At 36.8% G+C, this 144,179-nt stretch overlaps 1 protein-coding gene across 1 annotated transcript; it reads right to left on the bottom strand.

Moving 5' to 3' along the window:
* Nucleotides 1-34,929: 34,929 nt before the first annotated feature.
* Nucleotides 34,930-122,807, bottom strand: LOC131151618 (uncharacterized). The gene is made up of 16 exons (XM_058102886.1): nucleotides 121,121-122,807; nucleotides 90,979-91,080; nucleotides 90,807-90,873; nucleotides 90,361-90,542; nucleotides 89,884-90,141; nucleotides 82,081-82,164; nucleotides 81,944-81,991; nucleotides 81,771-81,835; nucleotides 81,418-81,466; nucleotides 80,264-80,540; nucleotides 55,289-55,410; nucleotides 54,893-54,973; nucleotides 54,727-54,801; nucleotides 38,763-38,968; nucleotides 37,297-37,447; nucleotides 34,930-35,803 (listed from the first exon to the last, which is right to left on the bottom strand). The coding sequence occupies exons 1-16, from the start codon at nucleotides 121,520-121,522 to the stop codon at nucleotides 35,606-35,608; spliced, it is 2,367 nt and encodes a 788-aa protein (XP_057958869.1). The 5' UTR covers nucleotides 121,523-122,807; the 3' UTR covers nucleotides 34,930-35,605.
* Between the last annotated feature and the right edge of the window lie 21,372 nt (nucleotides 122,808-144,179).

Below are 144,179 nucleotides of genomic sequence, written 5' to 3'. Positions count from 1 at the left end.
GTTCTCACAGTCAATTGTCACGCGGCAAAATTTAAAAAACAAAACAGACATATTTTAAAATATTCAATTACTTGGTGCTCAAACTTATTTAAATCTTGGACCCTACTCCAAATAAACTTGGGGAACAAGTTAGATACTTTTCTACATCTATAAATACACCCAAGTTAAATTGATTTCATACCAAGAATTCAATTCAGCATTCAAAATCTCTCTCAATTGTTCTTAAATTCTCAAAGTTCTTTCTTGCTATCAAATTGAACGAAACTTACTGAGTTCTTGCTGATTCTACTCACTGATATTGTGCTACAACTACTAATTCTCTCATCCATTGAAAGAATCATACGGTGAAATACTTCTAAAGCTTCAATCTGAATTTCATATTGTGAATTACATTGAAGTATATAGTTTTGAACTATACTAATCAGCTATTTTAGGAGCAATTCTTTGTACATCTATCTGATTTGTATCTTGTAGTTATTGACGGTTCAAGGTTATTTGGATTGTTGGCTAAGCGTGGGGATATCACTTAAAGAGGCGGGCTATAGCCTAATTGAAGGAGTGACAAAGTGAGGGTGTAACACCCCAACCCCAAAGGGTCTGAGATATTTACTTTTTACTATTGATTTACAGCGGAAGTAAATAAACTCAATTATTATTAAACCAGAGCGCTAATTATCCATATTACAATCATTTATTTCAAAAGAAGAAAAATTACACAAGCATAAATATTTGACATCATACTAATACTTCTAATCAATCTTTCTTTTTTCTATCCCCACTTGCATGCTTGCTAAGCCTGATTTCCGACATGCCCTTCAGAGTTATCTGAAATAAAAATATGATTGGAGTGAGACAACTCTCAGTAAGTAAATAAGATTATTATTAGTGTGTGGCCAAAATGAGTTTTTTAAAAAATTTCGTAAAACAATATTTAATACTATAACTTCAAAACTACTTCTAGAATAAATATAAATTTAAAAATTTCTGCATAAAACTTTTGTCATTAATTACAACAGTAAAATTTTATAATCATATACTATAACTGTTAAATTAAACTTTTAACTTTAAAACTATAAAAATATTTAATGATAAACATACATATACTTTTCCTTATACGTTTTCTTTAGATCGTCATTTAAGCACTAGAATAATCATTTTCATGTAAACTTACACTTTTCTTTCAAATCATCAGTAACTTTGTATACGTAATTAAATATGTATAAACATATATTGTAAAAACCACCCTTAGGCCCATTTGTCGTAAGTCATGTTTACCCCCATGACTGGGTTGTGCGGTCCGAAAATTGGACTTAGCTGGCTGGCCAACCAAACTAAATCAACGTACGTAAACATTAAGTGAGATTTTCCTCATTAAGTCTTGATCCGGAACCAGGTGTGCACTCAGGAGAAATCTACTAACATAAATAACCACTCTGTAAACAATGTGGGTGCACTCTGATCCGTATAAACTTTAAGCTGTGTTACGAACATCTGTAACTTTGAAATTGTTTTGCCATAAGGGGTTTTAAAATCATTTTATTATAATTTATGCAATTTAAAATAATCTTGTGAAAATCTCATCTTTACTCATATTTTCATGAAAAATGCAACGTAAAAATAAACTCATGCTACACAATTTTTGTGTTAAAAATATATATAATCTTTTTCTTTTAATAGAAAGAAATGCTGAAAATTTACCCGAGGAGATTAAAACATTTCTTAACCCAAAAATAAATGCAAGTATATTAAAGATAGAACTGGTATAATTAAATATGCGTAAAAAATAAACTCATGAAAATTTTATGAAACTAACTAACATAATTGAAATTTACTTACAAAATAAATTCGGGTATGAATTTTAAAATAAAAAAAACTAACATAATCAAATTTACTTACCTCTTCTTTTATCTTGTGCTACGAACACTGTAACTATCTCTAAGAAATGAGATCGGAAAGAGTGGGTGAGTGAGAATTTACCCAAAAATTCTCTCTCCACCACAAATTCTTTCACTCACTAATCATTCTCTTCCTTGGAAAAATTGTTGTGAAAAATGAAGGTTGAGAGCTCCCCATTTATAGGAAAATTTTGTGGAAGAAATGGAATTTGTAAAAGTATGGGGAGAGTGGTAAAATCATAATTTTTTTTTAAATTAAAGAATGGGCAAGGGATGAGCAAGGTATAAGTTGAGTATAGGATGGGGATGGAGGCCATGTGGGAGTGCTTGCCACCATTTAAATAAATTTCTAATTACTTAATTAATTAATTAATTAGTTAATTAATTATTTTATTATTTTATTTTATTTATCATTATTATCATCATTATTATTATTGTTATTACTTTTAAACATTTTTTTAGTATTTATTTATTTTATTATTTATTTTTGAAAAAGAATTAAATTTAAATTTTGAAAACTCATGTGGGCCCCACACAATTTCGAGACCCAAATGGATCTTACGTAACTCCAATAATCCTCATACGATGTTATAATCTCTACATAGCTTCGAGACTCGTGTAAACCTCCACACGGCTTCGGGACTCATGTGGGCCTCGCATAGGATACCTATATTATTATTATTTTATCATATATTTCTACAAATTATGTCAGTCAAAACATTATTTTATGTACTTATTTACGTGTACAAACAATGTCTATCTTGTTTATCCTATGAAATTCCATTTTGACCAAGCTGACCTCCAGGGAGCGATTGAGCTGCAATGGTCTCTGAGCACTCGTTAAGATAAGGTCTTTCTTAGGCATCAAATATGAAATCAAGGATCCTATAGAAAAAAACGTCTGTATTGATATTAACTTAATGACCATTTTTATTATTTTATTATTATTGTGCTTTAATCATATTATATTTTTGGGTCATCACGGAGGGGATATCACTTGAAGAGGCAGGCTCTAGCCTACTGAAGGAGTGTGTAAATCGTGTTGTTCTATCCAGTAAAGGAACTAATTTTAGTGAATCCTTTGGTGGTTTGCCAAAAGCGAGGACGTAGGCTGGGTATAAGCTAAACCTCATAAAAATCCCGGTCTCACTCTCTCTTTCCCTTACTCTTTATTTTCAACACATATAAAATGCGTGGATGATTTAATTTCTTAATCATATATACTACGTATATTTGGAAATCAAGTAAACTTAAAGTCTAATTTTGATTTGGGTTGCGGAAACCGAAAGGGATTACGTTGGTTAAACCATACTTTGCGGAAACCATAAGGAAGTATGTTACTTGGTTAACACCCAAAGATAAAATTAACTAAGAGTTTATTTGAATTATGAATTTTAGGAAGAGAGTGAATGTTTTGTTGAATATTAAATTAAGAAACAAATTATATTCTCTACGGGGCTTACAAATTTGTATACGCAAGGCTGCAAACAAAATAACCATCTTAATAGGATATTGTGTTTGATTGAAAAAATTGATTGGTTTGATTGATTGATTGTTTAAATACTTTATTGGTATATGGTTATGGATTGGATATTATTTTAAGTATGGGTCAGCTCCTCCAACAAAGGATGGAGGCTTCATCCGCATAAACTGTTTGATCGTGCAGCCACGCTCTCCCCCGCTCCTAGCCATCTCAGCCATCACCTGCTGGGTGACGCTACGCAACACTGCATTTGTATCTCCACCTCTTATACTTGATGATCCTGGTCTATAACCTCCAGCATTCATGCCACTGCTCCCTAGATCCATCCTGAAAATACAAAGAACACTATTTCAGGATCCTATTCCCTGTACAGATCTAATTTATTCTATTCAACTAAAACCTCAAATTCACTATTAACTATTCCCCCTGTTCCTAATCCAAAATCCAATCCTGCAATCTAGACACACGACTCGTCATTAGTTTACTATGGCTTTCCTGAAATCGTGACCCCAAGAAAGACACAAAACCCATTACGAAAATCCTGTATCCAGACCACAGAACAAAACCTCAAATCCTTTGCCTATATTCGGGTATTGTTTCTGCTGCACTCTAGGGTCTACAGCACCTAGCAACCTAGGCTCTGATACCAAACTGTGACAACTTGCTACTATATACCATTTTTTTTAATATATATAAAACATATAGCCAGTTTGTTTGTAATACTACTGAAGACATCTCAGGTCCAAAAGAGCACTGAGGAAACTCTGTACACAATACATTCCTAAGCAGCGGTAAACATGAAGCTATAAACAATAATATACAATACCAGAAAACTAAAAAGTCTCAAAATATACATCACCAAAAATACCCAGTGACATCATCCAAAATCCTGAGATCTACCCCAAACCACTGACACCACAGATACACCTACCCTTCTAGAAAAGGCAACGTAAGAACACCTCTATCCGCGAGCCCGATCTACTCGCTTAACTGGATCACTTGAAAAATGGTAAGTCACTAGGATGAGACAATGTTCAGTAAGAGGAAACATGCGATTACTAGTGTGTAGCGGCTGATTTACACATTAACTATACAGATATAAAACTGAGACTGTAAAACAGATAAGCTAGTATACTGCACAAATCATATTTACTGTAGTTTAAAATACAACTGTGTATCTGAGTTTTCTAATCACACATACTTTTAATATTATAATAAACTGTTGCTGCATGGTATATATGTATATATATATATATATATACAAAAACAACTGTGATAATACCCTGGGAACTGAATGTTATGATATAACCCCTCATGATAGGGTTGTGTGGCCCATAGGCGGGACTTACTCTAGTTGGCCTCCCGAGCAAGTCAATCCATATTTCTATCTACCATCTGGCCCACTGCAATCTCTCCGGGAAAACTCCAATACTATCTCGTCCAACCAGCCACCTCAACCTAGCTTTCTGGGGAAACTACAATCTCTCCTAGAAAGGATAGACGAAATCCACATACTATCTGAGTGATGTGGTTACACTCTATCTAAAATAGCAACGGTACCGTGCTCTACTGTCTGAATCTGTCTGAATATCTCCACAGGGTCTGATACTAATATATCTATCTATATATATAATTATCTTACTGCTTTTACCATGATTTTAAAATAACCATAACATTTCAAAAATGATCTGGTTTATCTATATATCTAGCAGAATAACTGAATAAACTAAATAACTGAGTGTTATGGCTTTAAAGTCATGACATTCTGAAAATACTATAAATTATATTGTTGACTTTTTGAGTCCGATCCCTATTGTGATGTTAACAATGCACATGTTTCTTATGTGTGTACTTAGCATGTGAAAAGGTCCATTAATTTAACACATACATAAGGCAACGACGATGGAAGCTTGCACAACTTAAAGACTATACGATCAAGCGCATTCCGTGAAGTCAGAAGAGCAAAAAGACGAAGACATTTGTTTTTAATTTGTATATGCATTAATTTTTTATCTTTGGCCTGTAATATTGCATGCATCTGCTCGATGTGTTTGAATGCTCAAAACGGTCGTAGATAGACCCTAGGGACCAGCACATCTCACCAAAAGCTTTTTTCTAAATAGACCAAAAGCATACAAAGTTTTTGGAATAACTTTAGGGTCAAAATCGGGGTTAGAACGAAGTTTACGAAAACTTCGGTCAACCGAACCGAATTTTTTCAGTGTCTTCAAAAAGGACCTAGAAATGACCTTAGGACACTCACTTATGCATACCCATACTTGATCATTTGAAACAGGGTGATCGTTGGCTCAAACAGGACCGAAATGCACAAGTTTTGCACTTTCGGTCGACTGACCCTCATAGTTTATTTGTAGCCCGATCGACCAAACCTAGGTCCAGGTCAACAGTTGACCATGTCCCGGTCGACCGAACTCTTGTAGTTCAAATGGCCCCGGTCGACTGAACTCTTGTAGTTCAAATGGCCCCGATTAACCGAACCTCCTAGGAAGTCAACTTTTTGACCACCTGGTCGACCGAGCCCAAAATGTACTCCAACGCTCTGGTCGACCGAGGGTCCTCGGGAAATGCCCCAACAACTTGGTCGACCAAACTTCTCAGTTCAAAATGTCTCAATCGACCGAACTTCGACCGACCCTCATAGTTCATTTGTAGCCCGGTCGACCAAACCTAGGTCCAGGTCAACAGTTGACCATGTCCCGGTCGACCGAACTCTTGTAGTTCAAATGGCCCTGATCGATCGAACCTCCTAAGAAGTCAACTTTTTGACCACCTAGTCGACCGAGCCCAAAATGTACTCCAACGCTCTGATCGACCGAGGGTCCTCGAGAAATGCCCCAACAACTTGGTCGACCGAACTTCTCAGTTCAAAATGTCTTGATCGACCGAACTTCGTTGTTTTGAAAAATCGCCTCTTTTGGTCGACCGACCAGTTAGTTCATTTTCACCCTAGTCGACCGAACCGCGCTAATTTGGAAAAATTGCCCTTCCTGGTAGACCGACCCTGAAGTTCAAAATTGGCCCAGTCGACTAAGCTATATGAACTTCGGTCGATCGAAAGTTTTCTAGTTGACCGGTGCTCTCAGGTTGGTCCGAATTTTTACCGCGGTTAACGTTTTAAAACGAGGTTAATTTTAATTATATGTCATTAAACTTTTTTCTAAAATGACCTCCGTGTCCCAAACGGTCATATTTCTCAAAAACTCTATAGGTACCCCTTCATTACTCCAAATTAGTAACTTTGATTAAATCTAAATTTATTTCTAATCCTTGGTTAATCAAAGTTCCCCCAAAATGCTTTTTATTGTTTAAATCACTCTTTTAGGGTCAAATATTTTTCATTCAAATCTCTCCAACTCTCTTTCATGTCTTTATTTCAAAATCTTCTTTGAGGAGAGTATTTTATTTAGGGTATTTCTTTTGCACATATTCTCACTAGGCATCAAATATTTGAAAAAAATTTCTGAGAATACTGCTTAGGTGTTCTCCTGGATTATTTCCTTGATAAATATATTTTGGGAGAAGTTATTTATTACACAAACATTTTATTGAGCTTAACTCCTAGATTCTCCAAATATTTCTAACTTGCATAAATCTTTGTAGGAGAATATAATACACATTTTTCATACACATTGCATTTGTGCAAAATTATTAAAAGAGCAAAACCCTAGGTTCTCCTATATTATTATTGAAATACCTTTCTGGAGAAAAAGTTTTTATTAGGGTTTAAATATAGTCAAGCACCCTTACTCCCTTGAGCATTATTTCACATCATTGGAGTGTGTATTTGTATGAGCTTAGTGTGTACATCTCTGCTTGTATTTCAGAAGCATTTTCATGTACAAAAATGGTTTTCATGTAACGGTTCGGTTCAGCCCGTTAATTGAATAGGGAAGTTTCAGCCCCGCAAGTGAGACTAGTTTGGCTCAACCTATTAATTAAGCTGGGGTTTTCCTCGCCCCGTAAGGAGAGGATGTAAAACGCTTTTGCTCTACCCGGTTAAGTGAGCAGGTATAGTGGAATCCTTGGGGGTAAGCCCAAGGCGGGGATGTAGGCTGGTTTGGCCGAACCTCGATAATAATCTGGTGTCGCTCTTTTTATCTTATTTAAATTCCTGCACTTTAATTTCAACATGTGTATGAATGTTTATTTAATGTCGAAATTATTCTCATGCACACATTTGATTTAAAAAAGATACTGCACACATGCATGTTTGCTTTTATTGTTAAACTTGCATTACATACACGTATACATGTTGAATGGGATATGATACTGTGGTGAATCGGCGAATTGTTTAAATTAGCCAAAAAGTTTTTAAAACCTAATTCACCCCTTCCCCCCCCTCCCCCCTCTTGGGATCACACCAATTCCAACAAGGGAACTGTATACTGATACCTTCTGTTAATAAACAGTAAAACATGCTGTTTATAAATATGTATTAATATTTTACTAGACTATTATAAACTCATGCTATACATTTAAACAGTTAGATTCTCATGCTCTAAAATTAATAATTTATACTGTAATTATAATAATAATAACATTATGGAAAAACTGAATAAATAGCTGATATAAATAAATATAAGTATATACAAAATTTTCTGATATATTTTCTAAAAATATCTAGCATAACATATTTCCCTTACTTGATTCTTGAAAAGCCCCTACTAAGTCTAGTCTCACACCCGCAAGGTTCCCCATTCAATAACCTGAAAACAATATTCCTCTGAACAAAACTTCAGTATTTCTTTTAATACTATATTTCTTACAACTATAGGAAAGCCAAGTAATGAATAAAAAACCTTACCTTGAATTTGGAATGAAATCCAAGGCAGCCTCACTAACGATCCACTCTAGCAGATTTGAAGAGAACTTTCCTAAGAGTGTCGTGGTGGCCTTGGATCATCGGAACGACAAGAATCCAGCCCGAAATCTTAGAAAGAAGGGGAAGGGAACGAAGTAGAGAGAGAGAGAGAGAGAGAGAGAGAGAGAGAGAGAGAGAGAGAGGAGGGTATTCTGCGCGTAATTCTACAGAAAATTCAAGTTTAGGCTATTTATACACTGGCCTTCGTCGACGAGACACATCACTTCGTTGATGAGGCCACGCAGGAAATTCGTCGACGAACGCTGCTTCCTCGTTGACGAAATTCAAAGCTGAAAAATAGTCTCTTGGTATCTTCTCGTTGACAAGACACGTGTCCCCGTCGATGAGCCCCTCAAGTGTGTTCGTTGACAAACGTCCTATGTTCATCGACGAGACCCTGTTTAAATTCAAATTTAATTCCTTTTTCTTTCCTTCTCCTATTATTAAATTACGATAATTATCCAGGTCTCTATATACTACTAACATTCAAAATGCTCTGACTATCTCAGAGGTTTGTGATAATTAGAGTTCCTAAATCCAAATAGTCATCTTCAAGTTGTACTGACCACTAACCATTCAAAATGCTCTAGCTATCTTGGAGGTTTGCGGCGGTTAGATTTGCCAAAACCAAATAGTCATCTTCAAAGTTGTATTAACCTTTAACACTTCAAAGTTGCTTTGAATATCTTAGAGAGTTTTGGCGTTTATAGTTCCCAAATCTGATAAGTCTCATCCAAGTTGTTTTGACCGTTTCAGAGACATGTGACATTAGTTCTCTAAATTTGAGCAATCGTTTTCAATTAAGAGCTACTCACGTGGTGCAGAGCATGTTCCAAACCCGTGGTAGTAATCTTTTCCATCAACTAGGTTACACCTTACTCTATAGGTTTTTGAGTTGGTCTGGAATTCCATACATCTTTGTAAATCCATATATATATATATACACTTTTATTGTAAGGGTTTTTGTTATATAAGCCCCAGTCCAAAACTTGTGTCTTTTGTCTTTATAGATTTGTTACTGAAAGACGACAAGAGACATGTCTTTTGTCATCTCCAGTAGCAAGCTTATAGAGAGACAATTATAGACACCCCAATTTGTTCAGGGGTATTAGACTACAAAAACATAAGTAAAAAAGAATTTTTATTTCATACAAAAAAAATACAAATATGAAAAAATAAAAAATAAAAAAAATGTAGAGAAGGAAAATACAGTTTTACATTGGAATTTTTTTTTTTTTTAAATGTGGGTCGACATCTTCAAGTTTCCAATTTAAACCTATAAGGAAAAATCAACAAAATAAACATGTGTGGAATGTGCAAAAATCAAAAGTAAAATTGATTGACATGATTCGTCAAATTATCAATTTGTGTTAAGTTTGATTGATCAATTAGAAATTGATTGATCAAATCAAATTTAAAGTTAATTGAATCTCCAAGCCTATAAATAGAGACTTGTTGGAATTGGTGTAATCCCAAGAGAGGGGGTGAATTGGGTATAAAAAAAATTTCTTCCTAGGTTAAACCAGATGACAACAGTATTACGCAACCTAGGGTCTATCTAAGCATTCTAAATTCCCCTCAATCAATCAAGTAAGCAAATATTTAAAGCAAATATGACATTCACTATAAATTAAATATTTGCATATGTGCATCACATCATATCCCATTTTAATTTAAAGCGTGTATGAAAAATGATTTTCCAATCAACGCAAACATACACGAGTGCTACATATCTCATTTAATTTAAATGTGGCCATGCAAATAGTTATAATTGTAAATGAACAGGCATACACATATGTAATTTAAAGTACATAAAATAAATGAGATAAGGGAGAGAGAGAGAGACATACGATATTTGTTATCGATATTCGGCCAAACCAGCCTATGTCCCTGCCTTGGACATACCCCCCAAGGATTACACTAACCCTGCTCACTTAAACAGGTGGAGCAGAAGTCGTTACAACCTCTCCTTATGGGGCGAGGTAAACCTCAGTTCAATTACCAGACTGAGCCCAATTGGTCTTCCTTATGGGGCAAAGACACCCCAGTTCAATTTTCGGGATGAACCGAACCGGTTTCACTTACGGGGCTGAGACTTCCCAGTTCAATTCCAGGCTAAACCCAACCAGTTTCACTTATGGGACTGAGACTCCCTAGTTCAATTAACAGGCTGAACCCAACCAATACAATAAAATCATTTTTGTACAAAATAATGCTTCTGAAAATACAAGCAAAGATGTACACATTAAAGCTCAAATACATACACTCTTATATGATATGAGTTATGCTTAGTAGAGAAATGGTGTAAAACAAATATTCCAATCTTTGAAGAAAGATATATATGATAAAATGCATCAAAAATTTTGAACCCTAATAAAATACTCTCCCAAAAATATTTTTCAAAGATGAACCGGAGAACCTAGGGGTTTTGGTCTTAATAATATTTTTGCAAAAAAGAAGATGTGTGATCTTTGATGTTGAAAACCCTTCAAAGATCAAAATAAAATTAGTATTTCTCCAATAAATATTAGCAATAAAAAGTATTTTGAGAAATTATGATTTATGCTCAAAAATTATTATTTTAATCAACACAATTAAAATAAATGTCCAAACAAAATACTTTCTTAAAAAATGTTTCAAGGAAAAAATCAAAGAGAGTTTGGAGAGTATAAACATTTACCCAAAAAATGATTTTGCAATAAAAATGTAAGTGGGGAAACTTTGATTAAGAAAATGAATTGAGAGGTTTTTGAAAATAATTAAAGTTACTATTCTTGGCTTATGAGGGGGTATATATAGAGTTTCGGAAATTTATGATCGTTGGAAACATATTGGGAATTTTTGGAAATTTTAATTAAATTTTAATCTCAATTACCACACTAAAAGCACGGCAACTTGAGAAGTTTGGTCGCCTGATGCTTATGGTCGGTCGCCCAAAAACTCATAATGGCCCTTAGGCAATTTTTCTGTCTGGTTGATCGTGGCCAATGGTCGGTTGGCTAAGCCAGGCAATTTCCCAAGGTTTCATGGTTTCGGTCACCCAGTGAGTGGTTCGGTCTACCGATCTTTCAGGTTCGGTCAATCGAAGCATTTTCGAACTACAAGTTCAGTTGCTCGGGGACAATAAAAAAGTCAAGTTCCATGGTTCAGTCGACCGTGAAAGGTACGTTCATTTTACGGTTAGTTGCCCGAGGCATGGTCAATAAGTTGACTTTTGGCCTACAGTGTGTTTGGTCGACTGAGTAGATTTGAACCAAAAGGGTTCGGTCAATTGAGGCTTTTAATTAAGCCAAAATATCTAACATCGGTCGACCTTCGATCAACCGAAGTCTTTGTAAGCCCTAATTTGAACCTAAAGTTATATTAAAACTTTTGTAAGATTTTATCTTTTTATGAAAAGGTTTTATATGAAGTCTAGGTGCCCTAAGGCCAGTTTACGGTCATCTGAGCATTCAATTCATATCATACAGATGCATGCATTATTACAAGCCAAAGATAAAAATTAAATACAATACAATTCAAAACATGTCTTCTTTTTTTTGCTCTTCTCTTCATGAAATATGCTAGTATGATGTGAGCTTTAAGTCCTTTCTGGCTTCCATCTTCCTATTTTGTGTGTGCATTTTGAATTGTTAGCCTGTTCAAAACACTAGGCACACACATGAGACACTTGTGTTTGTCAACATGAAAACAAAGATCGGACTCAAAAAGCTAACAAGACTTTTGAGGAGAATGAAAGGACAACACAAGAAGAGAGGAGGAGAAAAAACAGAGCTATGTGCTAAGAAAGAATGGGGGAAAAAAAATTGTTTTTACTGAAAATTCAGGATTGGAGGTGCCTGCGCAGTCAGCTTGACCTAGATGATCGGATCGTGATTTCTCGTCTGATTGAGTTAAAATTTTGACATGTGGTTTATAACTCATTCTTCTTCATATAGGATGGTTAGATTGTCATTTGAAGCTTTGCAACTTTAGTTTTATGACTTTTATAACAACCCCATTGCAGTAGCAACTTCAGTATTGGAGATGCATGTGCATGTTAGCTTGATACACACGATCATATTATAATTTATGATCTGATTAAATTGAAATTTTGATAGGATGTTCATGGCTCATTCATCATCATTCTAGATGGTTGAATTGTCATTTGGAGCCTTGCAATGTCTATTTCATGACTTGGACAACAGCCCTATTGTAGCAATAGCTTCAAGATTGGAGGTGCCTATGCATGTCAACGTGACCTAGACGATCGGATGGTAATTTAGCGTCCGATTAAACTGAAATTTTGAAAAGTTATTCATGACTCATCCCTCTACATGCTGGATAGTCATATTATCATTTAAAGATTAAAAATGTTGATTTTATGGCTTGGATAGCAGCCCCCCATTACAACAGCAGCTTGAGGATTGGAGGTATCTGCGCAGTTAATTTGATCTAGATGATAGGATCAAAATTTCTCGTCCGATTAAGTTGAAATTTTTGGCAAGTTGTGTAGGACTCATCGTTCTTCCTTCTAGATGGTCGGATTTTCATTTGGAGTTTTTTCAACGTCGGTTTCGTGCCTTGGACAACAGATTCATTGCAGTATCAGCTTCAAGTATTGTAATCCGTGAAGAAGCCTACAATTTGATTGTCAAATTGAAGAAAACCCAACTGATAAGTACACTTTTTCTCTTTTGATTTTTTTTTTCTATTGTGTTTGATGAAATTTTATTTATTTAATTTTTAATTGGTTTTTTTAAATTGAATGAAAATAATGAAAAATCATATAAAATAGAGAAAATTTTAGAAAAATAATTTTGAAGTCATTAAAAGTATTTTGAGTTATTTTGACTTGGAATAAAAAAATAGAAAAAAATATCCAAAAAAAAAAGAGAAAAGTTCTTTAAAAATCCTAGAAAATTTTAGAAAAATATTGAAAAATTTTACAAAGAGTTTTGAAAAAAAAAATCTGGGAATGTTTTCAAAGATACTTTTTGATGATTTTACTTGTTTTTGTGTGGTGTGTCTTGATGATTTCAAAAAAGGTAAAGAGGTATTTCAAACCTCACTATTAACTCTAAGAGGGGGGGGAGGGGTTTATCTAATAAAATCTCCTCATTTGGAGGTCTTATTAGACATTCCTAAATCGCACTTTGATTTTCATTTTACTTTTAATTTATTTGTTTTAGGTGAGTTAATTAAAAACCGTCAAATTGAAATTATGGATAATTCATAATTAATTAAGTACTGTTCGTAGAACAAGTGTGTAGGGAGTGCTAATACATTTCCCTTGCATAACTATACTCTTGATCCAAATACTAGTAAAACAGATTGAGATTATTGGTTCCTTGACTTAAGAATAGTCTAAAGACCAATCAATGAGTAGTAAATAAGTATACTAACTTGCACCAAGGTAAATAATAGGTTAGTGGCGACTTCATTTAAATTTCAATATTATTATCTCTCGTCATTCTAGACCATTCTCCAGGACGTTGCAACACATGTTTCTCACTTTTTCATGGTTTTCTTTAGGATTTCATGTTCTTTTGAGTCTTTACACTCAATTAAGTGTATTTGGTTAAGTCCGAATGCAATTTTGTTAGAGGTTTTCATGGTTTTTTCTATAAAAGGAAAAATCAAGTTTCTCATTTCAAAAATGAATTCACATAAGTTTTTACAAGGTTTTCAAGTTTTGAAAAATTCTCGATTTTTAGAGTGATACATCTATGATATAACTTTTGAATGATCTCCAAATCTTTTATAAACATATTTCAAGGTGGGTTTGTGGTTCCCCCACAAAAAAATTCACACTTTTTCAAATTAGGTTTTATGGTTTTTCTTTCAAAGAAATCAAAGCATACTTTTTAGAAAATTTTAGGCTTTTGGATGGATTAAAAAGTTTTTTTTTTCTAAAAGGCAAAAATCATAGTTTTCAAGTTAGGTTTTATGATTTTTTTTTTTTTTCCTAAAGAAATCAAAGCATATTTTTTAGAAAAATTAACTTTTTAATGAACCATTTGGTCCATGCGGATTGGGATCCAATGCCTCTAGTAGGATTGTGCAATCGATTAGTATGGTGAATTCGGTGAATTAACTGAATTCACTGAACAATTTCAGTTAAGAAATTGCCCTAAACCAAAATTACACTATAATTTTGCCCAACTGAAAATTGCTTCGGTTAATTCAGTTAACCGAAGTTAACAGAATTTAACCAACGCTAATAGATAGATATCCCATTCTTACTAAAATTCTTGCTATTTTTATTTATTTTTTTTCTAGGCAAAATATTTCCAAGGCAAAGACAACTAAACACAAGAGAAAAGAAAAAAAAAAAGGGAACCAAAGCAAAACAAGCAAGGCAGAAAACACAAGCAACATAAAACGTGCTAGCAACTGGAGGGAAGGGAAACAAGTCTAGGGAAGTTCAAGGATTCAACAAACACTCTCTTGAGTGCGCAAGCCCATTTCTTCCCTATTCATAAACACAAACTGCCCTCAGTTGATGTTTAAATTCTTGCCGTGCAGTGGAGTCGTCTTGGGGGAGACCATGCCCCACAGGAGTAGGAGCAACCGACTGTGTTAGGGTTTTGATTTGGGTGTTGTATTGTTGAGGAAGGTCAAGGATTGAATCTAAATGGACCGTGGGGTGAGGGTTTTATGGCAATTTAGACGCCCATTTTATTCGATCGATATATTCGGTTTTCACCGAATTGTGCTCACGCCTAGACACCTCAACTGGGATGACTATCTAATGAATGTAGTAATTATCCTTCTTCTTCCACTTTGAAGGTTCATGCAGTTGCCACCGACCTTTTATAATCTAGGAGTGGTTAAGTTTACCTAATCAATTCCGATTAATTGGTCTCTATCTAATTTTAGGGTCCAAAGAACTAATAGTCTCTAGTCTACATTCTAGAATCATATTTAGGTTCATTTATGTGGGGGAAGCACTCCTTATACACTCATCTTAAATGGTACCATGATAAGTTCAGATTGTTCAAATATTAATCAAGACCGGTCTTTGAATCTTTGTTTAGTTAAATTACCTTTCCTTTAAATATTGTTCCATCTCACAATCATTGGGTAACCTATCAACATTATGGGATTTCCCTTACCTTAAGAACCGCACAAAAAACAACACTATGTTCTTCCGGCATCCATTGTCAGATTCATTAATTAAATTTAGTGTATTTGACAAAAATAGTTTCATCACATCAATCATGCAATACATTTTATCATAGTTAATCTAGAATCAATACCAAATGTACAATTACTTTTCTTCTTTATCATACATGCAAACATAATCATGCTTCGGATAAGAAAATATGATTTCCAGGTTGAGGAAGAGTGTTTTTTGAGCTTTATTTACCATGCCATTAAATAGTATTTTACCTCACAACCATTGGGTGACCCGTTAGCATTGTAAGGTTTTCCTAAAATGTTCTTCGTGGATCCATCATCAGATTCATTGATTAAGATTTAATATTTTAAGGTTTTCAAATATTCAAATCCCTATCATATTAAATAAGGGTTCAGGTATCAATTTCACCAGTCTAATCGCATTATAGCAAAATGACAACACATATTGTTGCAAGCATGCTTGCAATTCAAACTAACATGGATCTCCAAATAAACATTCAAAGAGCACCATTTCACTACGTTTTAGCATAAATATAATTCTAGCATTCACAAATAGCCAATAATATGCAAAACAAGAAATCAGGTGACGTTGGGGTCGGGATTTTACATTTTTTGACTCTCACTTTCAAATTAAGATATAAATGTACTTAAAACACTTGAAAAACCCTAGAAATAGAATGAAAAGCTCTCTAGAATGTTTTGATATTTTTTTTTAGGAATTTTATGCAATTTTTATGAATTTGTATCAATTTATAAAGGTTAATAACAAAAAAAAATATATTTAAAAGAATTAAAAACCCAAGAAAAAATACCTACATAGTAAAAGGGATTCCCTAAAATAATCAAATACAAATTTAAGGAAAAAGAACTGAAAGAAAATATTTTAAAATTAGGAGCAACCTAATTAAATAAAAATAAATAATAAACAATAAATAAATAAAATAAATTAAGAAAAAACTTTTTGGGTTGCCTCCTATTTTAAAACATTTTATAATCCACATTCCACATTATCATCTGATTATGAATATGTACTTTTTTAGAGCATGATGACCATCATTATCATCATATGCACGGTGATGATCTCATTGAAATTTAAGTGTTGGTATTGCCAATAGGCTCTTATAAGTCTTCAAAATTAAGATCCTCCATGTTGAGAGGTCTATTCTTGAACTCACCTCTTTTTGAGAGCGCCAGCCTTCAAAATACGTGAAATTATCTCCATGACCTCCTTTCTTCAACAGTCCACTCATAGAGGCGCTTGATTTTGTCTCTCTAAATGTTCGGATTTTACTTCCCTTCATGAGAATTAGACCCTTTTCTTTGCATGTATATATAATGGAGGGAGAAGACGAAATTTGAGATGTGAGGAGATGTAAAGGTTGGGAGAAGAATCATTTAGAGGAGAGAAAATGACAAGAGATGGAAAGGTTGGGAAAACAATTGTTTGGAGAAGAGGAAAGAGTAATAAATGATGGATGTATCTGTAATTAAAATTGAAAACCTCTTAAATATTAAGGGCAAAATAGATATTAGAAATTTTGTCACAATCGACTACCAAGAAAAAGGCTTTATGCTTTTAGGAGTAGTATAATTACTATAGATACTCATTACTTTTTATAAAACAAAACGAAAAAAAAAAAAAAAAAAAGGAGGGGGGGGGGGGGGAGGGGAAACAAATAAAAAAATCTTATAAATTTCAACAAATTGTTATAAGTCAACAAATACTATTAAAACCAAACAATACATTAACTCCACTTTCATGGCCATCTTGCTAACTGCTTTAAGTTCTTTTATATAGAATAAAAAAAAGTGAAAAGAATAATATTGATGTTGTGATGATGATTTTCTGGATAAAACACACTTACACTCTTAAGACTATATTATCCATCACAAATATTACCTTAAACTTTTTAGAGTGACACAAATATCCTCTAAACTATCGAAGGGGCAATGAAGTTAATATCCATTAACCAAAATAATAAAAATACTTTTTTACTCTTTTATTTTAATTTCACTCCATCTAATTTGGTAGCAATTTCTTGATGGCAAAAATCAAATAATCAGGATTATCAAAATTGTTGTGAAGTTTTAAATATCATTTATCTTCACTATGCATTAAATACATTAAATTTTATGAATAGATAAAAAAATTATTTCAAATTGTTTCTTTAATTAAATTTTTTGATAGTACAATGTAATTTCATATGATATGTAGTATGTGAATAGGTAAAAATTGCAATATATATATATATAGTATATGCTATTTTATTAATATATGTTATAGAACCCATGTAATGCAAATATAATGTATTTTTATTTTACATAATTAATTATTGAATTTATCTTCTTTTTTTTTGTTCTTATAATTCAATGAATTTTTCTATTTTTTTAATACTTTTTTTTTTCTTCTCTCTAGGCCCAAAATAATTTATTGTCTTTTTCCCCTTTATGCACATTTTTGTCACACTCATTTGGTAAAATTTGTTAATAATAATATTATTTTAGGCTTATGAGGGTAATTTGATCTAAAAAAACTTTGACCATTAATGTTTCATATGCATTACAATAATTCGTTATTTCAACTATTTTTTTGTTAATAGAAAGAGTTTTTACAACCATAAAGATAGTTTAGGGATGTAAATGTCATATTTAGAAATTTAAGGAGATCTTTGTAATAAATGATATAATTTAGGGTGTGTAGGTGTATTTTTTTCACGTATTGTTTTAGAAAAAAAATATTAAATTGAATACAAATTGACTTGCTCAAACTTTCTATATACTTAAGATTTATTTAGTATAAAAGAAATAAAGAGAAGAGAAAACAAATTTATAATATATATATATATATATATATATATATATATATATATATATATATATATTAGGATATCATTGATCTCTACAATATTTGATTGATAAGAGATTTTTAGCAAAAATATCCAATTTTTTTATAAAAAAAATTAAATAAAAAATGAATTTATAAGAAAAAAAAAATATTAGTGCGTCATTGATCTCTATAATATTTGAATGGGTTAGAGATTTTTATAAAAAAAACATATCCAAAAATTATTTTTAAAAATTAAAAGCACTTTAATATATTTTCCTAATTTGTTCTCCTTTATTCTAAATTATATAAATCAAAATCATACAAAATAGAAAAAAGATTAATTTCTTTTTCATTAGAGACAAGACATAATAAGTACTATCTTGTTGAGCTAATTAAAGCATCTATGTGACAAAAAAATTAATTAAAGCATCTAGTTTTCCCATTTGATTGATCAAATTGACACACTTACTTCACTCATAAATGAACCTATCCACATGACAATCTAAATATTATTATCCTTAGAAAGCCAAACAACTCCAAAGAGGTATCCCTTCCAACAACTTCCAATATCCCTAAGCAAAAATTCACAATCTAGATGCCTAATTTACAATTCATATAATCCAAAGTTGACTCAATCCTTCCTAGATTTCACCAAACCAAGACTTGGGTTTGCCCAAAATTGGGGGAAAAAAAAAAATGCCAAAATCCTTAAATTTCATTTTAAGTTAAAGTTCATTACAACTTAGTTGTTTTGTTCATGGACCATAATTTTTTTCAAAAGACTATTAATAATCTGAAGTTTTCACTCTACAATTGAAAAGCACAAACGAATCTCCTAAAGTCCTTTTTAGAGTCCCACCCCATCTCTCCCTATCCTTCCTCCTTGCCTTCTTTATACCCAAATAGGGTTCAATATGTTGCCTTAGGCATCCATTTTGATGCTACAAATTGAGTTTTTCTTCATTAAGAAAAGAGCGTGGGAATTCGAATCAATTGTGAAGGTAGCTCTTGTAGAAATCATGAACATTATGTGGATTATGTTCTTTTACATATTGTCTCTCTCCCAATCCTTTATTCTCAAGCTTTGTATTCCTAAGAATACAAAAAATCAAGCTTTATTTCATATACTTGTGCATAGATAAATGCATATAGGCCGACATATATAGGTAGACATTTATATATAAGTATTCTTCAATTACAAAATGTTAAAGGATTACATGACTTTTACCTAAATTTTTTAATTAAAAAAAAAACTTGTAATCATCCCTCAATTTTTTTCTTTGATCAATATAAAAAAATTTACCAATCTATGTTATGTCTTAATATCTCTAAATAAAATCCTTGAAGCGATAGAATAAATAATTTTGTGACTAGTGTGTATTGCACTATTTAATATGAACATATTTTAATCTTAAAAACAAAAATTTGATTATGAATCTAATCCAATCCCCCTCTAAAAAAATAGATGGTAAGATTGTTGTTTGGGCTAGCATTAGCAATTTGACACCTGTGCTTGCATAATATAATTTCAATTTGTTAATATAATGTATTAATGTTATGAAATATATGTGTGTCACACCATCTTCCCCCACCTCATCTTTCACCACTTCGGTTTTCCACCCCAATAAATGTTATGTTATCTATATAAAAGGGCACCCTACCTTTTACATTTGGAAGATGTTAGAGATGGAGCTAGAAGACAGCCAGGAGGGCTGAGTTGGAAAACGCGGTGAATTTAATTTCATGCAATGCAATTGATGGTGCAATTTATCTCTATTTATCTCTTTGTTGTAACTTCCAATTTGATTGATTTGTATTGATTATGATGTAAATTCCAAGCCTATAAATTGAGGGTTGTGGAAGATGTATTACACAGCACAGAGAGAGTGCAGAAGCGTGAGAAGCTCAGAGAGAGCTGAGAGGAAGAAGGGAGGAAGAGAGAGAGAGAATTGTAATATTTTCAAGCGAGATAGTGAATTTTGGTGTGTGCTCTGTAGACGTAGGTTGTTATTGACCGAACTACGTTAAAATCTTTGTGTCACTTTGATCTTGATGCTCATAGGTTCCTAACAGAAGACACATCTTTACATGCTTGTATACACATTGCATGCTTGTATACTCGCATGCTTGAAGTAGGGTATATAAAAAGAAGAGGAAAGATAAAGAAAAAAGAGATATCTTATACAAGACTAGTTCCGATATTTTGTACAAAGTTAGTTCCAAATTATATTGTAATTCCACTCATGATAGTGAAGTTTTGATCATATCCGCCCGTGGAGTAGGCATAGCTGAACCACGTAAATTTGCGTCTCTTCTCTATTTATTTTCTGCATCTTTTATGTAAAATAAATAAAATGTATATTCCAGAATTGTTCAATTTACAAAAAAAAAAAAAAAAAAGATTACAAGGGTATATATACACAATAACCCATAACTAAACTAACAACTGAATTAACAACTAAACTAACAATTTTAATACGCTCCCTCAAGATGGAGATGGTGAATAAAGATTTCACATCGTCATCTTGCGGTAAAAAGATGATGAAAAAAAACTCCAAGCACAAATGGAGATGTCGATGCCCAAAGCAGGCGAGGAAGACAACAATGGTGCTACAATTCGAGATCTCACTAATGGAACCAAAGCATGCTTGGTAGCTTGCAAAGCCTGAATTTTTTTTTTTTTTTCATATTTAGAGAACATAAACAGCAATCCTTGAAGATCCCCAAAATCACGCTCTTCCAATAACGCATCAAAATCTGACTACAACTCTGAAACTCCTTCTATTGCTAGATGTCACGAGCTAAGCTTGTTTAGAGCATTATGCTTGCCTATGACCGCTTGCCTCATATGTTTGGTATGGGTTTCCATTATGTAAATACCAGTGTAGAGTTATTTTCTAGTATTTATTTCATTGTAAGCCAAACAAGGCAGTATGACTCCTCAGTCACTTTGATGTTTCCTAGTGCCAGAGTGAGAATAGCCCAGAAAGCTCTTTAGGGGAGGGTGAGTGTTCATCAATCATTGTAAAACTCACTAGCAATTGTCAATATGCTTAGCCTACTTGCCTCCCTCACTAAGTAAACAATGTCAACGGAGGATTTGTTAATGAATTACGTTTGCTTCAATGTTTATTGCTTGCATGCCATGACTTTCATGAATTGATTACTGTTTCCGCTACTATTTGAATGAATGTTAATGAAAGTGCTTTGTGGATGAATGTTGGTAAACAATAGGCTGGCTAGTTAAAACAATAGTGCTTTAGCTAGCGTCGCACGGCCCTTCACAACGGTGTGAAAATAGTCGGACCGTGACACTTGGCATCAGAGCCAAGACTCAGTTGTTACGAGAATTCAGTTACCTTCGTTGTGGGATTTTGGAAGCTTTGGTAATTGACCATGGCACCAAACAATGCTGAAAGACTCAGTGCACTGGAAGCACAGGTTGAAGAGACAACCAACAATATGGCCAATGAGATGGCCCAACTGAGGGGACTTGTTGATGAAGTGATGGGATCACAGCAGCATCAAGCAAGTTTGACAAGTGAAATGTCAAAGGACTTTTAGCACACTGTGGAAACTTTGCAGGCTCGGATGGCTGATCTGGATGCAAAGGTAAATCTGATGGTTCTTGCTATGGGAACTCCAACACTCCGAGAGTTAGTAAAACGAAGGTACCTGAACCCATGACATATGGGGTGCTCGTGATGTTAAGGAGTTAGAGAACTTCTTGTTTGATATGAAACAATATTTTCGCGCTGTGAGGATGGCCTATGAACAGGTGAAAGTGGATACTGCAACCATGTACTTGGTGGGTGACGCCAAACTGTGGTGGCGTGCCAAGTACAATGACATTGAAAATGGAAACTGTGTAATTTATAGTTGGGCAGACTTGAAGAGAGAGCTCAAGGCTCAATTCTTTCCTGAAAAATGTTGAGTACAATGCAAGGAAAAAGCTGAGAGACCTCAAGCATACTAGGTCGATCAGGGAATATGTGAAACAATTTTCTACTTTGATGTTGGATATCTAGGATATGTCGGAGAAGGACAAGTTGTTCTATTTTCTAGAGGGGATGAAACCGTGGGCAAGGACTGAACTTCATAGACAAAGAGTTCAAAACTTGTCTACCGCACAAGCTTCTGCAGAACGCTTGACTGACTACGCTGAGGAGAATACCACTTCGTCCAAAGGATCTGGCGGAGAGGGAAATAATAGAAAATCTTTCAAGAAAGGCAAGCCCAAGAGTGGGGGAGCCGACTATAAAACATCAACCTCAAAGGAAGCTTCTTCATCTCGAAGGTTCAACACACCCAAGGGAAAGGCTAAACTTGAGTGTTTCTTGTGTCGAGGTCCTCATAGAGTTTTTGAGTGCCCTCACAAAGCATCACTTAATGCTTTACAGGCTTCCATTGTCGAACAAGCACTGGAAGACGATGGGGAAGAAGATGAGACCCCGATGATGGGGGCAATGCCGCAAGTGAACGCATTGGAAAAGCAGGCGAAAGCACCAAATGTTTCACGAGCTAGAGAGCTAATGTTTGTGGACTTGAGAATCAACGGGAAGAGCACCCGCGCTATGGTGGATACCGGGGCTACCCATAACTTTGTTTCGCAACTAAAAGCTTGGAGACTCAACTTATCCTTAGAGAAGGATATAGGATGCATGAAAGCAGTTAATTCTGTAGCTTAGCCTACTCTAGGAGTAGCCAAGCAAGTTACTATGAAGCTTGGGTAGTGGGAAGGTCATGTGAATTTCACAGCAGTGCCATTGGATGACTTTCCAGTCATTTTGGGAATGGAGTTCCTAAGGGGAACAAAGGCAGTGCTGATGCCTTCAGCTAGTTCTCTATGTCTGATGGGAGATCACTCGTGCATGGTGCAAGTTGTTGCAACGAAAGTAGACGATGGGAAGTTCCTTTCAGCCATGCAACTCAAGAAAGGTTTGAGGAGGGAGAGCAGACATATCTAGCCACGATGGTGGTAGATGAAGAAGTAGGCAAAGAGCTGGTGCCTACGACCATCCAAGCAGTGTTGGATGAGTACAAGGAGGTGATGCCAGATAAGTTGCCTCACGAATTACCTCCACTACGGGGTGTGGAGCATAAGATCTAGTTGTTTCCAGGAGTGAAACCATCCGCAAAAGGGCCATATCGGATGGCGCCTCCAAAGTTAGCAGAATTGAGGAAGCAACTTGATGAATTATTGGAAGCGGGATATGTTCGCCCTTCCAAAGCACCAATTGGAGCACCGGTGCTGTTTCAAAAGAAACATGATTGGAGCTTGCGGATGTGTGTAGACTACCGCGCGCTCAACAAGGTGATAGTGCGCAAAAAGTATCCTATTCCGTTGATTGCTGATTTATTGGATTAGTTGAGTCACGCCAAGTACTTCACTAAACTTGACTTGAGGTCAAGATACTATCAGGTGAGAATTGCTTATGGGGATGAGCCGAAGACTACTTGTGTGACACGGTATGGGGCATATGAATTCTTGGTGATGCTATTCGGGTTGACGAATGCGCCTGCAACATTCTGTACCTTGATGAACCAGGTTTTCCGTGAGTATCTTGATATGAACCCACAAGCTCCGATTGCACACGATGATCTGCACGTGCCAAGCGGACCAATCACAAGAGCTAGAGCCAAGAAGGTCAAGGAGGCTATACAAGGACTAATCGAGAAGTTGTTTGAGCAAGAGTCAATGAGGGCTATGGACACTAAAGAAAAAGACTTTCTTGAAGAGCCTAAGATGCTAAATTGTCTAAAGGCGGGTGAAGCTGGAACGTTAAGTCAATAAGGGCTGTTTGGGGAATTTTTATGGATTAAGCATGACATGTGACTCGCACATGTTTCATTAAATGACATGACATATGGCATGTGACTTGCACATGTTTCATTAAATGACACATGTCATGTGACTTGCACATGTTTCATTAAATGACATGGCATGCTTAAGGTTATGTGGGATTATTTTATTGGCCAGATTGATGTCATAGCTTATTTCTATTGGCCGATCTGATGTCATGGGTTTCTTTTATTTTCTATAAGTAGTCAACTCTCTATTGTATTAAAGGATGATTATTTTTGGCTGAATAGAATTCCAGTGAGGTTTATTTCTCTTCAAGTTCTTTATTGAACTTTCACCGAACTTATCAAAGGTGCTACCTTTGTGGCGTTCATCCATTAATTTGATATTCTTGGTTTGTGCTTCACGTCAAGCAATAGGTCAAGGATCCTATACCATGTCGAATCTTATTTTGGGTTTGGGGTTTTGATAAATCTGATTTGAGGTCTCCGGACATTTATTCTTGGGGTTCCGTATCATTTGGTATCAGAGCTTTGGTTCAAATCAGGTTCTATCTATCTTATTTTTCTTGTTTGCTTTCGAAAATTCTTTTATCTTATAATCATTTATCCTTATTTCATATTCTTCTATTATCCGACCTACCTATCTTGTTTTCTTGTTTTTGAAATTTTCCATCTCTTCTTTAATATCATCCATCATCAAGATTGAATCTTTTGTGGCTGGAAATTGCAAGAAATACAGCAAGGCCGATTAGAGCACATTAAAAAAAAAAAAAAAAACAATTTTGTGCATTTAAAAAAAAAGAGAAAAAAAGAGAAAAGGCAGTATTTTGCATTAAAAAAAACAAAAAAAAAAGAAAGAAAGAGAGGAGGCAGCAACTTATTATTCTGATTTGTGTTTGAATATATCCTTGGCCGAGTTGGTTATTTTGTTTCGTTGAATTTCCTTTTATTTCGTTTGCATCATTATTGTTTTCTTGACTTCTTTTTGTCTTTTCTTCATTGTTTCGTGTCTTGATTTAGTTGTTTTCATTGATTTAGTTGCGTTTGATTTGTTTGGGATTAGTTCATTAAAGAACTAAAAGAGAAATCTTGAGTGGTAAAAGGCACGAGTGTGTGAGCATATCAGAGGGAAAAAGCCAAAAAAAAAAAAAAAAATTTGTGTCAAAAACACGAGCGTTGAGTGTCATTGTTTGGAGGGTAAACACGTAAGGGAGTGAGTGAGGAATTTTTTTTCTCTCTAATATCCTTTTTGTAGGTTTGAAATTATGAGTAGAAAGGTGGTTGGCGCTGAAACTTCCAGCAAAGGTAGCGAGAATGAGAACCCTCCACAAGAGTCATTCTTCACCTTACAAGCCATTCAACAGCAGTTTGAAAGACTCAATACGGTTTTTGGGGAGTTCAGAGATAGATTGGATAGACAAGACGCTGCAAATGATGGACTAAGAAGAGGACAATCCAATGAAAGGCGGAGAAGGCTACATACTCCTTCGATTGCTAAATTTGAATATGATATAGGTAGCAACGAAGCAAGTGATGATGAACATGGAGGTATGGGAAGATTTGCTTATCGAGGTGCTAGGCAAGAGCGACAACCTCGATGGGAGCCAAGGGGTCAAGATAACATCGATAGAAACATCGAAAGCATCAAAATGAAGATTCCTCCTTTTCAGGGGAAAAATAACCTGGATGTATACCTTGAATGGGAGAGGAAGGTTGAGCTCATTTTTTAGTGTCATAACTACTCCGAAGAAAAAAAGGTGAAATTGGCAACTGTGGAGTTTACTGACTACGCACTGGTATGGTGGGATCAAATTCTTCTTAGCAGGCATAGAAACATGGAAAGACCTATCCAGACGTGGGCTGAAATGAAGGCGGTGATGAGGAAGCGATTTGTACCAAACCACTACTACCGAGACTTACACCAACGTCTTCAAAGCCTTACCCAAGGTACCAAAAGTGTGGAGGACTACCACAAGGAGATGGAGATAGCTATGATTCGGGAAAATATTGAGGAAGATAGAGAAGCTACGATGGCACGATTCATATGTGGGTTGAACCGGGAAATTGCTAACATAGTGGAGCTGCAGCACTATGTGGAGTTAGAGGACATGGTGCATATGGCAATGAAAGTAGAGAGGCAACTCAAACACAAGGGTGGAAACAAGCATGCTACAACAATTTCGGCTTCCCATTCCACATGGAAACCGAATTGGGGGAAATCAAAAGAAGAAATGGTTGTTTCCAAATCCAAGGAAGAGAAGGAGAAAGGCAAAGACAAAGTGGGCAGCCATGAAAAAGGTATAACTTCTTCTCAATCTAGTAGGTACAGAAATACCAAGTGTTTTAAGTGTTTGGGGACTGGCCATATTGCATCACAATGCCCAAACAAAAGAGCAATGATTATGAGAGATGACGGTACTATTGAGACTGATGATGAGGAGAGTGATCATGAGTCCATGCCTTCACTAGAAGATTCTAATGATGTTGAGTATGTTGTCCATGGTGAGGCATTAGTAACTAGGAGAGCTTTAAACATGCATGTGGTGAAAGATGAAAATGAGGAGTAGCGTGAGAATATATTTCATACTCGATGTTACATCAATAATAAGGTGTGTAGCATGATCATCGATGGAGGGAGCTGCACTAACATAGCTAGTACCACATTAGTAGAGAAGTTAGGATTGCAATGCATAAAACATCCTAGTCACATCTTATTGGGCAGGCCATGGCAATATGATCGATGTGTCCCTCATGATGGGTTCAAGAATAGGTATTCTTTTCTAAAAGATGGGAGGAGTGTGACCCTTGTACCATTGACTCCTAAGAAAGTGTATGAAGATCAAGTGAGATTGAAAAGAGCAAAAGATGAGAAAAACAAAAAAGAGGCTGAGAATAAAACAAAAGGAGAGGCAGAGAGCATTGAAATTAGAAAAAAAAAAAAAAAAGTGGTAAAAATGAGAGAAAAACAACGAGAGAGGAAAAAGTGAGTTTGTATACAAAAGAAAAAGAGTGTATGAAATTTTATGCACAAAGACCTCTAGTTGTACTCATGTACAAGGAGGCATATTTGAGCACTAACGAACTCACCTCTTCCTTGCCTAGTGTTGTTGTTTCTTTACTGCAGGAATACAAGGATGTCTTTCCTGTGGACGTGCCCAATGGTTTGCCACCAATTAGAGGAATTGAGCATCAGATTGATTTCATCCACGGGGCTACGATTCCCAACCGTCCAGCCTATAGGAGCAGCCCCGAGGAGACTAAGGAACTTCAAAGACAAGTTGAGAAGCTGCTTGCCAAGGGGCATGTGAGGGAGAACATGAGTCCGTGTGCGGTACCCGTGCTACTGGTACCGAAGAAAGATAGATCATGGAGGATGTGCGTCGACTGTAGAGCTATCAATAAAATCACTGTAAAGTATCGCCATCCTATTCCTAGACTAGATGACATGTTAGATGAACTGCATGGCTCTTGCATCTTTTCTAAAATTGATTTAAAAAGTGGCTACCATCAAATAAGAATGAAACCGGGTGATGAATGGAAAACTGCATTTAAGACAAAGTACGGTTTGTATGAATGGATGGTTATGCCCTTTGGTCTGACCAATGCACCTAGTACTTTTATGCGCTTGATGAATCATGTGTTGCGTGCATTTATAGGTAGATTTGTTGTTGTCTACTTTGACGACATCCTAGTGTATAGCAAGAATCTTGATGATCACTTGGATCATTTGAAAGGTGTACTAGATGTTCTTAAAAAAGAAAATTTGTTTGCTAACCTAAAGAAATGTGATTTCTGCATGGAAAAGGTTATTTTCTTGGGTTATATGGTGAGTGCTAAAGGTGTAGAAGTGGATGAGGAAAAAGTGAAAGCAATAAAAGATTGGCCAACACCTAAATCTGTGACTGATGCATGTAGTTTTCATGGGTTGGCTAGTTTTTATAGGCGGTTTGTGAGAGATTTTAGCACCATTGCTGCACCTTTAACTGAAGTAATAAAAAAGAACGTGGGGTTTAAATGGGATACTGCACAAGAACATTCCTTTAAAATGCTTAAAGATAGGTTGTGTTCTGCTCCATTGTTGCTTTTACCTGATTTCACTAAAACTTTTGAGATTGAATGTGATGCCTCCGGGATTGGTATTGGAGCTGTTTTGATGCAGGATAAGCGTCCCTTTGCATATTTTAGTGAAAAGCTCAATGGGGCAGCATTGAACTACTCCACGTATGATAAAGAATTGTATGCCTTGGTGCGGGCATTGGAGACGTGGCAACACTACTTGTGGCCAAAAGAATTCGTGATCCACTCTGATCATGAATCATTAAAGCATTTGAAGGGGCAAGGTAAGCTAAATCGCCGCCACGCCAAATGGGTAGAGTTCATCGAAACCTTCCCATATGTCATTTAGTACAAGCAGGGGAAAGAAAATGTCGTGGCTGATGCGCTTTCTCGCAGGTATGCCTTAATTACTACACTTAGCACTAAGCTATTGGGTTTTGAGTACATAAAGGATATATATGCTAAAGATTCTGATTTTGCTAATGTGTATGAGGTATGTGATAAAGTTGCGTTTCATAAATTCTATAGGAATGATGGATATTTGTTCATTGAGAATAGACTTTGTGTGCCTAACTGCTCCCTAAGAGAATTGCTTGTGCGAGAGTCACATAGCGGGGGTTTGATGGGACATTTTGGGGTACAAAAGACTTTAGATATTATGCATGAACACTTCTTTTGGCCACATATGCGTAGAGATGTAGAGAGAGTGTGTTCTAAATGCATTTCATGTAAACAAGCTAAGTTCTAAGGTCTTACCTCATGGCCTTTATACTCCTTTGCCTGTACCTAGTGAACCTTGGGTAGACATTTCAATGGATTTATCAATAGGTTTGCCTAGGTCCAAAGGGGGTAGGGACTCTATATTTGTGGTGGTTGATAGATTTTCTAAAATGGCATATTTTATTCCTTGCCATAAAGCTGATGATGCCACAAATATAGCCAATTTATTTTTTAGGGACATTGTGCGATTGCATGGCATTCCTAGGACAATTGTGAGTGATAGGGATGTTAAATTCCTTAGCTACTTTTGGAAGGTTTTATGGGGAAAATTAGGAACTAAGCTATTGTTTTCTACTACTTGTCATCCCCAAACCGACGGTCAAATCGAATTAGTTAATCGGACTTTAGCAACCTTATTGCATGCTGTCATTCAAGGGAATTTAAAATCATGGGAAGAATGCATACCACTTGTTGAGTTTGCTTATAATCGAACTGTGCATGCTTCTACTAATTTTTCTCCATTTGAAATTGTTTATGGTTTTAATCCTTTGATTCCATTGGATTTGATGCCGCTACCTGTGAATGAGATAGCTAGCTTAGACGGACGACACAAGGTTGACTTGGTGAAGATGATCCATGAACAAGCATGGTAGCACATTGAAAAGAAGAACCGACAATATTCATGTCAAGCTAATAAGGGGCGCAAGTTCGTTACTTTTGAACCGGGAGATTGGGTATGGGTACATATGAGAAAAGAGAGGTTTCCTACTAAAAAGAAAACAAAGCTACACCCGAGGGGTGATGGACCTTTTCAAGTGGTAGAAAAGATCAACGATAATGCATACAAGTTGGATCTACCAGGTGAGTATAAGGTTAATGCAACTTTCAATGTTTCTGATTTTTCCTTTTTTGATGTAGGTGATGATTCGAGGACGAATCTTTTTGAAGAGAAGGGGAATGATATGAACCCACAAGCTCTGATTGCACACGATGATCTGCACGTGCCAAGCGGACCAATCACAAGAGCTAGAGCCAAGAAGGTCAAGGAGGCTATACAAGGACTAATCGAGAAGTTGTTTGAGCAAGAGTCAATGAGGGCTATGGACACTAAAGAAAAAGACTTTCTTGAAGAGCCTAAGATGCTAAATTGTCTAAAGGCGGGTGAAGCTGGAACGTTAAGTCAATAAGGGCTGTTTGGGGAATTTTAATGGATTAAGCATGACATATGACTCGCACATGTTTCATTAAATGACATGACATATGACATGTGACTTGCACATGTTTCATTAAATGACACATGTCATGTGACTTGCACATGTTTCATTAAATGACATGGCATGCTTAAGGTTATGTGGGATTATTTTATTGGCCAGATTGATGTCATGGGTTTCTTTTATTTTCTATAAGTAGTCAACTCTCTATTGTATTAAAGGATGATTATTTTTGGCTGAATAGAATTCCAGTGAGGTTTATTTCTCTTCAAGTTCTTTATTGAACTTTCACCGAACTTATCAAAGGTGCTACCTTTGTGGCGTTCATCCATTAATTTGATATTCTTGGTTTGTGCTTCACGTCAAGCAATAGGTCAAGGATCCTATACCATGTCAAATCTTATTTTGGGTTTGGGGTTTTGATAAATCTGATTTGGGGTCTCTAGACATTTATTCTTGGGCTTCCGTATCATATCTTGACAAGTTTGTCGAGTACCTGGATGATATTGTTGTCTACAGTTTCACTCTAGAGGAACATAAAGAGCATCTGCGGAAGGTGTTCGATAGGCTAAAGGGGAACAGTCTATTTGTGAAGAAAGAGAAGTGCTCTTTCGCTCAGCAGAGCTTCAAATTCCTTGGTTATGTGATTGAACAAGGTCATATCAAAATGGATATGGAGAAGGTAAGGGCAATTCAAGAATAGAAGATCCCAACGACGGTGAAAGAGTTGCGTTCCTTTCTTGACCTTGCCAACTACTACAGGAAGTTTGTAAAGGGGTATTCACGGAGAACGGCCCCTATGACAGAACTACTAAAGAAGGGTCATGGGTGGAACTGGACAAAGGAGTGTCAGGGAGCCTTTGATGACTTGAAGGATGCCATGATGAGAAATCCGATACTGGCTCTTCCGGATGTCATGAAACCCTTTGAGGTATAGACAGATGCATCAGACTTCGCCCTTGGAGGAGTCTTGGTACAGGAGGGGCACCCTGTTGCATACGAAAGCCGTAAGCTTAGTTAAGTAGAGCGGAAGTACACCGCTCAAGAGAAGGAGATGCTAGTGGTGATACATTGTCTCCATGTGTAGAGGCATTACTTACTTGGGTCAAGGCTTGTGGTGAAAATAGATAACTCAGGTGTTAGCCATTTCTTCACACAACCAAAGTTAACACCCAAGCAGGGCCAATGGCAGGATTTCTTAGTAGAATTTGATTTTTCATTTGAGCACAGGGCGGGACGATTGAACCAAGTCGCAGATGCACTGAGTAGAAAGGCCAAACTAGAGGCCTTACAAATGGTAACACATTTGACTTTAAATACTATTACCACAACGATACGGGAGCGCATCAAGGAGAACTTAGCCAAAGATCCAATTGCGCAGAACTTAATGAAACTTACTGAAGAAGGGAAGGCACGATAGTTTTGGATGGAAGATGGATTACTGATGACCCATGGTAACTGGCTCTTTGTGCCACAAACAGGTGATTTGAGGAAGACATTGCCGAAGGAATGTCATGATACCATGTGGGCCGGACATCCAGGATGGCAGCACACTTTGGCCTTATTGAAGCGGGGGTACTATTGGCCGCGCATGCATGATGATGTGGTTGATTATACCCGAACTTGTCTCACTTGCCAACAAAACAAGGTGGAGCGGAGGAAAATTGTAGGGTTGTTGGAGCCCCTACCAGTATCGTCCAAACCGTGGGAAAGTGTCTCATTGGACTTCATCACCAACCTGCCTAGAGTGGGAGACGCAGGGTCTATACTTGTTATTATAGACAGATTTTTGAAGTATGGTACATTCATAGCCGCACCGAAGTACTGTTCGGCAGAGGAGACAGCACAGTTGTTTTTTAAGAACATTGTAAAATATTGGGGTGTTCCCCACGACATTGTTAGTGACCGATACTCAAGATTCACCGGCAACTTCTAGACAGAACTTTTCAGAATCCTCGGTTCACAACTGGAAATCTCTTCGAGTTATCACCCACAGACAGATGGAGAGATTCAATGGGCTACTTGAAGAGTACTTGTGCCACTTTGTTAACGTCAACCAGAAGAATTGGGTGCAACTACTTGATGTGGCTCAATTCTGTTTCAATGCCCAAAAGTGTTCCACAACCAACAAGAGTCCTTTTGAGCTTGTTATAGGCCAGCAGCCGCTATTACCTCACACAGTGGATGAGCCGTATAGAGGAAAAAGTCCCAGGGCATATGTCTTTATCTAAGAATGGAGACAGAATGCTAAGATTGCCCTAGCCTACCTAAAGAAAGCTACTAAGCGGATGAAGAAGTGGGTAGATCAAGGGAGAAGACCATAGCACTTCAACATAGGTGACTTGGTGCTTGTTAAGCTCAATCCTGAACAGGTTAGGTCACTACGAGGACGAGATAGGAGACTACTTCGCAAATATGAAGGACCAGTCCCCATCTTGGTCAAAGTCAGGAAGGTCTCCTACAAAATCGACCCTCCGACTTGGATGAAAGTGCATCCTGTGTTTCACGTCAGCTGCCTCAAGCCGTACAATGCCGACACTGATGATCTGAGTAGAAATCAGTCAGCCAAAGCAGAAGTGAGTACAGTTCAACCTGACAGACATGAAGTTGAAGATATCCTTGCAGACAGAGAGTTCACATTCTCAAGGAAGAAGCAGCAGGAATTCTTAGTGAAGTGGAAAGGCCTTGGTGATGAAGAAATTAGTTGGGTTTCTGCGGAAGATATGCAACCGTTCGTAGACAAAGTCGAAGTGTACCTAACGTCAAAGTCTACGAGGACGTCAACAATATAAGTGGGGGAGAATGTCACGAGCTAAGCTTGTTCAGGGCATTATGCTTTCCTGTGATTGCTTGCCTCGTGTGTTTGGAATGAGTTTCCATCATGTAAATACTAGTGTAGGGTTATTTTTCAGTATTTATTTCATTGTAAGCCAAATAAGGCAGTATGACTCCTCGGTCACTTTGATGTTTCGTAGTGCCAGAGTGAGAATAGCCCAGAAAGCTCTTTGGGGGAAGGTGAGTGTTCATCAATCATTGTAAAACTCACTAGCAATTGTCAACGTGCTTAGCCTACTTGTCTCCCTCGCTAAGTACACAATGTTAACGGAGGATTTGTTAATGAATTACGTTTGCTTCAATGTTTACTGCTTGTTTGTCACGCCTTTCATGAATTGATTACTATTTCCGCTGCTATTTGAATGAATGAAAGTGTTTCATGGATGAATGTTGGTAAACGATAGGCTAGCTAGTTAAAACAATAATGCTTTAGCTTGCGCCGCACGACCCTTCACAACAATGTGAAAATAGTCGGGCCGTGACACTAGACACTGTGTGGAACAATACTATAAATACAGAACCCCTCTCTCCGCTTCATGATAATAGCAATATAGAAAATTGCTGTGAAGTAAAGGCAAAAAAATATGGCCAAGCCGAAGGCAGCAACCAAACAAAAAACGAAGGAAAAATTTCCTTCAAGAAAAATCAAGAAACTCCAGCTCGTGTAGAAGATGAATTCGTCAATCGAAGTAAACGAACTGATAACACAAGAATTCCAAAGAAGGATTCAAGAAAATTCCAAAGCATAATTCGATAAAGTTTAGAGTAGAAAATTCCCAAAATTCCAAAGCAGAATATGGGAGAAAGAAAAGAAGAAAAAAACGTATGTCGTAGCAATGTGAATCACCAGCTCCTTCGTGTCATTCTTTCGAACACTTGAAGCACAATCAGCATTTGCCACAAAAGTAGAATGCGCAAAAAACTCAGGTTCCACCATGAATCACTAGCTCCTTTGTGTCATTTTTTCGAACACTTAGAGCACAATCAACATTTGCCATAGAAGCAGAATGCGCAGAAAACTCAGGTTCCACCATAGAAGTGGAACAAGAAACAAAAAGATTAAAGAAAGAAATGAAAAAAATAAAAAAATAAGATGGTAGCAAGAGGATCTTGATATTGATTTCGTTCTTGCGAGACTTGACAGTCGAGGAGAAAAGCTTGGAAATCAGATCGGAGTCAGAGAACAAGCATCCCGAATTTTTGCTCCAATAAATCCATGGAATTAGTCGCCGGAGGGCACACCAAGTCCTTTGCTCTCTCAGCGTAGAGAACAAACTGGCCGAAGATTTGACTCCAAGGGAACACTTCATTCTTGCGAAAGAACTCGATTGCTACATGATCGATAGAAAACTCAAACAGTTCAATCATCGTGTGATAGAGAGGCTAAAGCAAATACAGTGTTACAGAGGAATACAACATAAGCAGGGGCTACCTTGCAGAGAACAACGTAGGTCTTATGTCGTTCGTTCCCGACGATGACGAACAGTTCATCAATCGCCATTCACAAGTGGAGAGAGTGAGCGAAAAATGCTCCGATACTATGTAAAATAAATAAAATGTATATTCCAAAATTGTTCAATTTACAAAAAGAATATTACAAGGGTATATATACACAATAACCCGTAACTAAACTAATTGAATTAACAACTAAATTAACAATTCTAATATTTTATAACAATTAACATATTATTTGTCTATTTTTATAATTTAGTTAAAAATATTTCTCTATTCTCTGATTTTATTAAATTTTTTGGAGCATTTAAAGATATTAAAAAACAAAATATAATATAATTTTAGTTAGAAATTAATTGCTAGTAGGTTATAACGTATTTACATATTAATTTTAGTTAAACTTAATTTTTTATATTTTATCATCCTCACTATTCTATTATTTATATTAAACTATTTATTTTAAAATGAAAAAAATTGTCACCAAGGAGAGAATCTCTGCATTGTGTAAGTGTTAAAAAGTTCAAAAGATGAGTGAATTTTGCACTAAGAGGTGACCACCAACTATTAAGTACACGAGGCAAGAATAATTTAAACCGATTTAACAAGTTAAAATAAAATGTTAAAATGGGCAAACCTAAAGCTTTAACAAGTCAAATCATTAAACACATAATGCCAATGCATGTTCTTACTTCTCACAGGCTCATCCAAGACTATTGACCAAAAAAATTGTCCAGTCCATGACTACCTGAAAGCAGACAGATAGGCCGGCTCCGCAGCCACTGCTTTTTTACGTATTTTTTTTTCAGACAATAATAGTTATAAACCTATACAAGGGGCAAGCCAAAAGCAGCTGAGGATCACATGCTTGCCTGATTATAATTAAGACAATATGCTGAAGGTCACAGCCATGTGCATACAGGACAATCAGGGGAGGAAAAACATGGACAACCAATATATGCCACAGTCCGTAACCATGGTTGACAAGGGTAATGTGGCAGCTACAAACATAATCCAATTCACCTGTTTTTTTCTCTCCTTTTTTTAAAGCATCTTTCCACCTTGCAATTCACCTCCACATTGCAGCTCATTGGCAACTGAAACTGCGCTAAAAACCAAACGTAGTCGCGTTGACAAACTGCGCTCATCGGCTGTACTAAATGCCTACTCATATTCAAACCAATGACAAACTGCAGACAACGCCTTTTCAGGACATGCGACTGGCAGAGCCTTAGGATCTCCCACTTTCTTCACCAAAAATCGAAGGAAACTAGCAAAAATCTCAATAGGGAAAGTTGAACAAGGCAGGAATGGATATATTCACTTCAAACATTTTATCTTCTTTGCAGCAGCAATAATGCTGTGGCATCTCTCTGGCTGGTTGAACTTCAGTAGTTTCTCAAGCTGATGAGCTGCTTCTGCAAATTGATCCTCCCCAAGGGGAACCTCGGTATGGAGAGCAAAGAGAACAACATTTACATCTTCCTCAAGTTCAAGGCAGTAGAGGTGGCTGAATACCTAAATATAATTAAAGACAAACAGCAAATTAGAATTCAATCCTGCCAACTTTTGGAGAGCTGTAAATCCAATTGGAAATTAACTCACATACCAAGCAGAGAAATTGCAGAAATCAACAGGTTCTATAACCCATGTACATGCAAGGGGCAACCAATAAATACATCATGTAAAATTCCAAGTGCCTTAACAATTAGTTTTAACACCTTAACAGTTGACAAACATATTTTGATCATTCCAACAGGGCAATTAAATGAAGTTATCTGTTATACTATGCTTGATCTCAGAAAGAATGACTCAGCAAAATTCTGTGAGATGATTACTGCTGTGACTCATCATTGTGAAAGCAAATTTATGTCACAGCTGGCATTACACATGTCAGCAAGAGCATGAACAAAATAAAACTGCTGAACCCTGACACATCAGGGTTTGTTACACAAGCCTATCTAGGGCCATATCTACGACTGCAAGACACAGAAATTAATTTTTTATCAGTACGTCCAAGCACAGCTAAGGGAAGTGAACAGCTGTCAGACCCTTGATTATCTTGACGTTGCTAAGGCACGTGGTGTGGGCAACTCACATGCCAAGGCAAAAACACGAAATAGCCTATCTTGGGTTACCTTGACATTCAGTGAATTGATAATCTATGTTGCTGAGGGAGCACACAGATGCAAAGTTGCTTACTCAACACAGTCAGAGATGGACATGGTTGGGGCCATGGTCTTTGACAAGGTTGCTATAGTCGTTGGCTTCAGTTGATATGATTGGATGGTTAACTCAGGTATGTCAAGTGCCTCACATATGGTGCATGCTTGTATGTGGGATAAGTCATAATTAAGCGAAAAACATGCATGACACAAGTTGTTGACCAGCAGGCTTTGGACAGTGTCAATGTCAAGGGTGTAGTGTTGACAAGTTGACCAGGTAAAGCAGTTACTTGGCAGTTTTCCTTACAAGGCTGACATACAGGCTTGTTTGAAGGGTTAACTCGTGGGTTGACATTTGATAAAGTTTCTAGCCACATAATTGTGAACATAGCTGATTATGCCTTGTGGGCAAATCCAGCAAAACCTAGGCAGTTGGGGTTTGTAGACCTTACACAGTTGGGGATGTCAATTGTATTAATATAACATGTGGGTGGCATAGGACACTAGAGAGAGGGAATTCGTGCACGGTGTTCCTGCACATGTAATGGAAGTACAATTTTTCATTTTGAATAAGAGCTAGGTTGGGAGGTGTTGCAACTGTAAATTGTTGCCTTGTGTATGTCGTACTTCTTCACATACACAAGCAGGAAGCCAGGAATAGCCAACAAGCTTAGATTATGTGCCATCGGCTTAACTAAGTGAGACTTGGTGCCATCATAGTGTCAAGACATGCTGTGTGAACTTAGATCCTGTGACAACAGCCAGAGAGAACCTTTAGCCAAACCTGTATGAATTGTGAAAATATTATTTGGTTAGTGATAATACAAGTTACTTCTCTGCACTCACTGCTTTTAGCCTTGAAACAACTGTATCCTTGATGGCTGGGGACCTTGAGACCAGATTAATAATAAAGAGACCCTGCGGAGAAATGGCATCTTTTACAGCCAAAAGAAAAGTCTCAGCCACAAAATCTGCTGCAGGACAGGTCATTCCAGAGCTGCACAACCAACCAAAAAATATAAATATATAAATTAAATAACTGCAGTACCCCATGGCCTTAAATTCGGATGAAATTGTCAGAATTTCCTTCAAAATTTTTTCTTGCCACCATCCCTCAAAAATGAAACAGCAGTCAATTCCCATCTAAAAAATTTCTGTCTGAAATTTCCATGAATCATCCAAAATTATCAAAGTCAAGAAAATATTTGAGTATGGAATAGAATTTCCTTGAAATTGAAAATTAACATTCAAAACCCATTTGAAATTATAAGGTTTAGTTCAGTCCCTGCTGTGGCTTTCGGAGAGCAACTTCTGAAAAGGAACTGATGAGGAGCTGACTGAGATTGCTGTAAAATTTGTTCAGCCCCCATTGAAATAGTTTGAAAGAAAAAGCAAATTACGAGTATTTGGTAAAAAAGTTGTGAAGTGCCTAAAAAAATTTAAAATGATTAAAATGGATATATATTTTTAGGAAATGCAATCAATGCATTGATAATTTTTGTAATATTTGGGAAAAAAATAAAGACAACAATGAAATAAAATAATTTGGTTGAGAAAGAAAAAGTTGGCTTTTAACTTGTGAAAGCTTCAAATTCATACCTTTTTACAAATTCCTCAAAGGCTAAAAGTTGGCTTTTAAATAGTTGTTTACAACAACCATTATACCCAGCTTTCACTTTTAAAATGGGGAAGTTGAGGTAAAAGAGAGGGTGGGGGAGGGGGGGGGACTCATAAGATGTCATAAAATTGTATTGAAATTTCTCCAAATCCATCCCAATCCAAATCCAAGGTCCGAAATCCATGCTCCAAAATGCAACATAAATCTTCTGTTTTATTGAGAATACAGCTTTTTACAAGAAGGATATTGGATGATAACTTTCAATTTTTGAAATTTTATGCAAAAATGAACTTATATATTAGGTACAACATTTTATGTAAAAAATATTTGAATTTGCATCACTAATATTTCACTGATTAATGGATTTCATTTATATTATATGAATATGTTTAATATGATTATTGTATTATCTATTATAGATATCACTTTATACACGAAATTCTTGTCATCAAAGTATTTTATTTACATAATTTTAGTTCATTATATCTATTAAAAATTTCTCAAGTTTCATAAATAAATTCTATGTTCTACTACTAACTTCCATCATTTTCTAAAATTGACATCAATATCAAAATTTCCATTAAATTTTTTGTAATTTTGAAGCCCTGAAATTTCGGTCACAATCGTTCTTCAAAACCATGCTCTGCACTAACAAAAATGTGCATTTACAAAATTTTTTCTTAGCTACATTTACCTAGAATCTGAAGAGTCCACATCAATAACAAGTACGTCAATTTTACATGCTGCTTGGCTGTCAGCAAGGGACACGGTGCAAATTCCACTGGGAGAAGGAGAATTTGCATTGCGGAAAGCATCCGCATCTCCAGAGCCAGTCACAACATCAGCTGTCACAAAATTTGCAGCTTCTCTAACAAATTGGACTCCATCAGCAATATGTACCTGAAAGACAGACAAAGAAACTAAATAGTAATGAACAAAATACAAACTAGATTTTCTTTTGATGCCATGAATACAGTACAACCTAGATAGTAAAGCACAGCAAAGACATAAGTAGTAAAATACAGAGGACATTAAAGTTGAGTTGTTTAACATTTGATAAATGTGAAACTGCATAATTTTTTGTTCACCTAGAATCTTCCGGGAATGCCTACATCTTAATCTGCTTCTTTATATCATGCAAAAAAGAGAGAGAGAAGCAGATTCAGAACTATCAAAACAAAGAAAACATATCCGGAGATAATGCCATAGAAGGCATCCTACTCTGCAACAGATTGTTGGCATTAACTCAAGAACAACCAACCAAATAAAAGTCTTAATTTTAGAGGGGACTTTGGCCTTCCAAATGATATGATACAATGAAAAGGACATTCACTTAGATAAAAAACTCAATGAAATAATTGCAAGAAAATTCTCCAGGGGAATCCAGCATATCTATTTCCTCACATCCTCTCTATTGGTAGGATGGCAACCATCCAACAAACTAAAAAGTACGCAAGCTCCACCACCTCTATCATTCAAAGATCTACAACATGGAAATCCTACAAAAAGTTCCCCTCCACTAGGAAGCAAAAAAGAAGAAATGGGCCATTATGTAATGAAGAACGATGACACAAATGAGGAAACATCACAAGAAGAGTAGAATCCCCACCCAAGGATCTACCCAAAAATGAAAGTGCAACCAATTACCCATCCCAATTTTCTATACTGACGTAAAGCAATGGAACACAGCACATCAATCTACCTCTCCCCTTCATCCTACAAGTGTTGAGGGAATGAAATGTTCTTTGCCAAAGTACCAAGCACTAGGTTTATTCCATCCTGAACTCGGACCACGAAAGAAATCGAAGCTTGTTCAATGACTCCCAATTCTTACCAAACCATAGATAGCAAGGGCCAATACGTTTATGTGGACTTCCTCCCCCCCCCCCCCCCCCTCTATCAAGGTCTTCAAGCATCCCAAAGTGATTTTTCTTTCCTTTTTTCCAATATGCCGATTTACCCTCTTAACTTCGACCCCTGTTGCTTTGTATAGCTCCCTTCTGAAGGTCATTTTGAATTATGTCTATACATCCGATATGGTGTTTGAAGCCTCATCAAGTGCAGCAGCGATGTTTATTCCTCAATAGTCGGAGCCATATCCATTCCCTCCAAAGTGAAACAACAATACGAAGGATTCCAAAACTCTATCAATACAGTCGTCATTTCTAGGTTCACTAGTATATGCAGCAAGAATCCGATATGATCGTACAACTGAAAAAACCTTAGGCGTCCACCCTACCCAAATGGTTTTTAGCTCCTTTAAAGAATTTGACCAGGTATCCATCTTGACCCGAGCTGGCAACATCACTCTAGCTTCTCTGCTTAGACTACCTCCCCGATGACTTTGTTGTCTTTCAGAATATAATTGTACTGCAACTTCTTCTTCATTGTATACCATTACTGAGCTATCCATGGGTTAAATCAGGCCTTTCCAGAATCTTGAAAAAGTAGTATGAATGCTTAATATGGATGCAAAATGTAGGACATCACACAAAAGAACTCAATCAGATCCAACATGGAACCCAACCCCAGGTAGATTTATCACTTACAGGTTTTCACCAAGACTTTATTCTAAGGGAGGAAACTAAAGTTTAAAATATGTGTGGTTCAAGCTCTATTCCCTATCAACAAAAAGTTCCCAGCTTGTCTCGTATCCTTACCCAATGGGCTTGAACAAAGTTCAAACTGAGCAGAGTGGTTCACGCGCCCCCAAAGACCTTTGCTCATGAGAGCTAACGGTACTACACCCCTATCTACTCCTAAAAGGTAAAGCCCAGGTAGGAGGTTCGTGAAAATGTGCGAGCTCACATAAATTTTAAAAGCCTATCCCTTTAACCCCACATATCATTAAACGCTGCACATGATCATCCATCTATTCCAAATATACAAGAGTTAAACGTATAAGAATTATATATACAAGCAAAATATTCACAGGTACACTACAATTCATATTTAGAAACAAAACATCGTGGAGCAATCGAAAGACCATTAAGTTCATAGTTGGGATAATTCATAACAAATGGTTTGACTCTCTAAGTCCCTAGCGAAGTCGCCAAGCTATCACAACGTCCCAAAGAAGGGTCTGAAATTGTGCAGAATAATAATATTGAAAACTTTATGGAGTCATCACTAACTTGTTATTTAATTTGGTGTGGTTAAATCACCTAATTACTACTCATTGATTGATCTCTAGACTATGCCTAGGTCAAGGAACCAGCAGTCTAGTCTGCTTTCACTAGAGTTAGAATCAGGAGCACAGTTACACGAGGAGAAGGTACAAGCACCCCCTACACACCCGTTCTACGAACAGTATCTAAGTAATTATGAATTATTCCTAATTGAATCGAATGGTCTTTAATTAACTCCTTTAAAATAAACAAAATAAATAAATGAATAAATAAACAAATAAATAAATAAATAAAATTTAAAATGATAATGAAAATCAAAGTGCAATTAGAAATGTCTAATAAGAACTCCAAACAAGAGGATTTTGCTACATAAACCCCCTCTCAGAGCTAGTATAGGTGAGGTCTGAAATACCTTTTTATCCTTTTTAAAATTATTGGGACACGCGCACACAAAAATTAAGTCATCAAAATTTAAGCAAAAAGTATCTTTAAAAACATTTTTCGATTTTTCAAAATTTTGTAGAATTTTTTTGAAAATTTTCAACTCTTTTCTAAAATTTTCTAAGATTTTTAAAGGCTTTTCCTCATTTTTTGGTTTTTTCATTTTGCATTTTTTAAAAAGTTGGGCCAAAATAACTCAAAATATTTTTCCTGACTTCAAAAATATTTTTCCTAATTTTTTTCTGATTTTTCCCTAATTTTTATGATTTTTTAATTATTTTTTTCCAATTAAATAATACAAGAAAACTAATTAAAAATTTTAATAAATAATAAATATTTTTTTAAAAAAAATGCTTCAAGAAAATAGACCAGTTCAACCAATCTGAACCAGGTTAAACAATTCAGGATAGTGGGAGCCATGTGTTCACCCATAGTGGTGACATGTCACATTTTTTTTATTTACTTTTAAAAAAAAAAAATTTTCACTATAGCAGTGATGTCACCCTACCACATGGCATCATCCGAGTGACTCAGATCATTTGATATGGATCACTGACGTGGCAGCGATCTAACCGTCCAAAGAAAACACAAATTGGACGGCTAAGATTAAGTCACGTCACCCCTAAAATACTTGGCCCAAAATGCAACACGTGTCACCATGCAAAGGTGACACATGTCCCATTACTCTTAAATATAAAAGCCATTTTTCTCTGTCCTCTCATTTCTCCTATGTTCTTTCTCTCTCCTCTGCGAATTCTCTCTCTCTCTCTCTCTCTCTTCTCTCTGTATTTTCTCTCTCCTCTTTCTCCTCGGTTTTCTTTCTCTCTCTCTTCTCTCAACTTTCTTTCTGTGTCCCCTCGAATTTCTTTCTTTCTCTATTCTTCTCTAACCCTTTCTTCTCTCTCCCCTCAGATTTATTTCTCTCTCTATTCTTCTCACCCTTTCCCTGTATTTTCTTTTCTTTCTCTCCTCGTTCTTTCTTTGATTTTATTTTCAATTTCACTTGTTTTTTCTCATTTTCTTGTAAATTTAATGCACTTTTTTCTTCATCTCTCTTTCAAATTTTCATTCATTTTGTTTATTTATTTTGCAGGCTTGATCTTACACAAAGGAAATGGATATCCTTGAATCTCCAGTGCCACACCAGAATCCCTTTTATTCTTGCTTTTCCTTTATTTTCTATTGAACCAAACAGAATTCTCTGAGCCTTTTAAGTTCTGTTTGGTTCTGGACTGACCTACGCCCCCCTGTTTGGTCTTGAAGATGGATTTGGGCCTCTATTTGGCTTTGGATTAACTGAGTGCTTGGAGCTCCAACCCACTATTGGGTTTTGGTTAATTTTTTGGGCTCTAGCCCACTGTTGGGCTAAGCCAACTTGGGCTTTCGGCTTGACTTATCAAAAATTAATTTGGGCTCCAGCCCACTATTGGGCTGAGCTAATTGGGCTTTGGGGTTGGTTTTTTTTTTTTTTACAAAACTAATTTGGGCACTGGCCCATTATTGGGCTTTGAATTTGAATTTGGACCTAACCACTTTGGATTTCGGGTTTTGGCTCCAATACTAATGGACCCAGATCCAAATTGAATCTGGCTCTTGGGTTTGTGAATCCTCCAATCACATAGGTCAGGTCAACACAGGTTCAGTGAATTGGGTCAATGGATGGATCCAGTCAAAGAATAAGATCCATTGGATCGGATCCAAGCTGCTGCGTTGGATCCGGATTTTTGAGTTCAAAAACAAATTAAGAAAAACAATTTTAAAATTATAACACAAAAACAGAAGCTGACCTTAGTCTTCAGCTCCTTCAATCTTCAAGCTTACGTCAGTTTGTCCTCTGATTCTGTCTGCAATCCCAAATCCTAACTTTTTAGAACCTTCCAAAACTTCTGAATTCAGCAACTTCTCCAACAGTTTCCTGGAGCTTTCAATCAGAATTTGCTTTGATTCTCTCCCTGAAACTACTTGAATGACCTCCTCAAACTAATTCATTGTGTGCATCTCACTGTCTATTTCTCACTCTATGAAATTTCTGTGTTTCTCACTGTACGAATTTCTCTGTGCCTTTCCCAGTGTAAATGTTCCTCCATTTATAGGACTTTCAGAATGATTTGCATACAATTTGATTAACCAAACAAATTTGATTGCTCAATCAAATCACAAAGTTAATCATTGGTTTGCTCAATCAACCTGCCAATCATCTTTAATTCTGATTTCTTTGCACGTCTAATTTTCTCTTTTCTCTTTCTTAGCAGGTTCAAATTTGCTGTAGATTGAAGATTTACTAGCCCACTTCCATTTTTAATTTTTTTCCTTTTTTTTTTTATGTACAATTTGATTTCTTGTATTTTCATTTTCCCTGTATTTTTTTTTGTATTTGTATTTGTATTTTTATGAAATAAAATTTTGTTTATTTTGTTTTGGTTATATAAAGCCCCAGACAATTTGGGGTATCTACAGTCCCATTATTCTCTCAATAGTCCAAACTACCAGTAGAACTTCAAAAAAAAGAGAAGGCGTCCCCCAGCCACAAGACTCCCCACTTTGTGATGGTAGGGGACTGGGGTGGGGGGTCGTCACAATGTATGCAACCTTACACCAGCTTTTATGTAGAGAGGTTATTTCCTTGGGCTCGACCCCATGACCAATCGGCCACAAAGGAGCATCCTTATCCAAGGCCTGCCCTCTAGGAACTTCAAAAATGGATAAAAGATAATGAGGTATGCTAGAAAGACAATACTGATAATAATAAACTGACCACCTAAAAAATAAAGAGCGCCCTTCCAACCTTCCAAACGCTAAACCACTTTCTCTACCACAGGAGCCCAAAAACCCATGGACTCAGGATTACCATCTAAAGGAACTCACAAGTACATCGAAGGCCAATCAAGAATAACACACCCACTAAAGAACCCAACTACAAAGATGTATCATTTCCCAAAATTATACCTGCTATCCCATTTTTCTCTAAACTAACTTTTAACCTTAAACAAGCACATTTAAGGATAGTGTGATTAGCAAACTAAAGGTGAGACACTATTAACCTCTAGCTACTCACCCCAATACCTATCACAAGCCCTTTGTCAACTGCCCTATCTATCATTCTATTCAAAAATCAACAACCAAGACAAACAAAAATGGAAACAACAGATCTTCTTGCCTAACACCCCTCAAAGCTGTAAACTAGGTTTTCAGCTCCCCATTGATAGTAATAGAAAAAGAGGCATTGGACAAACATCCCCCCATCCAAGTCCTCCAACTGGACCCAAAACCTTTCCTCTTCAAAACCATATTTGGAAAATTCCAAATGACTCAATCATAAGCCTTTTCAAAATCCAATTTAAGCACAACACTTGTATTATTTCTATGCATATCCTAGACAACCCCATTAGCCTCTAAAATAGCATCCACAATCTGCTTGTCCTCCCAGAAAAGCACTTTGAGCCTAGAAAATTGTATTACCTGTTACAAAACTCAGCCTATTCACAAGCACCTCATCAATAATTTTATATGCTAATAGGCCGAAAATCAGCAACATGAATAGATTCACGTAGGCACCAAAGTGATTAACGTCTAATTATCTTCATTAACCCGCTCTAATCAGACCCCAGCAAACTTGAAAAAGGCCATATTAAAACCGTCCAGACCTAGAGCCTTCTCCCTATCCATCTCAAACGCTGCCTACCTAATCTTATTTTCTTCAAAAGGTCTATCTAACCAAGACTGCTGATCCAAAGATACAGTATTCTACTCCAGGCCCTTTATCATTGGCCTTCCTCCATCTTCCATCCTCCTTTAAATAAATATCAGCAAAAAAAATAAAAAATAAAAAAATCCGCAGACTCACTAATTACCACACCAGGATCAGAAATAACCTCTCCTTCCCTCACCTCCAACTTCTTAATAACACTCCTTCCTCCCTTACCCTAAGCCAAGCTATGAAAGAATGTGGGATCACGATCACCCACCCTAACCCAGATATATTGTCTTTTGCCTCCCAACTCCTCCCTTCCTAAATATAACTTCTATAATTCATTTTTTAAATCTGTGATCTTGTACCTCCTCATCCAACAAAATCATCCTTTCCTCATCTTTCCTGTGCAACAAATCCAATTCGTCCAAAACACTATTTTTCTTCATTCTATTATCTCCAAAAACCTCCACATCAACTTCTTCAACACTAAAAATTTTTGAGCATTCTCACAAACCGAAAACCTCCCAACCCCAATCAACCTCCTCACTCCAGGATTCCCTTACCGAATAGAGAAAAGACTAATGATCCAGCCACGTACTTTCAAGCTAAAAAGGAGTAAGACCCCACCTAACCTTTCTAGACTCCAGAAAAATAGGAAAAATGATCCAAAACAGGCCTAAACAAAACCGTTTGAGACAGTTTCGGAAATTCATCTTCCCAATCACCACAAAACAAGACGAAGTGAACAAAGCATTCTGCAGTTGAATATCTCTCAAACACCCACTCTAATAAAGAAATCAAAGAACAGCAAACAATATGAAAACCTCCCACCCCCTTTTTCAGGAATCTCCCAACATTAAAGTCTCCCCTACCACCTCCAGGAAAACAACAACCCCCATTTCCTCCCAAAATTGAGATATAAAATTAGGCCTATGGAGAACAAACGCAGTAGTAAACCACCACTGCCCCTACCCCCCACTACTATAGCAACCGTAGTGTCCTAAATGAGCAAAATACCTCCAAGAGCCTTTTTAGAAGATAAAAAAGCACATTTTTTACCTCTACTGGGCCAAGTTTCCCTAATAATACCCCCATGAACACATTCTTAACTTAGTTTCCTGAAACAATAGAACCTCTGAAGAATATCTGACCACAACTTCCCTAATCAATCTCCTTTTCTTAAAATCACCCGAACGGATAACATTCCAACTCATTAACCTCATATTTTAACAATATTACGCCTTTGCCAAACCCTCTAACCTTTCCCCACCCCCCCACCCCAAAAAAAATTTGAGGATTTGTAGGAGTATGAATTCTACTTTTATCACCTTGGTGCCCGAAAAAGAAGGTGCTGTTAAGGTCAAGGACTTTAGACCAATTAGTTTGGCTACTAGTTTTTATAACATCTTGGCTATTGTGCTATCTAGAAGATTGATTACTGTTATGGAGGACACTATCGCTATAAGTCAGAGCGCTTTTATAGATAATGGACAATGATAATGTTATTTTCCAGTGGCACAAAGTATAGTTCAGCAAATCATGTTCACATCTTGGGATGGGAAGAATACAAATCAAAAATCCCTTAAGTAAAGGAGATACCATTAGAGATTTATCCAAACCCCTCAACTCATTACCCTCGGGCACAGCAATAACAGAATGTGATGAAACTGAATGTGAAACAGGAGTCAAATGTGAATTAGAAGATGAATTTGGGGTAAAAGTAACAATGGCCAAAGATCCTTCACAAATTATAACATTTTGATGGCCATCAATTTCCTTTAAATAGCGAACACCAACCTTTGCATTCTCAGAGATTCCACCAGAGTTCAGTGTCACCTATTTGCTTAAAGATATCATAATTCCCCAGTTCCACAATATCTGAGCTCAAAGCTCCTTATTTAAAGTGGTTCTTATTTACATAATCATCTCCAAAATCAAAAATTTTCATCAACTAGCCCAACAAAAGGCCCTTTCTGAATTACACATGCTGTCATAATCATCATCATCCTCATCAACAATGTTTCAGGTCAAGGAAGACTCATGATCATCATCCTCCTGCATCACTTCCTATCCCTAAACTTTCAGCAGATTAAACTGAATTTCCTGATTAGGTTTTGAATTAGCATCAATAGAAATCACATTATTGCAAACTGGCACTTCCCCAGCATTTTCGAACACAGTCATTTGAACATCTTGACACTGCCAAACTTCACAACTCCCATCGCCCTTCAGCAAATCAGTAGACAAAGGAGATCTATTTTCATTCACAAAATTTTGGCTTCCAATTTCAAGAACTTCCACCACACTTTACAATTTTCACACCAAGTTATCAGTCTCTCTGCATGTCTTCCCATAACATATGCTATTGAGGGCAGATTTCACAGCCCAAATCAAGTGTTTTTACCCCCAGCATTCCCCTTTTAACCTTCATCTAGTAGGCCTAGAAACATTAATCCCAATACCCTTATTCACACTAAATGGACAAACTGCTGCAAGCCCAATATTCAATGGCCCAATACTATGAACTCCGGCCCCAGCTGTCCTATATGTGAATCAGAATTCCCTCTATTCTCCAGCAAATCTCTGGAGAATCGAAATTGAAACTCCCCCGAGATTGCAGGCAACAAATCTGTCCCTCCAACCGAACTCTCAGGCAATCATCTCCCTTGTGCAAAAATTTCCAGCCAAACACTCTCCACATTCCAGCTAAACCCTCTCCACATCCGAGTGTCTTGCAGTCTTGAATGTCACTGCAAAGGAACAATAACTTCCTTCTCTGAAATACCTAGCCCTGATTTCAGATTCCATGATATCAAAAGACCCACAATTTCTACATTTCAGATGTCTCTCATGGATTTTACCTTGAGCTTTTGATATTTTATCAATTTTGCAAGAACCCTCCACCAGCCTGATGCCTCACCTTCATCCAGAAATCTCAGCAAAAAACACTCTACTAGAATCAAATCTTGATAGATACTAATTTTCCAAAATTATTCTCTCCATGAACCTCATCACAATAAGACAATTTTGAAATCTGAATTTCCTAAACCAAGGACAAACAGATTTTTCTGACCAAACTTGCCAGAGTTGATCTTACCCAATAAATCTCGTTAACCTCCAATCCCAAAAGCCGACTATCAAGAAGAGCTTTACTCATCATTTGAGTATTTAAAGCCCCCAAACAACCCACTTAAGAAGGTGAAGTTACAATATTCCATCTCACCAGATGATATTTAAAATTCACCCCAGCACCCCATAAAATCTTTTTCGAATGCAACCAAGTCTTCTGGCAACTGAACAAGGGATGATAAAGAAAGACATACAACAGAGTAAACTGAACAGGGTACTTTTAATCAAGGTCAACCTTACCTCCTTAGGACAGTTTTCCTTCTCATCCATCTGACTTGTCAAATTTCAAAATCACAGGTTTCCACACGCCCTTTTCCTTTAGCCCCAAGACCAGTCCCAAATAGGTAATGCAAAGAGACCCCTAGGAACACCCTAAAGCATCTGTCATTCTCTGCCCAGCCTCGCCTCTGCAATACAATCATTACACTCTTCCCCAGGTTCAACTTCAGCCCAAAAGAAATTCCAAAAGCCAACAGAATAAATCTAAGGTTCAAATTTGTTGTCATGGGAATGTGTAGAGGAATTGGATCAAGGGATGCTTGAGTTCAACCAATTTCTCCGTCATTACTAATGCTCAGTCAAGAGAATGGGTTACGGCTTCTAAGAAGTTCAAACTGATCCACTGTCCCATTTTTGTTTATTCTAGCGGTGAGTGTCTTGAGTAGAATGCTTCTACATGCTCAGGGAGGGGGGAAGGGGATAATTAAAGGTTTGTTAGTCAGCAAGGAAGAGGTGGAGGTGTCTCATCTCCACTTAGTGAACGATTCTCTCTTGTTTCTCAAGGACAATGTTGCAACCTTCCAAGAGACAATCGCAAGAAAATTTCTGAAAGATTTCAGAATTAAAGATCAACTTGACTAAGAACAGTGGGGCCAGCATTTGGGAGCTTAAGAGGTTTAAGGTATTGTCCGGCTGCATCTTTAGAGTGGCCACTGTCCTATGCTGCTCTTCCCTCAGAGGCAATCCAAATTCGGCAACTTTTTGGGAGCCTGTGATTGAGAGGTTTGAAAGAAGGTTGGAAGGGTGGAACAAAGCATGTTATCTGCGGGAGGTCATGTTACCCACCTTAGCACCTCCCTTTCCAACATGCCTATTTACTTCTGATCACTTTTTAGGGTTCCCAAGAGTGTCACTAGGATTCTTTAAAGGTTGATGCAAGACTCTCTTTGGTCTGGGTTTGGGGAAAACAAGAGAGATCACTCGCTTAATAGGGAAATTTTTAGGAGACCCAAATCAGAAGGGGGTCCAGGCGCCTGGCAACATGGCTTCTAAAAACATTTCTCTAATAGGAGGGAAATGGTTTTGGAGGTTCCATTAGAAGCTAACTCCCTATGGCACAGTGTGATAAAAAGTATAGGGCCCATTAGAATGGGTGGGAAACTAGAAGAAATAATATTATTTCTTTTGCAAACCCCTGGAAGTTTGTTTCTTAGGTTCGCTTGTTTGTTCTTTTCCTCTCACCTGTTTCAGAGTGGATAATGCGCAATGATGCTTGCGTGCATAGAATATGACTGTCCAACAAGTGTGGTTTCGTGAGGATGTCTGGACTGGTGAGAGTTCATTGCAGTTGTGGTATCTCATCTTCTTAAGATTTCCTCTCTTTAAATGCACCCATCAACTCTCTCTTTCCTTCCACCACCCGCAGGCCAGGGGGTGGGAGGGGGGTGGCTCTTTCCTGGAATTTCCATTAGAAACACTGATGAGCTCAGCACCATGCTTAACATTCTGAAGCATTTTGTTCCTTATAATAAGGGAAATGAGAAAGTTTGGAAGGGGGAATTCTTCAGGCCCTTTTTCAACCAACCCTTTTTCCTCCTTTAAACCCCCTTCCTCCAATATATTCCCTTGTCAGTTTCCATGAAGCTGCATCATTTGGAAGGCTAAGGTTCCTTAAGATCAAGACGTTCATTTAGACAGTGTCTCTCAATAGGCTCAATATGCATGACCTTCTCCAGTGTAGAACACCATATAAAGCCCTCGGTCCTGAGATATGCTCCATGTGTCATACGTCCAGTGAAACAAACACACACCACTTCCTTCATTGCCATGCGACTACTTTCTTTGCTATGCTCTTTTCTCATGTTTTGTGGAAGCATGGATGGCCATGTGGGTGGTGCGGGATTTCCTGCAAGCTAGATTCCAAGGTGTTGGTGAATCCAGAAAGGGTAGGGCTTTGTGGAGATACGTGGTTTTTGCTACCTTATGGACTCTGGACTGGGCGGGATTTGGGAATCTTCAAGGATCACACTACTCCTAGTTTTTTGAATCTTCAAGGACTGCACAATTTCTCCCAGTTTGGTATGGGAATATAGGATAGATTTGTGTTTTTTGCCTCTTTATGGCCTCATTCTTTTGGGTTTCTCTGGGAGTTGCTGCTGCCCGACCTGCAAAGGGATTGAAGGGCAGCACTTTTTCTCCTTCGGAAGACATCTTGTTCTCCTCTTTTTTTTTTTCTTTTTTTTTTTTGTAGAAAGAGTCGGTAGCCGCCCACATAGCAGCCCCGTCCCAAATTTATTAATAACTCCACTTATGGCAGAGGAATACCATGGTTACAAACAAAGCCTTTGGGAGATTCCAAATAATCAATAAAGCCCTCCCAAAAGCTAACCACAAACCAAAACCACCAAAAAAAAAAGAAACAGAAAAAACCAAATCTAAACAAGCCTAACCACACGGCACAAACAACCAAGCAAAATCAAACAACCAAGCAAACTACACAACCTAACACCTAATGCTAGGGAAGCCGAGACTATCAAGTCTCAATATGCCTCTAAGCTTCCTTGGAAGCTCATCTCCTTCCTCAAAACAATATATCATACCTTTTTCACCTTTGCGAGCAAGATAATCTGCCGCTTGATTAGCCTCTCTATAAATGTGTCGAATAGAAAATTGAATACCTTGAAGCACCTTTTTATTCAGTTTAATATATTTTCTCTCTACTCATCCACAAAAAATAAAAAATAAAAAGGTATCATTACAACGTCATCAAAGGAGAAGTATGCCTCCATTTTCAACTAAAAAAAAAATTATCCTCGATCACATCGCAAAAAACAATAGAAACATCAGCAAGCAACAAAATGGGAGATCTTTGAACTGACAAAAAAATGAGAATTTTACACATTTTGCCCTTATGAAGAACCCTACAACAACAAAAACAACAACAAAACCAAGCCTTAAGTCCCATACTCTTCATAATGTGCTGGTTTCTGATTTTTTTTCTTGTGGAATTTCTGTTTTGCTAGCATAGTAGCAAAAGGTGCACCTCAGTCATGAGGTGCTTCTGTTCATAGAGGTTGAGGTGAGGGCGTGAAGCAACATGCATGAGGCACAGTGAGGTGCAAGGCACTTCAAGCACACACCTCATTTATTTTTCATCTATGCTTTGGTTTTTTTCTCTTTTAATCTAATATTTTCAGTTTGTGAGATTTGTTTCTGATTATTATTATTTCTCTTAATAAAAAAAATGTGAAGCACTGACTTACATCTCTTACTAACTTGCAAGTGCAACATCTCTCAACTCTCATGGAAGATCAGGTTAGTGCTTTTCTTCTTCTGGCCTTCTCTGCGGTCTCGGTCATATAGCTGCTGTGATTTCCCTTTTATGTTCATTATTTTCTGTTCTTTTTTTTTTTTTTTTTTCTGCTCTTAATTTTTGGAATTTATGCTGCATTTATTTCTCCTTGATCAACCAGCAGAACCGTAGCTTTTTTCTCTCCTTTCTCTGCTTCTTTTTGTTCTTGTGCTACTTCTACCCAACTTCTGCTGCTCTTTGTCCGCTGCTGTGAACCCTTTTTTGTGTTCTTGTTTCCCCTGTTTCTTCTTTTGGAAACTACGCTGCTATTTCTAGAATTTCTGCTGCCTTTTGTTTCTTGGTATTTCTGCTGCTGTTTTTGGTAAATTCCAGCATGAAAAGCGTGTTGTGACACCTCCCCTCACAAAAAAATAAAAATAAAAATTATAGGATAATTTACTCACAATTTTAACAGTGTGTCACTCACCTTCATGAGGCACCCACCTTTGCCTCATGCCTCAGCTTTAAATTCCCTTTGCGCCTTTGACTTCTATGTTCGCTAGAAATCTGAATGAGATAGAAACTAATGATCTGATCCTCTTGTAGGAGGATTTAAGTTCTTTCCGTGGTTCTTTAGGCGAGGAATAGGAGGAGTTGGGCTTTAGGTGCTTCTAGGGATTTTTCTTGCAAGTCATTTTTATCATATTCAATTCATGTTCCTAATGCTCTTCCTTTTCTCTTGCACACTTGTTTTTTGGAAATCCAATATTCATTCTAAAATAAAGGCTTCCACTCGGATACAATTCTCAATAGGATCAATACTGATGATTTGCTTCAGAGAAGATGATCAAATAATGCATGTTCTCCTAATGTATACATGCTTATGTTTTCTTATCAAAGTGGGGAGACTTCTTGCCATTTGTTTCATATTGTCTCTTTTCATGAAGCATTTATTTAGTATCAGAGGAAAGCATTGGGTTTACCCATCTTCTTTGGATTGTTAATGCCTTCTACAGTTTAGAAACTCTGGGAAGAAGGAAGAGAACAAAGGCCTCTTGGAGGTGTTCTGTTTTTGCGATTATTTGGTGTATCTGGTCGGTAAGCACAAATTTTCAGAGAAAAGCATTGGGTTTGCCCATCTTCTTTCGCTTGTTTTTGGCGCTCTACAAACAAATTTTGTACACGGGACTCACTAACTGATATGCAAAAGTATTGGAGAGTTTTGCTTCATTAGCTTTATGATGATGTTAGTTTTCCTCATTGTTTTTTTCCATGTTGACTAGGAGGATGCTTTATCATCCTCTTTGCATCTTCTTTCTTCCCTTAATAAATATCTTTGTTTTACCAAAAGGGGAAAAAAAAAAAGAAGCATTCATCCTTTGCAGAGACAATGGTCTTAGCACAGCTACAATAATGTATTGGTCAAATTTGACATACAAAATGTCAATGCTATGCCACAAGAACAGGAATGATCACGTATTCTGAAGAAGGATTACATATTGAGACCAGCGAAGGTTCTTTTCATTTACAAAGATTTTAAATGTAGACAGACGTCAGTTACGACTATTATAAGGTAAAAATTGAGCAGAACACCTCAAAGTTTGTGAACAATTGAAGGTTATAAAATCCAAGTACTTTCTCTGCTAGAGTTTTTCTATTCTATTTTTTCATTCCTACTGCATGTCTTCAAAACAATGTTTTAAAAGGCGAAGGCATAAGGCAAGGCGTTTTACCCTCCGCAAGGCAAGGTATAAGCCTTAAGGCGTCGAGGCGTAAGCATTTTGGGGCTGTATTTTTTAAATAATTAATAAATAAAATCAATTTATATATAATGAAATGAAAAAATTTAGAATAATGGAGAAAAATATAAAAGCATAATTTTTAAATATCATATAGGCCAATTTTAAGTTTTAATTAGCAAACACAATTTTAAATAACAAACACAAACAATATATGTTAAAAAAAAATAAGCATGAGCCATAAGAAAAAGCCAAATTAAAAATGTCTCAAGGTTCTAATTTCCAAAAGCCAGCTGCAGCTAACAGTGGCAGAGAGTCCAAGAGGGTCGTGGAGAGAGGCGAGAGGCAGCAGAGGGTCGCTGCAGAGAGACGACAGCTCTGAAGGGTTCGTCGAAAGGAAAGGATGCGCCAGAAGGAGTCGTCGGAGGTAGATCAGAGGTTGGAAGGGAACGTTGACTCGTCGGAGAGAGATGAGAAGCTTGGACGAATCGTTGGAAGCAGCCATCATCAAGTCGTCAGAGAGAGAGAGAGGAGGTGCTGGAGGAATCATCTAAGAGACACGGAAGTTTGGAGGGAAGAAGATTCGTCGAGAGAAAGGGGGTTTTGCCACTCCTATCAGGCTGCGTTTACTTATTTATTCTTTTTTATGTTCTAGAGCAGGTGCTCCCAAAAGGTGCACACCTTTCTAAATGGGTCGTAAAAGGCGAGTTTTTCTCGCCGTGGCGTACGTACGCCTTCTCCCCTGAGGCGTACGCTTTTTTGGTATTATGCATTTCCACTCGCGCCTTAGGGCGTTTGAGGCCCAAAATGCCTCGAGTAAAACACGGCTTCAAAAATATAGTCAAAGGGTGTTGTAAGTAGTAGTTAGTAAAAGTTACTAAAGATGGGAGCGAAATCAGCATTATGTATGTGCAGAAAAGCATCACAAATATAATATGATGTGCTTTCACAACAGAGGCTAAAATTATTATTTATTTTTTTAAAAAAAATAGCAAGAATATATAAAAATAAAAAAATACCTTCAACTGTTCATCTTCACTAAAACCAAAGTAGTCCCTCGCAACATTTAAAACCATAGGATCTAACTCTACTACCTGTACATGTGATAGATACATCATCAAGTCATTCCCATGCGGTGAAAAATTATCCTCAATGATGATGTGAAGCCTCAAATAGTCAAATCACCTCAATATGCAAAAAAGGCATACATTTGTGGAGAAACATAGGAAGTAGACCCGCTCCAAGGCCTATTACGACTACTTTAACCTGAAAAGATTATTAAAAAGGTCAACATCGAATAGTATCTGAGAAAATAAAAAAGAAAATATTTTGGTGAAAACTGTTGAAGAAAATTGGCAGCCATAACAAAGAAAATGAATATATTGGCTTTTTTCTAATTTGAATATTAAATATTGGGGTTGAATAGGGCCTGTTCCTAAAACAGCATAGTCCACAATATCAACCAGAAACAGCCTTTTCAACGTGTGCACTCACTCATAATTGTCAAACTTAAATTGGCTCAACACAAGAATTACCAATTTCCAAATATTGAAGTGCAGACTCAGAAATTGCAGTCCTTACTCCTATTTCAGTTGACACGATGCTATCCAAATAAGATGAGATCAACATAAAGCCGGAAATGATTCCAGTATGATAAGAACTAGCCAAATGGTTGTGATCAACTTCCATATTGCCGCTCCGTTCTATAAAATTGACAAATAAATGTGTCAAAAAAAGGAAGAAAACAAATAAAAATAAGTAATAATTTAAGTTCCAAGAAAAGGACGGAAAATATAAATTAAGAATGCTTAAAATAGAAGGGAAAAATGTTATCAGTAATAAGAAAGGAAGTCTGCATGAGATCAAAACACACCTTACAACAACAACAACAAGCCTTAAGTCCCACTAAGTGGAGACGGCTATATGAATCCTTTTCCACCAATTAACACAATTGATGGCATTTTCTTCAGCTGGATTAAGAGCTATTAAATATTTTCTCACTACCTCATTCCATGTTATTTTAAGTCTACTCCTACCACACCTAATACCAGTAACAATAACTAGCTCACTCATCACAAGTGCACTGTTTCGCCTACGTTTCAAATGGCCCAACCATTTAAGCTGCCCCTCCCGTAACTTATCTTTTGCCAGGGCTATGCTTAACTTATTGCAAATAAGCTTGTTGCATAATTTATACTTTTCTGTTATACCATTCATCCACCTTAACATTCACATTTTGGCAACTTATACTTTTTGGATATGTTGTTTCTTAGTTGCCAAACATTATAGAGCATGGCTGGTCTTATAGCCGTCTTATAAAACTTTCCTTTCAAATTTAACAGTATTCTACAATCACACAACACACCCGAAGTACTCATCCATTTTACCCAACCTACTTTAACTCTTTGTATTACATCATGATGTAGGACAAGAAGCAAGACCTTGGGAAGATCCATGTTGGAGACTACGTAAGAAGAATTGGATTGATAATCGTTGGGTTTTAAATAGTAGTTTATTATGTATTTAATTTAATTAGTATAGTATTACGTATTTAGTTTAATTAGTATAGTATTATGTGTATTTTGGGGGCTTGCTTGTATCTTTGTATAAAGTAGGGGTGCGTGCATAATTTCATGTGTTTAGAGGGTTTTCCTATAAATGGTGTCTGAAAGTCATGATGTAGGCAGTTGTTGATGAATTTGAATTGATTGAACATGATTTCCTCCATGGTATATCCTCTCTCCTCCCTTCCCCTTCCTTCCTCCCTTCTTCTAATCTCTCCCATGGCCGCAGAACCTTGATGCTGCCCCTGCATCATTTGGTATCAGAGCCTAATATCGATCTCTATTCTACCACATATGTCCCCTATTTTCCTCACTCTTCTCGTTTCATCTTCTTCCTCCTCCTGTCTTCTTTGTCCTTCTTATTCCATTCTTCCCCCATCGTTGTGAAAATTCTATCTCCCTCTGCTGCTGCTGCTGCTGCTTTTTTTTTCCTTCTTCTTCTTCTTCTTCCTTCCTGCCTTCTTCTCTCTCTGTTTCTATTCCATCATTTTCTCTCTGATTCTTCTCCATTCTGAAATTTTAATTAAAAAAAAAAGGAACCCACTGAGAATCAGTTTCTGAAATTCCAGTGGCGTCCTATTTTTCAAAACCCTAATTTCCAACCTAGATTCTACAACACCACCCACATCATCAAAAACAAAATCCCTAGAAACCCTCCCTCCTAAAATTTCATCTCCTTCTGGCTACCAGTTAAGATCCACACGCTACCTGAAAGTTTCCAGCCGCTGACCCCTTTGAAATCCACCCTTGCTGGAGTTATTTTGACACACCATCACCACCACCACTGTCTTCCCAATCCCCTGATCTATCCTTGCCTGAAAACTCATCGCCAGAGGACCCTCAACGGTGGTGCACAGGCCCCATGCACCGGCGACTGCGAGTGAGGATTCTGCTGGACTTCCCCCTGCTGCCAGAATTGCAAGAAATTGGTTCTCACAACGAGAAACAGGTGTTTTCCTCATGATATTTTGATATGCAGCTTGATATTTTGATCGCAGACACAGTATATTGTAAGCAAGTGCAATAATTTGGCACGAAACCCTAAAAATTGTCATTGCCAGCATCAAAAATCAGGTTTTGTTGCTGTAATTTGTGAGTTTTCCTAGTGAATTTGTTTCACTTGAGCACGACAATCAATATCAAAGGTGCATTGAAGATAGTTTTTGAGAAATTGGGAGTGAGGCTTGTGGGCATAGTTGTTAGAATCTTATGATTCATGATTTGATTCATACGATTTGTATCAATTAAACACCAAATCGATTTGAATCTTATGAGTGAACGTAAAAACAACGGGGTCATTGCCATTCTTTTTGTCATTGCTGTTATTTTTATATGCTACCTTCCATTCTATCTACATCAATTTTGTGCTAAAAAAGATAAGAAAAGAACCTTAGGTCTTATGCTGCCTTCACAAAACCATTCATCACTCTTGGAGGAGTATAGAGTTTTGCCATTGACAAGAAGGAGCAGAACACTCATCAGGTAAGATAATATTCGCGTTTCATTATGTTGTTAAGAACCAAAAGTTGATTTATTAGTAGTATATTTAATAATTATCATTTTTTAAGTAAATTATTTTTACCTTTTTTATCCAAAAAAATAAGCAACAAAAATTATTAATTTTTAATTATTGATAAACACGAAAAATTCAGTTTTTTATTAATTTTTCTAAATTCCTGCCCTTAAACAGGATAAAGTTCATTTTTTTATTGATTTTTCTTGACACATTCCCTCACTTTCCATTGTTTAGGGAATGCTTACACATGAAATATGACTTTTTCAATTGTCAAAATTTAAAAGTATTTTACTATTTTGCTTGTTGTTCATATATCAATTAATGCATGTACTTTAGAATTGACTTTTGAAGTTTGTACCGAATCTTATGATTCGATTCGATTCTCAATTCTCAATACCTAAAATTGGAATTTCAATTCACAATTCGAATCTCAATTTAACAACTATGCTTGTGGGAAAATTGTGTTAAAGGGTTGTTGGAGATATATAGCTGCAGCCTGCAGCATATATATGCATAAATTCAGCAACATGGCGACAAATTATAGGAAAAAGGAAGGCCATTTGGCAAAATTTGAACACAATTTCTCAACACCTTCCTCAGATGCGGAGAAAAGGTTTTGCAAAATCATCATTGATGGAAGATGTCCAATGAATGTGGTTTCCATAAATGGGGTCGCCGGAATGCAGCTTCATCTGAAGCCTCATCCTAAGCCTTATGACTTATCTTGGATTGATAACACTACCTTACATGTTTATGAAAGATGTTTGGTTCCTATCCAAATGGGTGCTTACTTCGATAATGTTTGGTATAGTATCATACCTATGAAGATTGCCCAAGTACTCCTTGGTTCTCCTTGGTTAGATGATTTGGATGCAACTCAAGAACATGGGAACACATGTCTTCCACTAAAATTGTAAGAAAACAATTTTGAAGCCTGCTCTATCAACCAACCAGGACAAAGAATCTGAGGTTAGCAATCATGTCAAAGTTACTCAAATTGGAGACACTACAAGCAAGGCAATGAAAGTGTCTGAAGATATCCAAAGTCCTTCAAACATTCCTATTGTAGAGTTTGTCATCCCTAATGAGTTTATTGATACTAATTCTCAAGTCAAGTCTATGGTGCTGTCAATGGAATGTGGTTTCTTGCCTCATTCAAGCATTGGCTTTTTCCAAAAGTCCAAGTTTGCTTCTCCATTTTGATCCTCCAACATTTCAAAATTTGAGGCCAAATTTTTTCTAACTAGGGGAGAGTTGATATAGGACAAGAAGCAAGACCTTGGGAAGATCCATGTTGGAGACTACTTAAGAAGAATTGGATTGATAATTGTTGGGTTTAAGTAGTAGTTTATTATGTATTTAGTTTAATTAGAATAGCATTATGTGTATTTTGGGGGCTCATTTGTAATATTTGTACAAAGTAGGGGTATGTTTGTAACGCAATGTAGGTTTAGAGGTATGTGTGTAATTTCATTTATTTGGAAGCTTTCCTATAGATAGTGTGTGAAAACCATAACGTAGGCAGTTGTTGATGAATTTGAATTAATTGAACTTGAGTTCCCCCGTGGCATCCCCTCTCTCCTCCCTTTCCCTCCCTTCCTCTCTTCTATTTCTTCTAACTCTCCCATGGCTGCAGAACCTTGGTGCCGCCCCTACATCACATCATCTTCAATATCCTTTTGCTAGCATAATAGATCCAAGGTATCGAAATCTACTAGTTCTATTAATTTCTTGATTATCAAGTTTAATCTTATCTCCAATATTCCTCCTTACATGGCTGAAATTACACTTCATATATTCTATCTTATTTTTACTTATCCTAAAACATCTAGACTCTAAAGTTGTTCTCCATAGTTCTAACTTAGACTACTCCACTCACACTTTCATCAATCAAGATGATATCGTTTGCAAACAACATACACCATGGGATCTTATTTTGAATATTCCTAGTGAGTTCATCAATCACTGAAACAAAAAGATAATGGCTCAAAGTAGAACCTTCTTGTACACCTATTATGATTGGAAATTCTCCAAAATCTCCTTCTACAATCCTAGCGCTAGTTGTTACTATAGTATACATATCCTTAATGACCACAATATATCTATTGCATACTCCCCTCTTTTCTAAAACCTAGGTACTTTATCACAAGGTTTCTCTAGGTCAATAAAAACCATATGCAAGTCCATTTTTGTTTCACCCTAAACTTTTCTATTAATCTTCTTAAAAGATAGATAGCTTCTATTGTCTATCTCCTAGACATAAAACCAAATTGATTCTCTAAGACTCTCATTTCTAATTTTATTCTTTGTTCAATTATCCTTTCCCACAATTTCATCGTATGACTCATAAGTTTAATTCCATGATATATAGGTATTAACAGGTTTTCCCTCCATTCCCTCAGCATCTTCTTGTTTTTATAATAGCATTGAATAGATTCATTAGCCATATGCTTCCATCATCTCCTACACATTTCCAAACTTCAATTGAGATGTAATCTGATCCAATGGATTTCCCACTTTTCATCTTTTCTAAAGTCATCTTAACTTCAATGACTCTAATTTTGCCAATAAATCTCATATTTTTAGTCTTTTCTTCATTTTCACTTCTAAGTTCAAGCTTTCAATATGTTTTTCATTAAACAACTTTTTGAAGTATCTTCACCCCATCACTTTTATTTCATCTTCTTTAATCAAGACCAAGGTCTTAAATTTTGATTTTGATTCAAATTTCGAAGCTCCAAAAGTACGGAAATTTCAACGAAAATTTCAATTTCGATTTCAATTTGAAAAAAAATAACAAAAATTAGTAGTAAAGCATGGAATTCTTTGTGAAACTTTAGAAATGGTTAACAAACATAATAATATAAGTTTTAGGGCTAGTATATTACAAATTAAATACATTTAAGTTTTGTATGAGGTGGAAAACTTATAAAATAATATGTGTATCAAACATATTTGTCTGATAATGTACAATAAACATTTTCAATTAATACAAATGAAATTCATAAATCATGTATATATTATTTATTATACAAATAATGATAATTTAGACATGAATGGCTAAATAAAATGTTACTACAAGTTTATTTTTTCATATAATTTCAAAAGCACTTGTAATAATCTTTTGTTTCAATAAAATAATTAAATAAATTAAGATTAAAATCTCACTTCACTCCTAAATTTCTCATTTGAATTTTGACGAATTTCATCATATGGTTAAAATTTAGACAAGTTTCGCTAAAATTTCAAGATTTCAATAAATTCGGGTGATTTGGTGAGATTTCAACGGAAATTATGCAAGATAGAAATCGACTGCCATTTCGATTTTGAGGGTGATGGAAATCGGAAATTTCGACATTTTCACAGAAATTTCAACAATTTTGTGGAAATTTAAGACCGTGATCAAGACATTACCATTCTTGTCCTTTATACATTTTACATTACCTATATTTTTGCACTTTCTTTCTCTAGCTCTTGCAAGTTTATATGTCTCTTTCCCCTTCTTTTGTTTCTAGTCTAGCAAATAAAGTATCATAAGCTCTATGTTTAACAACAATAATGGCTTTTTTTTGCATCATTTCTTGCCTCTTTATACTTTTCAAGGTTTTCTATATCCACAATTTGACCATGTTTTGTACTCGTTTATTTTTGTTGATCCCACCACCAACTTTCTTTAGTGCCTAAGAATCTTCCTCTAGATTCCCCTAGAATCTCTCTCTCTCTCCCTAATATAAGAAATCCCCATTAGAAAATAAAATAACTAAAGGAAAACAAAAATCAAAACATCACTGCCTCTCTCTCTCTCTCTCTCTCTCTCTCTCACACACACACACACACACGCACACATTAGAAAATAAAAGAACTAAAGGAAAACAAAATCAAAACATCACTGCCTGCCAGTCATAAAAGGAAAATCCTCTGAAGCAACCACCAGCAAAAGCCCACAACAAGGCCAATTACTGGATCCTATCCCAAAGCAATGACCAAGACATCTTTCCCGTGAATATATGTGCATTAAGCTCCAACCAAAACCCCCCACAAAGCAGCAAAAGACTGCACCTCCACAACACCAAACCATCTATACTCCCCTCCAAATCCAGACAATAAAAATAAAATAAAATAAAAAGAAAGAAAGATAGCCAAAAGATTTTCCAATGACTCCTGACACACCCAAATCTCTCCAAAAAAAAGGCCAATGAGATTATACCACACCCTCAATGAAAAAGAGCAATGAAGAAACAAGCTAGATACAAATTCCGAACAGTCAAGAAATAAACAGCATACATCTGGAGATATAGCATTAAAAGGCCTCCTACTCTGCAAATGATTGCTAGTGCTATCTCTACTAAGAACTACTAACCAATGAAAGCCTTAATCTTAAAGGGAAGTTTGGCCTTCCAAATAATACAACGACGTGGGAAAGAGATGTCTATATGCGTCAAATGCTCAAAAAAAAAAAAGGATTTGCAGTAATACTCCCCCAAACAATCAAGGACCTGCAACTGATGGTCTATCCCAGAAGGAGGACGACCACCCTCCCATAAACATTAGAAGGATGTAAGCTCCAACACCTCCCTATCATTAAGAGACCTATGAAAATGGAAGTCCCAAGAGAAATCATCCCCATTTGAATAGAAAAAGGAGGAAATAGGTTCATTCTGCAAAGATGGCATCCTATACAGACTGGGAAAGGAAGTGCAAAGCAATGAATACCTCACCCAAACATCTTCCCAAAAATGAATGCCGACCCATCACCCACAATAAATTTAGTTATAGAGGGTAAAAAGAGGATATATAAAATACACTTCCATGGGCTATTCAGAGAACATTTCAACCCTACATTAGCATCCCAACCATTTCCCTACAAGTCAAATTTACTTTTAAAAACTTCATGTTAAAGGGAAGACTCCTCTAAAGGAAAACGCTAAAGCCATTTACCCATTAAAGCAATGCTTTTAGAAAACCAACATACCAAAACCCAAACCCGCCACATTGTCAGACCTACAAACTAACTCCCAACTCACCAAATGAGCCCTCTTCTCCCCCATCCCAAATCATAATAAATACCTCATTGACTAACCAGCAATCCCCACTGAATTCCAAAGATAGACCAAAAATAGGAAGGAATACTAGAAAGACAAAGGCTGAATAAGGGTGATACTCCCCCCCCCCCCCTTCTTTCTCTCTCTTCTTCTCGCAATCACCAAGAGAGAACAAGACACCCTTCCACCCATTTTACCCACATTCTCCACCAAAAATTCCAAAATTCGATCAAACCAGGTTTGCCACCCACAAACACTCCTACATAAGTAAAAGGCCTCTGTAGAATACTACAACCTGCTAAAGAGGACAACTCCAAAGAGCTAGCCCACCCACATAGATAAAAGCTAAACCAATCCTCCCTAAATTTATTTTCAAACCAGAAATCTTTAGACAATTGCAAAATAGTAATTGTGTTCACAAAGACTCCCTATGATCCTCTAAGAAGAAAATAGTATCATCCACAAAATGAAGATGAGACACCACTGCCCCTCACTCCCCACCCAATCCATCTCACAAAACATCTATCAACAGCTCATTAACCAATCTACTCAAGACATCTGCCACAAAATCAAACAAAAAAGGAGGAAAGGGGATCCCCTTGCCTAACCACACCCCCCTCCTCCCTGGGGGAAGCTTCAGACCACAACCTAGGCTTGCCTTGTATAATGATTGAAAGAGACATTAAAGAAACACTCCCTCATCCAAGTCCTCCATCTTTCAAAAAATCCCTTCCTTGACAAGATTTTTGTCAATAAAATTCCAAATAGCAAGATCATAAGCCTTTTCAAAATCTATTTTAGACACAATCCCCTTCCCTCTCCTCCAACAAGCATTCTCAACAACCACATTTGCCACTAAAATAGCATCATCTGCCTATTCCCTACAAAAGCACTTTGAGCCTCAAAAATAGCATCACTTTTACAAAACTCAACTCATCAGCTAGAGTTCTAAAAATGATCTTAAACGCACTAGTAACTAAACTGCTAGGCCGAAAATCTTCAACCTTAATAGACTTATTCTTCAAAGGACCAAAATGAAAAAAGTAGAATTAATCTCTTGCCCAAAATCACATTAAAATAAAACTCATTGAAAATATTCATTAAATCCTCCTTAACCCTCTCCATTCTAAAAAAAACTGCCTTGACCTCATTTCCCCTCAAATGGGGTCATTCCATCCACTTAGTATTTTTCTTCTCTTGCTGCAAAAGCAATTCCAAAAGAATTGGAAAATTGGAATGGTTAGATTACCACTTCACTTAAAATCTTAACCTATTAGTTTGTGAACCCACAACTTATATCAAGCTTTAACATTCCTCCGCACATACAGCCAGATGGCATGTAGAGAGATAAACAAATGGTAAATAAAACCCCTCTAGAATAAGATAATTTTTAATAATCAAAAAGTACATGTGAGTAACAGGACTAGAACCGAAAACCTCCAGCGAACCATGGCTCTGAAACTATGTTAGATTACCATTTCACTTCAAAGCTTAAGTTGTTGAATTATGGACCAACAAGTTATACCAAGCCTTAATAGGAATTTTTAAAAAAAAAAAAAAAAGTTAACTTGCCGAAAGTGTTTTGATAACACTATGCAACGGCCTAAGTTTTAGGTGGGACTGATCATGTCCACATGTTCTCCAACACTTCCAAACACGACTTAACACATTCTGGACAAGACCTTGACATTTTCTAACATGACAAGACATGCCTTCGGTGTTTTTCTTGTGTTTTGTTGCTAGATTACTATTTGTTCTTGGACCAGTATTCTTCAAGCACCTTATTGCCAATTGCCTGCTCTTTTCTTGGCTATTGAATGATTTTTTTCATTATCATTTTTATAGAAGAAACTTATTGAAAGTATAAGAAAAAGATACACAAAAGGAGAACCAGAAGTTCTCGAACAGAACAAAAAAGTAAAAAACATCATCATCTTAACAAGGCACTCCAATCCCTGACAACAACTTGAAAACAGCAACCCTTAAAACAGGAAACTAATAGCAGATTCACGGTCAGATCCTTTACAGGAAACTCTCCCCACCAGAAAAAAACTGCAACAGCTCTCCTGGAAACTCACCTAGAAAACAGAACAGAAGCCCCCACAAAGGCTGCTTTTCTTGTGTAGGAGGCAAAGGATGGCAAGATTTTAACCCTTGCAACCTGCAGAAAAGAGGGCCGCCCCTTTTCAACAGGTGCATTTAATGTTTCAGCAATGTTGAATCCTTGATCACATCCTCCTACACTGCCCTGGACCAGGAACTTTTTGAGCATGGCCTTTCTTTGACCAGGCAGCAGTAGGCCCCTGCCAGGTCTGCTGCTGAAGAGATATGGGCCAGGAAAGGTATCCAAGCCACTAAAGAAAACAGGAAAGTTTTGAACCCCATTCCCCTTGCCATCTTCTTCTCTGTTCGGAAGGAAAGAAATAGGAAAGATTTCAATGGTCAGTAAAGCCCTTACTGATGAACTGAAATTTCCACAAAATTGTCGAAATTTCCGCATTCCATCATCCTCAAAATCAAAATGGCAGTTGATCTCCATCTTACATAATTTCCACCGAAATTTTAACTAATCATCTGAAATTTATCAAGATCTCAAAATTTTAGCAGAAGAAGTTGAAATTTTAATGATATAATAAATTTCCTTGGAATTCAAATGTGACATTCAGACGCAAAGTGAAATTTCTCACTTGATTTATTCATTTATTTTTATTAAAAACAAAAGATAATTACAAGGGTTTGAAATTATATGAAAATTTGAACTTATAGCAACTTCTTATTTAACCATTAATGTCTAAATTATTTTTATTTTATAATAAATAATACTTAATTAATATATGAATTTAATTTATCTTATTGAATATTTTAATACACATAACATTTTAGGAATATGTTTATATTACAAATGAGGAAAAGACTAATAATATAAGATTTATTCGCAAAATTAGAGTTAACGAAGTTAAGTTTGCACTAAAAAAGATGAAAAATGGGAAAGCTACCAGATAACATCCCAATTGAAGTTTGCAAATGTTTGGGTGAAAACGGAATTATATGGTTAACTAATTTATTTAATACAATTGTAAAAACTAGGAAAATGCCAGATGAATGGAGGAAAAGCACTTTAATACCTATATACAAAAATAAAGGAGATATTCAAAATTATAATAACTATCGTGGAATTAAACTTATGAGTCATACGATGAAACTATGGGAAATGGTAGTTGAACAAAGATTAAGGTTAGAAACGAAGATCTCAGAAAATCAATTTGGTTTTATGTCTGGGAGATCTACCACAGAAGCTATTTATCTTTTAAGAACATTAATGAAAAAGTTTAGGGAAAAGAAGAGGGACTTGCATATGATAATTATTGACCTTGAGAAAGCATACGATAGGATACCTAGGAAAGTTCTATGGTAGGTTTTAGAAAAAAAGGGTGTATGTTGTAGGTATACCGATGTCATTAAGGATATGTACAATGGAGTAATGACTAGTGTAAGGGCTATAGATGGAGAAACTAGAGAATTTCCAATTGCCATAGGTGTACATCAAGGATCTACTTTGAGTCCTTATCTTTTTGCTTTAGTTATGGACCAATTGACTAAGAGTATTCAAAAGGAGGTTCCATGGTGTATGTTGTTTGCAAATGATATTGTATTAATTGACGAAACTAGGAACAGAGTAGAGGCTGAGTTAGAATTATGGAGAGAAGCTTTGGAATCTAGAGGTTTTAGGATAAGTAGAAAAAAAACAGAATATATAAAATGTAATTTTAGTAATGATAGATGGAATATTGGAGACAAAGTTAAACTTGATGATAAAGAAATAAATAGCACTTGTAGATTTCGATACCTTGGATCTGTTATGCAAGCTGAAGGAGAAATTGAAGATGATGAAATGCATAGAGTTAAAGTACGATGGTTAAAATGGAGAAGTGCTTCAAGTGTGCTATGTGATCGTAAAAATACCCTTAAAATTGAAAGGGAAGTTTTATAGGACAGCTATAAGACCAGCTATGTTTTATGGATCGGAATGTTGGGCGATGAAGAAACATAATATTCAAAAAGTAAAAGTTGCCGAGATGAGAATGCTTAGATGGATGAGTGGTATAACATTGAAAGATAAATTAAGGAATGAACTTATTCGTGGTAAGTTAGGTGTAGCTCCTATAAAAGATAAGATAAGGGAGGGGTGACTCAGATGGTATGGACACTTGCAATGTAGGCCTTATAGTGCACCTGTGAGGAAGAGTGACTTAGTTACTGTGGGAAGTAGTAGAAGGGGTAGGGGTAGACCTAAAATAACTTGGGAGGAGATAGTAAGTAAAGATTTAATATCCTTGAATCTATCAAAAGAAATGGTCCATGATCGCATAAATTGGCGGAAATGGATTCATATAGCCGACCCCACTTGGTAGGACTAAGGCTTGGTTTTGTTGTTGTTTATATTATATTACAACTATTGCACCTCATACACAACAATGTATTTAATTTGTGATATATTAGTCCTAAAACTAATAGTATTATGTCTATTAATCATTTCTTAAGTTTCATTAAAGAATTCAATGCTTTACTACAAATTTCCTTCATTTCTTCAAATTGAAATCGAAATTTCCATCAAAATTTTAGTATATTCGAAATTTTAGATGAATTTGAAATTTAAGATCTTGCTTAAATATTAGTCAAGACCAGTAACTACTACTATTACAAAATGGTACAGGTGACTACTTTTGAATGATCTTCTTGTAATTCTAGATTTTTGTGCCATGCTGCACAGTAGGTGGCTCTGGTATGTTGCTCCTGCATTCTTTAATCCGAAGGGCATCACCCTATAGCATCAGGGTGCATACCAATTTGGTGGTACCATGAGTATGCATCCATGAAACTTAGGAGCTCGTGTCCGGACATGGAGTCCACTAGCTAGTCGATCCGCGGAAGGGGAAAACTATCCTTGGGGCATGCTTTGTTAAAGTCCATGAATTCGATGTAAGTCTGTCATTTTCCATTTGGCTTTTTCACTGGAACAACGTTACTGAGTCATTCCAGATAATTGACTTCCCTAACAAAGTTAGCTTTCAAAAGTTTTGTTACCTCTTCGTTGATTATGTTGACTCGCTCTAAAGCAAAGCTCCTCTTTCTCTATTTCACGAGCCGATGGTTCAGGTCCACCTGTAATTTATGCTCAATGATGTGGGTCAAGTGACTTGAGTCCCAGCATATCATCCGCTGACCAAGCACAGATGTCTGCATACTTACTTAATAGTCGGGTCAGCTCCTCTTTAAGGAACTCTAGTAAACGGCTCCCAATCTGGACGCACCTCTCCTGATCACCCTTTATTGGAATGCTCATGAGATCTTCATCTCACGTGCTGATTTGCGACTAGGGTCTCCCGTGCCTCTATCTTACCCTTCAGCACCATTACATAGCAGTTGCGAGCCGCCGTCTGGTCCCCTTTGATCACTCCAACCTCATGTGGGGTTGGAAATTTCACCTTCAAGTGGTAGGTGGAAGTTATGGCCCGAGTCGCATCGAGTGTTGGGCAGCCCAATATGATGTTGTAGACCGAGGGACGACTGACCACCAGGAAGTCTGTCATCAAGGTGATTTGCTGAGGAGATGCCCCCATTGCCAAAGGGAGCGTTATCGTGCCCATTGGATGGACCACATCTCCTCCGAACACAACCAAGGGTGTGGAGATTAGTTTCAGCCGTTCTCTCCCATTCTTCATCTCCTGTATTACTGACCAGAAGTTTATATCGGTCAAGCTCCCATTGTCTATCAATACTCTCCTTATTCTGTAATTGGCCACTAGTAGTGACACCACCAAGGCATCATCGTGAGGCTGCTACACACATTCTTCGTCTTCTCTAGTGAAGGTTATAGCATCCTTTTGCCTCTGTTTTTTGTAATTCGGCTTCTTTTCTTCCATCAGGAGCACCTGTTTTGCATACCTTTTCCGGGCACCTCCACTATCTCCTCTGTTGGCCAGTCTGCCGAAGATTACAACAATCTCTCCCACAATCTATTCCCCCTTCCTATTCTACTTCTGGTTTTTTATGCTCGTGAGCTTCCATTCAGCAGTCTCCTCTTTTCACAAACCCTGATAGAAATCCCTTCTTTATCAGGGCCTCAATGAACCATACCCTCTTTCTTTGATATGCATTAGGACGTTGGTTCGTGAGACATTTAGGGGAGTGTAGGATTCGAATTTAGTTGTATGTCCTAACACCCTAGAGCTGCTCTGCAGCTTGCTACTCTCTTGTTTTTTTCCTTTTCTAGAGGCTTCCTCCATATCCCTCCAGCTCTTTCTTTTCAAGTCAGCTCAGTCTCTCCTTCTATCCATCACCTCCTCTAGATTGTTATATTTTTGAGCTCGTGTCATTATTTCTCCCATATCGGCTAGGGCTTCTTTCCTAGTGAGTACAAGAAGTTCCCAAACTGGAGAGCCGCTGTTAGGGCCACCAGTGCCACCCCATGATCCAAGTTGCGAATCTCTAGGGTTGCAATGACGAAATGGTGTATGAACTTTTTCAGTGTCTCCCTTTCTCATTAGACCAAGCTCATCAGATGAGCTGAAGTTTTAGCTATCTTGCGGCCATTGATGAAGTGTCCGGTAAATTACTGCTCCATCTCGAAAAAGGAGTTGATAGATCTGGGCATCAGGATCCGATACCACGCCCTAGCATTCCCTTTAAGAATGGCGGCAAATGCACGGCCCATGATAGCATCTGGTCTGCCTTGCAATTGCATTAGCACCTTAAAGTTATCTAGGTGGTTGACAGGATCGGACGAGCCTTCATGCCTTTCAAAGCTAGGCATTTTGAACTTACTAGGCAATGGGAGATTCATTACTTATCTGGTGAAGGGCAGATCTGAAGACTTCAGCGAGAACTCCCAGAAGGATGGATTGGTTCGAGCATCCTTCATCATCTTTTCTAGTTGGTCAATCTTCTTGATCCTCTCCTCCAGTTCGTTTGATCGTAGCTCGTTGATCCGCACATAATTTGCGTCTTCCACCTTCTTTGCAAGGTTGGTTTTTTCATCGATCTCCTTCGGGTTGGCAACTTTTCGTGTGATTCAAGATCTGCTTGCCGATGGTGGGGAACAAATTCTCTATGACCCTTTTGTTGCAGGATCATATTGAACATGTCCTCCATCTTCTTCTAGGAATCCGCCATGTCTTCCATTCTTCTTTTGAAGGTGAGGAACTCTCCCTTCGTCACACTGGAATGGTCACCGAGCGCGGAGTGTATGGACTGGGGAGATTGATCGCCCACAGCACGTTCTTACTTCGAATTGTTGGACGTGGTCATGATTCAAAGATCGAAGATCGGAAAAAAGAGGAAAACTCTCAGAAATTTTCCCATCGAAGGCGCCAACTGTTGCTAAACGAAAAGTTGAATGTCCTTTGAAGTGTTCTCCAATCCCGATCACTTGAAAAGAAGGATAGTTTGAATGACTTGGAGGACCCAAGGTATACTCTGAGGGATCGCTCCGATGCCTAAGTATGGGATTTGCTTGAGAGGTTTTATGCAACAATAAAATAGTAGGTTGGAATGAGATGTCTTACCTCTTCATGGTGCCCCTTTTTATATTGGCAAGGTTTGACCCTATGTTGATATGCCATTTATGAGCATATTAAGGCGCTGGCATGAATCACTCTAATTTTTATGGTTATTACAACATTGGGGCGTGAATCGCTCCAACTAAACAATCGACTTGGATGGTTTCATAACTGCTCTCATCAATGTAGTGCTTTAGTCTTCTCTTGGTTTATGGTAGGTGTTGATTTGACAGCCGGTTTTCTTAATAGTGATATATTTGGGGTATATCAATTGGGTTTTAATTGTGTAGTGTGGGAAGTTGCGAACTGAGAATTTTGTTGTGTGGCAACTAGCAATGAATTAGATGGTTTGGAATTTTGTTGATGACGATCTCTTTATTTTTTTATGATTTTATCATAAATTGGTTTAATTGAGCTGCATTCCCAAATATAATAGGAATGCAAGGATTTGAACCTTGGATCTCTCTTTTGTACGAGGGCTCTACCACTTGAGCTGCTTTCCTAAATTATGTTTTTAACTTGATTGACTTATTAATTCAGCTTGCAGTCTTAAGAATTCTCATAAAATTCCACATACCTTTATTTTAAATATTTTTTTTACACTAAAAATTGAGTCTTACGATTCTTGATCTGATTTTGCAGACCCCTCCAATGATCCTACATAGAATCCCGATTCTAACAACCTTGGTTTTGGGAAGATCCTTGGGTAGAGGGTCAACTTATCTTCTTCCATTACTTTGTTTTGTCGCCTCTCTTCCCATCATAATGATGTGATTTCCTCTTTTCTTATTTTTGAGAGGTATTCCTTTTCTTGAGATTTTTACTTCAGGAAGGATTTGAATGATAGAGAGGTGGAGGAGTTGTCTTCTTTACTCATTGCCACATCTCCGGGAGGAGTGATGGTAGAGTTTTGTGTATGGATTCTTTTGGGGAGGAAAAGTAAGGATGCTAAAAGGCTTTTGGGGCTGCTTTGTGGGAATATGGTTGAAAAGAAATGCCAGAGTTTTTACCAGGAAGAGATTATTAGTGGAATTTTGTTTGGGACAGGATCCGGCATTTGGCTTCTTTATGGGCTTAAAACTTATTATAGGGCATCAAAGGGATGCCCTATAATGTACAACATACACAAAGCCACCTACTGTGTAGCATGTCACAAAAATGTAGAATTAAAAGAAGATCATTCAAAAGCAGTCACCTGTACCAGTTTGTAATAGTAGCAGTCACTAGCCTTTACTAATATTTAAGCAACATCGTAAACTTCAAATTCAGTTAAAATTTCAAAGCTCCAAATATACTGAAATTTTGATGGAAATTTCGATTTCAATTTGAAAAAATGAAGGAAATTTGAAGTAAAGCATTGAATTCTTTAATGAAACTTTAGAAATAATTAATGCACATAATACTATAAATTTTAGGACTAATATATTACAAATTAAATACATTGTTGTGTATGAGGTGCAATAGTTGTAATATAATATAAACATATTCCTAAAATATTATGTGCATTAAAATATTCAATTAAGATAAATGAAATTCATATATTAATTAAGTATTATTTATTATAAAATAAAAATAATTTAGACATTAATGGTTAAATAATATAAGTTCAATTTTTCATATAATTTCAAACCCTTGTAATTATCTTTTGTTTTTAATAAAAATAAATAAATAAATCAAGGGAGAAATTTCACTTTGCTTTTGAATGTCACATTTGAATTCCAAGGAAATTTATTATATAGTTAAAATTTCAACAACTTCCAATAAAATTTTGAGATCTCAATAAATTTCAGATGATTCATTAAATTTTCGGTGGAAATTAAGTAAGATGGAGATCAACTGCCATTTGATTTTGAGGATGATGGAATCCAGAAATTTCGACAATTTTGTGGAAATTTCAGTCCATCTGTAAGGGCTTAACTAACCGTTGAAATCTCTCCTATTTCTTTCCTTCTGAACAGAGAAGAAGATGGCAAGGGGAATGGGGTTCAAAACTTTCCTCTTTCCTTTAGTGGCTTGGATACCTTTCCTGGCCCATATCTCTTCAGTAGCAGACCTGGCAGGGGCCTACTGCTGCTTGGTCAAAGAAAGGTCATGCTCAAAAAGTTCCTGGTTTAGGTTAAGGTAGGAGAATGTGGTCCACGGATTCAACATTGCCTAAACATTAAATGTGCCTGTTGAAAAGGGGCAGCCCTCTTTTCTGCAAGCTGCAAGGGTTAAAATCTTGCCATCCTTTGCCTCCTACACAAGAAAAGCAGCCTTTGTGGGGGCCTCTGTTCTGTTTCCTAGGTGAGTTTCCAGGAGACCCATTGATATATTTCTGAGCTCGTGCCATTAGTTCTCCCATATCAGCTAGGGGCTTCTTTCCTAGTGAGTACAAGAAGTCCCCCGGCTGGAGAGCCGTTGTTAGGCCTCCAGTGCCACCCCATGATCCAAGTTACGAATCTCCAAGGTTGCAGCGACAAAACGGTGTATGAACTTTTTCAGCGTCTCCCTTTTTCCTTGGACCAGGCTCATAAGATCAGTTGAGGATTTAGCTATCCCACGGCTACTAATGAAGTGCCTATTAAATTGCTACTCCATCTCGGAAAAGGAGCTAATAGATCGAGGCTTCAGGGTCCAATACCACGTCCTAGCATTCCCTTTAAGAGTGGCGGAAAATGCACGGCCCATAATAGCAACTGGTGTGCCTTACAATTGCATTAGCACCTTAAAGTTATCCAGGTGGTCAACAGGATCGGACGAACCTTCATACCTTTTAAAGTTAGGCATTTTGAACTTACTAGGCAATGGGTCATTCATTACGTGTCTGGTGAAGGGTGTATCTGAAGACTTCAGCGAGAACTCCCCGATAGATGGGTTGGTGCAAGCCTCCTTCATCAAATTTTCTAGTTGGTCAATCTTCTTGATCCTCTCCTCCAGTTCATTTGATCGTTGCTCGTTGATCCCCACACAATTTGCGTCTTCCACCTTCTTAGCAGGGTTGGTCTTTTCATTGATCTCCTTCGGGTTTGCAACTTTTTCGTGCGACTCAGGATCTGCTTGCTAATGGTGGGGAACAAGTTCTCTATGACCCTTTTGTTGCAGGATCATATTGAACATGTCCTCCATCTTCTTCTAGGAAGCTGCCATGTCTTCCATTCTTCTCTGGAAGGTGAGGAACTCTCCCCTCATCACACTGGAATGGTTACCGGGCGCAGAGTGTATGGACTGGTGTGACTGATCACCCATAGCAGGTTCTGACTTCAAATTGTTGGACATGGGCATGATTCAAAGATCAGAGAAAAGAATAAACCTCTCAAAAACTTTCCCACAAACGGCACCAACTGTTGCTGAATGAAAAGTTGAATGTCTTTGGAAGTGTTCTCCCGATCACGATAACCTAAAAAGAAAGACAGTATGAACGGCTTGAAGGACCCAAGGTGTACTCTGGGAGATCACTCCGATGCTAGGGGATTTGCTCGAGAGCTTTTATGCAACAGTAAAATAATAGGTTGGAATGAGATGCCTTACCTCTTCATGGTGTCCCCTTTTATATTGGCGAGGTTTGACCCTATGGTGATATGCCATTTATGAGTGTATTAAGGCACTGGCGTGAATCACTCTAATTTTTATGGTCACTAAAGTGCTGGCGTGAATCGCTCCGGCTAAACAATTGACTTGGGTGGTTTCGTAACTGCCCTCATCAATGTAGCACTTTAGTCTTCTCTTAGTTTATGGTAGGTGTTGATTTGACAGCCGATTCTCTTAATGGTGATATATTTGGGGTATATCAATCATCATCGATGTCATGGACCTCATCATCATCAAATGTATTGGGTGCTTCATTTCTAGAATCAGTTATGGGTTCATCAAATTCGTTGTCATTATCATCAACTTCATGAATTTGTATTTCATCTTCCTTTTCTATCCCAACATCAATATTTGAACCTCCTATTCAAAACAATGAACAAATGAAGACAAATTTATGAGTTCATAATTTTTTTTTATGTCAAATGAGATCTAGCTTTAAAAAAAAATTATATTTACACATAAAGTTTTCTAAACTCACATGCTTCTTGTAAAGCCCTTGTATGAATTCTCTATCATCCCAAGATTCATCACTTTCATCACCATTGGAGGCTCATTTACGAGCTGCCAAATGTCCTATCAAGAACATTCAACCATATTCCATTGGGTGGAAAAGTAGGACTTTCTCTTTCTGTTACCCATTCATTTTCAGATGGGATATCATCAAAACACAAATTGCCTTTCTTTTAGCTTCAAATTATACATAACAAAAGTCAAATCATTCATCCTCTTCTGGTGTAAACAATTTCTTCTCTTTGTACGCACCTATATAAATACACAATACTATTAGTCTATCATAGTTTATAAGTTACATGTTTGAAATTCAAAAGTTTCATATTTTTAAATATTATGTAAATTTTAATGAAAGAGACTCAGAAAAAAGTTAGTACCATCTCAAATGCACTCCAATTTCTCTCGCATCCAAATGAACTATATGTTAAGCTTAATATTCGGATTGCAAACCTTTTCAACTCAGGACACTCATCACCATGAGATTCCCACCAATCAGCTGGAGATTTTCTATTTCTTGTCATTCTTGCCTATTCAATGCCAAAGAGTCCCACAGCAGTCCTAAATTTATCAAGTTGCATATCTATTTTAACTCCTCCTTTAGGATCATGCACCATTCTTTGTGGGCAATTGTATGGGCCAATCTCAACCTCCAAATCTACCTTAAATTTTGGGCTATAATGATAATGGGGATTTTAAAAGTAGGTTGCAGCATGTAATGGCCCATGGAGTTGAAGCCCCCATCTCTCATCAATGATGTCCCAAATTGTTTGATAACTATAAAAAAAAGTTAAAACAAGAAGAACTACTAAAATAAGAGACTTTTGAAAAGTACTCTAGTTGCATATTAATTATTAAACCAATTTTAAACAAACCAATAGATACTTGAGCTATCTATTTTTGAATGTTATTGAAGTTCAATTGTATTTTTTCTTTTGCATGATCCATTTGCTCATAAATAAAACCCATTGCCGGTGTTGCATCTGAATCTATCATCCTCAATACCTTGATTAGTCGTAATGCAACTCATAGACAAGTAGTGACATGTGGCCAAAAACCTCAAGTGTTCAACATAATGCTTTAAATTTTCTTCCTTTCTTTGTGAGGCTACAAACCGACTAAAGGTCCAATTATTTGAGGAAAAAACAAAAATCAAGGATCCTTTAGGCTCACCAAGGCAAGATAAAGTCAAGTATGCAGTGGCAAAGCATGTCACAGCTGGTCTAATGAGAACCCTCCCTTTAATAAACTCCTTCAACCAAGTAATGAGCATGGTCCTAAAGTATATATATATTGTAATGCTTCTACCTTTGCAATAGTCACATGGTGTACTTGAAGCTTCTTCTCAAAGTCTTCCAAGATCAAGTCAACGCAATGTGCTGCACAAGGTGTCCAAAACAATTTTTCCCTTTTCTCCATTAGCATTTCACCAGCTAATTTGTAGTTTAAAGCATTAGCTATCACTATTTGGACAACATTCTCTTCTCCAACCTTTTCAACAACCTCATCTAACATTTCAAAAACCTTTTCTGCAGATTTTGAAATTTCAGAAGTGTCAATTGATGACAAGAAGACCTTTCCTTAGGGCTATTCACCAAAAAGTTACAAATGGAACGTCTTTTCTTATCATTCCATCCATCGTACATAATAGTGCAACCCATTCTCTTCCACTCTAACTTATACTCTTCAATCAAATTCGTAACCCTCATTACTTCATTTTTTTGAGAAATTTCACCCCAATTTCATGATAGGAAGGTGGTTTAAGTCCAGGACCATATTTCCCAACCATATCAAGCATTACCAAAAATTCTGGATTGTTCACACAATTGAATGAAATGGCACTAGTGTAGAAAATCTAGCAATTTTCTGACAAACTTTATCCCAATCTCCTTTCTTGAAAATTTGATTTAGTGTTGCTTGATTTCTGGATTTGGAGAAAAAAAAAAACCATCCATTTTACCTCTTTGTGTTACTGGTTGCACCTCTTCACAAGAGTCATCATCTAAACTATGAATGGATTTTTTTTCTCCTTTGAGATTCATGGGATTGGGCTTGCAAAATGTCAAGGAATTTTCTCCTCACATCCTCTTGAGCTTTGCTGCAAGGTTCAACATTTTGCCTAGTTCCACCAAGATGGAGTTTTAGCCTATATATACCACCAGATCGAATAACTCCACAATACCGACATTTCACCTTCTTTGTATCATTATTCACTTCAATAACCATGCTCCCATCCAACATCAGACATATTACCAGCACTGTTTTTCTTTTAACAATTCCCTGATCCACCAGCACCACTAGACAGTAGACATGATAGTGATAGGTGCTTACACAGCTTAGGTAGTATTAGTCAGCAGTAAGAAGTAGAACAGGCAAAATTGTAGATCTGTAAGCAGTAGCACAGCTGCAACACAAGTCTTAGTCTCTTAGAACATAGAAGTTTGAACAAGAAGTTGTCAAGTTCACAAAAAAATAACCAAATCAATCATCAATCTAAAAGAGAAAATGCCAATGAAATTAACTAAAATAACTTAAAGAGATTGCTGATTCTTTCTTGAAGAAAAAGATGGATAGCAACTCAGCAAAAAAAAGAAGTGGAAGAAGGAGAAAAACAGAGCTCAGTAGTTGTAGCTGGCTGTAGCTCACTGCTGAGTGCTGATTCTGCTGAATGAATGGTTTTTACTTTTCAAGGCTCAAGCATGCCTAGAAACTGGTTGAACACTGAAGAGTGCCGATTCTGCTGGCTGCTGAGGTGTTAGACAGAGAATAGAGGACTGAAGAAAGGAATCCAACACCAAAGAACGATCCGAACTGAGTGGCGACTGAAGAGTCGACAATGGAGAGTGTTGAACTGCTGATCGAACACGAACAGGAGTTACAGGACTGTCACAGGAGTAGTCAACTAGAGGTGAGTCAGAGAGTGACGAGAGGTATTCGAAGGGGTTCGGTGGTTGCTGGCTTGCTGCTGATCAAACACCAAAGCTGTCGAACAGAGCTTCTGATCGAACACCAAAGCCTACTGCTACTGGGAGCTATTTTGCCCTAGATTACAAGATTTTGGGCTAAATGTAAAAACTTTGGGCCCTCTGGTACAGTAAAAGCACATAATGGGTCTTACAATTCAAGCCCAAAGAGGGATAAAATCCAATCCAGGCAGCATTGTAGGATCATAACAATTCTACTTACAATTTCGATTCCTTGATTCCAATGATAGAGCTACAATTCTGCCATAATTCTACAGCAGTGCGATTATTCCTTAGGAGTTGGATCGTAGGGGTGAAGTTGAATTGTAGAATCGTACGATTCCACAACTCAAGTCACAATTTTAACAACCATGCCCAAAACCTAATATGATTACCTCTCCCTAGTTGAAATTTTGTGAATGAAAGAAAAGAAGGATAAACCTCAGAAATGAATCTCCAAGGACTCTTAAAAGAGTTTCTAGTATCTTAATTAGCACAATAGTAGCCCAACCATTACTCTGTAAACCAATATTTACTTTTTATTACCAAGAGCCGAAGAGAATTCATCTCCAAGGGAAACGTCGGCAACCAATTAGCCAAAATAGAGATGCTTTTAGACACCATATTACCAAGACCCAACCCTCCTTTTAGACACCACACACCAAACCAAATTATCTTTCCTTTCCCCTACAGCTGACCCAAGAGAATCCCTCATAATCCTCTCTAACTTATGAGCTACCCACTCTAGAATCCTAAAAAATAATAATAATAAAATTAAATTAAATTAATAATTAAAAATAAAAATACAGCAGGATAGTAGAAAGGCTGCTGTGAATAAGAGTAATTCTGCCATCCAAACAAAATGAAGCTCCTGTCCACCCATCCAACCGGTTAGCTAACTTAGACACAACCGGATCCTGAAAGGCTGACAAGCAAGTCTTACCTCCCAAAGGAACTCCAAATAGACCAGAGGCCACTCCAGAACCCCATAACCAGCTAGTGAAGTCAAATGAGACACAACAACCTCCACATTAATCCACCTTAATGCCTCTCACCACCAATAGTCAGCAGCCCTATCCATTCTACTCAACCAATCCACCACAAGAACAAACAAAAATGGGGATAATGGATCCCCATGTCAACTCCACTAGAAGAAGATACCAATCTTTAGGCTGCCCAGTAATAACTACAGAAACATAAGCATTTGACAGGGTCCTCCACCCAACACCAAAGCCTTTCCTCCTAAAGGACCTTAATTCAAAATATCCCAACTCTATAAGCCTTCTCAAAGTCTAATTTAAATATGATACTGCTTTGTTTAAACACAATACCACTCTTCTTTCCATAATGAACATTCTCCACAACCTCATTAGAAACCAATGAAGCTATATTAGACCCATCAAGCCCAAGAGCCTTATCCCTCACAAGACTTAAAAAACTAATGCCCTTTCCTAAAAGGCCTCTCCATACAAGACTACTAAACATCCAAAATAGGACTCCATTCCAACCCCCTCAGCTCCATCTCTCTAATATAATTACGCCTCATTTGCCCATTAGCCACTTTATGAAAGAATTTAAAATTGCAGTCCCACTCTCTAACCACCAGTTCCCCAACCAATCCCCTTTCCTTAGAATCACCCAGCCCTATTCACAATTTTTTAACATTATTGATGATGCTTTGACAATTAGTTTACAAATTTGACGGCACTTTTATGGATCTATAGTGCTAAATTATGAAATATCAATGCAAGCAATAAATGTATATGAAATTTTATTTGTAGAATGTGCATTAATAAGGCCTACAATTTTTCACTTTCAGTTTTAAAAATATTACAAAAATGCCAATTTGTTTTCAATTCAAACTTCAGAAGCACTTTTCATAGTTTTCCATGTACTCCATAACAACAAAGAGACATTTTTATAACTCCCTAGAAAACTAAGATCAAACAAATAAGAAATGTTTTGCACAATGAACAGCATTTAACATCTTGGAACATAAATTTGGGTCTGCAAGAAAGGCATAATGGATATAGACCTGTTTCACATAATATAATGCTAAGTCATTCTATAGTCCAAAACTAAGAAATACTCATTAACCACATCATTTAACAATCTTACCCCCTTCATGATTTTTCATTATTGATGACATTTTTATGATTATATTATAAATCTGATGGTACTTTTATGGATTCATAGTGCCAAATTTTGAAATGTGAATGCATGCAATGAATGTATGTGAAATTTCTTCGTACAATGTACACTAAACAAGCCTATAATTCATCATAACATTTAATTTACCGCAAAATTTGACATTGAAAAGAGAATAATCAGTGCTAAATAAGTAAACATGCCTGACTAAGCACTTCTTAAAATTAATTGATTATCCCCGCATTGTATTAGGTTTTTTGAAATTTGTTGTATTGTCGTATCAATATCATGTTGTCCACAGCATGTGTCAGTCTCTGTACTTCTTCAAGCCTAAGAAGTTGTGTCATTACTTTCCTCAAGCCTTAACTGAAGACTTAATCTTCAAACCCCTTCAGAAATAATTTAATCTTCAAATCCCATGCACATGCAAGTTCAGGGGTCAAAAGTAAATAGCTTTTTTTATAGCAATAATAGAGGTCCTCAGTGCATGTCTTCCCCCTTCTATGTGTGTGTACATGTGGTTATTCCTTCTTTTTTTTGTTGGGGGGGTGGGGGGACAGTTTGGGTTGCGCCCAGTAGAGGAATTAACATAGAATGGTTAAACTTCAAACAATTTTTTCAAACCCAAATAATTGTTTTGCAACTCGGCAATCAATTAGAAAGAACAGCAAGGAATTGGCCCCTTACCATTAATTAGTGATGACCGTGAATCAATTTTTCTCTGGTTTCCTCTTTTTTTAGATTTGGATGATGAAGTGGCTTTTTTCCTCTCCATTTCACCAACATTTTGCAGAGATTCCTTCCTCGTTAACAAAGCTTCGGATTGCACTAAACTCTCAGTTCTTGCAAAAGTAAGTCGGCGAAATACCAAATCCTTTGTTTCCAACAGGCGACTAATATTATCATCAACATTTTCATAGATCACATCTTCAACAATTATTGATCCAGTCAGTTCAGATGTGACCTACACAATGCAAACACAATCAATTGTTGATGTTGTTAGTCCATGAAGCATGTCAACAATCCATATAAAATAAATTGTTCAATTCTAATTTGCAAAAGATACAAACATAAAATCCATAATTGTAAAATATGACAATCATTTGGCAACCATCCATGACTGGGTGGGAAAAATTTTTAAATAAAAGAGTGACTCAAGAGTAAGCCAAAACAAAAGCCTCCTAGGCAATTTGGGCAACAAGAACAATGGATACAATACAAGTTATATTCTCAATAACTAGAAAAAAAAAAGCAGACAAATGCATTATATATAAATAATATTTTCCAGTCATTTAGATGAAAAAAGGAAGATATATTTACAAGTATACATAAAATGCATTTTAACATGAAGTGAAAAACTCCCTTTGAAATAGTCATGCACCGAATGAAGCGCATCCAACAATTTTTGCTGCTTTATTTGTTCAAGGAGCAGTAATACTACTTAAGTGAAATTTTAATTAGATGCAAGAATGCACCCTGGACAATATCAAAGTCCCATTCACGAAGTTAACAAGCATTAGGAGTCTTTTATATTTTCCATTTCTAAAAGGATCTGTTGCTAGTAAACTAAGACATGATCCATGAAATTGTTTCAGCCAAAAGCTCTATTACTTCTGAACTCAGAAAACTATTAGGCCTAGATAACAATTCCTTCAAACAAAAAATGCTCAAAATGATTTGTTGAAGCATGCAATATTTGTACCTCTGTACAAATGTTTATGATAATTGATATTATTTGTAATCGTCAGAGGATAACCAAATAAAATTCTTCATACAAATTATGCAGTTCTGTTCCAGTGGTATAACAAGTAATATTAACAGCATTATAGGAGAGTACAAACCTGCTGAACAGTTTTCCGTTGCTTAATACCATCGCTAGCAATCATAAACCTACAAATTAACCGTCCATCAAAGCAATTGAGAAGTGTTACAAAACATATGGCAATCACAGCCCATAGAGATGATTGCTCAAACGGTCAAATTTATTGTTACTGTATCATAACACTGCATCATAACATAAACAATATTATGCAGGAAAAGAATTATCATGTGACTAATTAAGCTGAAGTAGGCATTATTTGCATCACAATATCTTGATCATAGGGTTCTAAAGACAGACAAAAAGTGTACAACTCAACCAACCCCATAGAAATAATAAAAACAATAAATGAACAAGATGCTACGCATAACGTACGGAATTTGAGCATCATTATCATCTTTTCCAGGTTCCAACTGTTTAATAAGTGGAGATAAATCCTTCTGAAAGAAAACACAGAATAAGATATCAGAAATTCCAGCCATGTGAGAACTACTAACTGGGAATACAGAGTGTGTTTAGTTAGAAAACAAAATGAAGGAAAACTTCACCTGAATATCTTCCATGCTGGAGTTAGCATGGCTCATGTCTAATAAAACCTAAATTAAACGTAAAATTTAGTTAAGTAGTTTGGTTCAAAATATAATAGAGACGAGGGAATGTTACCATCAAGGTGCAGAACAAGTACCATTATTAGACGAGCTGCTTTTGAGCTTTCCACTACCATCCATTGTCCTTCTTCTGAAGAGAAGAGCCATTCATGGGTCCGATTCTGAAAACTAACATTCAGTCACGGATTTGAAACAGAAAAATAAACAACCAATCCTCAATTCAGGTAAATTATAAAAAAGAAAACAACACATACATCAACAAACAGAAAAGAAACATAATATAATTTTTCATTTGCACACAAATACAACAAATTAACATGGATAGTGAGAGTTATGGTGTAATCCCAAGAGTGGGGTGAATTGGATATTTTAAAAATTTAAGTCACTTTTTGCCCTATTTTTAAAACACAACCAAACTATTTCAGGCTTAGGATATCTCAAGCAAATAGTATTTCTCAATCAATCTCAAGTGTAATAAATATTTAAAGCATTCACAATAATGACAATAAAATAAATTTAAACATACAAGTGGAAAAAATAAATAGTGTAGGCAAAAGAGAGAGCAAACACAGCGACTTTTACGAAATTCGGCTATCCCCGCCTATGTCCTCGCCTCAAGACAGCCCGGTTGAAGATTCCACTATCCGCTCCTTCAAACAAGGCAGAGCTACCTTTACAATCCGCTTCTTCACAAGGCGAAGCTACCTTTACAATCCGCTTCTTCACACAAGGCGAAGCTGCCTCTCCAAGCGTTGTACCCTCGCTTGGCACGGTTCACAACCCAAACCGCAAATACAAATGATATAAAAATATTTGTGTACAATGAAATGCTTCTTGAAGAAGCTAATTTGTACAACGAAAATTCTAATGCACTCTCACAAGATATGATTTAAGCTCAATAGAGTATGTGTGTTTCTCTCAAAGAGATTTTTGCAATATAAGAGAGAAAATGATCTTTGAGTAAAAATACGTATAATTAATGCTTCAAAGATTCAAGCCCTAATAAAATATTTCTCCAAAAATATTTTTCAAGATAAGAGTAGGAGAAGCTAGGGTTTTGCTCTCAAAAGGTTTTGCAAATAAATGAGTAGGAGAGTAGATGATCTTTGATGTCAAAATGAATGCACAATAAATGCTTCTTCAAAAACTCAAGAGCAATAAATGATTTTGCAAATGCAAAGATTAAATGAGCTCTTGAATCTTGCAATAGAAATGTTCAAAGATTCACTAGCAACAAATGGTTTCTCCAAAATTATTTTCAAAGAAAAAGAGTAGGAGAAACCATGGATTTACCCTCAAGAAGATATTTGCAATGAAGAGAAGAAGAGAGTAAATGTGCTTTGATTTTGAGAGAATGAGTGCAAAAGAAATGCCCAAATATGATAGAGTATGAAAATATATTGGCAAAAGTTATTTTAAGGCTTTTGGGCTTGGTATTTATAGGCATTTTCAACATATGACCATTTTATGGCCGTTGGGAATAAGATAATGATATAAATTTGAGTTTTATAACCGTTGGGAGCTGTTAGCGTCAATTTGCCCGTTGGAGTCGTCGACGAGTGGCTTGCGATCGTCGACGAGTGGCCTGCATTCGTCGACAAGTCACCCTCTTTCGTCGACGAGTTACTTGGGCTGAAAAACATGTTAAGCTACTGGAAAAATTCGTCGACGGCTCAAATAGCACTCATCGATGAGTCAGCCCCATTCGTCGAAGAGTCACCCTCATTCTTCAATGACTGGCCTGGGCAAAAACTCAATAAGGCTTATTGGTTTCATTAGTCGACAAATGCATGGCATTAGTCGACAATTGCTCTATTTTTCACACAAATAAGCCTTCTAATTAAGTTAACCCATGTTAGGACAAGTGTATATAAATTTTCCAAGAAATTTTTGAGTTCCTAGGGTCAGTCTATGGTCGTTATTGAGCTTTCCAATCAAATCATCTAAGACATGCATATACAATTTAAACTAAAAGCATTACAACTGAAATAATGAATGTCTTCACTCTTTGCTCTTCAATCTATAGGGAATGGGCCAGGTGATATATGTTTTAAGTGCCTCAAGGCTTCCACATTGCATTGACTATTTGTGCCTTCTGAAATATAAATCTATTCATACAGTAAATGCACAAATGAGATGCATATGATTTGTCATTATCAAAACGGGATAGGACTCAAAAATTCAACAGATAAAAAAGATTACAAAGAGTAATCGACACAAATGCCTTTATGGCTATTGAAGGTAGAAGCCTGTGAGAATGTACCCTAGAAATCCTAGGTGAGAGATTGAATATATCAGGAAGAAATCAATCATGGTTGTTGGTCTTTTAAGAAAACCATCAAGTGCATATCCACAACCAAGCTACAATTTCAAAAAATAAAATAAAACAAACAGTCATTTCCAGAACCAAAAAAATGCTCAGTTGGTCTGAGGTGGCACAACCAGTTGTTTAATTTCTAGAATCACCCCTCCCCTACCCATAAAAATATGTAAATGAAAAAATAAAAGGCCCAGTTGGGACTTCTTGTGAAATCAGTTCTTAGACTTGGAAACCAAAAAAAAAAAGTTCATAAAACAAAAGATTTTCGTATCATAAAGAAAAATGATATAAATATTCAAATTTGACAACTAATTATTTTTATTTAAAAGTTGACAAATCCTTAACGAGTATTGTTAGTTATAATCCAACAAATGCCATCTGTCATCACATGGCATGACTCCTATGCAACACTATCTAAGAACAATAGAGGTTTATTTATATTAAAATATTTTTCCCTAAAAGAAATTGGCCTATTATTGTTGACAAAACATATGAAGCCAGCCATTTCAATTTATTGGACGAAATAAATTGAAGAACCAAAGAGAAAATATAGAACTCTCGGTTAGAGATGAAGAGAAAAAGAAAAGGAGAAAAGAAACAATTGGCTTCTTTTCCTGGAACCCTTATGTACAACTCCAGGCCTGCCTCTTATATGTTTATAAGAATAAAAAGATTTAAGGGCAAAAATACCCCCACTCACACAACCTAATACAAAAATAGCATATTTCCTTCTAAAACTCCCCTTCAAGTTGGAGGTGTATAAATATCACCTAACCCCACCTTGTAACTATTAGACAAGGTGGGCTTAAATAAAGGATTTGTGAAAATATCATCATACTAACACACAAATTTCACAAACAGAGTCTTCACTACCTTCTTCAACACAGCATCCCTTACAAAATGACAATCAACTTCAATGTGCTTTGTCCTCTTATGAAATATTGGATTGCTAAGGATATAAATGGCAGCTTGGTTATCACAAAACATATCTATTAGGTTCATTTACCAAGAATCCCATCTATGACATAAGAAATTTCAACAACAAAAGCTCACTAACAGACACAGTATGAGCTATAGCTTGATATTCTGCTTCAGCACTAGATCTTGCTTCACTAGGTAACAAGATTGTACCACAAATGTACAGTCCAGTAGTAGATCTTCAATCATCAATCAAGCCAGCCCAAAATGCATCATAGTATCCCTTGATCTCACAATTTTTATTGTATTTAAATATCAAACCTTTGCCAAGAGAGCCTTTGAGATAGCGCAAAATCCTAAAAACAGCATCCCAATGTGGTTGTTTGGGATTTTCCATAAATTGAATCACCACCCCCGCTACAAAAGATATTCAGGTCTAGTGACAATCAAGTAGACCAACTTCCAACCAATTTCCTATATCGATGTTTGTCTTCAAATTCTGGTCCGATATCCCTAGACAACTTCTTGTTAGGATCCATAGGAGTATCAATTCGTTTAGCTCCCAATAAACCAGTCTCACTTAGCAAGTCCAAGGTATATTTTTGCTGCGATGGATTCAAACCTTTACTACACCATACAATCTCAATACTAAGAAAGTAATAGAGCACCCAAGTCCTTGATTTGAAATTTAGTTTGAAGCCATCCCGCTCTGATCGCTACCAGTAATGATGATATCATCAACATAAACCACAAGAAGTACCATACTACCACTCATATCTCCTTTATGTGGACAAAGACCGAATGATCAAAGTAGCATTGAAAAGAGCCAAATGTAAAGACACCACACTAAACTTGTCAAACCAGGCTCGAGGAGACTGCTTAAGACCATAAATGACCTTATGCAACCTACATACTTTACCATCCTCCCCCTCAGCAACACACCATAGAGGTTGCTCCATGTATATGTCTTCCTACAAATCTCCATATAAAAAAAAACAATCTTCTCATTTAACTTATATAAAGGTCAATCAAAATTAACTACTAATGAGATCAGTACACAAACAGAATTAGTCGAATAACAGGAGAGAAGGTCTCAAAATAATAAATACAATATGTTTGGTTGTACCCCTTGGAAATCAATTGAACCTTAAGCCATTCAAAAGAGCCACCAGGAAAATATTTGATGGTGAAGATTCAATGACACCAAACCAACCCCTTACCAAGAGGAAGATCCACCAAATCCCATGCCACTCGAGTGGTCAAGGTATCAATTTCTACATCCATTGCATGCTTCCACCCAGGGTAAGCAATGGCTTCAACATGTGAGGAAGGGATAGAAACAGGAAAAACAGACAAGGCAAAAGAACACGTAAGGCTAGCAAGGTGAAGAACTAAAACATAATGGGCAATAGGATAAGCAACTAAGGACTGTTGATTACATTTTTTTAGTACCTTTTTTATGAGCAATGTGCAAATCGAAGTCACATTAGGATGGATCTCCAAAACAAAAAATTAGAACAGTGATACGCCAGGGAGGTGGCTGCATGGTGGTACCAATGCTTATGCTTGCTTTCCATCATTCATAAACCTTCAATTGTTTCTCTGGATCATCAGCAGTTGGATTTGGAAGAGTAGAAGTGAAGAGGGATAACAATAGGAACAGGAGGATCAACACACGAGGGGGGATCATGAAACATTGATGGACTCCAAATAGATCCATCATCCAAGGAGGATCCTGCACTAGAGAAATTATGCATTCCCTCAAAAAAGGTGACATTTGCACTAAGATATTTCCTATGAATGTGGGGATCATAACATCTATAACCCTTTTGGGTTTTTGAGTACCCAACAAAGACCCATTTAACAACATGTGAGAGAACTTGTTCTAACCAATATGTGGAACATGGACAAACACGTGCACCCAAAAACAAAAGGCACAATAAAGAACATGGATGCTTCCAAGTAAACAATGGTGAAGGGAATTTGCCCTTTTAGAATACTCAAGGGCATCCTACTGAGCGAAAAAAAAAAAAAAGGCTGTTAGAAGAGCATCGATCCAAAAGGTTTTAGGAACATGCATATGAAGGAGTAAAGACCGTGTTATGTTGAGTAAATGTTTATTTTTTCTTTCAGCTACTGCATTCTATTGGGGGGTATGTGTACATGATGCTTAATGAATAACTCCTTTCGACAAGCAAAAAGACAAACTCATTTTGAACAATTCAAGTGCATTATCAGAACAAAAAATTTGAATATTAATGCCAAATTGAGTTAATATTTCTTGGAAGAATTGAGTAAATACATTAAAAAATTCAAACCTGTCCTTAACAAACAGATCCAGGTTATCTGCAAAAAAATCATCCAAAAGAGACGCAAAATATTGATGACCAATCAAATTTTTGGCTGTACATGGACCTCAAATATCTAAATGAATTAGAGAAAAAAACATGATTCACTACAAGACTCAATCCTAGATGGAAAAGATGTCCTAACATGAATTTCCAACTGACACGCAAAACATTCAAAATGAGAAAATAGACTTGAACACTGGAAAAACTTCTTGTAGCTTTTGAAGAGATGGATGACCCAAACGAGTGTTCCACTAATCAAGAGAAACATCATGAGTAGAAATTAAGGAAGCTTCATGACAAGAACTGGATCTAATACCACCACCATCAAAATATTACAAGCCATCCTTCTCAAGCCCTCCACCAATCCGCCTCTTCTTTTGGATATCCTACATAACACAATTAGAAGGAAAGAAGGTCACAGAACAATTATGAGATTTAATTAATTAACTAATAAATTCAAGAGAAATTTTGGCACATATAACACAGAGGAAAGAGGTACAAAAGAAAACAAAAGAATATTGCCACAACCAAAAACTGATGTAACTGACCATCAGCAAGAGTAACTTTAGAGTGTAAAGTAGTTGGTTTCAAGGACTCAAATAACATAGTGCTACCTATCACATGGGAGGAAGCACCAGAATCAACAACCTAGGTTGAACCGTTGAAGAGAATGAAGAGGCAAGAATCCCAACTATACCTAAATGGACCATAATAGCATTAGATGTAGAAGACTGAATTTGGAGTTGTTGACCCAGGTGGACAATATTGCTAAACTCCTCTTGGGACACAATAGACAACGTACTCAACTACCCAATGGAGTGAACAAGTGCACTTGAAGTTTCAATGGTGGATCACCCTCAACAAGTGACTTATTGGCCCAATTTGGTTTCCATTGGAGATCCCAATAACAATCCACAACATGGTTTTCCATACCACAATGTGGGCAAACGTGGGAATTGCCACGATGAACTCCTCATCCTGATATGCTACCTCTACCACAATTGCTTTCCAAACCCCGTCCTTGTTCTCCAACACTTCCCTTACCACAGTTGGAGGTAGTGCTAACCATGGCTAAATTGTCATGAGAAGAAGCTTGAGAAGAAGATTGAGAGCTGTCGTTGGTGATACGTTGGATTCTAGCATATGCTTCATTCATGCATGGTATGGATTCACCAACAAGAATCTGAACACAAATGGGTTAAAGCTCAGGACTCAACCTAGACAAAAACTTTTTGGCAGCCAAAAACTCAGCCCTTTGCCTCTTAATCATCTCAATGTCTAAGCTAACTGGTTCATAGATGTTGAGTTTCTCCCGCATACCCTTTGAAGTGCTATAGTACTCACCAATGGACCTACCTTCTTGGTCATATTTGAAGAACTTCTCATATAGGTCTATCACTAATCCTGTCAAAGCTGGCTTTTAGCACACAAAGCAGAGAAGACCACAGTTTTTACCACACGGAACAGGGCAGACCACAATGAACACTTAAAACAGCACTGCGGACACCCCAAAACCAACCTGGCAGCAGCTAGAAGCAAAGGCAGGCACAAAACAGCAGCTAGAACATCATAACAGTATCATCACTGGACCAGCAAGCAGAGAAAACATCAGAACAGCAACAGCAGTCTGCAAGAAACAGTAAGGGGCTGTCTTTACATCAGCAAACCACCACGAGCCACAAACACCCACAAGAGTGGCTCATGGCTGAGAGAAGGAGAGGAAAAAAACCTAAAAAACTCTCAAGCCAGAAAAAAATCTCTACTTTAAGGGTTAACAAGGGAGAGAAAAAGAAAAAACAGAGGAAGAGAAGGCTGTGCTAGGTCAGATTAATCATGTTCAGAGAAACTGCTCTGACACCATGTCGCAAATCTGAATTAAATTGAAGAACCAAAAAGAAAATACAGAACTCACAATTAGTGATGAACAGAAGAAGAGAAGGAGAAAAGAAACAATTGGCAGCTTTTCCTGGATCCCTTACATACAGCTCCAGGCCTGCCTCTCATATATTAATAAGAATAAAAATATTTAAGAACTAAAACACCCCCACTCACACAAACTGATTATTAAAATAACATATTTACTTCTAACAGACCATTTATTCCTAATTTGGAAAGGATTTTTTAACTATTTTGATTGAACCAAAAATAACAAGAGTCACTTGCAGACAATCATTCTCAGACACCCGCCAATTTAATAAGAGTACTTTCAAAACGCAATTTTTTGAGAATAGGCACTGGTTGTTCTTTCAAGTGTGTGCAAATAAAAAGTACATGCTAGAAAAAAGACTGACCTTGGGGACAAGAAAAACACCGCAATGATATGCAAATGGTCCAGACTGCTCCTTAGCATCAAGAAGTACAGCTCTGTAACTAAAACGGGATCCCTTTTTTTCACCCATCGTAAGTTGGACCCGACGACCTTGACTAAGTTCTTTCAGATTTCCTTTAGCGCCCAAAAGCAGATCTTCAAGGGAGTATAGTATATCAGAATCACAGGATCCCATACGAATCCTATTCTCATTTTCAAGTGCCTCATGGATGCCATGAGCCTGAGAACACAATGTGCAACTTCTGTCAAGCTTTCAAGCAATTAATATTTCAGGTTCACAACACCACAGTCATTCAAATTGAAGTACAACAAAGACTGCATATTCATTAATGCTGACAAGTAAGATACTACAGAATCACCATTTTCTGTGTAAATAATTTTCATAGCCACAAGTGTTGTCAATATACATAATCGCATAAACAAAGACATGTTTCTCTACCTGTTTACTATTACAATCAAGAGATAAATGACTAAATGATGCCATTATCTGATGTGACGCAGTTGTACTATCTTTCTCGACAACCGCCATAAAAGTTTGAAAGCTACGCTTGTTCAATGATTTCCAAGGTATAGCATGAAGATTCATTTTCCACCCAAATCGAAATCTAGAGAAAAGTAAACCTGAGAGGGAAAAGTGAAGCAATCAAATATCTATTCTCAGCAAAAGCACTGGGCAAATTATCAAAGATGCGAGTAGATTCACTATCACAGAACTCATCTATCACAAAACACAGCCATATAGTCCCTTCACCCAGCACACATTCAGTTCCATAAAAATTGAAATATTATATTTTAAAAAAAAAAAAAAAGTTTACTTTTTCTTCAGTGAATAAGAAAAAAATGTATGCAAAATAGGGACCTCTTCAATTGAATTAATAAAAATACCTAGAACATGAGACTCAGCAAGGGTGAGACAGATAAACTTTCCCCCAGACTTCAATACTCTCTTCACCTGATGATACAAAACCAACTCAAGTAAATCCAACATGAACTATTTATCTTCAATAAAATTAACTTTTGAGCATATGCAACAAATATATGCAGATAAACTATTCACCTCTGATAAATATTGACTTCCCAACTTGGGGCCAAGCTCCGGTTCCATCAGAGCATCCAATCCCCCCTTATCAAGAACAACATCGAAAGTCTCATCCATGAACTGGTAAAGCAGTACAGGTCAGATAACAGGCCTTAAAGTAAAACCGAACTAATTCAAAATAGATCCACAAAGAACTTGCCAGGAACGAAGGACAATACTATTAACCATATAAGATTAAGAGTATCATGAAAAAGCCATCATAGTACCGAAATGGTACCAACAACAACAACATAAAACCCTAAAACACAAATTTAAAAGCAAACACGCCTCTTGCAGAAACACACACTGCCTTTCACACATAAAGAAAAATATTTGATAACCTTCAAAATATAAATTAATAAATTATAATGAAAACGATAAGAGTTCATGGTCAACGATTGAATAGTTTAAATAGAGAGCATCTGATAAAATAAGTGTTAATTACTAGTCATTGAACCAAGTGCTGAATGTGTGAACCAGTCTGTACAATAAAGACATTGCACAACCAACATCAATTGCAAATTAATTTCTACTTCAACCCACAAAAAAATTAGTATATATGAGACTTGGGGAATAAGGAAACTACTTTTATAAACATAAAGAAACTAATATACTAATTACCTAAATATAACACCCTAGAACCATAAAGAACATACCCAAATAACAATACCTTACAATAAAAACAACCAGAACAAATTAACACCCAAGTCATACTGCATCAATCTCCCCTATAGTTGAGAAAAAATACAATCTCAAGTTAAGGCAAACATGTATACTAGCTAACGTTATTATGTTCATCTTCATCCCCAAAATACCTAAGATGCATTTACAATCTGCTCATCAGAAGAGCTCTCTCCAATCTTAGGCTTGTCTTATCTTCAGTAACCTCCATGTGGCACATGTCTTCTTAGGACAAGCGTTCCTTTTTTTTCCACAATTATCAGTTCATCACAGCCAAATGATAAGTGCTCAACCTTCTTTGAATTAGGTGTCTTGTAGGGGCAAAAGGAGGCTAATGTAGAGCTGATATTTTTTTATAAGAATCCTTCCAATATTTGCTCTCAATAATCCTAGCAAAGGAGTAGCTCAATCAATAGAGTTAAAGTCATAGGATCGCAACTCGATGCATATTCCATCGTGAAGTCCATTAAAGTACATAACAATACATTGTTGTCCGTCTTCATCAAAAGAACATTAAGCCACCAATTTGCAGAACTCAAGAGCATATGCGTCAACATCTTTATTGTGTTCACCTAACACGCACAACTTAAAGTATATCTCCCACTCATAATTGGCTTGGGCGATTCTCAATACCATGAGATGCCTGATAAGATTCCACTGAGTGGAGCTTGCCTACAAAGACAACATTGATAAGTTAGATTGTGACACCAAGTACATATGAGGCACTTGAGACAAAAAAGGATTGTGTCAATCCTTTCTTCTACTCCAAGAACTCAATATGTATCACTTTCAATTTGATTGAACCAATCGAATATCTCTAGACCCTCCTCACCCATAAGCATACGCAAAATAACCCTACACCTTTGAATATCTCTGGACCCTCCTCACTATAAACATGTGCAAAGTAACCATACATGTTTGATACACAAGAATGGAAGGAAATAGAATGCTGATTCCAGCATTTCATTTACATTATTATGTTTCAATGAGCTCTTAAAAGTGAGTATGCGCCTTCCTTTGGAATGCCCATTCCAACAAGGAGTGAGATGGGCATACCATCCAAATACATGAGACTGAGGAATGCTCATTCTCACCCAAAGTGGGAGCAAGGTCTTAAATTTCGATTTTGACTCAAATTTCGAAGCTCCAAAAGTACGGAAATTTCGACGGAAATTTCGATTTCGATGTCGATTTCGATTTCGATTTCGATTTGAAAAAATAACGGAAACTAGTAGTAAAGCATGGAATTCTTTGTGAAACTTTAGAAATGGTTAACAAACATAAAAATATAAGTTTTAAGACTAATATATTACAAATTAAATACATCTATGTTTTGTATGAGGTGGAAAAGTTGTAAAATAGTACGTGTATCAAACATGTTTGTAAAATAATGTACATTAAACATATTCAATTAATGCAAATGAAATTCATAAATCATTTAAATATTATTTATTATACAAATATTCATAATTTAGACATGAATGGTTAAATAAAATATTACTATAAGTTTATTTTTTCATATAATTTCAAAAGCACTTGTGATAACCTTTTGTTTCAATAAAATAAATTAAAAGAGAAATTTCACTTCACTCTTGAAGTTTCGATAAATTTTGACAAATTTTGCTAAAATTTCGAGGTTTCGATAAATTTAGGATGATTCGTTGAGATTTCGACGGAAATTATGTAAGACGGAAATCGACTACCATTTTGATTTCAAAGGTGACGGAAATTTCAACAGTTTCGCGGAAATTTAAGACCATGAGTGGGAGCTAGATGAGAATCACAAGGAATATCCTCACCCGAATGAAAATTACGAAATAAAATAAAATAAAATAAAAATTGTCAGTTAGTGTCAAAAGTTACAACAATTCAAACCCAAACAAGATGCCCAAAAAAATTAGAAAATTTTACATCACCCAAAAATTTTGCACCACAATGCCCACCAAGACGAAAGGTAGAGCCTTGAAATTCACATGAGCAGTCAGTCCACCCCTTCCAACATTGCCTTCATCGACACCAAGTACCTCATTGGCAAGGCAGCCCAGAATAAGATGGCCCTAAACCTAGGGAGGCAACCAACATCTGACCATTCATGGTTGTCTGCATCCACAGAAACAAGCCTATGATCATGGCTTTCACACAAGGGCAGGGAGAAGAGATTCACTCCAGAGGAGATCTCAGCAATGATGCTAACCAAGAAGCCAATGCTGTCATCACAGCGCCAAGCCTAAACCAACAACTTGCAGTGCCAGGCAACAAAGAATGCTGGCAACAGAGATCTCAGCAGCAATTATGACTGGAGAGAGAGAGAGAGAGAGAGAGAGAGAGAGAATTATTTATAGAGAAAATGTAGGGGCAAGGGAGGGAAAGATGTCTCTCAATATTATTAACAGAGGGGTGCACGTTTATAGGGTGGACAATAGTTCGTCCAAACCGAACTAACCAACCAGTATTCGTCCTAATCAGTTCGGTTCAGAACCTAAATCAGCTCAGTTCAACTTTTGGCCACCAAATAAAATTTAGTTCAGTCTTCAGTTATGCCGCTCAAAAACATAGACCAACCAAAAACCAAAGTTTTTTGTTAAAAAATCCAGAAGCATCCCCTAGGCACAACCACTTAACCCCCACCCCCTTGCTGAGCGGCACAAGCTTGAAGAGGGACTTGCTTCAATCGCCAGCGGTCAGAAATAACTGGGAAGAAATGATTAGAAAATAATGGATTTCAGGGATTTCAGGAACATGGGTTTCAATGCTAGTTTCATAACTACTCTCCGGTACATGCTAGATTTCAAGATTACAGACGAGAGTAGCAGCACAAGTCGGAGTCAGAAGGAGGCAGACACTGTCGCACGCCTACGTCAAAGATGCAAAGTGCATGGCTGCCTGAGCCGGAAGATGGACTTGCTTCAATCCCCCTTATTCCTCCCCCACACAGCTGTTGGAGGTCTGCAATTTCAATTGGGTCGATTTTCAGCAATGCAAAGCGGCCAGTTCGGTCGTTCAAAAGTTGGTTTCCGATTCTAATTCAGTCAAGTTCTCAATCCCACAAAACCAAAAGTTGGGCTCTCCGTTTTTGCCACCAAACTGGCTGACGCAATCAATTGCACTGCTGACAGGTCTGACCTAAAAAATAGAAGGAATCTGATCCAAATTCAAATGTCTTCCCAAAGATTCCCAAGTCTAACTAGCTCACGTAATTATGGGTCAGTTCAAATCTAGCCTCTATTTACAGGAAAATAAGTGCAAAACAAAAATGCCAATCAATCTTATTCTACTTGGAAAGAATTTAAATTGGTTGACTCTTCTATTAATTAGGAATATTTGTAGCCAAAGGAAATTAAGCATTACACATTTAATTAGTATGGAATTTCCATGTTTATCATGCTAGCATGCAACAAAACATATTTGAGATCTTGTGCAAACTTGGAAGATGCAACCACTAGGAATCTTGGAGTGAGTGTTGCATTCTAAAACTTCTAAAATAGAAGTTTAAGAATACAACACTCACTCCAAGATTCCTAGTCGTTGCATCTTCCAAGTTTGCACAAGATCTCAAAGATGTATATATATATATATAAACATATTTAAATCGAGAGTAAGACTGAGTAACAACAAGAAGCTATCCGCGTGTGGAATTCAAAGGATACTATATCGAGCTTGCTGACTTTTTTTTTTCTATGAAAACAAACCTATCTATGAGAGGTTATTTGTTTGTAACTGAATTTAGGTCTTTTAAGTTGAATTGGTCCACTTGTGTTTGGGTGTGCAAACAATTCTTCTAGGGGGAGACAAGCTAAGACAAGCAATGATAGGTTCCTTGCGTGTGGAGGGATTCCTCAATGATTCGCAGAGAACCAGTTTGTAATTGATGGTTGATCTTCGATGCCAAAAGAATCATGTTAGGTGCAAATTCTGGATAAAGTACCTTGAAGAGTGGACATAGGCATCAAGTGTCATCCGAACCACTATAAATAATTTGCAGCTCCCTCGTCTTTGTCACCTTAATTTCTTGCATTATCTATCTTGTCTAGCATCATAATTGAATTAAGTAGTTCAAAATTTGGTTTTAGAAATGTAATTGAGCATCAAACCAATTCAAACCCATCCCCAGTTGAGATTGTTTCTTGGGTCTCATTAAGATATCATCCACATGCAATGATTTACCAATGATTGCACAAGCCAAGGAAAAATGTAAAAATTTTTAGCCCAAGTAAAATGCATTTAGAAAACCTTGCTTTTTGAAGTTAGGATGTGATATTTCAAAATCACAATTTGTTTCTTTCTTTTTAACACAGCACAAGCTTCGAATATGAGATGAAAAATGCCAAAATAACCCCAATAATGGGAAATAAAGTTGAAGTGTACAAAATAGAACATTAAGGAAACCCAAATATGACCTGCAGGAAGCTAAGAGAGTAAATACAGCACACACTTCAATAACTTTCAATTGAAACACTAAAATAAATTCAAATTTTTTTTTTCTACATTAAATAGAAAGATAAATAACAGCATACAAGCAAATACACTAAAGGAATCACTTGTCAAGCACTTTGTCTTGCACCAAAAGCACCCATGAAGGGATCGTTTGGAACCACTTAGAGAAATGTAATTCAAAAAAAGTAGTAGTGCGCCGAATTGGAAAAGCATGAAAAGTCATAGGTGGTGCTTGCTTGTGTTCAAAATAAGTGGTATTTGGATACCTCACTTTTATTATAGGGTGCTATATGAATTTATATTGTTATATTTCATCAAATATGAAGGGCAACGGTAAGGTTGTCGCTGTGTGACCTAGAGGTCACAAGTTCGAGGCATAGAAACAGCCTCTTGCAAAAATGTAAGATAAGGCTGCATACTATAAATCCACTGTGGTCCGCCCCTTCCCTGAACCCTGCATACGCGGGAGCTTTGTGCACTGGGCTGCCCTTTTTTCTTTTTCTTTTTTTATATTTCATCAAATAGTTAACATTTTATATGATAAAATGATATTTTTAAATATATTTTAAATTAAAAATATTAATATATCCTAGTTAACAATTTAATTAGTGATTATGTTCATTATTTCCAATTAAAATTCAAATATTTTTATTAAGTAAAATAATAAAAGGTTATTATTTTTAATTAAAAAATAATCTTGTTATTAATTTATATTTATAATATATGACTATCATATTAATTTATGTTAAACATAATATTATTAATTTAATTAAAATTTTTAATTTATTTAATATTAATTTAAATTAATAGATGGTTCTTCTTCATTCCCAAATCGAGTTATATTTCATTAATAACTAATACGTCATAATACATAAAAAAATAATATATGATTCTATTTTCATATATTTTAAATAAAAATATTAATATTTTCTGATTAAAAATTTAACTGATAATTATGCTATTTATTTTTAACATTATTATTTTCTAATTAACAATAATCTTGTTATTAATTTATATTTATAACATATGATTATCACATTAATTTATGTTAAAAATAGTATTAAGGATTATTGTATTTTGGTAGATATTATGGCCTCAAAATCTAACATTTACTTGGAAAAGTCTAATTTTTGGTTGGGAGACCACTAATCCACTTCTTTTGATTACCTCAAAAAATATGTTTAAATGTTTGAAATGTTGTTCTAGGGATTCTGAAAATATTAAAACATCGTCAATATAGACTATAGTAAATTTTGTATAAGAATTGAAGATTTCATTCATCACATTTTGGAATTCTGAATGAGCATTTTTTAGGCCAAATGGCATTACATTCCATTCGTAATGCCCAAATAGTACTGTAAAGGCAGTTTTATATCTATATTCTTCAACAATTTGTATTTGCCAAAAACCTGATTTCATGTCGAATTTTGAAAAAATTGAAGCATTAAAAAGTCTACTTAATAAATCTTTCTTATTTGGAATGGGGTATCTTATCCATTGAAGTGCTTTGTTTAAAGGTTTGTAATTGATAACAAGTCTAGGAGCTCCTCTTTCAATTTCAGCCTAATTTCTGACATAAAAGGCAGAATAGCTCCAAGGAGATTTGCTTTTTCTAATTAATTTTTTGTCTAATAATTCTTTAATTTCTTTTTTGCAATATTCTAATAACTCTTGATTCATTTGAATAGGTCTAGCTTTTGTAGGAATTTTATCTTCAGTAAATTCTATAAGGTAATTTTACTAAATGCTTTTTTCGAGACCAAAAAGCATTAGGTAAATTTGAATAGACTTCTTTTTCTAATTTTTCTTTAAATTGTTCAATTTTTATTTTAATTTCAGGACATTGTAATCTTTCTTGTATTTTCTTATGATGAATTTCTTTTGATAAATGTTTTATATGTTTTCTCTTATGTCTTATTAAGTTTATTCTTTTTACGGCTAAATCCTTTAATGTATTAGCTTCTCTCTCTTTCATTTTATCAATAAATTCAAATAGAACTTCTTGCCCTGCTATGTGAGTATGAATTCCATTTTCAGCAACTTGAAAAGGCTAAATAAGAGTAAAAAATGGAGCACCTAAAATAATCTCTTGTTGCATATTTTTGACTAATATGAAAGTGGTTTTGAGACAAATGTCTTGATTACATATTTGAACATCAGATATTTTAAATTGTATTTGAAATCTTGCACTGTTTGCTTCATATAATTGTGTAGTTGTTCTTTCATAATATTGGGTTGGAATTAATCCTTCTTGAACACAATTCATATATGCTCCTGCATCAAGGAGAGCACGAGTTTCTAAAACAAAGATTTTATTAATTACTAATTTTACATTAGTATACCACTTATGAATATTAACTTTTGACAAAAAACCTAAAAACGCTTCTTTATCTTCATCTTCTTCTTTATTTGTCTCTTTTTCACTTTCGGATTTAACTTCTTCTTTATCATAAAGCAAATCTACCTTTATTGTAAATTACACATTTGCCTTTTTATATTATTTATTTCTTCTTTTGTACTATTGACTTCATGCTGTAAATCTTGTATTGTGGGTTGGTTAGATCGATTTGATATAATTTCCTTTTCTTTATACCTATCCATTATTTCTCTAATATTATAGTATTCTTTTATGAATTTTGGTTTTTCCTCTTGCATTAATTGTTTCTTTAATTTAATTAAATATTTACTTTTGATTTCTGGGTCATCAACAAGTTCAAGCATTTCAAGCATGATTTTACTTTCTTTTCAAATAACATTTAAAGAATTCGAACATTTATTGCAAAAATAAAATCCTACTTCTTCAGTACAAGGTTCATCATTACTTTCAAAGGATAGCTTTCTTGAAGTTCATTAATTATTTTGTCTGATTCTGAAGATATTTTTTCTTCTTCAGAATCACTACTAATGATTAAAGATATCATTTGTCTTTTGAGTTTCTCGCTACAATCTAATTTTTAATTTCTTGTTTTATTTTGCAATCTTTACTATACTGACCCCTTTTTCCACATTTAAAACAAGTTATTTCACTTTTGTCTCTGTATTTTGTTCCTTTAGTTTTCTTATTTCTTGGTGGCCTATAGTAATTTCTTTTTTTATTTTTATAATAATCTTTATCATAATTTTTTCAATGTTTCCTTTTAGATTTCTGTTTATAATGTCTTTTAATTTTTCTTGAGGGTGCTTGAATTTTCTTATAACCATATTGAGTACAAAATACTCCTAATTCTCCTTTTTTTTCCTTGAATTCACTTTTCATTTGAGATTGGATTTTGAGTTCATTACATAGTTTTAAACCCTCATGATTAATAACATTAATTATCTGACCATATGTTATATTTGTATAGTTTGTTCCTAAAGTATCTTTTATTCTTTCACGAACTCTTTGAGCAAATAATTTTGGTAATTCTCCTATGAATTATTCTTTACAAAATCTCAGATCTCCATAAGATTTTTGCAAGAAACACATCTTTGTACCATGTAAAGTTTGATAGTTTTGGACAAGTTAAATATACTAATATTACACTATTTTTCTCTAAAGAATTGTTTGGTTCTCCTACGAAGGCTCTAAGTATTGCCCAGATTAGAGAAGAGACAGCATCACTTTCATGAGTTTCACGACCATCTTCAACCTTAACTTTAACAGCAGAAGAGTTTTCATCCTTTTCATATTGAGTGAGATAATTATCCCACCAAGCCGTGAGAGTTCCATTAAACCCTTGTGTAAGGATATGAGCTACTGCATTTTCTGGATTATTCTTAATTTATAAGTCATGGCAGCCATTGCCATTTGTTGGATCAAAGTAACTATTTGGTATTCTGTACAACCATCTAGATTCCACACATAAAGAGCAGTACCGTCAAAAGTTTCATTGGATTTTAAAGGTTCTTCTTCGAATAATAAAGATGGAGGACTTGGTCTTTTGTAATAAGTTTGCCTACTTTTATTCTTCCAAGAATTTCTTAGCTTATTAACTTCTAAGTCACTATTACTTTGATTGTTAAAATTTTTCTCAAGATTGTGAATAGCTTCTTCTTTTGACAGGGTGTTAACATTCATTTCCTTATCTTGATAATCCTTCTTAAGTATTTCTAAAATTTTTTCCATATCTTGTTCATTTTTGGATTTCAAATTGAATTTGAAATTATCTTTTATAGTGAATGGTTCATATATGGGTTTTTGCTTTTTTGTTTTACTAGATTCTCCTTTTTCAAAAGTATTAATTATCTTAGAGTTTAATGTTTTTTATAAAAGATTTTCAATTCTAGTTGATTGATTTGTCATCTTGTGTAATAATTGGCTAGTGTAATTATTTTGACTAATAATTTGATTTGTCCCATTATTTCTTTCCTTCACTTCTTTGTATGGTAAAGCTATAATTTTTACTCCTTTGTAATCAACCTTTAACGAGTCTAATGAAGAATGTATAAAAGATACTTCAGGATTTTTATCAACTAATTTCCAATTCCTTTTATTATCATGGATAGTACAAGCTGTGTATTTATCATTATAATATTTAAAAAATGGAATATTCTTCTGAATTCTTTGCATTTCTTCCATCCATTCTAATTTTATTTTCTCTTTCTTCCTTATTATGCTTTCTAAAAAATTCATCTCTATTTTTGTTATTAGATTTGTGCTTATAGTCTTCTCTTAAGATTTCCGTGTTGATTTCAAATTTTTTATCTATGGTCAATAAAATTTTTCTTTGGTCTTCATCTAAGGCTTGGGATATAGATACGGTTGGTGAAATTGATCCTTCGGAGTCTTCTTGATAATAACCCTAAGGAACTTCAAATTCAAAATTTACTCCTTTCAGCTTGTAATTTATAATATATGACTATCATATTAATTTATGTTAAAAATAATAGTATTAATTTAATTAAAAATTTTAATTTATTTAATGTTAATTTATATTAATAGATGGTTCTTCTTCATTCCAAAATCGAGTAATATTTCGTTAATAACTAATATGTCATAATACATAAAAAAAATAATATATGATTCTATTTTAATATATTTTAAATAAAAATATTAATATTTTCTGATTAAAAATTTAACTGATAATTATGCTAATTATTTTTAATATTATTATTTTTTAATTAACAATAATCTTGTTATTAATTTATATTTATAACTTATGATTATCACATTAATATATGTTAAAAATAGTATTAAGAATTAAATTAAATTTTTTAAACATATTTAATGTTCATTTAATTAATAGATGGTTCTTTTTATTCATTCCATAATAAACATATGTTTCTTTAATAATTAATAAGTTACAATACATAATAAAATAATATATGATTATTTCCTAATATATTTTTTTAGCAACAAAATTGCCGCTAAAATTTATCATATTTACAAAGATGATCCCACCAATGAACAGTGCCACTTATAGTGGCCCAAAAAACTGCCTTTCACTGTTTCTCAAAATTCACTTAAAAAGTACTCAAAAAGCTAGTTCATCAGCTGAAAATTTATAATCATTCTGAAACTTCTCAACGGACTTTCAATGGTCGAAATTATTAGATTAACCAATATAATTTCCACATTTTTTGCAGGATCTTTCTTCAATTTAATATCCAATACGAGTTGTATTTACCACCACATTGAGCCCACAAGTGGCAATCCGAAAGGCCAGTTGTATTCTCATGTGCTAACAACAAACAAAGGCATACTATATTTATCCCATCACAATAAAATAAAATAGCTGAAAATTATACAACCTACTGTTGTATATCTTCACGAACTTGCTTTCCCATTCTACGTTTTGAAGATGTGTTCTCAAAGTTTGGACTGAAGGGGGGATGGGATTGGCTTCCTCAACCCATTTTCAAATCTTCTAGCATCAGTGCATCACCACAACCATTTTCCCATAAAGTTTTTCATATTGAGTGCAACATTTCCTTGCTACAGGCTTTAACTTGGCCCATGCATCACACAATTTTTTAAACTTGGTCATCCCCACCAACAGAAGTAGTTCATCAAACAAAAAACCCAATTTTCAAAAGTTCCAAGAAAATAATCTCCATGAAAACAAGAGCATCAAATTGGACTCCATGCATAAAATCTTATTCCCTTACTTCCCTTTACCATATCACCTCTTCCCACTAGTACATCCCAACCAACCATATAAGCTCAAACAACTTTGTATTGTGTTTTCCCCAAAATGTCACACGCCAAACTTCTTTTCACAAATGCATTGTATTATTTTAGCAGCTATTGGCTTGTAAATCGTATATATTAAACTTTCTTTCAACCATAGTGCCACAGGCCGAACACTTCACACCTTCTGAAGGGCCGTGCAGCACTAGCTAAAACACTCTAGCTTAACTAGTCAACTAAAAGTATACCATAGCTTATCACAAGAACACATTTGCAACCATCGAATGCAAGTAAGCGGCTGTAAGCAATCATGTAAGCAAATGAGAATCACACGGTAAAATATAAAGAAACGCAATTCATTACTAACACCTCTATAGGTAACGTGTGTGAGGCAAGTAGGCTAAACACGTTCACAAATACTAGTGAGTTTTACAATGATTGATGAACACTCACCCTCCCTTGAAGAGCTTTCTACATTATTCTAGTTCGAGCACTAGGAAACATAAAACAAGTTGAGAATTCACATTCCCATTTTTACACTAAGGCATAAACACTCCATGAATAAACTATACTACTACTTACATCATGGTTACCCTTCCCATGTAAACAAGACAAGCAATCACAAGCAAGCATAACGCCTTGAACAAACTCGGCTTGTGACATCCTCCCCAACTTATACGGTCAACATCCTTGTAAACTTTGACGCTAAGTACTCTTCAACTTTGTCCACAAGCAATTCCATGTCTTCCGCTAACATCCAGCTGATTTCTTTATCTCCAAGACCTTTCCACTTCATTAAGAACCTCTAACACTTCTTCCTTGATGATGTGAACTCTCTGTCTGCAAGGATGACTTCAACTTCTCTTATGTCAAGTTGATTGTCTTCAATGGTGCTCTAGTTGACTGAAATATACTTGGATCTCAATGTTGATGATGAATGGCTTCAATCAACTGACATGAAACACAAGATGCACCTACATCCAAGCCTGAGAATCAATCTTGTAACTTGTAAGAGGTCTTTTCGACTTTAACCAAGATGGGGGCTGCTCCTTCATATTTGCGAAGTAGTCTCCCACCAACACCTTGTAGTGACTTGATCTATTCTGGATGGAGCTTAACAAGCACCAAGTCACCCATGTTGAAGTGCAACAATCTTCTCACCTGGTCGACCGACTTCTTCATCCTAGGGGTGTACAATTACCAAAAAACTGAAAATGGACCAAAATCGAACCATTTAACATTTAGATTCAATATTTTAGTTTTGGTTTTAGTTTTACAAAAAATAGTTTTTGATTTCAATTTCAAATTTACAATATAACCAAATTCAAAAATAGAGTAAGCAATTAATAAATTTTAAAATATTTTTTTCTATATTATTAATTTATTATATTTATTTTTTAAATAAGCTCCAATTTTTTTAATATGTTATAAAAAGTCAATAAAAGATATATATTCTCACATAGCACTTTCTCTAGGAGTGGCAACTACAATGTAGTAGAAGTGGGATGGGTAGGGATTTTATATGGGAATTGGAGGCTCCCACACCTCTCTAGCTTTGATGTAGGACAAAGAAGGGTTAAGCTGTGATTGTTAAGTGTGAGTTGCCAGCTACTTTGGTGTTGGGACTTAAGAAATGTTGTCCACATTGACTAGAAGGAAAATTTGATGACCTATATCCTCTTATAAATTTCCATCCCACTCCCTCCTTGCCCCCAACACTGCACATACAGCCCGTGCACAAATTTGGGCTTAGCAATGACCCAATATCATCTATAGAGAATAAGAGTTGGTCATGGCCTAGTAGTTAAATATCTATTCGATAAAAAACAAAAAAAATAACCAAACCAATTAATATTGGTTTGTGGTTTAAAATAAACAGTCAATCTTCAATCCGGTTCCGATATACGAATTTTAAAACTATTTATGTCTGGTTTGGTTATCGATTTAGGTCAAATTCGAACTAAATAGAATCGATTGCACCCCTACTTCATCCATTTTGGAACCTTTCTCTAGGTAAGCTCGAACGATCTTCATGTTCTATCTCCATTCTTTGGTGAAGATGTATACTCTCGAACTCGTTCCTCTGTACGACTCGTCCACTATGTGAGGTAACAGTGGCTATTGGACTATTACTAACTCAAAAGAACTCTGGTTGATTGTTGAGCTCTTTTGGGCATTGAAACAAAACTAGGCCACATTAAGTAGCAGCACCCAATTCTTTTGGTTCAAAGTGACAAATGGTGCAAGTACTCCTCTAGTAACCTATTGAATCTCTTTATTTGACCATCTATCTGCCAGGGGTAGCTCGAACACATGTCAAGGTGTGAACCGAGGATTCTACAAGGTTCTATCCAAGAATTCCATGTGAATCTCGAGTCTTGGCCACTAACAATGTCTCAAGGAACTCCCCAATACTTCATGATATGCTTGAAGAATAATCGTGTTGTATCCTCTATTGAATAGTGCTTTAGTGCGAGCATCAAAGTACTAAACATCGAACACCTGTCTATAACCACAAGTATAGACCTTATGTCTCCAACTCTAGGCAGGTTGGTGATTAAGTCAAGTGACACAATCTTCCATAGTCCCATTGGTACTTGAAGAAACTCCAACAACCCTGCAGTCTTTTTTTGCTTAGCCTCGTCTCGTTGGCAAGTGAGACAAATTCGGGTATACTTGACCACTTCATCACACACATGTGGCCAATACCTCTACTTTAACAATGTCAAAGTGCAATGCAATTATGGATGGCCTGCCCACATGGTGTCATGACACTCTCTCAACAATGTCTTCCTCAAATCACCCATTAGAGGCACATACCATGTGCCATCAACAATCCCTCCTCTATCCAAAACTGGCATGCTTTGCCCTCTTCCCATCTAGATCTTTGACAAGGTTCCCCTTAATGCACTCCCCCATTATCGTGGTAACCTTACATAATCTAGTTGCAAACCTGCAAGTTCGGCCTTCCTACTCAGTGCATCTGCAACTTGGTTCGTCCACCTTGCCTTGTGCTCAAATAAGAAATCAAAATCTGTCAAGAATTCTGGCCAATCGGCTTGCTTGGGTGATTAGTTAGGTTGTGTAAAGAAGTGACTTAACAGCCAAATTATCTGTTTTCACCACAAACTTCGACCCAAGCAGGTAATATCACCACACACAAAGACAAAATGTATCAATGCTAGCATCTCCTTCTCTTAATTTGTGTACTTCCGCTCAGCTTCACTAAGATTACAACTCTCGTGCACAACAAGATGCCATCCTGTAACAGCACCAAGGGCATAATTGGATATGTTTGTTTGTACCTCAAAGGGCTTCATGATGTCAATGAATCTCACATCACAACTTCCTTCAAGTTGTCAAAGCTCCCTGTTACTCCTTCGTCCAATTCCACCCATCACCCTTCTTTGGAAATTTTGTCAATTGGGTCATTCTCCTCAAGCACCCATCCATGAACTTGCGACAGTAGTTAGCGAGTTCAATAAAGGAATGCAACTCCTTCATTGCCGTTGGGATCTTCCAATCTAGAATAACTCTCACATTCTCCATATCCATCTGAATATGAACTTGTTCAACCACACAACCAAAAAATTTGATGCTCCTTTGAATGAAAGAGCACTTGTCTTTCTTCATATAAAAATTGTTCTCCTTATGCTTGTCGAACACCCTCTATAGATGCTTCATGTTCCCCTAGAGTGGAACCATAGACAACAATATCATCTAGGTATACCACAACAAACTTGTTGAGGTACTCATCAATACTTGATTCATCAATGTACAAAATGTCACCGCACCTTTGTCAACTTGAAGGGCATCACCAAGAATTCATATGCCCCATATTGTGTCACACAAGTAATCTTTGCCTCTTTGGCTCATCATTATTTGCTATCCTCACTTGATAGTAGCCTGACTGCAACTAAGTTTGGTTACTTGGCATAACTTAGCTTATCAAATGTATCAACAATCAATGAAATGAGATCCATGTTGCACACAATGACCTTGTTAACCACGCAGCAGTCCACATACATCTATATGCTCCCATCATGTTTCCTCTAAAACAATATCGATGCTTCAAACGGGTTTTTGGAAGAACATCTATAACTCGCTTCCAATAGTTCATCAAGTTGCTTCCTTAACTATGCTAACTTTGGAGGTGCCATCCGATAGGGCTCTTTAGCATAGGCTTCACCCCCAATAACAACTCGATCTCATGTTCCACTCCCCGTCGTGGAGGCAAGTTGTGGTAGCTTGACTAACATCACAACTTTGTATTCATCCAACATAGCTTGAATGGAAGTCGGCACTCACTCTCGGTCTACTTCTTCATCTACCACCAATGTGGCAATATATGTTTGCTCACCCCTTTTCAAACCCTTCTTGAGTTGCATAGCTAAAAGGAACTTCTCGTCGTCCCATTTCTTTGCAATAGCTTGCACCATGCAAAGGTGATCTCCCATCAAACAAAGGAACAAATATAAATCAGTACCGCCTTAGTCTCCCTTAAAAATTTCATTCCAAGTATCACTTGGAAATCTTCCAACAACACGACTATGAAATTCACATGTCACGCCCACTATCAAAGCTTTACAATGACTTTCTTGGCTACTTCCAGAGTAGACTCAGTTGCGGAGTTTACCGCTTTCATGCATCCCATTCCTTCTCCAAGTTCAAGTTGAGTCTCTACACTTCCTCCTGTGAGACAAAGTTATACGTAGTTGTGGTATCCACCATAGTACGGATGGTCTTCCCATTGATTCACAAATCCACAAATATTAAACCTTTCACTTGGGTAACTTCTGGTTATTTTATTTGCCTTTCCAACATGTTAAGTAAATGCATTGCACCCATCCTTGAGGTTTCCTCCTCATCCTCATAATCTCCATGCACCCTCTTTTCAATGGAAGCCTACAAAGCATTAAGTAATAACTTATGAGGGCAATCAACAACTCTTTAAGGGCCTTAACATAAGAAGCATGTCAACTTACCCTTACCATTAGTTGTGTTAGAAGATCAAGACAACGAAGCTACCTTTGAAGTCGATGACTTGGTATCAACTCCTCTACTTCCTTTACTTTGGGTTTCCATCCAACATGCCACTCTCTTTGAACATTGTGGAAATCTCTCTAGCATAGTCAGTCAAGCTTTTTGCGGCAGTCTATGCCCTTACCCACAATTCCAACCTATCAAGAAAACAAAACAGTTTATCCTTTTCCAACATGTCTCAAATATCCAACATCAAAGCAGAGAGCTTTGTTTCACATACTCACTGACTATACCAATGTGTTTGAAATCTAACAATCTCCAAAGCATTGTACTCAATTTCCCGGAAAGAATTGGCCTTGAGCTCTCTCTTCAAATCTGTCCAACTATTAAGTATATACCAATATACCATCCATTATGTATCCCAATGATTTAAAAGGCGTAATTGAGGCGCACCTTGAGGTGATTTGGGCCTAAAACGCTCTAAGGCGTAAGTGGAAATGCATAATTCCACAAAGGCGTACGCCTTAGGTGAGAAGGCGTACACATCAGGTGTAAAGGCTCACCTTTTTACGCCTCAAATGTCAAGGAGTACACCTTTTGGGATTCTTGGTTTAAAACATAAATTAAAAAAGGTAGAACCAGAACGCACCTAAAACCCTGTCCTCCCTCTCTCCCACGAAACTTCTTCTCTTCTGCTCTCTCGACGAAGCCTCTACTCTCTCTTCGAAGTCTCCATTCCTCTCCTTTCTTGACGAAGCCTCCAGTCTTCTCCTCTCTCGATGATTCCTCCAACGATTTCTCTAGCAAAAATTCCTCTCTCGACGAAGCTTCTTCATCCTCTCTCGACTAGAGTACAGGAGAACCAAAGGGAGACGAGAGTGTTTAAAGGGAACATTGAAGCTATCGAACAGAGCTAGGAGCTATTTTGCCCTAGATTTCAAGATTTTGGGCTTAATGTAAAAATTTGGGCTCTTCTTTTACAATAAAAACCCATGTTTTAAAAGGTGCCTAAGCTTTTTAATTTTTAAATTTAAAAATTAATGGAAACCATTTGTAATGTTTTGGCCTATATGATATTTAAAAATTATGTTTTTTTTCTCCATTATTCTAAATTTTTTCTCATTTTTTTTACTATATATAAATTGATTTTATTAATTAGTTAAAAAAATATAGTCCCAAAATGCTTACGCCTCAACGCCTTGCCTCGTGGAGGGTAAAATGCCTCACCTCACGCCTTCGCCTTTTAAAACACTGATGTATCCCACCATCATACTTGGTGCCCCATCACAGCTTAGCATCACCACCCAAGTACACAGTCGCCATGGACACTTTCACCTCCTCTGAGTCAGTCCTCACCACATGGCATCATTGCCACATGTCAAAAAAGAAGTTTTCCAACTCTTTAGCCTCACGAGCACCCCCATATATTCGGATTTGGAGAACCCTGTTTATGTTTTGTTATCCCTCCAATACATCAACACGTTCGACAAGTTTGGTCATCTCCATGGCCACATGGTTGGCTGTCTCATCCTGCGCCTCTAGCGCCTCAATTCTCTCAGTATTGGTTGGCATGGTCTCTTACCAATGTTTCACACAATCCCATAATCATGGTTATCAAAATCCCAATCCGGATTGTGCAATTCTACGACCTTGCAATCCATACCGGTCTAATTGATCCAGATCTTAAGTAGAATCTTAACAAAATAGGATCCTAGTAGGATCTTATTGTTAGGATCTTAGGATCGCGATACTACTTGCAATCCCACCAATCCTACTTTTGCAATGGAATTTGGATTTTTCCTATTTAGGATTTTAAGAAAAAGGCCAAATATATATTTTTATTGGCCCAAACACTTTACTTTTGCAATAGACACAAAATTTGGTCTAGTTGGCTCAAATGAGTTAAAATTATGGCAAAAAATAACAAGCATGTTCTAGGATTTGTTCGATCCAAATCAAAATAGCAATTGAGCATCTCTTAAAAGCTCTCTTCCTTCAAAATGGAAAGCTTTCTGAGAGCTTAGAGTTCTTGATAGATGGATCCTAGGCTGTCCATCTGGCTTGGACTGTTCCTTCTTCCAGCAACATTAGAGGCCAGTTAAGAGTTTTGAAATCAGCAAAGAGCTTCAACAAATAAGGAGTTGCGCAGTTAACCTGATAGCCTAAAGTTGCAGGCCTGCAGAAGTTATGCATTATCTTTGTAGTTTTTTTTTACTTTCTTCCTTTTTTTTTCTCTTATCTTCGGCAAGCCAAAGACCCATTTTTTTTCCTAAAGCAAAGAGTATATAGGTTTCTTTTTCCTCTTCTTTTTCTTTGCGACTAACAAAACGCTCTTCCTCTTCCTCCTTTTTTTCCTGCTTCTCCTCTTCTTCATCCTATGGTCTGATGACAAAACTGTAGAAACTAAGAAATTTACATCAGTTCATTGAATTAAGATTAGCAATTTCTTCTTCCTTCTTCTCTTCATTCTTTTTTGCTTTCCCTTTTAATTATAATTATTACGTAAATAAGCTAGCAACAGGCTACCCTTTGCAGAGCACTTTGTAGTTCATGCTATTCAGATTTTGTTTTTAGGGTCAAAATTGTAGAAGAAATAACCTGCTAGGTGCTAACTAACAAGCTAGCTACATTCCTAAAATTTGTTATAATTTCTTGGACTTACTACCAAGTTTTTAGGATTTACTTTACATTGTTAAGTAGAATCTTACGATCCACCATCCAATCCTACAATCTGATTCTGCAGACCCTCCAAACGATCCTATGTAGGATCTCGATTCTAACAGCCTTACCCACAATACAAAGGCAACCAAATTTATGAAGCAATTAATCAAGCTCCAAATACCGCCATGGGTCAAACATGTCACACCTTGTGAAGGGTTGTAAAGCACTAGATAAAGCACTCTACTTAACTAGTCAACAGAAAGTATATCGCAGTTTACCATAAGAACACAATCACAACCATCGAATGCAAAGTAACGAAGCAGTAAACAATCATGTAAGAAAATGAGAATCATGCAGTAAATTGTAAAGCAAAGTAATTCATTACTTAAACCTCTGTAGGCAATGTGTCTCTATCAAGGGAAGCAAGTAGGCTAAACACATTTACAAATACTAGAGAGTTTTACAATGATTGATGAACACTCACCCTTCCCTAAAGAGCTTTCTATGCTATTCTAGCTCTGGCACTAGGAAACATAAACTGACTGAGGAGTTTCTCTCATTTTTACACTAAGTCATAAACTCACTCCATGAATAAAACTTATACTACCATTTACAAAATGGTTACCCATCTCATGTACACAAGACAAGTTTGCCTTGAACAAGCTTGGCTCGCGACACATAGTAATGTTATCAAACATGTTCATCAATTGTCTAAGATCTTGGATAACAACCACATATATATCCCTATGAATGTGATTCTTCAACTCAACAATTCACCTACCCAATTACATCATCACTCACAATCATTTTACCACTTCATCATGGCTTTGAGCAACATCCATTTAACGCCTATGAGTTGCAAACCTATAGCTAAAAGATTTGCCAGCACTTTGCTCTCTCATAATATCAAGTTTTACCCAAAGTATTCTCACAATTACAGTATATTCATTCCCGTTGAAATTAAATCGAGTAGTTGAATTATATAATCCACTAGTTCCATCTTCATGAACTTGCTCTCCTATTCTACAATAACAAATTGAAGATGGATTCACTAATAATTTGGACTCAGGAAGTGATTGGAATGGTCTATTTTGTCAGTTCTCATCTTCCAGCATCTCCAAAACCATTTTCTCATAAACTTCTTGTTGGAAGCAATATAATCTTGTCGTAACCATAAAGTTGGTCCATGCACAATATGACTTTTGAAACATGTTTGCTACCAACAAAAAGACAAAAAGAAAAAACCCATATTTTCTAGCTACAAAACACTAAGACTTCTAGAAGCCTAGAGTGTCAGTGTCCAACACGTGTCAGATATTGACACATCCTCTCAACACATATCTGACACACATGGAAAAAACTAATTATTTTAATTTTTTATTTTTAGACATGGCTGAGACAAATCTCAACATGGCGAGGACACCTCTAGGACAGTTCTTGCACCAAAAAAATGCTGTCTCTTGCTGCCCCCTTTAATTTTGTTAACAAAACCCAAGATAAATAAATAAATTATTGAGGAGAATCCAAGAGATGGAGAGTCAATCGGTTCTTTGACATTGGAGTTGTTGGACTTTGGAGCCCTAATGCCACTATGGCAACCTCGTAAAGCACCATCATACTTTCCAGCCTCCAAAATCCCCCCCCCCCCCCCAACCCCTAAAGCCATCACTATTTTACCACTTTCTTATTGGACTTTAAGCCATGCCCGTTGTCACCATTAGCCATACCCTTGAGTTGTTTTTTTGTTGTTGGACCAATATACGTCCAACAATATACCATAATATGAATGTATTGATGATTGTATAAATGTAGTTTATAAAATGTGCAATTGATAATTTTGCATGAATGATGCTTATATTTCATTTTAAATCAAAATTATCACAATATTTGTCATCTTAGAGGAAAAGCATGCCTAAATATGTATTTTTATATTAACTAATTAATGTATACTGCTGTGTCATATCTTCATTTTTTGAAATTGTCATATCAGCATGTCAGTATTGTGGCGTCCCTGTGTCTTGTGTTGGTATCAGTGATTCCTAGCTTTCCAACATGGTTTTAAATAGCAGTAGAGAGTACCATAGCATACTGGCATGAGTGCAAGCGAGAAGAATGAGTAGCAAATTTTATTTTTTTTAATAGAAAAAGAAGAATATTATTCATACGTTAAGAATTTACAACCAGGGGAATAAGACATCTCCTTAACAAAGGCTGGAAAAATCCAACCAAAAACAGAGAAAAATCGAAAACTAAAAAGAACAAATGAAACCAGCACAATCTAACATTCAAGCAAATACCACCAATCACACTGAATATCTGAAAGCTCACCCCCTTAAAATTCCCAAGAACCACAAACGAAAGAAAAAGCCAAATAATGTATTTTCTCCCAAACCAGCAAATACAACTTCTTCCTCAAAAAAATACTCGCAGCCATCCTCATCGAAAAATGTCAGAACAACATCCAAAGACTTCTTGGGTTACTCCCCAAAGGAACCCCTAAATAGGCCAACAGCCAATCCAAACACTACATCCACCTCCGAGGATCGTTCCCTAACGCTCTTGTTCGGCACACTAATAATAATAGCTGCAATATTGCCTTTCCACATATTGATCTTAAGCCCAAAAGCCTTCTCAAAAATGTGGATAAGGCCAAAAATATTCAAAAAGGAGGGTCTATGACCCTCTAAGAAAAAAATAGTATCATCTGGAACTTAAGGTGCAAAACCATCACCCCCTCCCTCACCTCCAACCCTAAACTGCTATCCACAACCGTATCCACCAAGCTACTCAAAATATCAGCCACTGAAACAAACAAACACAAGGGAGAGAGGCTCACTTTGCATAATCCCTCTTGTAGCCTTAAACAAAGATTTAGGCTCACCATTCGCTAAAACCAAGTAGCTCACGTTATGCAAGCATCCTCTTATCCATCGATGCCATCTCTCCCCAAACCCCTTTCTCACAAAAATCTTATCTAGGAGATTCCATATCATTCTATCATACGCTTTCTCAAAATCTAACTTAAAAATGGGCCCCTTCTTCCTCTTTTTCCAAATGTTCTCCACAACCTCATTGACAACCAAAATGGCATCCACAATATCATATCATTCTATCATACGCTTTCTCAAAATCTAAGTTAAAAATGGGCCCCTTCTTCCTCTTTTTCCAAATATCCTGCACAATCTCATTGGCAACCAAAATGGCGTCCACAATTTGTCAACCCTGCACAAACACATTTTGAGCCTTGGAGATAGTCCTATCAAGCACCACACTCAACCTAGTGGCTAAAACTTTAGTGATGATTTTACAAACACTAGAAACTAAACTAATAGGGATCTATAGTCTGAAATCTCGATGGATCTACTCTTCTTCGACACCAAAGTTATAAAAATGGTATTAATATTCTTACTTTAAAATCCCATTTCCATAAAAATTCATTAAAAACCTTAAGCAAGTCACCTTTAAGCACCTCCCAACAATCTTGCAAAAAAACCATATTGAACCTGTCCTACCTTGAAGCTTTATCCCTCTCCACACCAAAGACCATGGCCCTCAATTCCTCTTCCTCAAAGGGTCTCTCCAACCAAGCTACCTTATTACTAGATAAAGGATCCCAATCTAAAAACTTCAACCCTCGGTCTACTATCATCCATCTCAAAATGCAAATTAAAACAAAATTCAGTGATTTCATAAGCAATTCAACTCTATTCGAAGATAACCTTCCCCCCCCCCCCCAACCCACATCCAACTGCCAAATCAAATTCTTCCTCATTTTCCCATTAAGCTATAGGAAAATTTGAAATTACAGTCACCATCTTTGACCCATTTAAACTTCATTTTTGTCCCCAACTTCTCATTTCCTTGAAAATCATCTCCTCTAATTCATTAAAAGATTCCCTTTTCATCTCTCCCTTCCCAAAGGGTAACACCGTCTTCCTTCCTATCTAGCTGATCCAATTCTCCTTAAATACTAGTCTTTTCCAAACCTTAAATCTCCAAACACCTTTTGATTTCATTCCTTCAACTTCTCTTTTGACCTCTTCAATTTCTTCATGAATCTAAATGCTTCCCAACTCCTCTCCACATCCTCGCTCCAAGATTTCCTCATCAGGGGCAGAAAAAATCATGATCCAACCACATATTTTCAAATCTAAAAGGAGTGCTACCCCAAGAAACATTCCTCAACGGCCAACGCCATCATGATAGGAAAGTGATCAAAAGCAGGCCTAGGTCATACAAAATGGGAGAGATTAGGGAACTCATCCCCCCACTCCATGCAAAACAAGAATATGTCATGCCTGATTGCCACCACTCTAGCTCCTCCCACCAAACACGTAATTTTTTTTTAATAACAAAAGAAAATATCATTAATAGAAATAGAATTTATAAGAGGGAGAGTAAGAAATCTCCTGATACAAATTGGGACATTCCAAGACTAAAAGAAAAACATAAAAAATGCACACGAAAAAAAAATCATCCAGCCAACATGTTCCCTCCAATCTTTTTGCACCTCCTGAAAGCTTGACTTTTTAAAAAATCTATACCCAACACACCACAAAGAGGCCAAATATTTTATTTTTCCCCAAACTAACATTTGATTTAATTTTTCCCTAGAAAATATCCGAGGAAGATCTCTCAAACAACAATACTTAATAAATAAATAAAAATTCTGCATAGTGGCATTAACCCAAACTACCCCCTTCTTCTCTCAAGGAAACCTCACAGCGTTAGAATCACCTCCCATTATCCAATTAGGAGTGCAAAAGCCAAAAACAGAATAAAGCTCATCCCAGAAGGAACTCCTAAGGGCTGATGACGGCCCCCACCATTGACCTCGACCTTTCACTTCAACCAAGCAGAGTGAGAGAGAGAGAGAGAGAGAGAGAGAGAGAGAGAGAGAAAAAAAGAAGCCCAATAAACTTTCCATTCTAGAAATAAAGTAAGCGTCCCACATCCACAGAATACCACCCATTTGTTGGCCTAACAAGGCTTAATCTCATTTTGATGATAACAAATTAAGGTTACTAACTGTGCTTTCGAGTTAAATTTCAGATATTAATAGTTTTTACAAGCACAATGATTGAACCTGATGAAGATGGACCAAAAGCTGACTTTAAGTTCACAAGTCATGAAGAATACAAACTTATTGAAGTGCTGATCAAGCTTAAACAATGTTAAAGCTATACGACATGAAGAATTAGAGTTTAAATGTTTTAATTTTTATTAGAGTCTCATGTAAGTACTTTTAAACTTCAATTCTGCAACTGAAGCTCTTAGGATTTAATTCTGGACTTAACGACTTGATTTAGAATCTGGAAAAAAAATTTCATAAAGTCCAAAATCCTTTTCAAAGTAAAGACAAACAAGTTTTGGAAACAAAAGTTGAGAAACACTGTGTTGCATAGTGTTCAGGCGACTGTGGTTTAAGGCTCAAGCGACTGAATTGCTACTGCCAATGAAGAAGAAATCAGAACTTAAGTTCAGGCGACTAACCTCTTGAATTCAGGTGACTAAATGGCTACTGCTAGTTCTAGAGCGTTATTTTTAAATAGTTCAGGAAACTGAGGGTATACTTCAGGCGACTGAAGTCTATATTTTAAACTTTCTAACAGTGCTAATTTCTTTCCAAATTTGAATGATTTGGTTTCCAAACCTGGGAAAAACGGTAAGAAATTTTCCTGCAATATATAAAGATGTTTATTTACGCATTAGGGCAACTAATACTCGCGCATACATTCTCTATACTCTTGATTTAAAATTGAGAAAACTACTGGCGTTTTATTCAAAGCCCTAAACGTATTCTGATTTCAATTCTCTAAAATTCTTCTACTACAATCAGAATCCGTTTAAATTATCTATGAGCTTCAATTACATATTGTTGTTTTTGAGTATATAGTGCTTAATCTTGTACAAATTCTGCTCTTCTGTGAGAGTATTCAAATTGCACGAACAATTAATTTGCTGATTTTGCAATCGGACGATTCGGGGATAGAATCTTTGCCTAGCGAGAGGGTGTTCTCATTAGAGAGGGGTCTCCACCTACCAACGGAGAGAGGTGCAGTCCACCTATTGAACGGAGTGGGTAAAGGAAATCCTCACAGCAAGTTACTTGGAGCAAGGACGTAGGCAGTAAGCCGAACCTTGTAAAAAATCCGATGTTCAATCTTCTTTCCCTATCTCTTTAAATTCTATACTTTATAATCTGCTCTGTATGTTCTGAATTTGTTAGGAAAATTTGCTGAACGCTGAGATTTGATTGAGTTTGCTTCAAGTAATTAAATTGGTTTGTTGACGATTTGTATGGTTTATGTTTTAACTGAAAATTCAGACAAGTACTGATACTTGAATTCAGTTGTGGTAGGCTGAGGTAAAGATATCATGGTTGGTTAATTATTCAAAGCATAAGTAGCTAATGTACTTGATTTATATTACTGAATTTTTGTCTTAAGAAAATACTTGGTTGTTGCTGGAATTCAGGATTGATTATTGAAATTGCTAAAGGTAAAATTCAGATCATATTTTTCAGTTTCATATATACCTAGGATCGTCTATTGGTATAGTACTGTCGCTGATTAGTTGATTGAGATTGAGATTGAGATTGTGATTGATAAATTTTAAAAGGTTTAAAATAAACTCATATTCCGCATAATAATTTTTGAAATGCCCAATTCACCCAACTCTTGGGATTACACCGTTACTTTCACCATTGACCCTTGAGAGCATAGAAAAGCCCAATCCTTACGAAGAACTTCACAAATCCCTCTAACAACCCCCTCATCTACAATCTCAGTCTTGGTCTCTTGCATCAAAACAACGTCAAGAGAATATCTAAGTAGAACCTCTCTAATTAATCCTCTCTTTCTAAAGCCCCCCTAGACATTTTAGATTCCAACTAACAATCTTCATGATTTCACATGTTCCCCTTCCTTCCCAACTCCCTTCCATCCCCCATAATTGATAGAAGAGGCTAGGTTCTTTTGCTCTTTGTAAACCTTCTTCTTTTTCCTCTCACACACTCTGGGACTCAAAGAGGGGGAACTTAGGCAAAATGGTAAGGTTGTCACCATGTGACTTGGAGGTCACGGGTTCGAGGCGGGGGAACAACCTCTTGCAAAAATGTAAGGGAAGGTTGCGTACTATAAACCTATTGTGGTCTGCCCCTTCCTCGGACCCTGCATACGCGGGAACTTTATGCACTGGGCTGCCCCTTTACACTCTAGGACTCAAAGCCAATTTCACCTCAGCCCCAACTGGAATAATTTTAAACCCAAGTCCTCAAGGAGTTTAATTGGATTTGAAAAGTCTCTCTCACTACCCCCCCAAGCCAACATCAGAAGCACTACCCCTAGCAAAAGCCTTCCTGTGGCATAAAGTGTCAAAAGGGAAAATGGATTGAACGGGAAGGGGATGAATACCTTTTCCAGATTTAGAAGATTCCAGTCAACCATAGAGATATATTCTTCATCATCAATACCCCCATCACCACTAATGGAAGGAATATCAACAAAGCCCATCATATCAGGAATAGGCTCAGGGACGAGACAAAGACCTCTTATCAATCAAGTCTTTCGTCTGATTTAAGTTGTGATTAATAGCATTCGTACCTTCTTGCAAAGTGTCAGAGAACAATTGAACACACTCTTTCCCACAATGATGCGTAAATTGCATGTGAACATCACACTATCCCAAGGCTTCCACTCCCTCGCTTCCAAAGCCCCTCTGTAAATAGGGCCTAGGCATCCCCTTCATCCAAATCTAAGTCAGCTCTCAACTAATCAACCAACAATTCCTCCCCACAATTCCTACTTGTGTCATCTTCCATATTTGAGACCTCCCCTTCATCATCACTGATCTAAATACCCTTAATTCTCTACCCAACAACTCCTTTGAATACTTCACCAATCCCTCCCCCGCATTCAATGCATAAAGTTCCTCCCTTTTTTTTCAGGAATCTCTAACTCCCTTTCTAATTCCCCATCAACTGGGGTTAAAGAAGGTCTTATGTCACTAACAGAAGAAACATTTCCCCTCTCGTTGTTCTATGTATCATTACCCAAATTCTCTTCCTCTACCTTCAAGTCTCCCAAGCATTTTACCTTTGAATCCCCTCCCTTTAGTTTCTCTAAAGGGCTCTTCTAACATCCCCTACTAAATTTCTCCCCATTTCTACTCCATTGAAGTTAACCCCCAAGCCACTTGAAAAGGAGCTCGAATCATTAAGACCCCTATCTTTTGTGCCAACGGGCCTCGGGTCCATCTCCTAGAAACAGTTAGAGGTCATAGTATTTTTACCCTTCTCAACTCATTTACTACAGCGCTTCTCAGCCCAAGACTATCCCAGCCAAAGCTCCTCCTGGGAATTCTCCCTTCCTTAGCAGGGCAATCTCTAACAACGTCGACAAAGGAGCAATTTTCTAACAGCCTCTAGAAAACGTCATCTTTCTCTAGTTTCTCCTCATGGCAAATGATATTCGTAAAGCCACAATGTGAATTTGCACAGCTGATGCTCCGATTTTCTTCAATTTTGGTTGATAGCTCATTCGGGCTTCCATAAACTTCTACCATCTTTCATACTGTTTACCCTCTAGAATACAAAAGGCTTGCTTCTAACCTCTAAGAGAGAGCTGCTCAATGCAGATAAATCTTCCTTTCTCATTCCTACGCAACCCCAATCGAACCTAGCCTCCTCTTCTAAAAATATATCCCTCCAATTCCCAACTACTGCCCCTTGAGAACATGAACAAATTACTCCCACTGATCTCAGAATCCACAAAAATTCCTCCTTCTTCAATAAAATAAATGAAATGAATCTCCTTGCAAAGTTAGAATGTTGTAAGATCAAGGTGGTTTGTGTTTAAAAAAAAATAAATATCAATATTCACTATAGAATAGCCATTCATCTTAGACCTTCCCCCCAGAGTCTTGAAGGACTGAAGTAGATGCAAGAAGCCAACTAAGAACCAATGGAGAGTTTGACAAACGCTATTGCATACTTCGAGTAAAAGGGTTGACAGATGAAGATATGATAGGTGCCAGGCTCCAATCTTCCTGAATTGAGTCATAGAACTAAAGGCTAGGAAGACAACGGCAATGAGAAAGATTGTATTCTATGAAGATACAACCTTGTATCAAGGGGACCAACATGAACACAAGCTCAAATAAGAAATTCACACTAAAATAAGGGCTTCTATGATGGTCGCGAAGTCCCATAACAGCGAGACAGACTACCACCACATATCAAATGAAGTGTACTCACACTCAAAGGGGCACTAGGACGTCTATCTTCCCTTTAACAAATGGACTAACATGATAGCAAACTCAGAGAAGGAATGCAAATGTAGACGACGAGGATAACCTTCGCTATGATCCTTCATTCATCTCAGTTCTAGCGACAAGAGTCCTTCATCTTGAAGGCAGTTGGAAAGAGGAATAGAGGTTCTCTATCACCAGAGGAGCTCGCTCGATATCAACGGTGTATGCACTAAGATATCTCACCAGAGAAAATTATTAGCAATTGGCTACTAGTGTTTCTCAAGCTCTTCTTCGCGAGGGTCCCAATAAGAGATTAATGTATGAGTCGTAGATGTCACATAGAAAAAAGCAAGTGCCATAGTCATAAAAATTTTTCAAGCATGCACAACCTAATGTATAGTAGTATACTTGCACGTTTGAAGCTCTTGACCCTTCTCCAAAAGATTTTTTTAGCATTATGAATTATATGGTTCAATTTACTATCGTTATTCACTAATGATGATAAAATTTACATTGGATTTAAACCACTATTGGCAAAAAAATTATATATTTTTTACACTTTTCATTAACCATGTAAAAATTAATTAATGAAACAAATAGCATTGTACACTCCATTAACCTATTAGACAGGTAGGACATACAATAAATTAAACAAGTCATTTTTTTTGTCAGTTAAAGTAATAAAAATCTAGTAAACTTAGAGAAGCAAGTTACATTGTAAACCTAACCTTTAAAAATATATTACTATAATCATAAAATTCATCAATAAAAATAAAGATTTAACAACTTGAACATGAATAAAATAGAAATAAACAGAAGTTTGCAGTTGAGCAATATAGAAAAGAAATATCAAATTATTAATATATCAAAATAAACATTTTTTAAAAAAACAGTATCCATATAAAAAAAAAAGGGTTGTGAATATGGAAAAAAATCAAATTACTAATATTATCAAATAAATAATTTTTAATAAAGCAATATTCATAAAAAATTGTTAATTAATGCCTAGCTTGTGAATATTACAAAGAAACCAATATTGTCTCGTTATAATCCTTTTGTTTATTTCTTTAATAAAATTATCTTTTTTTTGCTTTAATAAAATTATCTTTTATTCAAAAAAAAATTCCTCAGTATAACCTTCTTCCCCTTTCTTCACATAGCCTATCAAGATTGATTTTTAAAATGGAAAATGAGAATAAATGAGAATAAATTTTTAAAAAAAAATTATCATAATAATCTTGTAAAGGTTCTTTAACCGCCATAGCAACCACTATGTAACAGTAGCGGTCTGAAACAGCAGCTATGGCAATGATTTTCGCTTATATCTATATAGCAATGTGTAAAGGTATTGGTAACCCAAAATTCTGCTATGTAATAGTGACAGCAGCTACTTAAAACCATGGTCTAGGATTGTAATCTCCATGAAGAAAAAGAGGTACAACAAATTTGACTCCCTTCATCAAATCTTAGCCTTTCTGCACCAAAGTAAATAGCCCATTCCCACCAATACAGCCATGGGGCTTCATTCCACCCTACCAAACAAGCTCAAACAACATTCCTTAATTTTTTTTTTCTCCAAAATTTTAAGAGGCCTGAACTTTTCTCACAAATGCACTCACGTGGTACTGTTGCAGACTTGCCTCATTGCCTGCAACCAAATGAACTTTATCACCTTCAGATTATCATCCCAATGTTCCTGTATTTGGTACATGCTTACGGCCATACCCTCACAACAAAAAAGAATCTACATAATTTAGCCATTTTGGACCATTTAAGAGATGCAAACAAACTAAAGGTGTACACAGCAACATTATTTCTGGCCATTCAGCTCAATGCTTAAGTATCAAAATAAAACTATCGTTAAAATGTTACAGTCCATGTCCTCTAAAATTTTAAATTCATCAAACTCTACTTGATTGTGGTGAATGGCAACATAAAATACAGCAAAAACATATCAACAATAATATAAAAGAGTGAAGGGGGAAAAAAATCAAAGAGAACCTGCATGCTGATCATGTCCATGACACGCCACCGCATGTCAGGCCGCAAACGCACGTTGCGGCGCAACATATCGGATATAACCACTTTCGAGAAATCAATGTTGGTAATGCCGCGATATCCAGCATCGTAAATGTGCTCGGAAAGCCGGGAATTGCCGCAACCCGGCACAAGAATTTGAGGTGAAGAAGACGCCGGAGCATCAGCAAAGTTTTGTGAACTTCGGTTGGTATTGAAGCGGGGGAAGTGCGAGAGTAGAGGGTCTTTGAGTTGAGGCCACTCGGCGTACCACTCGAAGGGGTCTTCAGTGCCTCTGATACTGAAGAACTTGTCCCAGTTCTCTTTGCTCGTGAAGTCTCCGAGGGTCTCCAGCAGATCTTGTGATTGGTCTCTCTTCTTCGCCATTGTTCTCTTGTTTCTCCACCTCCACCGTGTGTCAGCCGCTGGGGTTTGGGGCGAGAGGGTTTTGCAGAGGCAACTAGCAAAATATGTTATTCTCTTTTCTCTTTTATTTTTTCTTCTTTTGGCTCAACAAATGTATTGTTGTTTTCCTTTTTCTTTTTCCTTTTTAAGTTATTGCGAAACCGCAAAAAAGTTTACGACAAGTTCACAACATTCAAGCATTTAGATTAAGAAAAAAATCTAAAAGATGCAAAAGAGTCTTCCATAAAATTCTTCAAACAATTTGAGCAAAGATGGACACAAAAATTTAAGTAGACTAGATCTTCTCACTATATTTATAGACTAATTCAATAAAATAGTACTACTTTATAAATTTTTATTTATTTTAAATAAATTAACTATTGTTAGTATATTTTCATAAAATACCCTTGTATGTCTCCTTCTCTTGTAAAAAGATGGTCTTGTACAGTTGTATGTGTACAAAAAAAAGATTAATAAAGTTTTTTTTAATGTTAACATGGCATCAGAGCCAAAATTAACCTAATTTTTTTCCCTCGGTCGCCATCCCTGCTCGCTATCGTCCCCGTCCGACGTCGTCCCCGTTCCTGCTCACTGAAACCTCTTTCCCCCGCTCGACCGCCGTTCCTGCTCGTTGTCGTCCCCATGTAGTTTCCTGCTCGTTGTCCACCGTCGCCATTAGAGCTCTGCTTCAGACTCTCCGTCATCGCTAATCATCGTCAATCTCCGGATGATCCTATGCAGCGGCAATGATCAAACGACCCCTCTCCCTCTGCAAATGACGTTGCATCTGCCGCAACAGTCGTAACCTACATTTGAGGTTTCGTTGCCTCCACCACGAGCTCCACCAAGGAGGATTCTTAGGCCGACGGAGCAGACGACGCCATTACATCCCCCCTGTGCGAGAGCAAGAAAAAGTACAGAAAAGATTTGATCCCTTGATGTTTTACTTTTCACTATAATTGGTTCTTTCTTTACCCATCTAGTGCCCTTTTTATGCTGAAGGGTAGGGTCGCGAAGCCCCCTCCCGTTCTCCCCAGTTTAGGCTTTAGCACGATTTTTTGTCCTTGAATTTGAAGCTTTCTCTGGGCTATGCACTCCACGCCAAGCGAGTCACCATCATGCCTAAGGTTATCCAGCTTGTGCGTCCCTCAGCACTGCCGAGCTACCTGAAGCCCGGCTACATAGGCACAACTGAGGCGCTGAGGCTTGTTTAATTTTATTACTATGCTTCAATTTTTGCTATTATCCTTGCATCACGCTAAGACTTGATTAATTTTATTATTGTGCTTTAATTTTTGTTATTATCCTTGCATCCTTTTTGTCTACATGACCTCTTTAACTGATGTTGCTTGCCCTATAGAGATTGTTCTGAATGGCTGCAACTACAATGCATGGGCCCAACAAATGTCAGTTTTTTTATTGGTCGGAGATTATGGCATTTTGTCACTGGAACAAAACAAAAACCCACGAAAACTGATACCCAATCAATAGAAGAGTTTGATGAGGCTCTTCATGAATGGGAAAGTACTCACTGTAAGATTCTTTCCTGGTTTAGTAATACATCCTGTGACGACCTGCTTAATTTCAATTTTTTTTTATAAAATCAACAGTATAAATCTCAGCATATCATAATCCACCTGGACCCGTGGGTACCAGAGATACATCAGAACATATAGTAGAAGCCTAAGCAGTAGGAAATATACAATCATAAACATCTCATTATACCATACATCACAATACTAGAGTTACTACAGTCACTGTATATTTATATACAACACTCAACCCAAAAAGATGTCTTAGGGCCATTTCCACAAAATACATCCGACCCTATCAAAATACTTACCCTTCTAGAAGGGCAGATCTACAGCTCTAGATCAGCGGGGCTTTTCCCGCTCTCCTATCTGGGGCTCCTGAAAAGTTTATAAAATTTTGGGGTGAGACACCTCTTAGTAAGGGAAATAAACTAATATCAGTGTGTGACAACATAAGTATTTCATGTTATACATACACCATCCATAACATATTTAGTAACTGTTTTGTCAATCTAGGAAAAACATATATATATCAAATCATGGCAGAACATACTGCATTTTCATAATTATATTTCATCTTATAAAGTATAATACAAAACATTTCTGGTAGGTTAGTTGGCTGTTGTCATGTATTATCCCCACATAACTGGGTTGTGTGGCCCAAAGGCGGGACCTGACAATGGTTGACCGACCACTGCCAAGTCAAAAGTACAGTCTGTAAGTCTGATGGGTCTGCCAGACCTAGTCCGTACACTAGGGGCGCTTACACACTCCTTAAAAACCACATTGACCATCCAATCTCACACCACTCTATACAGCGGCGTTAACACAGATATCATGATCACGAAGACCATGGACACATAGCAACGGTACTATGCAAGTGCTAGCCTAAACCAAGCCAACCAGGTTCTGATATCATATAACATATATTGAAACAGTGATACATGAATATTTTATATCATTAATTATTAGATCAATCATATCATTTTACATATATACATATATCATGAAAATCATCGCCCCATACACTGGTATTACACATTTTATCATAGCTAGGCCTGTACGCTGGCAAATCATAGTACAACCTGTACGCTGGCAAATCACATCCATAGCTTAGCCCGTATGCCGGCAAATCATAGCACAGCCCGTACGCTAGCAAATCACACACATAGCATGGCCCGTACGCCGACAAAACATATAAAAATCTCGACCCGTACACCGATTTTCCATTATAAAAATCTATATCTTAATCACATTTCCAGAAAATAGTATTTCATAACATTTTATACTCATGTCACACTAATAAATTTTTCGCGTATTCAACATACGATAATTTTCAACAATATTTCCCAAATATAAATCATATATAAATATATTTACTTTCCTGAAATCAAATGCTATATAAATATACATACATTTTTTCGAAAAGAACTAACTTAGTTATCCCATTACCTGATTCCTGAAAAGTCCCTAAGAAAATTTGTCCCACATCCGCAGGGTTCTCAACTCAATACCCTGGAAACAATATTCCCCATAACTAAAATTCAGTATTTCTAAGCATATAACACTTTCCTCAACTGTCAAAAATCCAAATATTGAGTAGAAAGTCTTACCCTGAATTTTGAATGATTTCCACCTTACTTTCACCAATGATCCGCTTCAGTAGATTTGGAGAGAACTTCCCCAAGAGCGTCGTGGTGGCTTCAGATTGTCGATCCGGCGTAAATTTAACCCGAAATCGACGAAAGAGAGAGAGAGAACTGAAGAGGAGAGAGAGAGAGAGGAGAGAGATTTCTTAATTGGAAAGTAAAAATAGGGATTTTTTTGTATTTATAGAACTGGATTCATCAACGAGCCACGTCATTCGTTGACGAATCCTTCATTAATTTTGTTGACGAAATTCAGTCCTTGTCGACGAAATTTAGTCAGCTCAAACCTCTCTCAGTATTTCTTCGTCGACTAAATTCAGTCTTCGTCAATGAATTCTCTTAAACCTTCGTCGACAAATCCCCTATATTCGTCAACGAAGCCCTGATGATTTACCCTTGGTTATTCCTTCCAAAGTGCAATGTCATCGACGAACGCTGCCTCCTTCTGTTTTCGATTTCCATTTCCCTTTCTTTTATTATTTAAATACCATTATTCTTTAGGTCGTTACATTCTCCCCTCCTTATAAAATTTCGTCCTCGAAATTTACCATTCACGTAACTTGTCATCCCTTAACAAGAAAAGGGGTCTACTTATTTATTACTTACCCTCACTTATGGCGGAGGAATACTGTGGTTACACTCTGAGTCCTGGGAGATTACATATAAACAAAAGAAAATTCTCCCAAAACTAAAATGCTAAACTAATTAAACCATTACATGTACCTGCAAAAGAAAACTACCTAACTACTTACATTTATCTAATCAAACTTCTTGGAATAGATGCGGATACCTCTATCTCATAAGCTCCTTGGACTCCCAAGAAGCCTCTTCTACCGCATGATTCCTCTACAAAACTTTTACCTAAGGAATCTTCTTGTTACGTAGCTCTTGTGCTTTCCTATCCAAAATGTGTATGGGCACCTCCTCTTACACCAGTGAATCACTAAGCTCTAATTCATCATAACTGATGATATGAGAAGGATTTTGGATGTATTTCCTCAACATAGTAATATGAAATACGTTGTGGATTCTGGACAACATAGGTGGTAAAGTTAGCCTATAGGCTATCAACCCAACTTTATCCAGAATCTCAAATAGACCGATAAGCCTAGGACTAAGTTTACCCTTCTTCCCAAATCGCATTAACCCTTTCAACGGAGCTATCTTAAAAAACACATGATTACCCACATCAAATTCCAGATTTCTGCGACAATTATCAGCATAACTTTTTTGTTGGCTCTAAGCTGCACTGATCCTGTCCCTGATAAGCCAAACTTTATCACACGCTTGCTGTATAAGCTCCGGCCCCACTACTCGCCACTCACCTACTTCATTTGAAAACAAAGGAGAACGACATCTCCTACCGTATAGAGCCTCAAATGGTGCCATGCCAATGTTGAACTAGTAACTGTTATTATATGCAAATTCTACTAGTGGCATGAACTGAGTCCAGCTACCCCCAAAAATCAATACTCACACACGGAGCATATTCTTTAATGTCTGTATTGTCCTCTCAGTTTGCCCATCTGACTAAGGATGGAATGTCGTGCTGAAAAATAGCTAAGATCCTAAAGCTTCCTGTAAACTTCTCCAGAATCATGACGTGAAACGCGGGTCTCGATCTGACACTATGGATACTGGCACCCCATGAGAACGAACTATCTCTTGGACGTAAATCTCTGCTAAACGGCTGAGGGGATAACTAATCTTGATAGATATAAAGTGGGTGGTCTTAGTCAAACGGTCAACAATCACCTAGATGACATTCTGGCCACGTAATGTCGTCGGTAGTCCTGACACAAAATCCATAGATATATGATCCCACTTCCACTCTAGGATAAATAACAGCTGTAACTGCCCTGCCGGCTTCTGGTTCTCAGCCTTTACCTGCTGGCACGTCAAACACTAGGCTACATACTCGGCAATCTCTCTCTTCATACCACTCCACCAATACGACTCTCGCAGATTTTTGTACATCTTCGTACTACCGGGATGAACTATATACAAAGATCTGTGAGCCTCCTCTAAAATAGTTTTCCTGATTTCTGTATCGGCAGGAACATATAATCTGGTACGGAGCCGCAAAGCTCCGTTATCTACAATACTGAATTCCTCCCCCTAACCATTCTGTACTCTGTCTATCACCTCTACTAATTTTGGGTCTTCCTTCTGGGCGGCTTTAATTCTTTCCTGCAGAGTAGGCTATAGTACTAGGCTGACAATACACACTGGAGGACCACTCTCTACCAATTCTTTGTCGAGTCTCTCCAGATTCATCATGATCGGATACTGGATCTTCATAGCCACCAACACTGGTTCCCTGGATTTCCTGCTTAATGCATCAATTACCACGTTTGCTTTCCTTGGGTGATAACTGATGGTACAATCAAAATCTTTAATCAACTCTAACCAACTTCTCTGTCTCATATTTAATTCCTTTTGGGTGAAAAAATATTTTAAGCTCTTGTGGTTAGAGAAAATCTCGCACTGCTCACCATACAGATAATGCCTCTAAATTTTCAATGTGTGTACCACTGCAGCCAATTCAAGATCATGTGTAGGGTAGTTCTTTTCATATTCTTTCAACTGCCTGGACGCATACGCCACTACCCTGCCATGTTGCATCAATACACAGCCAAGTCTCTTCAGGGACACATCACTGTAAATGACATACCCCTCACCCCCTGATGGGATAATCAAAACTGGTGTTGTGACTAATCTTTGCTTCAATTCTTGAAAACTCTGCTCACAGCTGTCATCCCACTCAAATCTGACATTTTTCCTCGTCAATCATGCCAAAGGTCCTGACAAAGCTGAGAATCCCTCAACGAAACGGCAGTAATAGCCAACTAGCCCCAAGAAACTCCTGATCTCCTAGACATTCCTCGGTCTAGCCCAATTTACTACGGCCTCGATCTTGCTAGGATCCACAGAAATACCGTCTCCAAATACAACATGCCCTAAGAACACGACCTTCTCAAGTCAGAATTCACATTTATTGAACTTGGCGTACAACTTCTTTTCCCGAAGTATCTGTAAAACCTACCTTAGGTGCGTCTCATGCTCCTCATAGCTCCTCGAATAGACCAGTACATCATCAATAAACACAACAAAAAACTGATCTAGGTATTGGTGGAAGACTCTATTCATCATGTCCATAAATACCACAAGAGCATTCGCCAAACCAAATGGCATAACAAGAAACTCGTAATGCCCATACCTGGTCCTGAAGGCCATCTTCAAGACGTTTTCTGCTTTCACTTTTACCTGATGGTAGCCGGATCTAAGGTCAATCTTTGAATACACCCATGTACCTTGGAGCTGGTCAAACAAATCGTCGATACGGGGTAGAGGATATTTGTTCTTGATTGTCACTTTATTAATCTCCCTATAGTCAATACACATCCTCATAGTCCCGTCCTTCTTCTTCACAAATAAAATTGGAGCTCCCCACAGAGATACACTGGGTCGTATAAAGCCCTTATCAAGCAGATCTTGCAACTAATTCTTTAATTCTGCCAATTCTACTAGCGCCATCCGATAAGGTACTTTAGAAATCGGCGTTGTACCAAAAGGTAAATCAATAGAGAAATCTACCTCACGATCGGGTGGCAAGCCTGGTAACTCATTTGGGAAAACATCTATAAACTCCTTTACTACAGGTGTGCTAGCAAGTTTCAATTCATTCTCTGACATCTCCTTCACAACAGCCACAAACCCCTGACAACCACTCAGCAATAGTATTCTGGCCTAAATAGCTGAAAATAGCTGAAGCAGGGATTGCACTCGCGACCCTACGAACTTGAATTCTGCTTCCCCCGGAGATCTAAATACCACCTCTCGTGCTCAGCAATCTATGCTGGCAAAATTAGTTGCTATCCAATCCATGCCAAAAATAACATCAAACTCATGCATGTCTAGCACTATCAGATCAGCAGACAAAGTCTTTCCTTGAATATCAACTAGACAACCTCGGAGCACCCTACTACACCTCACTAAACTAGTCGGTGTAGATACCAACAATTCAACCTCTAATGATTGTGTTTCAGCCCCACATAATTTAACACACCCCAAAGATACTAACGAGTGAGTGGCTCCTAAATCAAACAACGTAATAACTTTAAAAGAAAGCATAATAACCATACCTGTCACCACATCACCTATCGTCTTAGCCTCACCCAGTGTTAGAGTAAACACCTTGGCTGGAGCCGTATTCCTCTGCTGGCCCCCACGTGGCACCTAATAACCTCTCTGGTATGGTCTGGGAGCTGGAACAACATCTGGTGGGGTAGGGCAGTCTTGCACCATGTGCCCCGATCTACCACAGCGATAGCATACCACACCATCAGCTCGACACTCTCCTTAGTGCCTCCTACCATAGGTCTGACAGACTGGAGGACCCTACCCTGCCTACACCTCGTGTCCTCCCATCTCTTGTCTTTACCCTCTGCCATGATTACCTCTCCTCCACTGGCCCAATCTATGACCCTGCTTGTAGCTGGTAGATGCAGATCTCTCTGTCCCTACTCCTCTGCATCAAGACGCTCACCAATCTTTGCCAAAGCCGCCATGTCGACCAACTCAGCAAAGTCCTAGATCTGCAGCACCACCACCTACTTAAATATACTTCGCCTCAAGCCTCTCTCAAACTGTCTCACCTTCTTCACTTCATCAGGAACAATGTATGGGGTGAAACGAGAGAGCTCGATAAAACGTGCTGCATACTACTGGACGGATAGTTGTCCCTGCTTTAGACTCAGGAACTCTTCTACCTTAGCCTCTCTGACAGTAGTTGGAAAATATCTATCAAAGAACAATTCTTTAAACCGGTCCCATGTCATGGCTATCGGAGTCACCCTCTGCTGCTCCAATAGTCTCACCGCAGTCCACCACCTCTCAGCCTCTCTTGTTAGTCTATAGGTGGCAAAAAGAGGACCCTCTGTTCCTTAGTACACTGCAATACAACCAAGATTTTCTCAATCTCTTGCATCCAGTTCTCAGCAGCTACAGGATCAACTCCACATGAGAATGCTGGAGGATTCATCTTCGTAAATTTCTCTTTTGTGCACCCATGGCTTGCAGATGGACCACTCTTCTCCCTCGAGCTCCTAGTGATCTCAGCCATAACCTGCTGAGCCGCGCTACGTAATACCGCGTCAGAGTCGGTCTCAGCTGCACCTGATGGTCCTGCTCCATCACTGCCACTCGCATGGGCACTAATTCCTCTCAGAATCCATCCTGAAAATAACAAATACAACTTAGAAATTCTATCCTCATAATTTACCTACCTATTCTCACCACTTATCTAACATTTCTTGCTCATTTCTAATCCTCAGTCCTACATTCTAGGAACACAACTCGACAATAGCTTGCTATGGCTTTCCTGAAATCGTCACCCCAGGAAAAACATAGAAACTACCACGGAAGTCTTGCCTCTAGATTGTAGAACAAAATCTCAAATCATTTCCTAAACTCTGGTATTGTTTCCGCTGCATTCTAAAGTCTACAGAACCTAACAACCTAGGCTCTAATACCAAACTGTGGCGACCTGCTTAATTTCCATTTTTTTTATAAAATCGACAGTAAAATCTCAGCATATTATAATCCACCTGGACCAGTGGGTACCAGGGATACATCAGAACATATAGCAGAAGCCTAAGCAGCAAGAAATACACAATCATATACATCTCATTATACCATACATGACAATACCAGAGTTACTACAGTCACTATATATTTATATACAACACTCAACCCAAAAAGATGTCTTAGGGCCATTCCAAAAAATACATCCGACCCTATCAAAATACTTAGCCTTCTAGAAAGGCAGATCTACAGCTTTAGATCAGCGGGACTTTTCCCGCTCTCCTATCTGGGGCTTCTGAAAAGTTTATAAAATTTTAGGGTGAGACACCTCTCAGTAAGGGAAATAAACTAATACCAGTGTGTGGCAACATGAGTATTTCGTGTTATACATACACCATACAGAACTATGGGAAAAAACATATATATATATATATATATATCAAAATATGGTAGGACATACTGCATTTTCATAATTATATTTCATCTCATAAAGTATAATACAAAACATTCTTGGTAGGTTAGTTAGCTATTGTCATGTATTGCCCCCCACATAACTGGGTTGTGTGGCCCAAAGGTGGGACTTGACAATGGTTGGCCGACCACTGCCAAGTCAAAAGTACAGTCTGTAAGTCTAATGGGTCTGCCAGACCTGGTCCGTACACTAGGGGCGCCCACACACTCCTTAGAAATCATATCGACCATCCAATCTCACACCACTCCATACAGCAGCGTTAACACATATATCATGATCACGAAAACCATTGACACATACCAACAGTACTGTGCAAGTGCTAGCCTAAACCAAGCCAACCAGGTTCTGATATCATATAACATATATTGAAATAGTGATACATGGATATCTTTTTTTTTTAATTATCAGATCAATCATATCATTTTACATATATACATATATATTGGCCCGTATGCCGATATTACACATTTTATCATAGCTCGGCCCGTACGCCGGCAAATCATAGCACAACCCGTACGCTGGAAAATCACATCCATAGCTCGGCCCGTATGCCAGCAAATCATAACACAACCCGTACACTGGCAAATCACATCCATAGCACGGCCTATATGCTGGCAAAATATATCCATAGCTCAGCTCGTACGCTGGCAAATCACACACATAGCACGGCCAGTACGCTGGCAAAACATATAAAAATCTTAGCCTATACGCCAGTTTTCCATTATAAAAATCTATATCATAATCACATTTTCAGAAAATAGTATTTCATAACATTTTATACTCACGCCACACTAATAGATTTTTCGCGTATTCAACATACGATAATTTTCAACAATATTTCCCAAATATAAATCATATATAAATATATTTATTTTCCTGAAATCAAATGCTATATAAATATACATACATTTTCTCGAAAAGAACTTGCTCAGTTTATCCTCTTATCTGATTCCTGAAAAGTCCCTAAGAAAATCTGCCCTGCACCCGCAGGGTTCTCAACTCAACATCCTCGAAATAATATCCCCAGAACTAAAGTTCAATATTTCTAAGCATATAATGCTTTCCTCAACTGTCAAAAATCCAAATATTGAGTAGAAAGTCTTACCCTGAATTTGGGATGGTTTCCACCTTACTTTCACCAATGATCCACTTCGGCAGATTTGGAGAGAACTTTCCCAAGAGCATCGTGGTGGCTTCAGATTGTCGATCCGGTGTAAATTTAGCCCGAAATCGATGAAAGAGAGAGAGAGAACTAAAGGGGAGAGAGAGAGGGGAGAGATTTCTTAATCGGAAAGTAAAAATCTAGATTTTTTTTGTATTTATAGACTTGGATTCGTCGACGAGCCACGTCATTCGTCGATGAAATTCAGTCCTCATCGACGAAATTCAGTCAGCTCAAACCTCTCTCGGTATTTCTTCGTTGATAAAATTCAGTCTTCATCGACGAATTCTCTTAAACCTTCGTCGACGAATACAGGTCGACGAATCCCCTGTATTCGTCGACGAAGTCGACTGCCTCCTTCTGTTTCTGATTTCCATTTCCCTTTCTTTTATTATTTAAATACCATTATTCTTCAGGTCATTACACGTCCGTTCCTACTATTCAGAGTCTACTTCCTAAATTTTGTAATTCCAAACTTGCTTGGGACTTTTTCGCCAAACGATACAACTGTGGTAGTGATGCTACTCTCGAGTTTCAGTTGGAAACTAGGCTTTCCTAGATGCGTTAGGAACCTGGACAATCTATTGCTGAGTTTCATACTCAGATTAGTGGCATTTGGGATCAGTTTCTTAAGCTGACCCTGCTTTTTCTGATGAGCAGTCGATTAAACTTTTTGTTGCATATCGGAATCGTCGTCAGTTTACATACTTTATGATGCATATCCGGGATGAATTTGAGAATACTCGAGCTTCTTTGTTACATCGATCTCCTCTTCCTACACTTGAGGTTGCTCTTGCAGAGCTCATTTCTGGGGAGACACACCAACAAACTCGTCGGGTTCATTCTACCGATATGGTTTTAGCTACTGCTCCATCTCGTTCCTCTACTCTGGCTCCTCCTGCTGCAACTGTTGCATCTTCTAAACCGCGTCGTTTCAATGGACATTGCCACTATTGTAAGGAAGACGATCACCGTATTTCCGATTGTCCTAAGAAAAAGGCCAAGGATGCTCGGGATGCTCTCAAGGCTAAGGCCTCTTACTCTTCTAAGCCTGTTGCTGCTGTCTCCACTAGCTCCTCAATTTCTGCTCCATCTTCTGCACCTCCTTTGTCGTCTCTTTCTACAGCTGATCTTAAAGCAATTATCACCCAGGTTCTATCCCACACTTCTACTGCCTTATTAGTCTCCGAAGGTACCTCTACGCCTTGGTTTATTGATTATGTCTGTTGCAATCATATGACCTCTGATTCCTCTTTAGTAATGCATACGCAGTCTTTAACTTCTATTCCCTTAATTTATACTGCTGATGGTTCACATATGTCTGTTAGTCATCTTGGTCATCTTTCTACTCCTACTTTTTTTGTACTTGATACATATGTTGTGCCTAACTTGTCTCTCAATCTCCTTTCTGTTGGTCAACTTGTTGAATGTGGTTTGATCTTAACCTTTTCTCACAAAGGTTGTAATGTACAGGATCTAAATACGGGCTAGCTTGTTGGGACTGGGCGTAAAGTTGGTCGCCTTTTCGAGCTCACATCTCTGCATTTGCTCTCCTCCGTCTCAATTTGTTGTAGTGTCTTTTAGTGTTTGGCATTCTCGTCTCGGTCATGCCTCATTGTCTCATGTCCAGTCTTTAGCTTCTAATGGTTACTTAGGAAATGTTAAATTTAAACATTTTGATTGTATGCCTTGTCAATTTGGAAAACAAAAAGTTTTACCTTTTAATGACAATATTTCTTTGTCTTCTGCACCTTTTGATTTGGTTCATTCTGATATTTGGGGACTTGTTCCTATCCTTACTAAAGGCGGGTCTCGTTACTTTTTCATTCTTATCGATGATTACTCTCGGTAAATATGGATTTATCTTTTGCATAATCACACTGCGTTACTTAATGCTTTTCGTGACTTTAAGCAGATGATTAAAACTCAGTTTGCTCGCACCATTAAAGTCTTTCGATCCGATAATGCCCTGGAATATACTTTTACCCCTTTCATTGAAGAACTTCGAGAGGCATTCACCTTATCCCATCGATCTTGTCCATCCACCTCCCAACAGAATGGTCGTGCCGAACGTAATCATCGTCACATTCTTGACACTGTTCGCTCTTAACTCTTCTCTGCATCCCTCTCGGAATCCTTTTGGGGTGAAGCTGCTCTTATCACTGTTTACACTATTAATCGTGTTCCAACCCTTACTCTTTCCAATAAATCCCCGTATGAGGCTCTATATGGAAAGGTACCTGATTATTCTCTTCTCAAAGTCTTTGGTTGTGCTTGCTTTGTTTTGCTTCCACCTTATGAACATACAAAACTTGAACCTCACTCTCGTCTCTGTTGCTTTCTTGGTTATGGCATTGAACACAAGGGTTATCGGTGCTATGACCCCATAGCCAAGCGTCTTCGAGTCTCTCGGCATGTTTAGTTTTGGGAACACAAAATGTTCGCTAGTATCTCTCCATTTTCTTCCGATTGTCTCTCATACTCCCCCATTTTCACTGATCCTACCCTTGATCCCTCTCCCGCTTTCTCTTCTAGTGCAGGTCCTGCCAGCTCATCAGGTGATCCCTCTACATCTGCTATGATTTGTTTATTAGTAATCTAATGTAAGCTAGTGTCAAGCCTCTAATTGGATAATAAAGCTAAGCTTAGATTTTATCGAAATTCCAAGCTCCATTGTTATATGATCTCCATATGTTTCTATGATGGGGCTATGAGTGTTCCAATTATCAAAAAATAAGAAGGTGGAGTGGCCATTTTCTATGTGATGTCTAATGAGATGAAAAGCCTGTAGTATAACTTTCAAAACTTGCTTCCAAGTCCAAGTATCGCAGACAATAAGGTTTAAGTTCCAGATGCTCCTTTGAATTTGAAGGTATGTGCCAAAATAACCCAAAGACGATTTTGGGAATAGCAAAAATGCTAGAGGAGTTTAATCCCCCCAAACAATTTTCTACTCTTGAAGGGACTTAATGCCTATACCACCTTCTTCAAGAGGCTTGCAAACCCCATCACATTTAACTTTAGAGCCCTGAAAGATGTGTTCATTTCCTTTCCAAAGGAAGTTCTTAAATTTTCTTTCAAGTTCAACAAGAATTGATTAGGGAAGTAAGAGGGCAGAGGACCAATAAGCTTAGATACTTTGGAGGATGGATTTAATGGAATGAGATCTTCCAGCATGTATTTGTGGGACCATGTTTGAATTCTTTCTGAAATTTTCTCTACAAGGGCTTCACAATCCACCTTTGAAATTCTTTTAGTGGTAAGGGGGGTCCCAAGGTACCTAACGGGGAGGAACCCTTTCTTGACTTTTAATATTTGTTCCATTTGATCAACTTCAATATCCACTTAGTTGTAGAAAATAATTTTCATTTTTTATTACAAATTTTTAGTAACAAAAATCACGCTTTTTTCCTAAATTTTCGGAATTTTTAATTATACAACTTCTAAAAGCACAACAATTTTTTTTGGTAGTACATTCTAACAAATTTTGTATTGATAAAACTATCCTTTAAAATACATTCTCTTAAAAATACTACTTCTAAAAGTGCAAAGGCTTTTTTTAGTAGCACATTATGACAAATTTTACATTGACAATAATATACTTTAAAATACATTCCCTTAAAATTTAATTACCATTATGTGTCAACAACAATTAAGGAAAGGTTTCAAAGAATAATAAAGTTTTCAATCTTCCATCTCCTTCCATCCTTGAAGGCTTTGAAGTTAGATTCATTAACTTGTTTTACTGTCTCTTTGATTTCCTTATTGCTCTATCATAGCTACAAGGTGGTAGGCATAGAGGGCTCCCTTTGTTGTTAATCAATAGTGTGAGAGAACGAGACAACTCTAAGAAATCCTTCCATCAAGCAAGTCATCTTTCTTTGCTATCAATTTCCTATCTTTCCCCTTAGTTTGTTGGCTAAAAAAAATAATACAAAGGAGAAGAAAAAGATCTTCCATTAATATATATAGACCATTCATGATTGTCCTCTCCCATCTATTTCTTATATTCTTTCCTCATGTTTATTATTATTTATTTTTTTGTATTTTCAATTAATTGATAAGGGAGCTTTGTAAACACAAAGACTTTTTTTTGGGTAGTACATTGTGACAAGTTTTACATTGACAAAACTATCCCTTAAAATGCATTTCCTTTTAATTACAATTATGTCTCAATAGCAATTGAAAGGTTTCCAACAATAATAAAGACTACAGATCTTCCATCTCTTTCTATCCTTGTTGGTTTGAAGCTAGATTTGTTATTGTTATTTACTATCTCTTTGATTTCCTCATTACTTGATTACTACTGCTGAGTGATAAGCACAGAGGGCTCCTTTGTTGTTAATCAATAGCACCAAAGAACGAGACAACTCTAAGAAAGTGTTCCATCAACTAGGTTCTCTTTCATTCCCTCCAATTTCTTCTCTTTCCCCTTCGTTTGTTGGCTAAAAGCATAATATAAGGGAAAAGAAATAGATCTTCCATTAATATAGATAGAAAATTCATGTTTGTTCTCTCCTATTTATTTCTTAGATCCTTTTTCTAATGTTTATCCCTTTTTTTTTTTTTTTGTATTTTCATTTTGGTGATAAGGGAGCCTTGTGACTTTCATCTTTAGCTGAAATAATGGTTATAACTAATGTCAGTAATAGATACTCATTGGTAGTCGTCTGAGAGGGCGCAATGATACAATATTATGTTTATGATAAGTGCCTTGTTAATGTCTAGAAGAAAAACAATCTCTGGAAATAATCATTTCTATTATGTTTGCTCATGCCGTTTGTATGATATGATGTAAATGCTCTACTTTTTTATTTTTATTTTTGCTTGGTGTATTATTATTTTAACATGCATATGGGTTTTGAGTGTTGAATTTGAGTTTCCATGATTTTTGGATTATCAAGAATTATGGTTATTTTTGGACCTCAATATGTTCATTCAATGTCAATCTTTCTTAAGGTTAGGTGCTTCTTTAGGTATTTATTGGTTTTATCTATTTTGTTAAAAAAAATCATAATATTAACATGTTTACAATTATTATAAATTTGGGGGATTTATAAGATTGCAACATAGAACCTTATGCCCTTCAATTTGATATTCTTATTTTTTATATTTTTAATCACTGTGTTTACTTTAATAATGCTAAATATTGTAAGAATTTTTTTTCACTACTAGGTTATCCTCAAATTCTTTTTATGTCAATGTATTTGTTTAAAATCATTGTCTCTATATATTATTTTCTTTTTTTTTTATTTCATTATATCTACACATTTTTATTCAAGTTATTTTTCACTCACATAATCTAATTGTAATGAAGTGAATCTTATTCTTGTTATTTACTGTTATGCCTTATATTTGAAAATAATATTGATTTGGAACAAAAGTGTAAAGGAGTGAGATGTGATTTTCATAAGATGAGGATGTCAAATTTGAGGAAGTGGAATCCAAAGATAAAAACAATGACTTGATGATCTCCAACCTAACTCACAAACATGGTTTCAAAATCCAAATTGGTGGCTAATTCGATAAGTCACTGGGTCAATTGTATCAGTTGGACTAATGGACCGTACCAGACCTTACTAGTGATATTAGAGTAACTATGTGTGCATGTTTATATATGAAAATGATGATAATAATTATTGTTAGAACTTAGAAGTCAAACAATATCATAAGAATGAGAGAAAAATAAAAGTAACTAAAAGAAAAATAAATAAATAAAATTGATTTAGGGATTTTGATTCCAAAACTAAAATTCCAATTTATTTAGGGTCCATTTGGATGAAGGAGTTTTCTTGAGGAAAGGAAAGGAAAATAAGGAAGAAACTAATTTTCCCTTGTATTTTCCTTCTTTATTAAATACTATCAAAAATGAAAATTTATTTTAATATGAGTAAAAATTAAGAAAAACTAAGCTAATTATACGTAAAATCAAAATTTTGTTCATAGATTTGGTATATTTTTCTCTTTTCTTTCTCACTTTCCTTGATAATAAAACATGAAAATGTGAATTGCTTGATATTTTCTTTTCCTTTTGCTAATATGTTTTGAGTTCCAAATGGAGTTTTATGGATCAAGGATATCTAGCAGCCGTCGCAACCTAGAGCGCTGTTCCGTGATGACGGCGTGGTCGTTGGTTGTTGAGTGTCCTTTCTCTGGTGTCACTTCTAGCTAATCGAGAACGTCGACGGAGTTGGGAGTTTTGCGATGAGGAAGACGACGAGCCGCGAGGTGCTATTTTTTGCCGCCGTTGCGAACAATGACGGAGAGTTTCGTCGTCTCCGGCTGCACGCGTTGGAGCTGTTGCCCATACGGCTTTTGGGGGTCCTCTCCGACTCTCTTTCTGCCCGTGAGGTTACTGTGTATCTCTTGTTGCCGTCGTGACCCATGATGACGGTGTTTGGAGCTTTGGCTTTGGACTTCGGCGAGGCTCTATCGCCCCTGAAGGCGTGGGGAGTTTGTCAGTGTTGTTGGCGGTCAGAGGAGGAGTTGCTCTCCAGCGCCGCCATCTCCGTTGCTTCAACCGCTTCAGCACTCTGCCGCAGGTTGTAGCGGCAGCAATACTCGAGGGAGAGCAGCAGAGGCTTCTGGGCTGAGGTAATTTGAGACGTCGACAACGACAAAGTGGTGATGGCGAACCTGCGTCGGCACATACGATGACGGAAGACGTAGGTCTACCGCAGGTTTGGTTTTTTATTATTATTTATTTGTTATTTTGTTTTTTTGGTATTCAATATGGAATAACTATTAGACATGATCGTGTCATCTACGGTAGCTGTTACCGAAGGGTTGAGGAGAGGTGTCGACTCTAGTTTACGGGTTGAAGGGAGTGGTTCGGGGGATAATAAGGTCAAAAGGGGGGAAGGTTTCGCTGGGGGAAAATCGTTTGTGGAAGCCTTGAAGAGGCCAATCCCGTCTTCAAAATTCAAAATCCCATTGAGGAAATCGGAACTAATTAATGGAGAATTATGTTTTGTTTTCTCGGATGTGGAGATGGAAAAGGCTGTTGAGGATCTGATGTTTGCGTTGGTTCTTAAATTTCTTTCTGCAAGGTCGTCTATTGATGTTCTTTGGAGGCATATTATCCAATCCTAGGGTCTCTTTGAAGTCCCAATGATAAGTTTTATGGACAATTACCATGTGTTGTTGAATTTGGTAAACGAAAAGGATTACATTCATGCATGGGCACCAGTAGGAAGATGGGTGGCAGGGTGTGGCAGGGTGCCAATTTTGTCTTTTTAACTGGTCTGTGAATTTTGATGTAAACAAGAAGCCATCGATCGCACCTCAGTGGATTTTCCTACCAGGTTTGCCTTTACATTTATATAGAATGGGCTGTTTGCAAAGTTTGGCCACTAGGTTTGGTAGATTCCTAGGGACAGATAATGCCACATTATATAGAACACGAGCCACTAGTGCGAGATTATGTGTTGAAGTGGGCTTGCAGAAAGATCTTATGGAGGGTTTTTCGTTGGTGGTAGGACAAAAGCAGAATTGGTAAAGGGTAATATATGAGAAAAGAGGTTTCTATTGTAATAAATGTTGTAGACAAGGTCACACTAAAGTAGTATCCCGATTTGGAGTTAAGCCTAAGGATAAAAGAAAGGTAGATATGAGGAAGGACGGAGATGAGAGGGTTTGGAAAGAAGTGGGTAGAAAAGAGAATATGATAGTTGAAGCGGAAGGTTTTGTTTTGAAGATTCAGGTTCAGAGGATGGAGGAGAAGAAGGATGGAAACATGAGTGGGTTGTCGAAGGAGATTGAGAAAAATAAAGAAATTGTGAATGGGGTTAATAATGTGGGCACTCAAAAAGTGGATGAAGTTAATTTGGTAGAGAAAAAGAGTGGAGAGGAAGTCAGTCGTTGTCAAGACCAGAAATCAGACGTGGTAGGGGTGCAGGTAGAACTGGGAGGTTGCTCTAGGCCTGCCCAGGAAATCGGAGTTGCTGATGAAGGAGAGAGGGGAAAAGTTGAAAAGGACAAGGATGGGGAGGTGATTTTGGTGGAGGAGGTGGATGAGAGAGAGAGTGATATGGAGGATGTAGGGTGTAGGGAGAATTATGATGTGTTGTCTGAGGGAGATATGGAGGTTTGCATTGACACTCAAAAAGAATATCATTTTAATCTAGGTAATGTGACAATGGATGAGTCGGAAGGAAGATATAAAGATGATGGTCAAGTAAGAAAGTCTAAGAGGGCTAAGGCAGTGCCTCAAAAGTTGAACTTATGATGGAAAAAATTATATTTTGGAATTTGAGAGGGTTGGGCATGTCGAAGAGAAGATTGAAACAAATTGTGAAAGATTAGAAAGTTTTGATTTTGGCAATTTCGAAACCTTTTCAAGATATAGAAAAAATAAGAAGGTGGGCGGTGTATTTGCAATTTACTAAATTTTGCTCTAATGTAAAGGAAGGTGGGAAGATTTGGCTGTTTTGGAAAGAGGATGTTCAAGTGGATTGGGTGAGTGCCTCTAATTAATGTGTGATAGTTTTGTTAATAGAGGATAGAGGCCCCTTGCTTCTTACTTTTATATATGCCAAAGGTTATCATATTGAGAGAAGAGAGTTATGGGAGCAGCTTCAGGGGCTGTTGAGTTTTGATATGGATTGGGTTGTTATGGGGAATTTTAATGTAATTCAGTCGGATGAGGAAAGGGTTGGAGGTAGACCTCACTTGGGTTCGTCTATGGCTGAATTCAATGGTTGTATTAATAGATGTGGTTTATTGGACCTCAAATTTGAAGGAAGTCAATTTTCATGGTGTAACGGCCAACAAGGTTTAATGAGAAGCTGGGCGAAACTGGATAGGGTGCTGATTAATAATGTTTTTTCTACAAAATATGGTGAAGCGAAAACATCTTTGTTGAAAAGAAATATTTCAAATCATTCTCCTATAATTTTCAACCGTGTGCAAATATGAAGAGGTATGGGCCAACGCCTTTTAGGTTCCAAAACATATGGACGTTGCATAGGGATTTTTTGGAAATGGTTAAATCAACTTGGAAAGAACACATTGTGGTAGATTCAGGATTGAGTAAATTGGCGAGTAAATTGAAAAGGTTAAAACAAAGACTTAGGGTGTAGAATAAACAGGCTTTTGGGTGTGTTGGTGATTTTATTCAAGAGTTGGAGGAAAGGGTAGAAAAATATGAGAATTTACTGCAGACAGAGTACTCAGAATCAGTTGAAGAAGAGTTCCTTGTTTCTAAGGCTGAATTGGGGGTTTGGTATAAAAAGGAAGAGACTAAGTTGGCTCAACAAGCAAAATTGAAATGGTTGATTGCTAGTGATCAGAATTCAAAGTTTTTTCATGCTGTGATTACGCAAAAAAGGAGTAACTCTTGTGTTAATTCAATGGTGCTCCCTGATGGTTCGATGTTGGAAAATATGTAGATGGTCCACGATGAAGCTGTAAATTATTTTGAGCAATTCTTGAGGAAAAATAGTTCTGTGCAAAGGTCAAATCTAGACGGTCTTATACATCCGATGATTTCTGAGGAGGCTATAGGTTGGTTGAGGGAAGGACCGACTGAGAAGGAGGTTTATGAAGCTATTTCTTCTATTTCCGTGAATAGTAGCCTGGGACCGGACGGGTTTGGGTCGTCTTTCTATAGTACTTGTTGGAAGATTATTAAAAATGATGTGATGGACGCTGTAAGAGAATTCTTCTGAGGTGATATGTTGCCTCGGTTTTTTTGTTCCTCTTACATAGTGCTTATTCCTAAAGTAAAGAATCCTCAATCGTTTGATAAATTTTGCCTGATAAGCCTTTGTAATGTAATCTATAAAATTTTCTCCAAAATCTTTGTTGGTAAGTTTTCGTTGGTGATGGGTGATTTAATATCTTTAGAATAAGGTGCTTTTGTGAAAAAAAGGAGTATTTTTGAAAATATAACGCTTGCTCAAGAGATGAAAAAATTATAACATAGGCGGGTGAGAGGAGGTAATATAATGCTAAAACTTGATATGAGCAAAGCGTATGATCGAGTGGAGTGGCCGGTAGTAGATTAGATTTTCCATACTCTTGGTTTTCTAGACTGGTTTTGTAAGTTGATTCAGAATTGTATTTCTACTCCTTGGTTTTTTATCATGATGCATGGCACGTATAGAGGTTTCTTCAAGTCAAAAGGGGGCTTAAAGCAAGGGGATGCATTGTCGCCGTCTATTTTCATCATCATGGAAGAAGTTTTTTCTAAATTAGTTCAAAAAAGGATGTCTGAGAAAATGATTTTACTGTTTGCATATCCGTGTGGTGCACCTATTATATCACATTTAATGTATGCGGATAATGTTGTTATATTTGCTAATGTTGGAAAAAAATCTGTTAGACAGATAATGGAGGTGATCAAAGAGTATGAAAGTTGGACTAGCCAAAGGGTGAATAAAGATAAATCAGCTATTTTTTTTCTCAAATAAGTTGGGTGTTCTGAGGAAAGGAGAAATTCTTCAAGAAACTGGTTTTAGTGAGGGTAAATTTCCTTTTACATATTTGGGTGTGCCAATAGTAGATGGTAAATTGAAGGGCTGTCATTTTGACCCTTTAATTCAAAAAATAAGTAAGAGAGTTGAGGGTTGGAAAAGTAGACTGTTGTCTCAAAGAGGTCGTCTTGTTTTGTTGAGACGTATGTTGTCGAGTATGTCATTGCATTTGTTAGCTGTTCTAAATGTCCCAAAACTGGTGTTAAAAAAGATACAAGGTATGTTTGCTTCTTTTTTCTGGGGTTTTAAGGATGGAAAAGAAAAAATGAAATGGAGGGCGTGGAAGAAATTGTGTGTTCCTGTAGAGGAGGGGGGCATAGGAGTTAGGGACATTTCGGAAATGTAACGGTCTTTGTTCATGAAGTTTGGTTGGCATTTATTAACTCAAAATTCTTTATGGGCTAGATTTTTTAGACCTAAATATGTGAAGGGAGGGCACATTGCTCTTCGCAAACCTCATGGATCGGATTCTTCCTTTTGGAGGAAAGTTCTACAGGGTATGCCTGAAATTTTAAGTAAATCTAAGTGGAAAGTTAGAGAAGGAGATATAAATTTGTGGTATGATAAGTTTCTAGATTCGAGACCTTTGGTTGCAGAGTGTCCAGTTGGTGCACATTCTCATATCAAATTAAAAGACCTGGTTATTAATAATGCGTGGGATGTGGAAAATTTACAGAGAATTCTGGGGTTTAATAAAGCGGAAGAAGTGATGATAAAGGTGGGAAATCTTAGAAACTCTTTGGACATGCTGCTTTAGCTCTCGGAAAAGGATAGTTGTTTTAATACAAAGTCCGCTTGGGATGTTATCAAAGTTAAAGTTCCAAAGTTTGAGTGGGCAAAATGAGTTTGGAATAAATGGTTACCGAAGAAAATTTCTATTGCATGTGGAAGCCCGCTTTTGGGTGTTTAAGTGTTGATGAAAAGGTGAGAAGGGTGGGCATTTCGCTGGCTTCGGCGTGTAATTGTTGTGAGATGAGGTAGCCAGAAGATATAGAGCACGTGTTAAATAGGGGAGACTTTGCTACTGAGGTTTGGAGGAAGGTTTCGGTAGAGGTTGGCGTTTCTTTCCTTAGACAACAAAGTTGGAAAGAAAGAGTCCAAATGTGGTTTAATGGGACTTCCAGATTTTCTCAATTGGGATCATTGATGGGTTTGATTCCTTGTTTAGTAGTTTGGAGGCTGTGGAGAAGGAGATGTTTAGTTAGAATAGAGGGGAAATTGGAGAATAGTTCAGATTTGTGGCTGTCCATTAAGTATTGGGTGGGGGTTTTGAGTAGGAACGTGACAGGATTGACTCAGTTAAAGGATGCTAATTTTTGGATATTGTAGAATGTGGAAGTGCAAGTTGTGAATAAAAGAAGTAAAACTATGCAATGTGTGAGATGGCTAAAACCGGGGCAAGGTAGGTTGAAACTAAATTTGGACGGAAGTAGTTTGGGGAACCCAGTGCCAGCGGGTGGTGGTGGCATCCTTAAAGACCATACATGTATTTTTGTGTTTGGTTTTTCAAAATATTTTGGTTCTTGTTCAAATAATGAAGTTGAATTGAGAGCTGTGTTAGAGGGAATAAAGATTTGCAAACATTTGAGCCATAATAGTATTGATATTGAATGTGTAGTGACCAAAAAATAATAGCATTTTAATAATAATAAGAGGGAGAGAAAATAGATACAGAAACAAAAGGAGGCCGTAGAGCGTTCGTCGATGACATTGCATTTTGAGGGAAATAAAAATTTCAGAAAATTTCTAGGGCTTCGTCGACG

The sequence above is a fragment of the Malania oleifera genome, chromosome 3 (genome assembly GCF_029873635.1).
Source record: "Malania oleifera isolate guangnan ecotype guangnan chromosome 3, ASM2987363v1, whole genome shotgun sequence".
NCBI classification, from domain to species: domain Eukaryota; kingdom Viridiplantae; phylum Streptophyta; class Magnoliopsida; order Santalales; family Ximeniaceae; genus Malania; species Malania oleifera.
This window is presented reverse-complemented; position numbering and strand designations above follow the sequence as displayed.

Excerpts from the sequence above, each read along its gene's own strand:
- LOC131151618 (XM_058102886.1), bottom strand. The coding sequence starts at position 121,522 with ATGGCGAAGAAGAGAGACCAATCACAAGATCTGCTGGAGACCCTCGGA. Across the intron at positions 90,874-90,978 it reads GAAGTCAATATTTATCAGAG|GTGAAGAGAGTATTGAAGTC; the intron begins GTGAATAGTTTA and ends TTGTATCATCAG. Across the intron at positions 81,467-81,770 it reads GATAATGATGCTCAAATTCC|GTTTATGATTGCTAGCGATG; the intron begins GTACGTTATGCG and ends GTTAATTTGTAG.